At 39.9% G+C, this 128263-nt stretch overlaps 4 protein-coding genes across 7 annotated transcripts; 1 reads left to right on the forward strand and 3 right to left on the reverse strand.

Moving 5' to 3' along the window:
• Positions 1–460: 460 nt before the first annotated feature.
• On the reverse strand, positions 461–28186 carry KIF27 (kinesin family member 27). 2 transcript variants are annotated; one of them, XM_069880156.1, is made up of 17 exons: positions 27799–28186; positions 25727–25927; positions 23449–24407; positions 16806–16946; positions 14275–14481; positions 13594–13769; positions 13081–13214; positions 12398–12553; positions 11271–11476; positions 9876–10073; positions 9393–9506; positions 7852–8028; positions 7034–7249; positions 5799–6005; positions 4791–4989; positions 4170–4334; positions 461–2587 (listed from the first exon to the last, which is right to left on the reverse strand). In XM_069880156.1, exons 1-17 carry the CDS (start codon positions 28106–28108, stop codon positions 2124–2126), a joined length of 4230 nt encoding a protein of 1409 aa, XP_069736257.1. In that variant the 5' UTR covers positions 28109–28186; the 3' UTR covers positions 461–2123. The 2 variants fall into 2 exon arrangements, with proteins under 2 accessions (XP_069736257.1, XP_069736256.1); XM_069880155.1 differs by having other exon boundaries at positions 16806–16949.
• A 2228-nt stretch (positions 28187–30414) lies between these two features.
• On the reverse strand, positions 30415–46193 carry QNG1 (Q-nucleotide N-glycosylase 1). Its single transcript, XM_069880285.1, has 4 exons — positions 45810–46193; positions 44290–44549; positions 32235–32430; positions 30415–31014 (listed from the first exon to the last, which is right to left on the reverse strand). The coding sequence occupies exons 1-4, from the start codon at positions 46144–46146 to the stop codon at positions 30782–30784; spliced, it is 1026 nt and encodes a 341-aa protein (XP_069736386.1). The 5' UTR covers positions 46147–46193; the 3' UTR covers positions 30415–30781.
• A 2030-nt stretch (positions 46194–48223) lies between these two features.
• Positions 48224–67464, reverse strand: HNRNPK (heterogeneous nuclear ribonucleoprotein K). Of its 3 annotated transcripts, none has more exons than XM_069880283.1 (16): positions 67388–67464; positions 64911–64989; positions 64727–64806; positions 63724–63821; positions 62301–62357; positions 60774–60817; positions 59800–59872; positions 59110–59223; positions 58331–58459; positions 57632–57939; positions 57215–57269; positions 53740–53790; positions 50945–50966; positions 50785–50867; positions 50201–50370; positions 48224–49364 (listed from the first exon to the last, which is right to left on the reverse strand). In XM_069880283.1, the coding sequence occupies exons 3-16, from the start codon at positions 64773–64775 to the stop codon at positions 49334–49336; spliced, it is 1284 nt and encodes a 427-aa protein (XP_069736384.1). In that variant the 5' UTR covers positions 64776–64806; positions 64911–64989; positions 67388–67464; the 3' UTR covers positions 48224–49333. The 3 variants fall into 3 exon arrangements, with proteins under 3 accessions (XP_069736384.1, XP_069736382.1, XP_069736383.1); XM_069880281.1 differs by having other exon boundaries at positions 48224–49425; positions 67388–67463; XM_069880282.1 differs by lacking the exon at positions 64911–64989 and having other exon boundaries at positions 48224–49425; positions 67388–67460.
• Positions 67465–69582: 2118 nt separating this feature from the next.
• RMI1 (RecQ mediated genome instability 1) lies at positions 69583–72350 on the forward strand. Its single transcript, XM_069880547.1, has one exon. The coding sequence runs from the start codon at positions 69606–69608 to the stop codon at positions 71463–71465; it is 1860 nt and encodes a 619-aa protein (XP_069736648.1). The 5' UTR covers positions 69583–69605; the 3' UTR covers positions 71466–72350.
• Positions 72351–128263: the final 55913 nt, after the last annotated feature.

Here is a 128263-nt window from a genome sequence, read left to right on the forward strand (position 1 = left end):
AAACCATTTTATTTGTTAGTTCTCTAAGAGTTATTTAAAAGAGAACATGAATCACTTTTTACTTTTTCGTTCCCTGTATGACTGCCATACTGGCCTTTCTCATTGTTTTGCTTATGTGAGGTCCCTCTCATGGTCAACAATTCTTTTACTTCTTCAAAGATCACAGATGCATCTGATGTATGGATCTACCTCAGCATTAGGTGACATTGTAGTTATGTCTTGAGCCTGGTATGTGTGGCACACAGAATCTAATGTTTGAGCGACTATTTAATCTGCAGTGTCACCACTACAGAAACCTCCAGAGCACCAGCTGACTTCTACTAGTTGATTGACTCATACTTCCTTATATTTTCCCTTGCTTATTTTGTATCCATAAGGAACATGTTTTTCACTTGTGGAAACTTCAATTAGAAATGGAATTCATATTTATTGATAGGGTAATATGAAGTATGAAAATACACAGTATTATCTTGAGAAGAAATGCCTTCAACAATTCCTTCACTTAATACAGAGATGTTGCAAATAAGTACACATTTGAAACTGTATTTACTTCTTTCTGTTTATTGCTTTTTAACTAGAAACATTAAGTGAACTATATATACACTAATATTAAACTTAACATTCATTAAGAGTGAGTCCTTCCATGACAGTAAAAACAACCAAGCCCAGTCCAAAAAACAACCAAAAAACACTCCAATCCTTATCTCACAATTCAGCTGAGCAATAGGCAATAATTAGATGTAATTGTGAAAGATACAATCATTTGACATGTTAAGCAGTTTATCTATCTAATTAGAATGAAATGATTTGCAGCCTAGTCAGAAAATTCTAAAATGTACCACAAGACAATATGTCTGTTTGTCAAGCGGTAATAGCATTTTCATAGTCTAAAAAGATTTGAACTGTGTTTGCTACATGGAAAAATGCAGTTCCTTCATAACTATAACCAAAACACATGCTATACATGAAACCTTACCTAGACAACAACAGAAAGCAAAAAGTCCTTTCCTAAGTACATCTAAGACAACATTTTCATACATGACTGGCTGAAGTCCAGCACTAAAATAAAACTAACCTTACTTTCAGTCCTGTCACATTTTATGTAGGAGAGAATCAAGGTTAGAGGTGTTAATCTCATTTAGATGTGACATTCTAGTTCTCCTTTCAAGTTGTGCAGCTGTTAAGTGTATGCTTCTCAGTGATGACTGTCCTCTTACAAAAAAGATTTGATTGCAGTACCAACAACAGTGTAGCCATAAACTAAAGGATATGTGTAGTTGTGCTTCCTCTGAAGCAGATATGGAATCCAGAAGAATAATTTTTCTGTGAAAGGACATAACTAATTAGTACAAATAAAATAATACATTGGTCCACCCAGCTTACCTGGGAGATGCTGAATTTAGTCCTCTGTTTTTTCCATTTTAGTAGTACAGAAATAAATATCACACTTTGAGTTATTAAGTGTGACTCTTTAAAAGCCCAACAAACAAAACCTGAAAGTGAAATAAGCAATTATTGTAATTTCATAAATAAGCTGCAAAGAAGAAAAAAAGAAAAGTAAGTACTTTTATGTTCCTCTTCAGGAATATATTTATCTTTACGTACTGATTTCAATCTCAAACATGGGTTGTTTAAAATGTTCTTAGATAAAAAGCAAACAGAAGCCACTCATTATCAACAGTAGGTGACAGTCTTGCAAATAAATTTTCTAGCTATGTGCCAAAATAAATTAAATAGTTTGTTTTTCTTTCTAACTCAAGAAAGTGAAGTACGATATTGTTCTAGGAAACCCAAATTACACAAGTGCAGTGCACTTCAGTGCAGTTTTTGAAAAACTTCTACATTTTTGAAGTCACTGCAAAAAAACTCCAAACCAATATAAATAATTCTTTCCGTGTTAAAAGGCCTTTGAATGAAAGTTCTTAGAGATCGTGTTAATTAAAATCCATCTCAGATTCACTGAAACTGTGTGAGCATAACACCTAATGACTTGAGAGTGAGCAGTAAGAACTAAAGTACATTTACTAATTTATCCATGGTTGATACATAACAAGACCATGAACAAAGAAATCTAATACAGTTGCTTTAGTAGCAGTATCTGTAAAAACTGCAATGGAAAGTAACTACGTCTTAGGGACACTAGACTTTTTGTCCATTTCAATGGTATCTGGAGCAATACAACTGACACCAGCTCCAAGGCTTGAGCGTCTCAGAGATAATTCAGAGGGAGGAATATAACGTAGCTCTCGGCGAGATAGTTTTACTGGAGTTACTCCTTGAAAGTGTGTAATGGCTTCTCTTCTCTGGGTGACAGAAGGTAGATAAGGATGAGATGCTGAAGGCTGATCTTCATCTGTTCCTGTTTTGTCATCACTACTGCTTGACAAATGTTCTTTACTGCACCCAAATTCTGGAACATCTTCTCCAAGACTGTATGAATTCTGCTGTGTTCTTGAAGTATTTGTTCTGTCTGTTTCTTTTATTTTCCCTGGTTGACTACTGGTTTCAGAGTTAGCTGTTGACTTGAATTCTGCAGAAGCAACTTCTGCTTCATATTGACTGGATGCCTTGTCAGCAGCGCTGTTATCTAAAAAGAAATTTATCAGAAGTAGCTAAAAGTTACAACTGTCCTGAGTGCTTGCCATCAAGAAATATTAGTTAGTCAATACGGTTTTGCAGCATCAGTAACTTGTAGTGTGAATGTGGTAAAAAATTATCAGCACCTCACATTTTTTCCTTTCTGTTAAAAAGTTTTTCATCTACAAAACATCAGAGGTATCAGCTGTTATTTCACCCTGACCAAGTGCTGTTAATACAGGCCTCACCATTCTAACTTGTAATGTATTGTAACTGGCAGTCTCAAAACACCTGAAACATGACAGTCAAATATGAAATTATTTGTATATTCAAAACCAGTCAGCAATTATGCTAGGACAACAGACAAAACGCATTCTGCAAGTTGACTGTAATATACACACAAGGCTTTAAAGTTCAGCATAAAATTATAAAGTGCTTTTACTATATTGTATTACAGCATGCTTCAAAACATATTCAAAAGAAAAATAGCTAAACCCAAAGTATTTATCACAAAACATACAAACATGTATTTGCAAAAGTTTGAAATTCACAGGAATCCTCTCCCTTCTTCTCCTTGCTACAGTCTGGCTAGGATGGATGTTTCCCACATGGATACATACCCTGAACTACATGCTTATTTGTACACTAGACACAGAATAGTCTTTCCCACACTAATTTCTAATCTAACCTCTACAATATTCATGTTCGCAGCTCGATAGTGTACTTTATAGTAATGAATGTGTTGGCTCATCTAGTGGGCAAGGGCTGAGCCTTAATTCACTCTGGGAGCAGCAGGCATGTGATTAGCATCTATGTGTGAGGAAAGCATGGCACTGCCTGAGTGGGAAGAATCAGAAGCCTTTTTGGGAGGAAGCACCAGTCATGCTGAGAATTACAAAGAAAGCCAAGAAACTTGTATTGTGCATGTGAGGTACAGGTGATGGCATCGAGGAGTGTGAGACAAGGAAAATAGTGACTGAAGTTGAAGCTTCTTTTCTCCTTCACCTGCAAAGTTCTGTTGCAGGTTAGGATTTGGGAAAGTAGGATACAGAACAATTAAAAACTTACAGAAGTAGCTGGTTGTTCATTTGGGTTTTTTTGTTTTGTTGGTTTTCTTTGTGTGTGTCAAAGCACAGAATCATATTACAAAGCTCTTTTTTTTTTCCTACAGGTGTATATATCCTCTTACTAAGTAAATAACTAAAGCTCATAACTAAGCTAGTAACTGAAAGAAAGTATGGAATTCTTCACTGACAATCTCACAGTAAGTAACTTTTATGAAATCAAGCGCTGGGAGCATGGCATATGAGAAAGCTATTAGTTATGTCATTCAGACCCTTTAAATTAGTGAAATTCTTTTTTCTTGACCACAGTAGTTTGAGGATGGAGACGCTGTAATTATGTTAGAATCCAGAGAAAACAGAACAAGAATTTAAGCTGCCATTATACCACTGCTACATCTATAAGCCAATGTTGTTTCTCCTTTGAAACTGTGGAACAGTTAGTTCAGTAGAAGTGATATACTTGTGTGTTCACCACCCTTCAAATGGTCTATTGACAATTGCATAAGTATTATAAGATAATACACTTACATTTAGCGAATGCCAATAATTGATGGGATGACTCTCCAAGGAGGCCCTTCAATTTCTTCTTCAGCTCTCTGCTGGTTTTCTTATAGAAAAACAAGTCTTTTTCCAGTTGCTGGACTTTCACTTCATATCCTTTCATGGCTTCTGCAATACCTTCACTATCTTGTTCTAGGACAAGTAAAAGTAATTTAAGAACCAAATATCTCTGTACAAAGATGCCTAACTAGCATTAGACAGAATATGTCATGTATCCCGCTGACACTTTGCTTACAGTGTGTATATTTTAACTAGTGTGACACAGGGTCAAAAAGACCATGCCAACCCTGTTTCTCGGTTTTACTAGAAGTCTTTACAAGATCGATACCATCAGGACCACTATCTTTCAGCTTTCCAAAATCAGCAAGTATGAAAACACTACAATTCTGATACTGCTTTAAAAAAATATTCAATTTTCTATTCATAGACACCATATGTCTGTTCCTCAGCATCTTACACAACATCAGATTTAGTGACAGCCAAAATATATCTCTGAATCTTAAAGGTTTTTTTCAGTTGGAATATAATATTTCTCAGTACTGACTGAAGCTAATACTTGTCATACAATCCTTCTCAAGAAGCAGATACCTTGAAAATGATGCAGTATTAGCTGTAGTTTTTTCTCATGTTCTTTTTGTTGTAGGGTCAGCTGTCTATCACACTGCACCTTGACATGTTCAAGTGCAGATTCTAATTCACGTATTATGGCTTGCTGGTCTATGACCTTCATTTCCTGTTCTTCAGTCTGCAGTTGTAATTTACGTACTGACTCACGTAGGCCAACAATCTAAAAAAGAAGTACACTTCTTTTGATTTATCAAACCATTTTCATATAAGTTTTCACCCTTCGTCTTAACAGATTAAAGCATACAAATGCAATGGTCTCTATGATACATAAACTTATATTGGAAAAAGACTTACCTGCTGCTGTAAGTTCACACTTTAGAAATGAGCTCAGAACACTTTGAACACATGGACTAGTGGATTTTCCTAATACCCTGTGTGGAATTTAAACTGAAACAAGAGTGTTTTCCAGATTTTGCAAATCTTCTTGTTTACAAGATCACCAAAGGTTCATGCAAAGTCCACCCAAGGTCACAAAGATGCACCATGTCTTTATATATTTCATTTTTATATTTTCAGACATCAGTATGATTCTTTAGTATTTGGCTGTACATACTGTAGGCAGTGTAGGCAAAAAGAGTTTATACTGGATTTAGAAATAAAAAAGAATACCAGCCTAAATTTTATCAAGCCTGCAGCTGGGAAGAATTTCAGTACATCACTATTTAGATATGTCACTGCTCTAAAAGTAAGCAACGCAGAGCACTGGAAAGGAGCAAGGAAATTTCCAGATTTGCAGCACCTTTTAAGCTAATGACCCTGAAACCAGATATACAAAGTTAAAAAGCAAGTATCCTATTTAGGTTAATAAAAATTTTAAAATAGGTGAATTAATAGCAGAAGTATGTAATCTGAAGAGATTGTCTTCAAAAGATTGTTACATTTATTTTTATTTCTTGACACCATTTTGTTTCATTATCTAGAACAGTAGGAGAAAATAGGATGAAACATTACTCATTAGCCAAAACAAACCTTATTGAAATATCTGAAGAGGATAGCTCTGAGCTCTGCAGCAGACAGGGAAACCAGTTTTCCTATTACATTATTCTCACTTTGTGAAAGAATCTGAGCAGATGACCTAAGCAAGTGCTGGCGATTCTCAATACTTTCATTCTTGTAATCAATAGCAGCCTCCAGGGCTTCAATTCCTTCTTCCAGCTGGAAAAGGACATGTTCTTCCTACAGAAAAACATGAATGAGAGCTTTTGAAAAAAAGTGTAGAATTAATCTTTCTATATATTAGACATTCTTTAACTTCATTCTGAAGAATTATACTAAACTTAAGGGTAAGATAAACTACTAGTAGTAATACAGAGAATGGAATAGGAAAAATAAGAACTAGATCACAAATCTGGAACATTTGTCTTTTTCTGCCATTGTAGCCCTTCCATGATACGAAGGTCAATCAAGTGGTTCATCACAAAACCAGAAATTGTTTTCCTTTTCAGCCTTCTCTCATCTTCCTCACAGTTTGGCTTCTACCATTTTTTTTTTCAGTTGTGCTAGTTTTCTGTTGGGTTGATGAATGGATCAGGTCAGTAAGGAGTCTGGTGACCACAGCTTGTGTAGGAAAGCAGCAGAAATGCATAACCTGAAGCACTGCACAAGACTTTAAGAACTGAGGCAAGTAGGGTTCTCTCTGGCACAGTATCACCCCAATGACACACTCATACTGTTTTTCAAGACCTAAAACAAATACGTGCATTCTTTATGAATATATTGTCTCTTCAATGTAATTATATTGATCAATTCAAGTGTAGACCATCCAAGTAATATGACTTATTTTCACTGTAAGAATATGGAGGCCTTCAGGTGAAGTTTGCTTTTTCACAAAATCCTATGAAAAAAACCAAGGGGCATCACTATGCATATACATTGCCTTGTTCTATGTCCTGACATTAAAATATCTGCCTCTGGTAAACTGATGACCTTCTGGTTCCCTTATTTCTGATTATATGATCCTTGAGCCAGTGGAGTTCATCAAGGCACTAGCTGAGTTAAGTTCCTCTGAATGTAAACTTTATTCACTGGTATGCAAGTAGGGCTTTCATATCAGTATTTTACCACTGCTATTTTACAGAAGTACCCAACCTCAGTTCCTTGGTTCTAGCTTATCTAATATTTGGAGACATTTTAGCTTCTGACTGGAATTCTTTATTATACGACACTACCTAAAACCTATATTTATCTCAGAGGTGCTTACTTACTTCACTTGACAACACTTTACCATCTTTCAGTTTCTCATCCACGCTATTTCTTCTTCTGAGCAGCTGATCTCTTTCCACCTGGAGTACCTGAATTTTTTCCAAAATGTCTGTCTTATCTTCGGTGGTGCTGCCCTGAAGCTGCATACTTTTATCACACAGTTCCTGATCCAGCATACTTAAGCGAGTGGACAAGTTCAGGCTATCTTTGTTTAAAGCCTAAAAAAACCACAGCAACCACAGATATAAAACTGAGATACTCCATCCAGTAAGAAAAATGTAGATAAGGAAGACCATTACATGCTGCCATGAAAGACTTGCCTGCTTCTTGCAGTGAGGCCTCATCTATTTTGAGTGGGCAACTACCATAAAATTTACTATTTACTCAAAAGATGAAAGAAAAGAAAAACGCTCAGTGTACAGTTTTCTAAATACTAAAAATTAAAAGGGCTAGTTTTTATAACTAACAATGGTACTTCCATATCTATTCACTTTTTTTACTGAAAAATAACTAATGCAAATGTTTTGCTGTCACGTTCTCTAATTTGCAAAGGGACTGAGCATTTTTAGATATATTATTCAATGCTAATAACAGAACTCCACAGTTCAGATATTTTTTGTTTAGTTATTGGAATTTTGGGGAGAAAAAGTGAATAAAAATTATTATTCTGTGTTATTCACATTTTAAATATTGCTTTGCTCAAGCCACACAGTAGCAGTGACCATATGGCTTGAGCTTCTTCTGCTATCTATCTGCGCCCCCTCCCCCTGAGTCTTTCAGTCAGCACTATAACTGTGGTGTCAAGTTTTCCTTAAATCACCTGGCTAGATCTCAGTTTCTTGACTTCCAGGTGGCTTTTCTCTTGCAACAGTGCTTCTTTTTTGGCTACAATGTCTTCTCTTTTCTTTAAATCTTCTTCCAGTTCTGCTAGCTGTTGCTGCTGTTGGAGAATTCTTTCTATTTCTTCATCCAGCCAATTCTTTTGCTCTTCTAATTTCTGAAGTTTAAATACACATCCAGAGAGCATTAATTCAGCAGGACTTTTTGTGACAGAATTTTATCATTAATGTTTTCCATTTTTAGAATAACTGATTAAACCGTAGAAGGAATTGACATTTCTAATGTTAACATTAGTTCTGCAACAAAATCTTGACTCAGAATAATAAAGAAATTAGACTGAATTAAAAAAAAGCTCAGCAATATTACATTATTACATCTTGTACAAACAAATTTGCCCGTAATGTAATGTATTCCTTTTCTAAGAATAATTACATAAATAGACATCTTCTATATAATCACAGCAACTAGGTTTGGAAGGTACCATGTGAATTCAGCTAGCCCATCCTCATTGCCAAAGACCAGCTATTTGTTGAAAAACATTAAGTGACAGAAATTATGATGCATACAGAAAGAAAGACTTTAAATGAGAACTCTGATCCAGCTAGCACAGTCCCCTATAAATTTATTCTGAAGTCACAGTTATCAGTGGATAAGTTATCAGTGGATATCGTGGTAAGGCTAAAAGTTGTCTTTATTTAACTTCTAAAATTTCATTTAAAGACTTTGGGTCACTCATGAAACTTGTGTTCCAGTGTCTACATCTGAAATACTGTAAGCAGCACTGCTGCATAGGACACCTACTTTTCTAACCCTGTTAGAAATAACTGAAAACATAGACCTCTGTCACTCATATCAGAGGGGTTAACAAACAAACAAACTATAGAATCATAGAGCCATAGAACAGAATCACAGAATGGTTTGGGTTGGAAGGGACCTTAAAGATCATCCAGTTCCAACCTCCCCTGCCATGGGCAGGGACACGTCCCATGCAATCAGGCTGCTCAAAGCCTCATCCAGCCTGGCCCTGAACACCTCCAGGGATGGGGCAGCCATGACCTCTCTAGGCAACCTGTCTTCAGTGCCTCACCACCCTCACAGTAAAGAACGTCTTCCTAACATCTAATTTAAATCTCACACCTTTCAACTTAAAACCATTACCCCTCATCCAAGCACTACAGTCCCTGATAAACAGACCCTCCCCACTGTTTCTGTAGGAAATGTTCATAACGTAGATGATCAGGACCACCCTCGAAACCACCAGACAATCAAACCTGAATTCTTCAGTCTCTGAATCAGTGTCTTTGACAAATCATAGAAAGAAAGGATATCAGAACTTCTCCTTTCCTTCATTTAAAAGAAGTACAAGAGTTGCTAGACTATGCTCCCCAGTTTTTGCTACAACAGAAAAAAAAGACAAAACTATGACAGACTGCTCTTCTAAACACTTTATAAAGGTGACTATGGATGAAGAAAAAATTTTTTTTTTTCAAGGCCCACTCAGATTCGGAACAGATTAGTTACCTGAAGCTTCTGCGAAGTGCCCATTGAGTTATTGGTCTTCTTTTTAAATGCAGCTATCTCTTTATCCTTAAGTTTAAGGATCTTCTGTTGTTGCTTCATCTTCAGTTGAAGTTCCTATGAACAAATGAAAAAAAAAAAAAAACCAAACCATTCTTCCTGCTTTGGTCTGTTTGTTTTTAAGATGCATTTAATGTCGGAGTCCACACAAGGACATATGCTGAAATACTGAACTTACACATAAGTTTACATGTAAAATTGCAACTCGGGTGAAGGCATCATGTAATAAAAAAAAAATGCTGAAAGAGAAAGGCAAACTGAAGATTTCTGTGAAAATGTTTATAGATTATTTCTTCAGTGCATTTATCAAGAAAGTAATTACTTAAAACTATGGAAAGTCTGGCAGTATTGTTTATTGTCTGTAATAAATAAAGGCAAGATTTGTTCCTCTCATTCTTTGTCATAAAGAAATAGGAAGAATCCTACTTTAATTTGTTGCTGGTCCCGCTGAACCTCTGCTTCAAGTTGTTTCTTTTTTTTGCTCTCCTCACACAGTCTCTTCTGTAGCTGGGTCTGCTGACGCTTCATCTGGGCCACGTTCTGCTCAAGTTCTGATGCTTGTCTCTCACTTTGGTTAGATAATGAAGCCAGATTCTTAGTGTCTTGCTGCTTCTTCTGTAGGGCCTGAATGTTCATAGAAAAGCTCAGCTTAATAGGAGGAAAACTTGATTACGACTCAGCTTCATTCTTTATTTCACTGAATTCTTAGCGTCAGGAAAACTTATTAACTTCTTTCCAGTCACTCATTAGTTCTGTGGTTTCTGAGCTATCTGGTAAAGTCGGCACAAGCAGAACTAATCTCAAGCAAGACGAAAGGCTGAAGATACCTTTCATGCCTGGAAATGCCATGAAACTAGTAAAATCTAACACAAATCGCAGCTCTGTGCAGAGATACAATGGTGCCAGAATGCTGGTCCTGAGCTGAAGTCAATAAGCCAGCTACCTCTTTCTGTACAGTGCTTGTCTGACCCACTGTTCTAGGATCAAAAGGCACAGAATTTAAACTTAGGTATAGCAGAATTTAAAAGCAGGACGTCAATACCAAACAAGTATGACTGTGTTGGGCCTGATTCTGCTAACCATCATGATGACTTGCCTAGAGCTTGAATTTATACAGTATTTTCATAAAACAGCTATTTTACTTATGGCTGGTAATAAGCTTGTAATCATCTCCTTCTGTAGGTTCTTTTATGGTACTACATACAATGGTGTACGAGCATGTCATATCACCCACTTCTTTCTCGGTTTCTTACCTACCAAGAAAACAGTGTATCTATCTGACCACACATATGAGGTGTGACACAAAACAAATAAGACTATGCCTGTAATTCTTTTTATTTAACAAATTAAGAAAATCAACTATGATCACCTTTTAAATAGTTCCCTTCTGCGTTGACACACAACTCCATACAATGCTGCCAACGTTTAAAGCAATTCTGCAGATGATTTTCTTAAAGGATATTGAGGATCTCCATTGTTTCTTTTGCACATATTCTACCGACCAAAAATGGGTTCCTTTGAGCACTGACTGAGCTGAGTTTTGTCTTACTGTGACAGTTTACAATATGTTCTATAACGATCTCTTTGCTCTCCCCTCCCACTTTTGGTTCCCAATCTCTAGGGTTAGTCTTGGCTTTTTTTGTGTCAGACCTCATATGTTAAATAGAATTCCCATTACAATAGAATTAAGTTTCTCTTTAGCTACTTCAATCCAATTCGCTTCCAATGTGTAAAACTGGTGAGAATTTTAACAAGAGTATTAAGGTTCAATGGTGATAGTGAGGCAGAGATTTGCAAATTTAATGGTCAGGTCAAATATACCTGTACTTTCAACTTAGCTGTATCTATCTTCTTCCAGAACTCTTTCTGTAACGTGGCTTTCTCAGGAATGTCTCTCAGCTCCTTACACTTTAGCTCCTGAAGCTGCTTTTCTGTTTCAGCCAGTTCCATTTTAGCCTGCTCAGATTCTTGCTCCAGTTTAGTTATCTTCAAAGAATATTGCCTGCTTACAGACTGAGCATCCTTACCTTAAAGACATCATATCCAAACAGTTTAAAACCAGCAAGATTATCAGTTGAAATGCACTAAATTCTGTAGTCTAATCATCACTTACTTCAATCTGACTAAACCAACAATTTCTGAGACATTTTCCAACCCTAAAGAAACATACAGTTCTTTCTAACCCTGAAATGCGGATGAACAAAGGAGTTTTAAATCTGAATTCTTCATGAGTCATGTGATGTCACCAAATAAAGTGCCATCTGAGTGCCAAAAAAGTGAAGTTCTTCTGCCTACTTTAGTTTTTGTCCATTTGGGCAATCTTTCCCAAAGTGCTATTTTGGGGGTGGGTCACAGAATCTTTCTCAGTGCCAAGAGACAACCCCAAGAGCCAGTATGCAAAGTAGAAAAATGCAGTTGAAGGGGTTCTTCCTTCAATCCTTCAAGGAATGAAGATCCTACTGTCATCATATGATTAGTTTCTGGCATGCATATATATAACAGGACATATGTATAAGGGATGTCAGCTAGCAGCGACACTGACCTTTTCCCTCATTCACTTCTGACTCCTGCTTCTCTACTGCAGTGCTAGGAATGCTTACATTCCCAGGACAGTGATGTATCTTCTCTCCTATCCCAGACACCATGTGACAAATACATGTCCGCGAAAAGAACAGTAACACTGAGCATACATGAAAAAATACATTATTGATTGATAAAAGCAATAATCTGCAAAGCACAAAAAATGTTTAACAAACACATCTGTGTATCATAGCAGAGTGCAACTATAGCAAGTAATTAATGAAAACTACAAATCTTTAAGTTATTAAAGGTATTCTTGCATAAGATAATTGCATAAAAACTAAGACATGCAGGACTTCAGAAGTTTTGTGCCTTTTCTTTTGCTTCTGAACAACTTCATTTTAATTTTCTGTACAGGAGCCAGTTACCTGTTCTTACTAATTCTTTAATAAGCTCCTCTTTCATTTTGATACTAAGTGCAAGTTCTCTCAGTTTTTGCTTGGCCTCGGTGAGTCTCAATTCTGAATTCCTTAACTTCTGCATGTTGACAACATGACTTTTCTGGAGGATGTCAATCTCTTCACCTTGAAAGAAAACAAAGCAACATGGAAAAATCTGGAGATAGTGCTTTGAAACACTGTATGTGAGGAGTTCTTCCTTATGAAGTAAAAGAATCAAAAGGAGAGAATAGCACAGAGTCTTTTCCCTGCCATGTGTCCAAAAAGGAAAAGAAAAGATGGCATGCAGCAGCACTTCAAGACCCTAAAGGAAAATATTGCTGAAACCACTTCTGTGCATCTCTGATAAGATAATAGCAACTATTTTCTTTCATTGAAGCAATACTAAAGATTTGCACCTAAAGAGCTTTTTACTGTATGAAGTGCTTTCCAGGTAATAAGTATTAACTAAACATTTAGGTCATTGACATCAGATTCAGAAAGGGGAAGAAGACGACAATCTCAAAGGCCTATGTTGAACTGTAACAACAAAAAAAAAATTTGTATCAAATACACATATTTGCTGGGAAAAATAATTACATGTGCTAAAGACATTCTTGCATTCTTACATTCTGCTACTGTAATAAGATTTGCTCTCATGACTTCTGTTTTACCTGTGGTTGTGTCAGTCTGTAGCACAGATTTATTGGATAAATCAGATTCGTCTGCTGGACACTTCATGTCACTTAGGTCAGGAAGACAGCACAGAGAAGCCTGTTTTTGTGTCCATGTTCGGTTTGCAAAACGCCTAAGGAAGAATGAAAAACATGCTATATTCTAAACACACAGGGATTTTTTTTCCTTAAGGTTCATGTAAAGTACATGATCTCAACAGAGGACAATCCCAAACTCACATAAGCATTTGTACTTTCTTTCCCATCTACTCCGCAGCCACCCACCCTCCCCCGATCTTCACAGAAGATTCTAGCCTCAAAACAAGGACAACACAATCTTTATTAAATCAAAAACCTATTAAATTTATTTTGTAATATGCCCAGTTGGTCCTATAAGTTTACTACATGAAACATTAGAAATGGCCTCATATTACGGCAGGATTAGGTAAGTAATACTACCTTTGCTATACATTTGTCTGTAACAAAAATTAAAGAATAACGAAAAAAAATTACTTAAACGAAGTTTTCTTTTTGCTGCCTGTTTTTTCTTCCTCTTCATCACTCTGATCAGAGAGATGGCAGTGAAGAACCTTATCCTGATCTTCTATGCTGCTGAGCATCATCTGGCTGCGAGTGCGGAATTCTGCCATTACCCTGGCCAGGGAGAAGGCAGGGGGGCTCATATACGTCTGCCAAAAAACACACACAAAAAAAGTGATGAGTAGAAACACTTGCAACAATGTAGCAATTCTTTACTGATATTTAAAAGAAAAAATAAATTTAAAAGTCTGTCATCGCCTGAGCTTGTAAGCAAAATTACAGAGATTTTTTTGTAGCAACTGTTAATACCTTTGTAACAAAAGGTTCTGCACGAGCTTAGAACACTTGTTCCAAATATTAAAGAAGGCACTGTCAGCTACTCACTATCCAATGCAGTCAGCATGTGCAAAAAACCCAGTAAACCACCAAAAAATACTACAGCTCTAGCACTTGTAAGTTATAATTTTAACCCTGAACATTCTGGACAATTGTGGCATGGCGTATTGTAAAGAGTAATTGAAAAAAGTAATTTTTCAGAGTCTTCAATAGAAAGTTAAACAGCAGTTAAACAGCCAAAATAATTTGTCACCTCAAGTCTAGTTACTGAACATTACAAAGTAAAGGGAAAAAAAGTAATATTTATGTACACGTTACCTTTCGAGTCTCTGTCCCTGAAGGTGGGTGAAGGGAGCGAAGCAGACTCTTTGTGAGTGGGACACTATATGGCCTTCTCGCAGATGCCACAGCAGCTAGCTCATTTCCATAAGCATTTGAAAAGTCACAAGTTTTCACATCTGTAAAATTCTCTATTTTTTCTTTTAGCTGATCAATAAGCATTTGCTGTTCCACCATCTTTTCATTCTCATGGGGGGAAAAAACAAAGCAGAACTGTTGCTGATCATGAGCTCTGTATCATATTCACCATTTCTAAATTCCTTACAAAGCTCATGAATCTTGTAAATCACTCAGTGACCCTAAATTCTTCTGCAATGCAGAGGCAAATTCTGCAACAAACTGAAAACTCTGTGACATACTATTGGTCTAACACACGCCTCAACTCCAACAAATTTTAGACACATTTTTGTTAGAAAGACCTATCCCAGGTAAGTGATGTTAGCCTATCTAGGCAACTAGTGAGAAGTATATGGTGTACTTATCAGCCTGTGCTTGCTTTGTATATGTGTTTATGGAGAAATAAAATGGTAATTCAACAAAAGCATTCAAATTAAACGCATGATCTGAGTGTAATTAATTGAACATGTATACAGGCTTCTGCTTCCTCTTTGAGTAGTTCCACTTTAAACATTATGTTAATCAACATGTACATGATCCCCAGGATCACTTGTATGGACTGCTTTTTTTCCTTCTTATGCAGCCTCATCATCGCTAGCAATGCTAGTTCGGAGAATGAACTTACCTGCTTCTCCTACAGCAGCCTCTGTACATTGTTCAAATCTACTTATCTTACCTAAACTGATTCATCCCCAAGACCAAGATTATATCCATTTTCAACCCTTTCTATTTCTTTCAATTCCCTTCAAACTACCTTTAAAATCTGGCCTAGTAATAACAGGGAAGTTGAAGAGTAGCTAGCAATAGTCAACTGATAGTATTCAATGAAAGATATTTTGCATTCTCCTACTTTCAATAATACATTCTTATTCATACTTTATATATTGTTCTCGTAAATTGCAAGTTTCTTTCAAACACACGTAGGCAATGCCTTGCAAATTGACATTTTGTTTGAATGAAATAAGTAATATTCTTGTGTCATAGGAAACAGAATATATATATATGAATATCATATTTGTTATGATTTTGGAAGCAGTAAAGCCTAATTGATCTTCCTTGAAGCTATTATTTAACCTTTTTAAGATTCTTTGTCGCTGATAACCTTTGTATGTACAATCCCAGAGTGCAACAGCGGTTACATAAATACGTACGTGTATAAACATTTATCTAATACACGCTACCTTTAAAGTTCTTATTCTATCATGTAGCACTAAATCACATAATCCTGTGAATACAACTTAAAAAATTTGACAAAAGTGTTTGCTTTTCATTTTTCTATCTATTTTATTTATTTTTAAAGAAAACTGGTAGTTAAGTGGATGAAGTAGCAAATCGGCATCTGACAACCCTCAAGCTCCTCTCAGCTCTGATACTGAAACAATCATGATCTTTTGCTTGCAGTGTCACTGCTTCTGTTCATTACCTCTACCTTGTATTCTCTAAAATTTATATATACATTATGTCAGTGCAATAAGTTGACACTATGCTGTACAGGTTAAAAAAATCCCAAATCAATCTAGCCAGAGGTGACAGAAAAGAAAGTAAGTGACAGGGAGAAGAAAAAGATGATGACTAGCATACTTACATTTCATTCATTGAGTCTTCCTAAGCCATCAGCAAAGAAAAGGATAAAGGAGAAAAAGTAGAATAAGGAGAAGAGTACCAGCTAGCCATGCTCATTCTTTTCTCTTTTTAAAATAGACAACAATTTATCTATCATCCACATGACAGGCAACACCAGGAGTATATTAACTATTCTATTTATGCTCTTTGGATCTTGAAATGCTGTACACTTACAACTCATCATAATTTCATTAGCAAGCACAAAATCTATAGAAGGAAAGAGGCAGAATCAGTTTTCTCTAACAATAAATGTTCAGAAAATTAGGATTAAATTCTGTCTTATAAAGTCAAAAAGGAAAAATACTTTAATTCTTAATAAAGCTATAACAAAATACCTTTCTACTGAAGCTTTTAATTAAAGTATTCTATAGAATCTATAGTCTTTTTCAGATTCTAAAGAATCTTTAAAGTCTTTCAATCTTAATTCATTAATCATTGTGAAACTACTTAGCAATAATACACATCTAGGGAGAGAGGTGTGTGATCTGCTTTAGGAAGCACAGTGTGAATGATTCACCTTGTGGTATACAGGAAGGCTGTGGCACAGATAGGCTCATATACAAGCGTCAGGAATCGCACTGTTGTGCTTCATCCAGTAGATGAACTCAACTCATTGATTGATACAGCTCTAATTCAAACAAAATCCCCTAAGATTGACAGGTAGTTATACCCAAAGAAATCCTGTGGGACCTTTCTTGAAAAAATGAATGCACTCCTGTAGTGGAAGGTTGGTTCAATGCAGATATATGTAACGTATCCCAGAGAAATACCTGTAATCTATGTGTGTCTTGAGCTTCTGTTAAAGATTTCAGTTGTTCTTCATTTTTCTGTAGTAATGTCTTTATTTGGTTCCGCAGTATCTGCAGTTCATAATCTTTCTGGATAAGTAATTCTTCATCCGTAACTACAGCCTGCTAGATAAAGAAAAAAATAAAGAGTTCAGATCGGAAGAAGAGCATATAATTGTTATTATGGTTGGAAAACTAGAAAAAAAAAAATCAAACCCCAAACTTCATTTGTTGTTAAAAGTCTTAAGTAGAACTGCAAAGTTCCGAGTTATATATGGCAAATGGTCTACGTGGTTATCTGTGGTTTCTACCAATTATTTCTTCACTTCTGTTTCATCTATTCTTCTAACAAATTTCTCTCTTCCAAAGGGAATAATGTTTCCATAACCAAAGCTGCTTTATTGAAGTAAATATCTAAATCCAATTATTCTCTTTGTGGTGCTGTAGGATGTAGCCACAAGATCTCAGCATCAACCATAAGATTCATATCTTCTCAAATGAAAAAGTAAGGACAGCTGTCCTCATTCCGCAACTCAGATAACAGCCTAAAGAAACCATAAGAATGCTTCTTCAGCTGCTCTTGTGGATAAAAATTCCAATACTGAGTGAAGGAGATTTCCAAGTGTTGTTACTCTTCCAGAAAGCCTGTATTAGCTAAATACAAAGTATGAAAGCATCATGTGTTATTGTTTTAAAATTGGATGCTAGTGTATAACTAGCTTGCCTACATCTTTCTTCTGAGAAAAGACAACTCTTAATAGCGTTTAAGAATGCAATCAAAAACTTAGTATCTCTTTAGAGATAAAACTTCTTCCAAAGTTTATGTACCAATGCAAATGTTTCTACTAAATGTAGTTGACAGGTGTATCCTGTCATCTGCTGCGGCTGCATCACTATGCAGAGCTAAGCCAACTGCAGGAAAAAAAGAAGGTTCACAGGTGGTGGAGCAGGATGAAGCAATGGAAAACTAAGTAGCATATTGTCCATATCACATTATAAATACATATCTAAAATCAGAATATATTTGTTCAGTTGTATTGGGTGTAAGTGTGGAGGGTTTGGTGGGGGCGACAGCAGGAGTTGCAACTGTGAGAAGAGACCAGAGTTGCCTCATGCTTGACATAGCCTGCTCCAGGCAACTCCAGTAGACGCACCAACAGGGAAGAACTGAGCCCCTTAGCCAAGATAGTGGCGCCTCTGTGATAATATATCTAAAAAAAGGCACAGAATGCCAGACAGGCAGAAGAAGAGGGAACCAAAAGAGTGAGAAAGAGCAAAGGAAACACCAGGAGGAAGAGGGGGAGGTGGAGCAGATACCCACACCGCAGCCTAGGGAGGACTTGAGGTGGAGCAGATGGGTGTTCGTGAAAGAAGAGCTGCCCACGCAGAGCCCATGCTGAGCAGAGAAAATGAGTGAGGAGGAAAGAGCAGCAGAGAGAAATCACTATGTACTGATCATAAACCTCCCCACTATGGCCCTGCACCACCTGGCAATGAGGGATGAGAGTATGGAGTAACGCCTTGAAAAGGGGGGCAGGAAAGATATCATTTTTGTGATTGTCTTTTTGTTCCCCACTACCCAAATGAGTAATTAATTTTTTTTAATTGGCAATAAATTAAATAATTTCTCCTCAAGACTGTTTTTTTAATTGGTAAGCAATCTCCTCAACCCACAAGCCTTCTAATTACTGATCTTCCTACTTTCTCTCCCCAAGCCCTGACAATGAAGAGGTCAGTGAGTGGCTGGGTGAGAGTCTGGGCATTAGCCTTGGCTAACTCACTATGCCAGGATTTTTATTTTGTGCAGGACAATATTACCCAGGCAATCATAGCTGTCAGCGATGAAATACATATGTACACACACAAATACGTCCACTATTAGCTATAGAAACTGTCCATATGTAAGCCCTGCTGTAGAGTCCATACTGTCTTGCTTATTCTAGCCTCTCCCTTACCATACACTCTTAGCTGTGCACACCATATCCGTATGGGGAAATTTAAGTTTAAACTCTGCTTTTATACTGCTTTGAATGTGGAAAAGAGAGGTTTAAAATAACCTACAAAAGGAAATCAAGACATAAGAAAAAAAGCTGTGATTTGGATTGATTGAGAACAAAGAAAAGAGAATTTGTATATACAATTGCCTGATAACAATCTAGAGGCTTATCACAGTTTGGTGTGCAAACTGAAAATAGGTGGATGTTATAAAATTCTAACTTGTTGGAGCATGTTTCCTGCTACACGACAGACTCAGTTTTTCTGAGCTGTTCATCTTATCTCAGAACTTCACCCAGTTTCAAACGAGTGTACAGGTATTTTAAGTTACAAAATTGGTTTTCATTTGAGGCTCTACTTATTGTACACTAATCTGCATTATTTTGGATTGTTATTCACAGTCAATACTTTAATTAAGTACATTCAAAATATGCACTTCTTAAATGTATATGGGGATGTCCTCAAAAAGAACTATCTATCTGATCATGTGTCAGTTCTGTGAGGAGACACTATTATGCTGAAGAAGGCTGAGAGCTCTTTTCCCCATTAGGTCATTGTCTAGCACTATTACCTGATGTCTGAGAAAGAGCTTATCAGAGCTACCACCATGACAAGATCCTCATGAGCTATCTGTATGCTAAGAATCCCATATCTTGTTTTGAAATTCTCACTTCAGCTAGAAAACTAGAGTGTGATGCCACCAAAAAGCAGAAAGCTGATGTATAACCCAACAGCAATTGTTAGAAAAGTGATGAGACAGAAATCTTAAATAGTTCAGAAAATCAGCCAGCTGAAGGCATGATAATGAAATGGAAATGCAGATGTTCTTGGTGAAGACATTGCTGAATAAATACAGGTTAGGAAATTACTTAATGGTAATAGATGAGGTACTTCGAACTTCATTGTATTAGATAGAGTAGTATACTACATACATGGTATTAGATAATATTAGATATAAGTTGCAAGCTCATGGGTATTCAGTTAAGTACACTGATAATTCTGATATCACCTGCATTGTAGCATTTGTTATGCTGAAAGACTAATTTATTTGCATGATTCAAAATTATTTCTGAGTTTACAAAACAACTGGAAGTAGTTGTGGGTTAACCCCAAATCTAAAACAGCACCCTGGGAGCTGCTATGAAGAAAAGTAACTCTGTCTCAGCCAAAGCCAATACAATCTCCACTCCATATTGCATACCATTTATGTCATGCTCAATTCCTACTCTATCCAATACTACCTCAGCAAGCACTCTACCCTCTTCTCCTCTGATTTACAGACAGGTATCATTCCTTTACTCTGTTGGTCATTTCTGTAAAATATCTGTACTATGTCATTAAAATCACAGAATCATAGAGTGGTGTGGATTGGAAGGGCCCTTAAAGATCATCTAGTTCCAAGCCCCCTGCCATGGGCAGGGACACCTACTACTCAAGTCAGGTTGCTCAAAGCCTCATCCAACCTAGTCTTGAACACCTCCAGGGATGGGGCATCCATGACTTCTTTAAGCAACTTCCAGGGCCTCACCACCCTCACAGTAAAAAGAGTCTTCCTAATGTTTAATCTAAATCTCCCCTCTTTCAGCTTAAAACCATTCCCCCGCTGCCGACTCACGTTAAGCTTCTCATCCATCTGCATCCCCAAGTCCTTCTCTTCAGGGCTACTCTCAGCCCACTCTCCACCCAGTCTGTAATTGTGCTTGGGATTGCACCATCCCAGGTCTTGGCGCACCCAAGGCCCTTGCACTTGGTCTTGTTAAACTCAGCAAGGCCTTAGGTTAGCACAGGCCCACTTCTCAAGCCTGTCAAGGTTCCTCTGGATGGCATCCCTTCCCTCCAGCATGCCGATGACAACACAGAGTTTGATGTCATCAGCAGATGGTGCCCTCAATCCCACTGTCCATGTCTCCATGGATGTAAAACACTGGTCCCAATACTGACCCCTGAGGAATGTTGCTCATCACTGGTCTCCATTTGGACACAGAGCCATTGACCACAACTCTTTGAGTGTGACCATTCAGCCAATCCTTTATCCACCCAGTGGTCCACCTGTCAAATCCATGTCTCTCCAATTTAGAGAGAAGAAACTCATGCTTTGCACCAGTGCAGCTAGATGACGTCAGTTACTCTTCCGTTATCTTCCAATGCAGTAGCCCCATTGTAGAAGGCCACCAAATTTGTCAGGCAAAATTTGCCCCTATTATTCTGTGTTCCTCAGAAGTTTCCAGGAGGATCTGCTCCACGATCTTGCCAGGCACAGAGGTGAGACTGACCAGCCTGTAGCTGACTAAAACCAAAGTAAGTCCACTTGTCCCTTTCCTTCACTTGGCCAGAGGGAAGGTCCCCCTATTCCCAATCAGAGAAGTCTTTACATCATGAAAGGAGCCCATGTGTCTCTCTTGCTCAGGCTGTGCTACCAGAACTATTCACAAGTGTGAGTCTGCTACACACCAGCATGGTCTTTCCATGGCACAGGCATAGGGTTCAAACCCACATGGATAGATCCCTGCCTTCTAGTTACAGACTATTAGCCCCGTTATCCAGCACTGGAGGAACCTAGTAGCAGTTCACTCATCCTGCTGACAGCCAAAATCTTTCTGCCTACTATGCAGTTTGGTCATGAATTGGGACCACACAGTTTCTGCCTCTTATGGTTTCTATCTCTTTCTTCCCTGCCCCGCTGCACAATAGTCTACCTCTTCTGATTCCTCCTCTCTCCCACTCTGAGGAGGAGCTGCTTCTTCTCTTACTGAGTTGACCTCTGCTTCTACTGTTTCTTCTTGACTACAGGAGCAACAATAGCAGTTGAGGGTTCATTCTCTGGTTTAGTGTCCCTTTGTGTAGCCTCAGAGCAAGAGAATTTTGCAATGTCCATTTGTGGGCTCTTACGTCAGGAGATCCTCTTACATCTCTGAGAGCAGTGGAAAGAGCCTTAATGGGCATGCGCCAGATCCCAACGCAGCTTTAGAAGTCACTTCTAAGTGACTTTAGAAGTCACTTTTTCAAATGGTGTCTTTGCTTGATGAGTTTACAAGCCTGTTCAGGCACAAAATCCCAAGTTATTGAAGGCAGTACAGTCCTACACACCTGTCCATCTCCTTCCATACACCCTGCCACTCCAGGGACCAGTCAGTCACCTTAATACATGTTCCTGTGAGGCATCCCTAATAATTTGCTTAACCTTATAAAAAACAATCAAAATCAGAGCACACACAGCATGACCAGCCTGATTCCATGTATTGAAGGAACTGAGAAGCCATTACCTCACGGCCATGAAAACCTGTCCTGAGCAGAGGAAGTCATAGGTGCCATTCTTTCCTCACTCCACAAAATGTCTCTTGGAGGAGAAAAGGCGAAAGGCACAGTTTCTGGGTTTGTCCATGAGATGGTTCTTGGAGGACTGGGACACCAGTGATGTTGAACCCAAATATCAGACTATGCTGAAGGCCAGTGGTTTTAGCATAACTATCCCAAGCAAAGGAAAACAAAGTGATAACACACTAAATAGCAAAATCTGAAAACAATCGTGGAGCCTGTGAGATGGCAAGAAAGGAATGAAGCATCAGAATATTCCAGGAAACACACAAGTCAGCACCCAAAGAAAATATACCAGCATGATGATCTGCAACAGCGACTCAAATGACAACTTACCTAAACAGGTAAAACAGCTACAAGTTTAATCTAGCACACTCTAATCACATCTGTTATTATCTCAAAGGCCTTGAGCCCCATGTTGGGTGCCAAATGGGACTGATGTAGATTAATCCCAGTAGGCAGCTAAACATACACAGCTATTTGCTCACTTATTTCCCTTCCTCCTCAGTCCCGATGGGATGAGAGAAGAGCAAAGGAAGAGTAAAAGCAAGAAAACTTGTGGGTCGAGATAGATATTGTTCAGTAAGTAAAGGTGAAGTGGAAGAAGAGAAAGAAAACAAAACAAACGATGCAAAGGCAATCACTCAGCACCTCTCAAGGCTAACCGATGCCAAGCCAGCTCCCAGGCTAAATACAGCTAACCTCCCTCAAACTCCTCCTCTCTCTTTTAACTGCTGAGCATGATGTTATGTAGCATGAAAGCTCTCTCTGGTTAGTTCAGGTCATCTGCCTGCCTGTGTGTCTGCATCCTGAACCTTTTGTGCACCACCCAATATATTCTCTGGGAGGCAGAAACAGAGAAGACCTGACACTGTGCAAAAACAGTTCAGCAAGATCTAAAATGTTACTGTGTTATCAGCATTGTATTGGCCACAAATCTAAATCACAGCATCCTGTGAGTTGCTATGAAGAAAATTAACTTCAGACCTAGCACACTTGCATAGCTAAAACCAAAAATCTAACAGATAAAACAGCTCGGCCTCATAGAATCATCTTGAAACCGACAAGCCAAAATATAACATTACTTTACCTATCTCTATCATGATTAAGATAATTGTCTATTCAATCATCCATTAAAATAAAGCCATGCCCAGGGATTAGAGAAATAAAATTAAATAAGATTGTGAATTAAATTCAAATTGTCAAATTTAGTACAGGTAAGCGTAACAACAGTGCCTCTTTTGAAATGGAATTCAAGATTCAGCAGACTGCTCTTTCACATAGCTATTTAAATAACCAGCTTATAATCAAATACCTGGCATTTATTTAGTTCCCTCTTTAGCTGAAGAATTGTGATGTGATGTGGCTCCTGGCTGGTCCACGTCTCCGTGTCAGTTTCTCCCATGGTAAGTGCTTCCTTCCTTACATCCTGTACCATAGAGATCCATCTCTGCAACCAGTCCTGCTGACTTTTTTCTAAGCTAACATCATTATTCAAATCAACCAGAAATAGGAAAGCTTCATCTACACAATTTCTGTAACTGAAACATTGAACCTGAAGCCGAGTGAGCTGCTCCTCAAGTGAACTGATATGAGTTCTTTCTGGATTTAAATTGTGTGAACACTGATTACTGATATGCTGGTTCTGCAAAGCTTCCCGAAGCAATCTGATTTCAAGTTCCATTTCATTAATCCGGTCTTGAACAGGGTTGTAATTTATAACTGGTTTATTTCTAATATTTTTGGCCCTGTTGGCATATTTCAGGGAATTTAAAGATTCATCAAAGTCTGATGAGGATGGACTTATGCAAGTTATCATGACAGTCTTAGCATTTCCTCCAAGGGAGTCTTTCAGAATACGAGTAATTTTAGCATCCCTGTATGGAATATGTACACTTCTCCTTTTAGGGTCTCCAAGGGCACTGATGACATTTCCCAAGGCAAACAGACCACTGTTTATCTGAATTGATTCTTTCAAGCGTTCACCAGTATTTCCAGTCTTTGTCACCTTCTCTGATCCTGCCAAATCCACAAAATGAAATTTTGAAGCAATCATCTGGACTGATTTCCAAGATGAATCCTGTGCAGCATCAGTATTTTTCTGGGACTCTGCAGACTGTTTCTGACAAATACTGATGGTAAAAACGGCATGAGATCGACTAGAGTGCTCATTCATTTGTGTTGTGCCTGTGTGACGAGCTGCATTGCCACTTTCCAACAGGCTTATCACTTCATCTGCACATTCTACTTCAACTTCCTTAGCACCGACAATCACTTCAAACACCAAAACAAAGAAAGTGAGAATAATTCTATTAATTCTAAACTCTTCGGCAAAAGTTTACAGCAATTAGGAACAGTCAAACTACAAAACAAATTAGAGAAACATACAAGCCCACTTTATTATGAGGTCACAGCATGTAGCTAGAGAAAAATAAGATGTCTGTATGTGAAAAGCATGAGGTACAATACATCTGAAACCTGCAGATATTTAATGTGTATTGCGTCACAGCATTTGAAAGAATATCTTAAACACAATATACAGCTTTACTCATTTACACATTGCCATATGCAGTTTACAACCTAGTGCTACCTAGAAAAAGTATGAGCAAAGTAAGCTCGAGGGATATTTTGCTAGCCAGGAAAAAAAAAAGACTAAAAATAAAGATGTTTGTAGCAGAAATGATTCCTAGCCTAGGGCAAAACCAGAATTTCTGTTCTATATAGCTTCAGTAGTTGGGCCTTTTGGACAAGTATCTGCTAGTAATCTATTAACATGAAAGTGTGCTTCTACCAAGTACCCCTACCAAGCACATTTTCTGTCCTTTGTTTTAAGGAGGGATGGAAAATGCCCAAGAACAATCAATTGAAGCTGACTTGTACTGTACTGAAGAAGAGTATTAGTTTAAAATACATTGTGGAGTCCTTATGAAGCAATGCTATTGTCTGCAAGATTTGTGCTGAATTAGTCCCTTCTTTCAGCTACAGATAAAACAATAAATAATAATCAACATCTTAATATTAAAGCAAATATAATTAGAATATAAATAATAAGGAAAAAACCAACAAGCAACCCAAAACAAATTATACAGTTTCAGAATAAAATACTTCAGCAGTGCATTCTTCTAGCATTTTCATGTAGTGGACAGAACTATAGAATAAGTTTTAATTTCAAATGTATACAAGATGCTACTTTTAATTAAACGTTCTCTTCTGCTCATTTCACAGTAAAAGGGGTCAGATACTTACAGTATAAGTGGCTTAACAATTATAGTTATGAAGGCAGAAGCAAAGGTTTAACCTTGAAATACTTAATCAAGTGAATAATCACACACTATCATGTTTCTAGACAGAATCTGCAGAACCAATAACTGTATTTCTACTTCACGTTTAGTTTCCATTTCTGATGGAACATCTATATCATTCACAAACATCTAAACCCAAAATTACTTCAGTTCAGCTAAAATGAGTTTATGTTCTGAAAACTTAACTCTTTTCTAGTATTAATAACGAATGAGCTTTTTCAAGAGAAAGCCAGAATAACTTGGGCACACAGCTAAAACCAAACACACCAAAGTTTAGAGCTGAAATCCTACCTGTATTTCCCTTTTCATCTTCTCGGATATGTAATTCTTTCACAGAGGTGTCCAACTCCAATAAATCTCGAAGATCTTCCTTGTAAACCTCTATATAAGATACTTTTACACAGAAGTCACTATTACAGTTTTCAGCAATATGCTGAAATAACTCCTGAATAGCCCGTGGGATTATGCCCTTTTCATCCTCTGCAACTGATGCTAAAATATAAGCAAAGATGTCACAGAAGTTTGCAGTCAGTCTGCCACATAAATTACAAAGACTGAAGATTGAGAGAAGTCTGTGCGATTTGCTACTCAATATACTAAGGATTCCAAAGAGCTCAATGCTCCTGGGGATTTCTGTAAATTTTTATGAGGGTTCAGGATATTTGTTTGCATCCATTATTAATAGGATGCAAAGTTAAGTTCTAAATTACATAATATTCCAATCACGAAAGTCAAGAAAACTTGGAGCCTACTATAAATCTACACTTCTCAATGTATAGTTTTCTTCTTTATTCCTACTCATTATGGCAACGGCAACACAAGGGTTTGAGAACTATGAACTCCACTTAAATACGGCAAAGTAACCTGATGGGACAAAATTTATGACCAACATGTACAATAATTTCCTTCCTACAGTAATTGTAGATATGGAACACTAATGCCAAGCTCTATTGTATTTTAATATTCAGTATAGGATAATGCTTCCGTAAATAATTTTTATTGTTTATTGAAGAATATGGAAACTGTTTGCCCATGAAAGGATAGCAAGAATCTTCTATACCAATAAAATAAAGGCTTGCTCACATTTCATTATGAATGTAGCAAATATATGCATAAAAATAAAACTGCTGAGCTATGAACAGCCTTAGGCTGTGACATCCACTACCTAAAGAATTTGACTAGCAATAGTACGTACAAAACCATTAAATAACTAATAGCAGAAGAAAGAAAAGTGAAGTAAGCAGAATTAGGAGCCCAACTGTATTTACTACAAAAAGGCCAAGTCCTGCACTTGGACCACAACAACCCCATGCAATGCTACAGGCCTAGGGAAGAGTGGCTGGAAAGTTGCCCATTGGAAAAAGACCTAGTGGTGCTGGGTGACAGCCAGGTGAACACAAGCAAGCAGTGCGCCCAGGTGGCCAAGGCCAACAGCATCCTTGCTTGCATCAGAAATGCTGTGGCCAGCAGGAGTAGGGAAATTATTGTACCCCTGTACTCAGCACTAGTGAGGCTGCACCTTGAATACTGTGTTCAGTTTTGGGCCCCTCACTACAAGAAGGGCATTGCGGAGCTGCAGTGTTTGCAGAGAAGGGCGCTAAAGCTGGTGAAGGGGCTGGAGAACAAATCTTATGAGAAGCAGCAGAGGGAACCAAGGTTGTTTAGTCTGGAGGAGGCTGAGGGGAGACCTCACTGTTCTCAACAACGACCTGAAAGTAGGCTGTAGCGAAGCAGGTGTTGGTCTCTTCTCTCAAATAAGGAAAAATTTCCTCAGCCAAAGGGTTGTCATGCATTGGAACAGGCTGCCCAGGGAAGTGTTGAGTCACCACCCCGGAGTCATTTAAAAGATGGATAAATGTGGCACTAAGGGATGTGGTTTAGTGGTGGACTTGCTGGTATTAGATTAACGGGTGGACTCAATGATCTTAAGGGTCTTTTCCAACCTAAATAATTCCGTGATTCTATGGTTTTAAAGAAAACAAAGAGTTTAACGCCTACCAAGAAATTTAGAATAATCTGTTTATACGCATAAGCAAACAGCTAATTGCCTACAGCAGACATTTTCAAGTAAGATAAACGTAGCAAAAATCTCCAAAACACTGCCCTTCAGGAAGAAATTCTAGTTTAAGTTAAATGTTAATATGGTGAATAAAAAAAAGCACTTTATAAATTGTTTTTTTCCTTAGATAATTTGGTTTTAGAACCGTTTATGACATAAATTATGAAAGCATCTTTTTTTAACAATACCTTTTCTCTTTAGCCCTTAAAAATTCTGTAGCATCATGTGCTATGTATTAAATGTTTAATTTGCACAAGTACACCCCTCACAAGTATAGAGAATAAACTAACTTTCTAAAACCTACCAATGTAGCCACCGCCAATGGTGTAAGTCTTCCCAGAACCTGTCTGTCCATATGCAAACACTGTAGCATTGTATCCTTCAGTCAAAGACACTAGAAGAGGCTTAATGCAAGCAGTATAAACTTCTTCTTGGGTCGAGTTTTTGCCAAACACAAAATCAAAAGTGAACACACGGTCTTTCCCAATGATAATCTGTTGTGTATTTGGGACTACTCTCACACACACTTGGTGGTTATGAAGTACTTCTCTGGAAAGCAGAGGTCTGATTCGAATGGCAACTTTAACTGGGATCTCCTCCATGCCAGACTCCATCCTGGTGCTCCTCACGCAGTATTCATAGAGTCAACAAGAAATCTGTTACCACTCCTGTGTTCACCTCATTTGCGGTTCTCTGTAACTAGGAAAAAAGTTTTCCACATTATATAATAAATAAGAATGCATTTTCTGCGCAAGTAGAAAGTAAACATTACCTAAAGAATACATCAGCCCTATTGCACTTCTGATTTAAATCACCTATAACAACTGTTGAATCAATTCATAAATCAATTTTGTCTCAATTACTTTTCAAGCTAGCAGACTTAAACTCGAGTCTGAAAGTTGCTTGATTTTCTGTTTGAACATAACATAGCCATATGAAGCAACAAGATCATAAGAGCTTGGTAATAAACACTGCTGATAAAGCATATGCTTACAGTAAATCATCTCATTTTCCTATTCATGCATTCATGCTGCACAGGCAACATAAACCAGTCAAATAAGACCTTTTCCTCCGAAAGTTTTATTTATACACACACATTTTAAAAACTTCTTCCACTTACATGCCATTTGTAACTCAAAAAGTATAGAGAAGGCAGTTGTGTTGCCTACAAAGGTGTGATTTTAAATGTATCCAATTACTATACAGAAAGCACTCTGCTCATTCTAATCTGCATCTTTAAGGACGTATGTAATTATTTTTAATTATAAATGTTAGCAACCATGGTTCCTTATACTGCTCCCTACATATTCATTCTTACAACATAAGCACTGTGCAGTAGCACAAGGAACAGCCTTCCTTTCATGAACATTCAAAAATTGTCACAGGTACTACTGGATCTTTTTTTTTTTTCTTTTTAACTAATTCTAAGAACCTTTGCTCCTGCTTACTAACCTCCCATGCATTGTCCCTAAGAAAGCTGTACTGCCACACCAACAGAACTCACGATCTAAGTACCCAGAATTCCAAGTTTGTTGAAAATAAACTGCTTTAAACAGTTGTTGCCTAGCAGTTGTCAGGAGAAGAGTTTTTGCATTTCATTTTGTTCCATTTAACTTGAGAATCCGGCCATCCAGAGCTGACAAACTACCTTGAAGATGACAAAAAAAGAAAAGCCCTGTTTCATTAAGTGAGCAGAAGTAAAACAAATAAGGAAAGTGTGACACCAAAATTAGGCTCATATCATAAAGGGCAGGGCAATCAGAAACATCTACATAAGCTTACTAACCACAGACTCAAACCACATTTTGATTGATTTCAGATTTTATTTATCCAAGTGCATTATTTTTACCCTTTACCAAGCAGCGTTTAAAGGGCTAACATGCCTCCCTCCCTTTTTATATTAAAAAATTAAAAATAAAGCAAGCCACAGGGGAAAGGAGAGAATCCTAGAATCTCAGAATGGTTTGAGTTGAAAGGGATCTTAAAGATCATCCAGTTCCCACCCACCTGCCATGGGCAGGGACCCCTCCCACTAGATCAGGCTGCCCAGGGCCCCATCCAAGGTGGCCCTGAACACCTCCCTGTGCCAGTGCCTCACCACTCTCAGAGTGAAGAAATTCCTCTTTATGTGTAACGTAAATCTGCCCCTCTCCAATTTATACCCGTTCCCCTTCATCCTATCACCACAAGCCTTTGTGAACAGTCCCTCCTCAGCTTTCTGTAGCCCCTCCAGGTACTGGAAGGTCGCTATGAGGTCTCCTCGAACCCTTCTCTTGCCCATGGTGAACAACCCCAACTCTCTCAGCCTGTATGGAAGGTGCTTCAGCCCCTTGATCATCCTTGCAGCCTCCTCCGGACCCGCTCCAACAGCTCCGTGTCCTCCTGATGCTGAGGGATCCAGAGCTGGACACAGGATTCCAGGAGAGGTCAATCCTAGACACTTTCCCACGCAGGGACGCGGCGCAGCGCGGCCCTACCACTCTCCCGGCGGCTGCCGGCCGCCCCCCGTCCTCCGCCTCCTCCTCACGAAGCGCACGTTTAACGCCAAACCTGGTCCAGAGCCGGGTCGGCGCCCTGCAGCGGCGGCTCCGCCCTCCCCGCTGTGTACCGGCGCCCTCGCTAAGCAACAGCCGCGACTTCCGGGCGGCCGCCGCCGCGCCCCCAACCCCACCACAGCGCCCCCCAGCGGCCGGAGGGGCGAGCAGCCCCGCCACAGCTCCCCTCAGCCCCGCCGCAGCGCCACCACCCCCGCCGCAGCGCCCCCCAGCGGCCGGAGGGGCGAGCAGCGCCGCCGCAGCGCCCCCCCACACACACCCCGCCGCAGCGCCCCCTGCCGGCCGGGTGGAGGACACCCCTCGCTTCCCCCACCCTCCTCTGCTGACTGCGCACACACCAGTGGGAGAAAGGAACACGGTCCATGCGGCTTTAGGCACAATTTATTGAGTGAATGCAAGGCTCGGCTGTATGAGCAACGTGAGGGAGGGTGTGATGATGCACCTGGCGGCACGGTACAGCTGCCTGGGGGGTTCAGACACACGCAAATGCTCACACGGAGCCTGACGAAGGAGTGGTGAACTAACACAGACTGTCCCACAAAGCACACAATAATCATTCCAGCCACAGCGAGTGAAAGATTCCAAGGAAAAAAAAACCGAGCTGTTAATACATCATCAGAATAGAAGCATTTGATTTAACTGGTTACGATCAGTGTATGACAAACAACTGTATGAAAAGAATTATTTCAATTATAAAGATAAAGCGTCAGTAAAAAAGCTATCTAGCTGGATTTAGTAATATATACATCGCACTCGGTGGAACGGAATATCTTTCATCTCTTCCCTATGATCCCTGGCATAGTCCCAGAGATAATAATCGAGTAAAACAGCATTGATCTTCTCACGCATGTCCTGACCCTTCTTCTCATAGAGCTCCAGCAGGTGCTTACAGATCAACGCACAGCACCAAATGGAACAGCCACGAATCTCCACCTCCTCTCTATCTCCAGACTGGAAAACTGTTCCTGTGAGACACAAAAGACAGTAACACAATTACGTTCAAGAAACACAAGCCCCAGGATGGCCTGAATTTGCTTATTTTCCTCCCCTCCCCCCCCCCCATTTACTCTATTCGAGGACTCCAGTCTTTATGACTTACACAACTGCTAAGAATGTGGCTACACATTTTCAATGACTGCGCTACACACGCTTCCAAGTTTACCTCCCATTCAATTGTAACAGCATCCTGCATTCTAAGAGAGTGGTTTAAGAAAAGAATGGGTGTTCAGGTTATACTGCACATTACATGAGTATTTCATGTATATTTTCTGCCAAGATAACTCTAAAGTTTAAAAATTAAAATAAAAGGAAAAAAGCAACCTCCAAAAGCTATAAATTGAAAAATATAACAGGACCTATTTGTTTGAATTACTTGGATTGGAATGTCCTTATTACGATTTGTGGAGAAGATACATTGTGTGCATGATACATTTACTGTATAGATATGTACAGACATACATATATGTATACACACACAGAGTCATTCTAGTAAGATCCATGGACAATTGCATTCATCTCTTTATCTTGCGGTGCAGTTTTAAAACTGCGTTAATAGCAGTTCTACCTCTAAACACAGTCATTTTACAGTGAAAAACAGATTGATTTATGTTTTTATTCACTGGATTTCATAGTTAATAAGTACTGGAAGATGTAACCATGCTTATAAACAAGACTCAAGTCTTATGAAATTAACTTTTAAAGCAAACTTTTTTTTTAATAGGTGCTTATAATATTACCTTCCTTGCCACTAGCAGTGCAGCACAAAGACAAATACCTACGCTTTTACATAATCTTTGAACTAATAAAGAAATTATTACCTCTCCTACCTAGACCTCAAATATCACAACTAAACTCATGCTGAAAAGTGGTTTTGGCCATGGCAGCTCTTGCAAAGCCTGGGGAAAACTGGATGAGGGTCTTTTTAAACCTTCCCTTATCAATGTTTAATCCAAGGAACAGTTAGATCTTTATAAAAATATAACCTTAAGATTCTCATTCAAGATAACTAGAGTAAGTTCCTTCCTGTTATTATCTCATCACTACATAAGAAGTCCTTGTTCCCTGAAGAAAAGAAAAAAAGAATACATATAAGCCTTACACAGACAAAATATTACATCTTAAAAGTAGCTTTGGCTTGTGATATCAAGGGATAAGACAACTTGACATTACTAAGAGAGAAACAAACCTTCACGTAGTTTCTTCATCAGTCCTTCAGAATATTTCATTGCTTTTAAGTGAACGAGAACTTGAGGAATTCTGTAGTCAGCAAATATAGTCAGACTGGAGATGTCATCAAAAGAGCCATCTCCTTTGCCTTCTAACACACTCCATGTATCAGCCACAAGTATTTGTGCCCGTTTGTAGAAAGACACCTTTTTTTTCTGATGGAAAGAATTTACAAATTATTTAAGTGCCTGAAAGTTCAATAAATACAGCAAAAGACAAGTGGAAAGAGACAACAAGTAAGAGTTACATTGTTCTAGGAAACAGAAATTATTACCTGGTTAAGCAAACATATTAGTTAACTAAATAGAATAAAAGCACAGCACTCTTAAACACCTTAAAATCTAAACAATATTGAACCACAAACAAGCATCATATGGAATGAAATAAAATAAAAAACATAGTAGAAGTGACTGCAGGGGAATAGAAGTTGTTTAGATTCCACTTGGATCTCAGAACACATTAATGCTAGTTTACTATCACTTGGCAAACACTGGATTTCATTAATTCTGTCAGAGACCCTAGAGTCCATTCAACCTTTTATTTTGAGAAAACTGTAAAAAGCATGTATTGGATGAGACAAAACATTTTGTTAAACAATTTATCCAAAATGTTAATAAAATAAAATTCTAATGAAAACTTCAATAAATGTTCCTGTGTTGTGTAGTTTATCTTCCTGTTTAAAGAAGAGAGAGGAAAATTAATTCCAGTAGTAGGCAAGTTCACAAATACGAGATCTTCTTAGATATGATGCATAGTTTTAATTTTCCCATAAATATTTTTGCTGCTACTAGTCATGCAAAGATTTACATGATTTTATGACTACTCACAAGGGGAACACTAAAGCTGTGCTACAATCTGTATGCTGTCGGGGTTTTCACTCTATGATGAACACCATGTGTGAATGTAAATCCACATCTTTAAGAAAGAATGTATTAGTGGGTTATGTTTTCTTCTTCCCTTGATAGCTAGATGGGATTTTCAACTTTTAACATGTGCTAAACAACAATATGTAACTGGAATGGTTAATTTGAAATACAAGTAGGTGGAGATTCAACTTATTTCCAGTTTTCTGCTGCCACCCTTCAAATCACCACAATTTACCAATGGCATTTTTTAAATCTAATTTAATTTTACTTTATTGCCAAGACACCACTATACCTGAGAGCAAAGCATGTTTTTGTAATTAAATGTTACTCTCTGAAAACACTGAGAACAAGTGGTCCAACAACTTCTGCAAACATTTGGAAAACTCCTCCTTTCCCTGTGCTTCACTATCCTAGAAAACTTACACAGTTTTGTACGTTAAGTAATAAAACACCACTTGAAACTCCACAACAAGATATAATTAATAACTAGTAAATAATTAATAGACCAAACCCCATCATAGCTCCTACTAACCCAGAGATAAAGGAAACCAAAGACATTGCTCTTTTACAGCACTAACATTTTTCCAATATAGCAGAGAGCTGATTGTCTCCAGCACCATGGCATTTTGCAAGAGCAGAGAAAGGGAGAACTCAAATGGAACATTTCAACTCATGATGCAATTTAATTTGGAAGACAGATAATGTCTGGGACTTGTCACTGAGCACATGAATTTATAATTTCATTGTTTCCATTATTGTTAGTTTTCACCCTGGACAAAGCTTCTAAAGTTTGCATAAAATTCTCTATATGAAAAAGAATGTCAAGCATTCCTAGTGAATTTCTCCACCATTCTTTTCAACAGAAAGCAAGGAAAGCATTAGGTGGATGATACTGTGGCTCAAAGACAGTATCATTTGCCCAAAAATGGAACATGTTGCCAGATAACAATGTAACTACACTTTTTTTTTTTCTGCAACACCCTCCCTTTCCAGTAAAAAGGACCACATACGGCACTTTTATCTCCTCTCCACTACAATAGCAGTAGTATCAAGAGACATAACTAATTATGACCTAGTGGTATTAAAAGAAAAATGGTGTACTGTATTGGCAAAGAGCAAAGTGGGACAGCACAGCCAGTAAAAAAAAGCAGCAAAGAATAGGGGATGAATGAGAATTTTATATTTGCATCCCAGGGTCCAGAGGGAATTAGCCAATGTGGTTGTCAAGTCACTTTCCATGATATTTGAAAAGTCACGGCAGTCAGGAGAAGTCCCTGGTGACTGGAAGAAAGGCAACCTTGCGCCCATTTTTAAAAAGATTAGGGTAACCACAGCAGTGGATGCAGGAATACGAACAGATGTGATCTATCTGTACTTCTGTAAAGCCTTTGACATGGTACCCCACAACATCATTATCTCTAAATAGGAGAGATATTCATTTGATGGGTGGACTGTTCAGTGGTTAAGAAACTGGTTGGATGGTCGTATTCAGAGAGTGCTGATCAACAGCTCAATGTCCAGATGGAGATCCACGACAAGTGCTGTCCCTCAGGTGTCTGTACTGGGCCCAGTGCTGTTTAATATCTTCATCAATGATATAGACAGCGAGACTGAGTGCATCCTCAGCAAGTTTGCAGATGACACCAAGCTGAATGGTGCAGTTGTCACACCAGAAAGACAGGGTGTCATCCAGAGGGACCTGGAGAAGTGGGCTTGTGTGAACCTCATAAGGTTAAACAAAGGCAAGTGCAATGTCCTACACCTGGGTCGGGGCAATACTCGATTTCAATACAGGTTGGGGGATGATGTGATTGAGAGTGGCCCTGCGGAGAAGGACTTGGGGGTGCTGGTGGATGAAAAGCTGGACATGAGCTGGCAATGTGCACTCACAGCCCAGGCGGCCAACTGTGTCCTCGGCTGCATCAAAAGAAATGTGGCCAGCAGATCAAGGGAGGTGATTCTGTCCCTTTACTCTGCTCTTGTGAGACCCTGGAGTACTGTGTCTGGTTCTGGAATCCTCAACATAAGAAGGATATGGAACTGTTCGGATAGGTCTGAAGAAGGACTACAAAGATGATCAGATTGCTGGATCAGATGGTTGAGACAGTTGGGGTTGTTCAGCCTGGAGAAGAGAAGGCTCTGAAGAAACCTTATAGTGACCTTCCAGTACCGGAAAGGGCCCTATAGGAAAGCTAGGGAGGGTCTTTTTACAAAGGCTTGTAGTGACAGGGGATCCCAAGTGACAGGGGACAGGACAAGAGGGAATGGCCTCAAGCTCCGCCAGGGGAGGTTTAGGCTGGACATTAGGAAAAATTTTTCACAGAAAGGGTGATTGGGCATTGGAACAGGCTGCCCAGGGAGGTGGTTGAGTCACCTTCCCTGGAGGTGTTTAAGGCACGGGTGGACGAGGTGCTAGGGGGTATGGTTTAGTGTTTAATAGGAATGGTTGGACTCGATGATCCGGTGGGTCTCTTCCAACCTGGTTATTCTATCATTCTATGATAGGAGAAGGGGGAATCGGTATAAACTGGAGATTCAGACTGCACATCAGGAAGAATTTCTTCACCATGAGGGTGGTGAGGCACTGGCACAGGTTGCCCAGGGAAGCTGTGGCTGCCCCATCCCTGGAGGTGTTCAAGGCCAGGTTGTATGGTGCCCTGCGCAGCCTGATCTAGTGGGAGATGTCCCTGCCTGTGGCATGGAGATGGAAATATATGAGCTTTAAGATCCTTTCCAACCCGAACTGTTATATGATTCTATGATTTACAACCTCCGTCCCAGGTAACAGGAAATAGAAGACTAATAGACACAAAATCAGAAACTGGAAGCTCAGAAAAGACTCCACTGTGCCTAAGTCAGAATACCAAAACCCTGATATGCGAGTATGCAAAGGCTAATATTCAAACTTCTGTCAGGACTCATATTTAGCACAGTGTCTAAATATGAAGCATTCACCATAGGGACAAAAAAGTTTTAGAGATTTAACTTTACTGAAGGCAATATCTTACCTCTCACATCTCAGCCTGCTGCAATAAAAAATATGTTGATATTATGATTTGTGTCACCTCACATTAGGTGCTAACATTGATTGATTGATTGAGTGAGTGATTTATTACACATGTAGGGTGTTACCTTGGTCTATATTATTTCATCCACTTTCAAAAATGCATATCTTGCTTAGTGAAAGCAGAAAAACAGCTTCCACATTCACGCAACAGGCTCTACTACTATGTCAGAGCTTAAGGTCTGGGATCATTTTGAACACCTTTTCATTCTACAGTCTGCTGCTGTTTTTAGGGAGGCTTGCTTTATAAATCACTCAGCATCATCTCATGAAAGACGTTACACCAATGAGCACAATCAAAGATAAGAAAATACTCTATCACTTTACTTTGAAAATATTTTCTTTTTGATCATAAAAATTGTCAAAAAATACTTTATATGTAAAAAGTCCCAATAAACCAAGCGAGTAGCTCCAAAGATTATTTAGAAAGAACCTCTGGGTTTTTTTTCATGCAAATATGTTTTACTTTATAGCAGGAGACAAAGGAAATTAAAATCATGCCACTTAGTAAAGGGTAGATCTAAGCGATATCAATAGGTTCAAAGGTCCAGTGACTGGTGTTCTAGGGAGTTACCTTGGAAAGACTGCACAGACTATTAGTATAGGCTTCACTGCCACTAGAATAATGTCTTTTGGACATAATGATGTACCAGCTGAATACTGCTGCAGGTGTAACTGAGCACTGGAACAGCTACATATGTCACTGATGCTAAATAAAGATCATGCATGTATAGGCAAAACCAGACACACAGAAAATACTGGATAGTCTCCATTTACTTCCCATCAGTTTCTCTCGTGAAAACTGTTCCAAAAAATTTCAATATACTGTTCAATATACTGGGTTAATTTTGGCCTGCATTTATTTATGCAACTCCTGTTGAGTCAATAACAGATACAGTAAGGATTCCCAGTAGTTGTACCTTTGCACAGTTCTACCAGAGTTTCATTTCCCTCATTAGCTGTGGAGATCCTTAAAAGTAAAAGAAGAAAGAGAGATGGGGGAGAGGGAAGTCCTGGAGCAAATCAAGTTGGGGGGGGGCGGGGGTGGGGAGGGAAAGAATGGGAAAAAATATTCTCATTTTTCAGGCAGAACTTATATCAAATATTACGCTTTTGTAAGAAGTCATATCTAATTGAGAACTTGGAGCGCATCAAAATAAATTACAATAAAGTGATGAAGACCAAGACAGCACATGAAAAAAACAGCTCTCCTCTTGCAAGAAAGGTGACTCTTCTCATTAGAAATACATTCCTGACTAGTTAAAAGATTTCAGACAATCAAGATTCTTTTACTGTTAATAACTGTTAACTGTTTACTGTTAATAAATTATGTGATCTTGTTTTCAAAGGTTTAGACTCATAGAGAGATGAAATCTCATTAATTTTACTCCAGCTTAAGAAGAAAAGCATACTTTAGTCCAAAAGAATTATTTAAAAAACCTTCTTCCCTATCTGTATGACTCACAGTAATTTACAAGATCAGCTGCTTCAGAGTCTGACTTTCCTTTCATTATACAGAAGGAATATCTTTACTGAGTTGAGGCAAAAATATTAAAATAATTTAGTAATTTTCCTTCTTATTTCCCGTGAATTTTACTGTGGGAATGTATGCTGGACTAACGATGTGGCCTTATCAGGTTCTAAGGGAGAAGTTTGGAATACATCAAGGTCAAGAAGCAGCTACAGCGTGAGAACAAGAAGGCTGTCTACGTGCAAGATAACTTATACAAAAACTACTAGGGCAAACTTTGGGCTTTAGCTAAGCATTATGTAAACATTAGACAAGTTAGCAGAAAAGTACAAAAGGCTCGCCTGCTAATAAATAACTTGATTTCCAATCATATTGACGGTCTGTGATCTTGTCTGGGATACCTGCACGGGTTTAGTCTCCCACAAACGGTTACCAGCAATGTGATAGGAGTGCCGTGGTAGGTCAGCAGTGTGGAGCTACACTCTCCAAATTGAAGATCAACAAGGCAGGTGGAAGGGCTGCTGTAGTATTTAGGAGGACCGAATCCAACAACTATCCCTCTAGCAGAGAAGGACAGTAATATTCCACATTTAGAGACTGGTGCAGGGCCATCAGCGACTGCCAATAATCCCTTTGATCCAGGGCCAACAGCCCCTGAGAGAACTTGGTTTATTTTCATCAGCGGAGGTGCAGTGACCCTAAACAGCTACAAACTTTTCCTGGGGTTTGTTCGCGGGAGGCCAGAGACTCGAAAACCTGTAGAGTAAGTACTAACTTCTCCGCTACCCCCACGGGGGGTGCCGCTCGCCACTGCTGTTGCGAAACCCAGGCAGTTTCGGCATTACAGAAGGGACTGTTAACGGCTATGATAAGAAATTACTCAATTAAACAATGTTGGTAGCAGTTTAAGAATCAAGACAGCATAATTAATGCGATTTTACAACAGGTGCGGCTTTTTGTTTTATCAAACACTTTTAAAGATACTGGATGGTGGAAAGTTGAAACAGGCATGACCTGTATGTGGTATTTATAGAGAGCTTGAAGGACGCACTTGACAAGCAGGTAGACAACCGAGCAGTTACAGAAGCCTTAATTTTGCAATCAGTAATAAAAAATCCTAGTGACGAATGTAAAAAGATATGGTGCAGTCTGAAAAATCCTACAACAACAGCTGGGATCACTTACCTATCAAGCACAGCTGATGGCTGCTGCCCTGACTGTGAAGCGGGACAGAAAGATGTTCTGGAGAGACATTTTAAAAGAGACTGCCGCATGCAACGCCAGGATAGAGGGCCTAAAATCTCCCCTTGGTGTCGAAAGGGTAAACATTTTGCCAGTTGGTGTAGATCAAAATGGGATAAGAATGGGACAGTATTGTTAGAAAACCAGGAGCAAAGCATGGTTCGGAGGCGCATACTGACACAGATGCCTCCACGGCAAGCAGCAGCTCCCATCTCAGAGCAAGAACCAGAGGCAGCACCGAGATAGATGTGATCACCACCATCGCAGTAGTGCTGCAATCATCTGCACTTCACACAATACCACAGAAGGTAAAAGGACCATTGGGGGCTGGCTTTACTGCTTTGTAATTAGAATGATTATCAATAATTCGGTTGGGAATCTTTGTTTTACCTTGGGGTCATAGGTGCAGGCTTTACTGGAATAATTCAAGCAAGGGTATGGATGCTGTCTCCACTAGTGTTATGAACACCGTTTCCACTAGTATTAATACCAAATTTCCACTAGTATTAATACCAAATACCAAAGCCAGAACATCTTAAAACGGCTGTAGTGTAACCCTTAGTTGTGCATGCTCCACTAATCTTGTGAGGGAGAGATGTGTTAAATGCAATGGGAATAGGCATTGGAACTATGAACGAGTGAAAAACTGGGTGCATTGCAAAATCTAGTGGAGGAGCAAACAGATCAAGGGCGTATAGTCCTCATTAATAGTCCTTAGAACACACCTGTATTTGTGATAAAGAAATCTGGAAAATGGCATTTATTACATGACTTTTCTAGACAAACTACAAGAGGCCTTAAATAAGCAGGCAGGCAATATCGCCACTAGAGAAGTGTTGCTTAAACAATTAACCTTAAAGAATGCAAAAACGGACTTAGTGCACTGATAATTGCATGATCACCTGTTACAAAGACTGCTTGTTTTACCAGAATTGACTGATGCTGATTTTATGAGAGCGATGCAAGCAACAGCTTGGATGCCTCCTGACTTTATATGAAAGGGCACTAGAATTACTCAGCTGATTTGTTTTCCAGCAATTGTACCCCACGCAGGAAATCGCATACGGGGAGACAGAGGCTTTGGTTCAACTGACCAGTCCGTGATTCTATGAACGCAGAAACTACAAAAAAAAAAGAGCCTGCAACGTACAGTACTCACAGAGCAACAAACAAACAAAAAATTACCAGAAGTGAAATATTTGTTAGACAATCGATATAAGCCTTATTAGATAATGCAATGCATGTACGTATTTTAAGTATTGTATGTGCCCAGTACCATGTGTAGTTTAAATATCCATAGCATCGAAAAATTGTGGATCCAATAGTGATAACAAACATTGTATCAATGTATTCAGCTAGCTGAGAAATGAGTGGTCGTGTGTGTGTGTTTGAAGTGCTTCAAACGTTTGTAAAACTTGAAAATTGATTTTGATTAATCTTGAAAATACATCTCTGGGACTTTTCAATCTCAAATGTCCACTAAGCCAGCAAACAGGTAGATTTACCTGGGGATCTTTGGAATGAAAGGCTTCAGAATGAAAAATTTTAAAATACCTAACAAAAACAAGCAAAAAAAAAAAATTGAAAAAGCCCAGCCTTGCAGCTGTATGTGTGTGAGTGCCTCTCCGCCCTGCTTCTCCTTCCTTTCTAAGCTTTTTTTTTCTTTTCAGCTTCTTTGCCAAAGTCCAGAGGAGTTAACTGTGCTATCTCTCTAGGGGAATGCCAATTTGTAAGAACTCTCTGCATTCCAGTGTCCCTCATCAACTGCTGGACCCTAGCGCAGACAACCTTTAGGGATAATTGAGCCAATGATAGAGGAAAATTCAAAAGATTCATTATGAATTATTGAGTGGATATTTTGCCACACTAACCCCAAAAAACAATAGTAACTAGACTTGAAATGATTACAATGATAATCACCAAGGGAAGAAAAAGAAGCATTCAATTATTAGGCCAGGACCTGACAATCATTTATATCCCAGTGACAAAAGAATATGCTAAGTGTTGCATGGCAAATATTTTCAATTTACAGGTAGCTCTAACAGATTATCCAGGAAGTATTGATATCCACTTACCGAGTCACAAATTGTTTTCCTCTCTGCAAACATTACAAATAGAACATAAGTCCTTATGTAGATAGTGACCAGTTGATGGCCTTACAATATTTACTGATGGCTCAGGAAAAACAGGAAGAGCAGTACTAACATGGAAAGAAAATGAACAGTGGGCAAAAAAAGTGTAGTTTATATAGTAGAAGGATCAATACTAATAGTGGAATTATATGCAGTGCTAAAGCCTTTGAACAGCATAATAGTCTCTTTAATTTAGTTACAGATTCACAAAATGTAGCCAGAGTAGTGCAGCATATAGAAAGAGGATGGTTAAAACAGATAAACAATGAGTGATTGTTCTTAAATGTTAAAGCAGTTATGGTTTCAAGTCACAGCTAGAAGAGCAGAACTTTACGTGATGCATATTTGGAGTCACACATCACTTCCAGGATTTATAGTCGAAGGGAACAAAATAGCAGACAGACTGACAGCAGGGCCAGTCCAGGTCCCACTACCGAACATTATTCAACAAGCACTAATGTCACATAATCTTATCATCAGCCTGCCAAGGCACGACGTAGGCAACTTAAAATTTCATTAGAATTAGCCCAGAACATAATACCATATGCCTGGATTATCAACAAATAACACTATTACAGCCTAGAGGAGCCAACCTGAGGGGATTAAGTGCTTTACAGATTTGGCAATAAGATACTATTCACATACTTGAATTTGGAAGACTGAGATATGTACATGTTTCAATTGACAGGTATTCAAATGCGATATGGGCAACAGCACATACAGGGGAATCTTTTAAGGGAAATAGCAAACTCACACAGGTAAAAACAGACAATGGGCCAGGATATATAAGTGACCAACTTGAGAAGTTTTTTCAAACCTAGGGAATAACACATGTCACAGGGGCATTCCACATTCTCCACAAGGACAGGCGATAGTAGAATGAGCCCATCAGACACACACACACACAAAAAATGTTATTAAAACAAAAAGGGGGAATGAAGGGTAAAACACCATAGAACAGATTAAGGAAAGCCCTGTATGTATTGAATTGCTTAAATGTGAGAGAGAATTAGGAAATAGGAAAATCACCTATAGTAAGGCATTTTTTTTTTTATCTTTCCAAACAGAGGGTCAGCAGCAAAATGAGGAAGGACCATATCAGTTAATAACATGAGGTTGAGGATATGCTTGTGTTTCCACAGGTCAAGCACCCAAGCAGATGCCAGCACAGTGTGTCCGTCCGTATCTAGGCAGAGATAGCAATTATGACAAAGATGACAACGATACTAATATGGACAGGAGTAATGCTGGGGCTATATCAGCACTCATGGACAGGGCAAAGAAGCTTGAAGATGAATGATGATTGAAAGAAAAAAACTTGTTATAAAGGATTCTTAAGTCAGAAAGCTAGCTAAAGGCCTTAATCAAAATCACTTTTCTTGCATTAGTATACTTCTGTGTATCTGTAGTAACATATTTCTATGTTTAATCGTGTCAATCATGTTTTCTGTGAAAGGTACAACAAACAATTGATAATTTGTATAGTTTATAATGTTTATAAATAAAAGAAGGGGGGAAATGCGGGCATAAAGATTCCAGTATTGCGTGTATGCTGGGGCAAACAGCCGATGCCTTGGTGTACCTGCAATATTAGCAGCAAGCACAGAACAAATGGCCAATGTTCTCACGCTTGCTAGCTTGTTGCAACCTTGGAATCTTTATTAAGACCCGTGGGTTAATAGGAAATGAATGCACTAGGCAGAAAATACGAAGGGGCACATCTGTGGAAAACAGGGGGTTGCACTGTGTTGCTGCACTTTGAGATTCTCATGGATGGAAATTCACTGGAAATGGGCCAAATCGTGAAGGGTAGCGGGCCTGGACAACAATGGCAAATTGATTTTCACCCTCACACAGTATGGTTAGTATGATCAATCTATTTGGCTGATGTTGCAAAATGCAACTCCCTCATTTATCCCTGTCAATGAAAGTTGGTTTTGTGGAGGAAATGGTTATGGAAATGCAATTGGAATATATTTGACAGAAAAGGGAATATGAAACTATGGATCTAAAAAATTGTTGCCACCAGGCTATTTTTTGATCTGCGGTGATAGGGCTTGGACAGGAATCCCCAGTAAAGTAGTAGGGGGTCCATGTTATCTTGGCAAATTGACCCTATTTGCTCCTGGTGTGGATCATTTCAATATTTCAAGATGACCTTGTGTGAAGCGAGCTTTTTCTCACACAGAGCTTACATCTGAGTGTAAAGATAATGTGGAATTGTAGAATAGGGGTGAGATTCTTGCTGCGGCCATGATGGCCCCAGGAGCAGGAGTAGCTCATGCCTTAACCACGTTACGAAAAATGGCCTGTTGGAGTATTAAGCAATTCAATCTGACTTCTAAAATGATATTGAACTTGTTAGTGGATGTCGATAGCGTGAGACATGCTGTTTTACAAAATAGAGCAGCCACAGATTTTTGTTGCTAGCACAGGGCCATTGTTGCCACGAATTTGAAGGTACGTGTTGTATGCATCTTTCTGATCACTCTAAATCTATCCAGAAGCAGCTTCAGCAACTTGCAGAAAATATGCACAAAATTACTCTGGTTTCTTTGCCTTTTGACCAATTCTTACTGAGTTTAGGATGGCCAAATTGGCTAACTAGTTTGCTACACACAATTTTAGTACCTTTAATTGCAGTAGGCCTGTTAATTTGTTGTTTTCCTATTTTGTTATGATGCTGCTAGACTTGTTTGGAAAATAGCACGGATTCAATTTTAAAAACGAAGGGGGGAAATGTGGGAATGTATGCTGGTCTAACGATGTGGCCTTATCAGGTTCTAAGGGAGAAGTTTGGAATACATCAAGGTCGAGAAGCAGCTACAGCGTGAGAACAAGAAGGCAGTCTACGTGCAAGATTACTTATACAAAAACTACTAGGGGAAACTTTGGGCTTTAGCCAAGTACCTAAACAAAGTACAAAAGGCTTGCTTGCTTGCTAATAAACGACTTGATTTCCAATCATATTGATTGTCTGTGATCTTGTCCGGGGTACCTGTACAGATTCAGTCTCCCACATTTTACTTTTGAATACAGTGAGTTTCAGAGAAACGTTTCTGTTCACCTTCCATTTCCTGGATTAAAAACCTTGACAACTCAAAACTTCACAAGTTTATGAACTGCCCCAGAAAAATGTACATGGACAATCTAAGAGTTATCTTCGAAAGTCACTAAGGAGTCCAGTCACTAAGGAGTAAATACTTAGCCTAAGAAATACAATGTTAGAGCCAGCTTACCTCAAATACAGCTTCATCTCTGTAAGAAGGAAAGTTTTCCAGTACCAGACGTAGTAGTTTCTGAGCACTTTTCCCACTCATTTTCACACAGGTGTGGAAAGAGCCTCCAAACTTCTCTAACAGAATGGTTCCACTTTCATTCAGCACCCGATGTCTTTCTTCAATCAAAGGTATGGGCACTTCAGTGTCAGAGCGAAACACGTGCTTAACTTGGTCGAGCGTCATGGTGGCAAAATATGAGGCACTTGTAATTGGAATTCCTTCAGAAAAGTATAAAAATAAGATCTTTAGGCTATCACAAAATACCACAGAAAGAATCACAGAATGGTTTGGGTTGGAAGGGACCTTAAAGGTTGTTCAGTTTCAACTCCCCTGCCATAGGCAGGGTCACCTTCCACTATCCTACGACCTATTGCAGTGGCCCACTACAGATGAGAGCATTTACCTGGCAAGATCTACAGAGTCTATAAACTCTTAAAATCAACTGAGCGCTCAGCAATAACAGCACTCACATAACTGTTTAAAACTAAATTTGTGTTTGCACACAGTGTTTCCTGCTACAAGTAACAATTTCCAACATGCAACCACGGAACCTTTCTTAATTTTTATATGTAGATTTTCCCCAACCACTTAGGTCTTCATCTTTGCGCATGGCCTTTTCATTGTCCACTGGCAAACACACTTAGTACACAGTTATTACAGTTAGCACAGGCCTGTTTTACCTTAGCGCTTAATCACAAAATCACAGAATGACAGAATAGTTTGGGTTGGAAGGGACCTTAAAGATCATCTAGTTCTAATTCCCCTGCCGTGGGAAGGGATGTGTCCCACTAGATCAGGCTTAATCCCCTTGTGCAGTTTAAAAAACGTATCTTAACACAAGCTTTTCCTTAATTTACATAAAAAGTAAGTAGGAATTTAATTAAAATTGCCATCCATACCCACAAATATATCTTTTTTCTTCCCTTTTTTCTGATGCTATTAACAAAAGTGAGTACTAAAATACTAGGTGTGGAGGCACGTGGTTTATCAGACTTACTAGAGCTGCTTTGGTCCTAGGTTAGTCCAGGGGATTCTTGGTGTAAGCCTGGCTTTCTCACTGACCATGGAAATACGCAATTGATGTCAAGAACACAGGTGAAATAAGAGAAGTCAGGAACAACTGACAAGAGACACCCCTTGATGTGCTGAGGGAACGGCCTCGGGCTGTGCACGGGAAGGTTCAGATCGGACATTAGGAAAAATTTCTTAAGGGGAAGGGGCTGTGAAGCACCGGCACAGGTTGTCCAGGGAGGTGGTTGAGCCACCGTAACTGGACGGATTTAAGAGACAGGTAGATGAAGCGCTTGGGGATACTACTACTGAAAGCAGTGGGCAGTCACGGCTGGATTTGATCTCGGAGGCCTTCTCCAACCCAGGGATTCCACGATTCTTAAAATTCTTTGTGAGAGAGCAGAGAGAGCCCCGTTGAAGGGCCGCGCCACCCCCGCCCGCCGCTCGGTCCCCGCCGCGCCCCTCACCGCAGTCCAGGGCCCTGTTGACGGCGGCGCAGAGGGACCAGTACCCGCTGTAGGTTTTCCCCTTGTACTTGACCAGGTACTTGCGCTCCTCGTGCTCGGACCAGAAGGAGAAGTTGAGGGTGTCCACCAGGAACACCCAGTCCACCGCCTCCTCGTCGGCGGTCCGGGGGTTCAGCTCGTGGAGGCTCTTCCACCCCGCCAGCCCGAACTCCGCCGCCGAGGCTTTCTCGAACAAACTCTCCGCCACCCGTCGAGCCTCGTCCTCGTCCACGAAGACATCCTTGCTGTTCCCGGCGATAAACTCGGCCGACTCCAACGGGGACAGCGGCGCCTCCATGCTCGGCAGCTTCTCCGCGAGTAGCAAACACGCGCCGCGCCGAGAGAACGCAGGGACCGCCCGCCCCGCCGACGGGAACAGCCCCGGGGAGCCGCCCCGGCCTGAGCCGCCCCCGCCTCCCCCGGCGGCGGCGCCGCCCCTGGTCCGTAAGCCCCGCCCTGATCCATAAGCCCCGCCCCTGCCCTTAAGCCCCGCCCGTCCCCGAGCACAACTCAGGTGCTTAAGCCCCGCCTCGTCCACAAGCCACACCCCCCGCCCCAGGCCCCGCCCCCAGGCCCCGCCCCGCGGCGCCGGGGGTCGTTATACAGCGCGTGGGTTCTTTTCGGTTTAAGCCGAAGTAAACTTGTTTCGTCTAACTAACAGCGTTTCTTTCCCGCCCCCCCCCCCCCCCACCGCCCCGAAAGTTAAATGGAATGGCATGTTTTCTTTCACACAGTCGATACCAAAAATGCCGGCAAGACTCGTTTGGGAGTTTGAGAAAGAGAGCACCTTGTATCAGGCCTGGGCAGCACGCAGGAGCAATCTCCATCAATCATGTGCTGTGAGACAAAAGCTGATTACAGACTAGACCTAAGGAGGAATTTCTTCACCATGAGAGCAGTGAGGCACTGGCACACGCTGCCCAGGGAAGCTGTGGCTGCCCCATCCCTGGAGGTGTTCAAGGCCAGGTTGGATGGGGCCTTGGGCAGCCTGGTCTAGTGGGAGGTGTCCCTGCCCATGGATGATCTTTGAGGTCCCTTCCAATTCAAACTGTTCTATGACTCTATTAATATATCTCCCTTTTGCATGCATATGTATAAACTTTCCCAGAAGTCGTTAATTCTGTTGCTTGAGGGGACATCTTATCACTGCCTATGCCTGCCTGAAAGGAGGTTGTGGAGAGGTGGGTGCTGGTCTCTTCTCCCCTCAAGTGACAGAACAAGGGGCAATGGCCTCAAGCTCCACCACAGGAGGCTCAGATTGGACAACAGTAAAAATTATTTCAAAGAAAGGGTCATCAGGCACTGGCAGAGGCTGCCCAGGGAGGTGGCTGAGTCACCATCACTGGAGATGTTTAAAAGACAGGTAGACGAAGTACATAAGGACATGGTTTAGTGGCAGATAGAAATGGTTGGACTCGGAGGTCTTTTCCAACCTGGTAATGCTTTGATGCTAATTTTGATGTTGTTATGGAATTTTGCAAGTCAAAACTCTTGCTCATTCAGAGCTGGCTCCAGCTCTGCCCGACCTTGCATTTGAAATAGGGAAACGCAGCAAACAGAGGCCATTATAGAAGAGACATCTGTCCACCACAGATCACACTTCTACAAGACATCATCATCTTCAAAGAATGAATGGTGTCTGGAAAAAATGCTTGAAAGAAAACATGTTATCAGACAAACATTCTATCCAACTTTCATAAAAATAGTTACTTAGATGGAACCTAACTCTACGGAGCTTAAATTAAAAAAAAATCCCACTTTTTGCAATAGTAACTACTTCTTGTACCAAATCCTGCCCACTTAGAGCAGTGCATATGCTCAGCTTCTTGGTAAGGAAGTTCCCTGCAAGACCCACTTTGTTCAAAAGAAAAATGCAAAACCCCCTCAGTGGCAAGGCACTGCAAATAGTCCAGAGAAGCTATGGATACCCCGTGCCTGGAGGTTTTCAGGGCCAGGCTACCTGAGGGTTTAAGAAAGCTGGGTGAGTGAAAACTGTTCCTCTGTGTGGCAGTGGGGTTATGGCTAGATGATCTTCAAGGTCCCTTCCAATCCAAACTACTCCATGCTGCTGCTGCCAGGGATCTCCTCCCAGTTTAAAACCAGACCATTGCCCACAGCCCACCCATCCTTTCCGCAAAAAAAGCAAGGTGGCAGCAGTATTGTTTTCTTTAAAGGATTGATCCCACCTTAAACATTACCTCCTAGCTCTTCACCTTTCCAATTAAGTGTTAAAGAGAAGCTGCTTGCTAGGATAGGAATTACGCAGCACCATTAAGAAGGTGAAATGTTCTACAACCCAAGGGAAAAAAAGCCCCACCACTGAGTAAAAGAACCAGGCTTAGTAAGGACACATCATAACTGTATGTGCAACACACTATTTTTAAAATTGGTTTTATTCAGGAAGTGAAATTCAAACTTGTAAACTATAAATACAAATGCCAAAGAATTACATGAGAGATCCAGAGGCTTTATGTTTTTTAATTTCTCACAAAGAATGCCTATGGAATTCAACATACAAGAGGGAAAGCAAACAAGTTAAGTTTTGCATACAACGAAAAACAAGAGTTAGATAATGTCAACTCTCAAATTCCTAAGAATTTCTACCTCATAGAAATGAAAGCTCAGAGAACACTATAATTCGTTCAGTAATAGTACAGCAACTGTCATTTCTAACAGTGTTATCTGCATTGAGCAAGCTGCCTATAACCAGGTGTACTTTACCATTGTTTACTCAGTGACATCACAAAGTTTTAACATGTTTTATTTATATACTGTCACCAATATATATACGTACTGCAGAGGGCCAAACACTTGCAAAAATGCCAAGTTTTACACGTTTGCATGAGTATTTTTGCGTTTTTCCCCAAAAAGCAAAGCTGAGTCATTGTTTTCACACAGTTTCTTTAATTTGTCAGAAAAAAACCCCATAGAACTCCTCTATTTCGGAGAAGCAGAACAGCAAGCTTAACAGCAAATTTCTTGTGGGGGGGAAAAAAAAGGGTGTATCCATTTTATGTATTACCTTATGTATACCTGAAGAAAAATGACAACCAAGAATAGGTTCACTAAATTTATTTAGAATTCATAAAGTGTTTCTTACAAAAGAGCATTACATTCTGCACACTGCTCTCAAAGGATGCCAGGGACATGGGAACTACCAGTATTCTCCTGCCCTTGAAAAAAATACAGTGTACATAAGCAGGGTGTTCACAACAATTACATAGAAACATTACAATTTACCACCAACAATGAATAAAAATAATATCACTCTCTCTGCTGCTGCTTCAGATTTTCAATGTTAGTCTCATGCGCCCTTTCCCTCCCCCCACGTATTTTTAAGGAACTAAAACATTACATCTGGTGGACAGCAAAGATTCCACTACACCTCAAATGCAGAACACCTATGAAGCAGAGGAATGTTGGCTTTTTAAACAGAAGCAGATAAAAAAAAAAGGGTGCAGGACTCCTTCAGTTCTTCACTAGTCTTAGAAAAACTTTCCAGAATACTGCTTCACACTATAAAAAAGAAAAAATAATCTTGCATTAGAATCCTTCAACATCTGCATACTGCTTCACACTATAAAAGAAAAAGAAAAAAGCATGTATTAGAATGATGGATCATACATCTTTCATCAACATTCACAATTACATTCTTAGAGCACATTAAATTATAAATTCCCAATACATTTATAAGTAATAATTTGTAAAGATTAATGGCTAATAGTTATAGGTGCATTAATGTATTTTAGACATATCATATATTAGTAATCTAAAACCAAGCATTTCAGTTAAAACATTGAAATCTACTATGAGAGCCCACATGTTAATAAAGCAAAAGAAATCTGAAGCTGTTAACATTTGTCAGAAAAGAAAGTAATGTCAGCAAGGTGTGAAATGCTGCATTAACAGCACCAAATCGATTTCAACTTGTCCTGTAGAGGCATGGTCTGTGCCATATGGCAGACTGTGATTTGTTGTCAATTTAGTTATCTAAAAACAACAAAATCACTAGTCTTCCACACAGAACAAGACCAACATCCACTGAAATCTTCTAGATTTTCTACAGGCTCTATGTAATTTATTACAAGCAGTTTTTTTGCAGCAGTTTTCACCAGAGAAATAAGAGCTGCTTGGTTAAGGCGTCTTCCAGCAAGATTAGTTTTGAGGGCATCTTCATTTTAGTTAGATTGGAGAACAGAAGATAATCAAGACAGAACTACCACTGGAGATGTTAGGTTCAAATAAATACTTAAACCCTGCCTTCTAGAGACTGTATCACATAGAAGAGCAGGTTTAGAATGTACAGGTTGGATTAAAATTGATAGCAGGGACAACACTGAACTGTAACTTGCCTGTTCTGCAGTAAATACTGTGCATTTTGTATCTGGTCCTGCGTTCCTGTAATAGTTATTATCCGATCTTCTGAGCCTTCTAGTGGTTCATCAATTTTGATCGAGGCTCCTGACTCATGACGTATTTGTTTGATTCTCTGGCCTCCCTTTCCAATAATAGATCCTGCCAACTAGGAAGAAAGCAAAGCAGTCATTTTCTAACACAACTTTCTCTAAAAACGGTTACAAAAAATCACAGCAGTGCTTAAGTAGCTTCCGTAAGTTTAGTTTTAACAGTTGCAATGGAAGCTTACTTCTTTACAGCCTTGAAATAAAACTGAGAGAACCTGTTGCTTATTTGCGAAAACCAAGTTACACAGACCATTTCTATTACTGAATATTAACAATTAAGAAAGTTGTTTATTATGTCTTCAAAGTGAAGACAGAAAACACAATTAATAAACCTCTAGTGATTTAGCAACAGTTATTTTATACTCGTAGTCATTATCAAGCACCCTAAATGCTGATTTACTTATATGGTCTGAGAAAAGGCTGCGACTTTTTTAAGAGAAAACACAGGTTGAAAGCAAGTCAACTTTACTTACATCTTTGGGAATTGTTACTTGTGTTGTGATGATAGGTCCACCAAGATCTCCGTATGAACCACGCCCCCCTGCGTAAGAATAGTCTGATTTAAATGTATGCATCAAGTCCTTTAGTAAGTACATAATGAAGTACATGTAAAAGTTTTGTATAAACACTTACCATATCCAGAGCCACCCTCAAACTGTAAGAGAAAAAAGAAAAAAACATTAAGTAGTGGACAGACACATTCCATTATCATGTTTTCATCTTAAGTATCATATCATCAGGTACTGGAAGGTCGCTATAAGATCTCAAAGGCTTTTTTCCAGTGCCTGAAGAGGGCCTACAAGAAAGCTGGGAAGGGACTGTTTACAAAGGCTTATACTGGTAGGACTAGGGGCAATGTGTATAAACTGGAGAGGGACAGATTTAGACTAGACATACAGAGTAATTTCTTCATGCTGAGGTTGGTGAGGCGCTGGCACAGGTTGCCCAGAGAAGCTGTGGCTGCCCCATCCCTGGGGGTGTTCACAAGGCCAGGTTGGATGGGGCCTTGGTGATCTAGTGGGACATGTCCCCGCCCATGGCCTGGGGGTTGGAATTGGATGACCTTTAAGGTCCCTTACAATCCAAACCATTCTATGATTCTATGATCATTAAGCTTGAGATTATTTTATGCAAAAATCTCAACCCTAACCTTACTATAACAGTGTTGTGCCATCAAAAGCACGCTGAGGTGAAGGGGGCAGACCAGAAACAAAAGGGGTGGCTTGGGGAAATCTCACTAACCTCTTAATCTGCCCTCTCAATGCCTCTAGGACTAAGTAAGGCATAAAATGGTTTAAAAGATGCAGCTGTACCAGTTTACCAAGCAATCTCACTGGTTCAGCTGCTGGTAGACAGTTCTTGATGCTGACCTACTCTTAACCCTTGGACTAAACTAGCACTCAAACTGAAAGATCAGAGTACAGCCTTATATGGATCAAGAGAGACTCAAGCCTCCAGTAACTGTCAATCCTCTCACTTCATTTACATCTTCAAGGAAAAAAAACCCACAGTCCTACAACTTGTCTCTCAATCCACACTATGCTAGAAACCTTTTGTATCATGTACCATGTAAGAATCTATGGCCTTTTCTTGGTTTTAGCATTTCTTGACCAGATTCATCTAAAACCTTTTAAGGGCGTGAAATCCCCTTGTTATACCTTCCTACAGAAGCAGAGAATATGTACCAGTTCTCCAGAATTCAACCTCTGGGAGACAGCTGGGATGACCTCTATAAGAACTGGCAAGCTGCTTTTGTGGCAGACAAAGCCAGTCAGTTCTAGCCAACACCAAATTGGAGCCACTGCTGCCTAAAGCCAAGCCCGTTACCAAAGCTGGTGTCACCTCTGTGGTAACATTTAAGAAAGGGTAAAAAACCCTCCAGTCTGCAGCAGAGCTGTGAGAGAAAAGTGGGGAGCGGGGAGCAGGAAGATAGAGAAACAACCTTGCAGAAGGTTGAACTACAGGAAGAAGGAGGGGGGAAGAGTGCTCCAGGCAGTGTATGTAGAGAACCACACTGGAACAGATAGCCACACTGCAGCTCATGGACAATCCTGTGCTGGGAGCAGCTGGACATGCTCCAGGAGAAAGCAGAGAGCCCACAGGTGCAGCTGCCTGGCAGGACCTCTGGGGGACTCACACTGGGGGAGTCTGTTCCTGAAGCACTGTAACTCATGAAGAGAATGCATGCTGGAGTAGTTCTTGAAGAACTGCAGTCCATCGCAAACACCTACATTTAAGCAGCTTGAATTACTGTATCCCGTAGGAGGGACCCCTCACTGGAGTAAGGGAGCAGTGAGGGGGAAAGAGCAGAGGCCCCATCCACCCAGCAACCCTCATGGCAGTAAGAGAGGAGTCAAGAATGAAAGAGTGAATTTGAGCCTGATGAAGAAGCGAAGAGTAAGGGAAAGGTGTTTTTCATTTTCCTCTTTGCTTCTCACCATGTTTCTCTATTTTTAAGTGACAATAAATTAATCTTGCCTAAGTTGATTCTGCTTTGCCCATGCCGCTAATTAGACAGTGGTCTTCCAGTCTGTTACCTTCAGCCACAAGCTTTTCCACCTTACTTTTTCCCCCTAATGCTGCCAAGGAGGGGGAGTGAGAGAGCAGCTAAGTGCGCACCTGGCCACTAGCCAAGATCAACTAACCAAGGATTACTTGTTTGAAGAAGTTGTAATAAAACTTCTCTCTAAATACTATTTACATACATGTCTCCATTTTAGAAGATAAAATGTGTTCCTGTTGCTATCTGACACAGGATTCCTTTTTGGGCTAATTCGCTTTAATGAATAATCCTTTCCTTGATCATTTTTGCCTCTCCAGACTATAAGACAGCAAATTAACTTGGCAACAGATGAGTAATTAAATTCACTGTGCTTATGTAAGCTAAGAACTGATGTTTAGTATTTGGTAGCATTTTGCCAATTTTCAGACAGCACAAAGACCTGCAGCTTCCCTTCCCAAAACCTATCAAATCAAATAGTGTATCTTCAAATTCATTGGTAAGTAAAGCATAATTATTTATCCAAAAATCTAAGTCACAAGCTGGTTTTAATATTTGCTGTTTGAAATATGAGAAAACATATAGTTATTAAGTTAATGCAAAATAAATACCCTAATTACATGCATCTACAGTGTATCAATTACTGAGAAAGTTACTATTTACAAGATGAAAACTTGGTGTAGAAAAGGTACAGAAAAGCTTCTCTTTTGGCTGTGCTGCTGCCTGCTTCCACATTTCTACTAACATTACGTACTTCCACAGAACATACTGTTAGGGCAACTGCCAATAAATTCTGAGTTCAGAAGGACAGCTTCACAATTTTCAATAGGCACAAGCTGCTACTGACTACACTCAATGGGAAACTCCTGTTATCACTTAGCCTGCTCAATAAAGTTGTTTTTGAAAAAAAAATACTGAACACACTTACCAGCTCCGGTGGCTGCATGTCATCACAGGCATCCACATGACACTGCATCATCTTCCAAATACAAGATAATAGGAAGAAAAATGGAAATAGATCTAAATTAAATCCATGCAGATTTATAGGTAACTTGGCAAGTAAATATAACACACAGTGGTACAGAGAAACATTTCTATTATAAAGAGTTAAATGTACATGAATTGGACATTTTCAAGACTTGCTCCCTTTTAATTTCACTTTGAGGGAACTGTAAGTGGTCACATTCTACATTTTCTCCTCTTTCTGTGGTGTAAATAGATTTTCCTCTAACAAAGAATCGAGACAGCTAGTGGCAGAGCAAAGCTTGAACAAGTATTTTTTTCTTCTCCAACACCTTCAAGTGCTATTATACATAAAAATCTTTTATTTCTGCAATGTGTTAGAGAATGAAGGCTTAATATGATTAAACAACTAACTTGATTATTTCTATGCCAACAGCAGGTGAAACAATGACTGCTTTTACAGTTCTACCAATTCATTTCCATGTGTTGTATAGCATTTCTTCCTTTCAGAATTGTACAGTTTCAGCAACTGATGTTTATTTGTGCACGCTAAAACCAGCTTCTCAAACAGGATATATCCTAACAAACATTCTATTCTACACTCTTCTGTGCTAGTGACTACTGGTACCAGAACTAAAACCAGATTACAAACTGTCTGGATAAGGCAAACTGCTTAGTCATAATAGGAACTTTTTAACTGTTACATCTAATGAAAGAAAATGCATGCAATTCTGCCTAATGTCAAATCTGTCACTTTCTTTCAGCATCTGTGTGCATAAATAAAAGAGCTGTCATACCTTCTTCCTTTCATAATTTTTCTACTTGCTTGTTATGTCAAATCTGTTAGCATGAAGAAAGCTTAGTATTCTTTTTAAGGGTATGTTCCTTTATTCAAGGAACATATGTGTATATGTCAAGACAACGTATGTACACGTAGGTTAAAAAACAAAGAACAAGAACTAGGAAGGACGCAAAAGAGCAAAAGCACCTTAGAAATCTGAAGACATTCATAGTTACAAAGAGACAATCCACTTAACAGGAGCCATTCTGATTTCACTATTAACTCAGATTTTAGAATTTTAAGTACTCTTAAAATTGTAGTACCTGATTTGTAGTTAAAGAGATGGGGGTTTAAAATGGCTTTATATGCTTGTCCACTTTGTCTTCCATACTTCCCACCGGGTTCTATGTGCATTTATATATTTGAAATCCCCCTAATGAGGATGTTCCATAAATAAATCACGGAAAAACATTAGGGTAACTGCCAGAATAGCCCTTAAGGTCCACAGAGATGTGATGTGGAGTTACACACTGAAACTTATAGCTCCGTTAGCAGAGAAATAACAGAAGTCTGTCCTTCATGACAAAGCTTTGAAACAAAGATCATAAACCAAGTGACCCCTTTCAACAGCAGTGAATAATTAAAACTACAACTGTAAGCCAGATTAACAGACAAGTATCCTCTTATGTGAGTGTCTCTACATGGGCAAGGGGAATTCACGTATCTTAAAAATCAAAATGTTTTTCTTCATCTCAGTATTTACAAGGCTGTCAATGCTGTCCTATCCCTGTCATATTCAGTAATCAGTTTTGAAGATCTAACTACTGAGTCGTTTGGCCTTTAGCGTAAGAAAATTCTGTTCGGTCAACATTGCCATGATTCTGGAGATGTTCATCTGAGAAAAACATCTATTCTTACTTATTTAATCTGTGTAAATAAGCACTCCTGCTGCGCGACAGCAGCCCTTCCTATGCACTACTCAGTTCACAAAACACAATGGTTTGGTTTACTTTAGTTTGTATGTTTCATATAGAAACCACTGTCTAGCAAAACAAAAGGTACCATAGGAAAAGCTTACATTTCTGGCGTGACATTTCCAGCCTCACAATCCATGTGAAGCCTTTCTACCCTCTTACACAACTCAGGTTACTAGGATCATGGTTAACTAAACCTAGAAATTAACTACAGTCTTGCTTAGAAAATAGTCTTCACTAAGCAGGCTGATATTTGATCATAAAGGAGCCAAAGCCATGAGCTGCTCTGCCGTGAAGAACGAATAAAATTGCTTTGTGGAATGAAAAAACAGAACAGAGATGACTCCACTTCTACAAACCTGTGTCAAGAAAGCTAAGGTCACCCTCATAAAAACTCAGGCTAAAGAGAAGTCAAAACTGATTTTCTATTCTGACTGGAATGTAAGAAAAATAAACACACTACTGCCCAAGAGACAAGCTAAGTAAGACTGTGTTCAACCAGATAACTAGGAAGGGCAGGCTGCTCAGTTTACATGCTCTAGAGCTGGCTTTATAAAGCTGAAAAATACAGAAACACAAAAACTTAGCTTCGAAAACACCCATATGCAAATAAGGAATCTTGGAGATGTATTTCTCCATTCTTCCATTTTCTTACTAGGTAGAGTAGCATGGCTAACACTTTTCTTTGCAACTGTGTGCAAATTTTCCCTTCAATACTTCTACTAAGCAAGGGACATTCTTCCAATTATGTACTTCCTCTAGCCTACTCCCAAAAAGCAACACCTAAAAGCCCTTTTAGGTAGCCCATTACATAACTCTTCCTCACTCCTTTCTCCTCTACTAATTTAAAACAAACGGCAAAAATTTTGCCTCGCCTATTGTCACAAAGAAGGTGCCACACTAAGTCAGAGGAGAAAAGAAGATTTTTTCACTATAGAGATCTACCTCCTGGACACATACGACTGGTCTTCCCAGGAAAGGGGAATCTAGTACAATAGCAGATGAATGCCAAGAAGCAGCACTTAACAATACAACATAGAAGACCAAAGGCTTTTTTTTTAAGCTTCCACATACTGTGAGGTTTTTTTTCTTAAAAAGTATTAGTATTAATATGGTTCAATGTGCCTAATTTAATGGGAGATTTCATGTCCCCAGCTCCAAAATATTTGGAATTAAAATACATTTTTCACAGAGAAACCAGCAAATATTAATAGTTGATCAGAAGACCCATATTCAAGATCAACTAGAGCTCTTCATTGATACTATTCAATCATCTGTATTAATCGAACTATATTCATGCTTTCTAACATTACTGTTAAGAATATTTGTAAAATTAAGAGATCATTGTTCTGATGTGATTTCTTTATATGAAAAGCCTACCAATATCCATTTCTTTCATCCTGATTAAAAAAATCTAAAAGATGGTCAGTGCAAGAAAACCTGCAGGGTAGCGCACAAACTTTCTGTATCATTTTTGGTGGCAATGAGGAAAGGAAGAACGATAGACCATGACTCAGATACCACTTAAATCCCAAATATTGCCCACAGGAGGGAACATTTGTATGGACAGAACATTTTGGTTCTATCATCAGAACCATGCACGTGTTCAGTAATATTATCTTCAGACAGTCACAGCATGCTAACTGTGCTTACGAAATAGAACAAGCCAAACTTTGAACTCGTACCATGCCATCGTAACGGTCTCCCGGTCTGCCCCTTCGGTCATAGGACATAAGATCCCTAAAACAAAAAAAAAGAAGCAAAACATCAATTACATTATAAATTACATTATAAACTAGTTTATTTACTCTCATTTAAGCTTTCATAATCATGGTTCACACACAATCTTATTCTGAACTACTCTAGCCAAGTACTGCATACCATAAATGTTTCAGAACTACTGACTACAGGCCTAATAAGATTTCCACAGTGCAACAAATAACTAAACTCCAGTACTTTTTGAAACACGCTGGCCTAATGCACACTTAATCCTGCATAATCACTACTAACCTGGAAGTGTGGAAAAAATATGACAAAGGTGAACATGACTCAGATTGTACATAATCTGATTTTTTTAATAATACATTTCTAGAACAACTTACCCGCCACGAGGAGGTGGTGGGGGAGGAAGAGGAAGATTACGAGCTCTGCTGCCACCTCTACCACCACGACCTGGTGGAGGTGGTGGTGGTCCTCTGCGAGGACTCATATCATCATAATCTCTTCTCGATGGAGGCATAGGTCGTCCACCACGGCCAGGGGGCATTCGATCAAAACCTCCTCTTCCACGCATTGGAAAGCCTACTGGACGTCCTCTTCTATCATCAAACATCATTGTGAAGCCACCATAGTCATAAGTTTCATCATAGAAATTGGGATCATAAGGCTGGGCCCGTCCTTTAATTGGAGACTGAAACAGACAAATAATGCCCCCAGCATTACAATCTGCATATTTAACTGAATTAATATAAGGGAAAGGGTGATGTATCTCCTATGAACCTAACTATGATAAACTGCTGATACCTATCAGCAGCAAATAAATTTCGTATCACTTCCTCTGCAATTTTTGCATCTTAGTGATATGCAAAGCATCAAACATGGCCCATTAATACTAAAAATTGTTTTCCACCCCCATAAAGTGTATCCCAGTTCAGGAAAATGGAAATGGTTTCAAAAGGTGCTAAAAGTCAATCACTTCGTTATTAGGAAAGGAAGAGGTAGAAACTGAAAGATTCCATTACTCATCCAAAGATCCCTAACATTCATGAATGCCAATGAAGAATAAATTTAATAAATATTACCTCAGAGATAAGATCCAAGATAATCTTGATACATTCAACAACTCTATCAGGTTTTCCACCAATAAGTACCACTCTGTCAGTGGAATGAGGACAACACTCTTGGAAAAGCTTAATGGTGGTCTGAGTGTTCTGTTGAAGAAGAAAAAAACCCAAAACAAACAAACAAAAAAATCATGTATTGTCTAATATAGGCATTTTAAACAACTTTATAAACTGATTAAAACATTTTTAAAGAAACAATCCGAAAGACCATTAAGAGTCTCAGCCACGCCCGCTTCCGAGTTCTCAATAAATTTACTTTTATGATTACATATATCTGTATTTTATTAAGATCTGTGCCAACAGTTTTATATGAAATGGAATAAAACTATATTTCTCCTCTTTTAACTACGGCTGATCTGCGCTATCACTTAATTAAATACTAATAAGAGGACCACATATCCATTGCAAGCTGACAGACTGTATTAACCTTCACATGTCAAGAAAACATGCTTTGGATCTAACACAGCAATGCAGCCAGCACCCTGTCTAGTCACGTTGCCTTCCTCAATCCACACAAACATTTATCAGCTTATATGCAAACTGACCTGAAATTGCCTCTGACACAGTGCCAAGAAAGGACAGAAAGCATTTCAGAACTTTGAAGTCACATATGCAGTATGTTTTGAAGGAATTGCTGCAGAGCATATACTTACACTTGTCCTGTACAACACAAAACATCCAAGCTCTTTAATGAACAAAAAAAACCCCCAAATCTTCAAGGAACATGAGACAAGTACCTCTCTGAGTTCTTTAATTTTGGCACCCTTGACACCAATAATTCCTCCTGCCAAACTTTGGTGAATGAGAAGTCTTAACTCGCAGTCGAAGTCACTGCCTTTGTAGTGTTGGTACTGGAAATCACATGCATACAATGAGAATAGTAAAGTTAGTCTCATAAAAAATGAAAATGTATGGGGCTTTAAGAAGTTATTTTTTTTCCAAATACAAGAATATGGCTCAATTTACTGCTGAACTGTAATCCTGTATTTCCTTTGATAGGATCACAATGACATAAGCATCTCTAACCTAAACATGAACTGATGTCAAGTTAGTTTTTCTCATTTATTACATTGTATCACACAAGTTTGCAGAAAGATTTAAGAAGATACCCAAGAGTGCAACACTCTTATTTAAAAAGCCAATGCAGGATACAACTACGTCAAACTGAGGACTAAGCGACCCAGCAGGCAAATATTTTGAGAAGGGGGATGTGCCTCAGCACATTAATTTAATAAACAGCGACATGCTCCGTCATATATCAAACCAATGCCAACATGTAATTTGAGAGCCAAAACCCTTCTGTAAAAAGCTTCTCGGTTTTATTACTTATTTTACTGTACTTAAAGAGCACCAAATCATCTAGGACCATCTTGTTTCAAAAGCTGATCTTTCTAGCTCAAAACAGGAAAACATGTTAAGAGACATACCTCTTCTAAAGTAGGGATAATCTTCTTCAAGATTTCTCCAATTGTCTCTATATCTGCACTTATACTCAAGATGCTGTTGGAGGCCACAGTATCAGACAATATGGAGAACGTGGAAAAGAAGAAGTATTTTTTTTTTATTGTCATATACAAAGTTCTAGCAAGATTTACTACAGAGAAGAGCTTACGATAAACATTCCCCATTTAAAGTAAACCTGTTTGCTCAATTTATAACACATGCATCTTTGCTTATGCCCAATACATGTATGATAAATTTAAGATTAGGTAGGTCTTGCAGAGAGAGAGAAAGAAAAGACAAAATGGGCTTTTGGAAGGGCTCAGATTAAGTGGGCAAGAAATTGACGCAGAACTGAAAGCTGAAGTGAATATTCATGTTCCCCGCCACCACTAATTTAGGATACCCTCGCTATTACATTGGTAAAACTGGCACACCTTCTCATCAAAAAACTGGGGATATGCAAGTGGTGAGCATTGTATCTGGAGTAAGGCTATGAGACCAATTAGAAATTAGATTACTAATGGGCTCTCCGAGAAAACAAATATAAATGCAAGACAAAAAAAAAGACAAAACAAATGAGAAGTGAAGGAAAACGAACCAGAGTTAGCGCTTCATCAGAAATAATTATGAACAAGCAATGTTGAGGGGAGCAAGGCGGGCCACAAAGACAGAGCGAGAGACTGTTTTGGAACAATTTGATTTACAATGCAGCGAATATGCAACACTTGAAGCTGTGCTCCTTCCATTGAAATAAAATTAGTGGATTGTTTCAGTGGGCAACTCACGTAAAAGTTCAGTGACAAAAGGACTTAATGGGGAAAATAAGACAGAAAACTTGGAGAAAAAAAAAAACAATACACCGTCTATAAGGGGACTATTTAATTATATCAAAGGCAGGTAATAAAATACATTTCTCTCTTTCTAATCAGGCAGTGAGGCATAAACTGTTGGGACATACCGCTCGGGGCCACTGCTGTCTGGGACTGAAACACTGGCATTGTACTGCATTGGTCATTGGCGTTCGTGGATGTTGGCATTGGGCATGGGTATTCAATCGGAAGTTGTCAAGTATGGTACCCGTTTGGCAACGAGCACATTTTTGGGCATAGCCAACCAGGGTTTTCACATGGGCGTTCAGGGGCGGATGGGCCAACGTCATGGTGGGCAACGCAGGGGCAAGTCGATCCAGTACATGGGCAACGGAGATATATGGCCAAAAAAACAAGGAGAGGGAAAAGGGGGAAAAGCAATAAATTTTAATTTAATACAAACTATACTCATCACTCTCAATTAACGAAACAAGCCTAAGTTGTTCTGAAGACTAACACAACCACGGATTGCTATACCGACTGTGGCTTAACAGTATGGACCTTAAAAATGAGTCACTTGATCTGACTAAACTAGCGTTTTACTTTTAATATACGATGTTTCAGTAGCAGGCTGGCTCATGAGGGTAGACACAAAACCTGTCAAGATTGATATGACTAGAACCTTGGGAAAATTGGGAAAGTTAGTTTTCCAGACCCATCTACAGGATCCGGACTTAGGTGATGTATTGATTTACTTGAAAAAAAAAACCCGAAAACGAAAAAAAACCAGGAAACACAAAAGAAAACTACCCTAAAATAAAACCCAATTAGCTGCTGAAGTAAGTGAGCATGTATATGATTCTTGACCATTTCAACTTAAACCTCAATTGTAGCTGCAGTAGTTTATGAACTTAGTTGGAACTGGTTTGTAATGATATGTCGCCAAATCTTGTGTTGAACAGAGTCTTCATCAGAAACTAACTGCTGGAATTGTAGCTGATGTTAAGTACAGGAGTGTAAACAAATGGAATTTAAGAAGCGTTGCCAAGTTTTATAAATACACAACATAAATGCTGAGCATGTGTCTAATCACAAGAGTCAACCCACTGTAAAATATGAATAGGCAAGTAAGTCATGACTGTATAAGTCTTTAAATAACAGAACACACTGTTCCTTTACCATTCTATAGCCCTTAACATCTATGCTTCTGTGCTTCAAGAACAGATGGACCATTTTGTTTGTTTGCTTTTTTTAAAGGAAGTTAAAAGAATTCCTCTGTCACTGGATTAAGCCAGCCACCTGCAATGATTTCAGTAGTACTATAATTGATTCACACATACATATGGGAAATGGTTCAATTAAGGGTTTTAAGCTTTGTCAATATTTCTAATTAGGATGTTAGCTCATTTGAAGTGTGTAATTTAGTGGAATCCTATTCAAAACTGAAGAGATTTAATATAAACCTCTCCTCCCATGAGTCAGGTTGGGTTTTAATTACAACAGAAAGCGAAGAACTAAGTTATCTGATCTAACAACCATTATAAATGGCTTGTAACTAGGCTATTGATGTCTAAGAGTTGAATTGCTCCCATTTCTAGAAATGCACACCATCAAGCTTATGATGTAGTGCTCTGAAAGAATTGGTGTTAAATTAGTTCAAACTCTTATATACTCACGTCTGTACGAAGTGCCTTAATATTTTTGCCACCTTTTCCAATCACTGCTCCAGCATTCTGGAAAATAGTTTTCAGAAATTATGCTATGCCAAAACAGCACACTGTTTTTGAACTCAAGCCTAAGAATAGCACATCTATTTTCACATTATTCTGTTAGCCTGGAGGCAAGCAAGTACTGCTTTTGAAAGGTTCAAATCAAATTTAAACAAACTGATATATTCTGGAAAAAAATGACCAACAGCTCTTCCCACTGAACTTAGGCAAGACAAGGATATTCTGTCTTCCTACTCGTATTTCAATTCCAAAAGGAAGTTCCTAGGCAATTCTGCCCATGTTAAAGCAGTCCTACGAACTATAGGTGTCAGGAAAAATATGCTGTATGAATGTAAAGTTAGTCGATGACTTCCCTAATCTATTTGAGCAAAATTTTTTTTCTTAACATTCGTTAAAGAATACATTTGCAAATGTTACTTTTGCACTCCAAACATTTATTGATGATTTCAGGTGCTAATTTTGGTTTGTGACTCTGTAACTTAGCTGAATTTTCTGAGCAGTATATTCTGAGAAAGGTTAAAGCCTGTGTTAACAGTCACTAACTTCAAGTTTCTAACATCAACTGGAATAAACTGTCAAGACAGTCAAGAGAAGTACATCTTTACCAGGTTATTTTTAGGATTACATGTAAAAGTACTGCATTTATTACACAGATCATTTATTATTCTAACAGCATGCAAAACATTTAATGATACCCTGTGTAACTTAACTATTGGTCAGATATGTCATGCAGAGTTGAAGTAACATTTCCCCATGCCAGCACAGAAGATATTTCAAAAAGTACAAATCATATGTAACAGCTGGAAACATCAAAGGAAATTCATACACAGCAACTTTACTGTAATGATTTACACTTGTCAACAAAACCACTGCAATCCCTGAAGCATTACTATCCCTGAAGCATTACTATCACACTTTTTCCTGTTAATATATTTGAAGAGGTTTAGTAATCTGTTTGGGAGTTACTAAAATCCTAAGGAAGTTCTCACCTTACCTCTCATAATTTACAATTACTAGCTGACCATTCTCTAAAGTGCTTCCTTTCCAAAGGCCAATATACTTGAAATAACAACCTTCCACTCAAATGTAAGAATACCTTGTAATTTGTATGGCTTAATTGTTTCCGCAAGTACATAGTTTAAAATAATTTTGTTGATCCTTAAGGACTTACCCTTTGAAAGAACCACTGAAGAGAATTCCACCACAAAACAGTATTACTGCCATTCACGCACACTTATAATTATTCCTAGTAAGTATGTCTTAGTAAGTAAAGCATGTATTTTTTCTAAACATATATCCCAACATACACTTCATCACCACTGTCTTGAGCAACACTATAGGCAAAACCAGTAAAAGTGAAAAAGCATACTTTGCTCTGAAGCAGGATGCGCAATTCAACCATCTCATCTGTGTTCCGAGATCTTTTGAAGGCCTGCTCTTCCTCCATATCTTCTGCAGGACGTTTGCCTGTAGAGAGGTCCATAGGGGGAACACACAAACATTTATTTAACTTTCTAAGTTGCAATAAAATGGAACACATGCCAAATTTATGCTCTGTATTCTTAACACATTCTTTCCTATTAGCCCAATGCTAACTTCTAATGCCTACTCTGAGCATTCATAGCACAGAAAGAGGTCTTTACTTTATCAGCTTACGTACTGACTTACTACAGAAAAGCCGCTAAAATCTATGAACTATGGTTTAAATGCGAATGTTGTGCATGCGAAATGAGAAATTCATTATACACTGTTTAAAGTGATGCACCATCACCCATTTAGTATTTATTTATATATAATTTACAATTGGGAAAACCTTTCAAGGTAAAAAGCTCAACCACAGTGTGTCCAACACTGAACTACTGGTGGAACAATAGTAAAGTAGCACTTCAAACACTATTTGGAAAAAACTGGCAAAAATCAACAACATTCATGTCCTAACTTCCGCAATAATTATGCCCAATAAGCTTCTGATGAAGCTCTTTGGAAGTATTTCACAAATTTATAATCCTGTGTAAAAAGACTACAACAAACAAAATGTAGTTAATGCATACACCTGATAGCATTCTTACATACTCACATTCTCCACACAAGTACTGAATATTTAACTATGAAATACTTTCAAATCTTTAGTTGTAACTTTCAGCTATTCATTCGATGTCTAAAACATACCCATAGAAAGATTATGCATCTGTGCTTCAAAAGCACACGTAGAGACACAGTCTAAATAACAAGTCTTCTAAAGACTTAATGCAGAATGCAAAACTAGTGCTGATATAAACATCTGAGACAGTTACAGCATTACTAAATGTTTAGAAACATTAAAATTTAGAAGAGAATCTTTCTAAAAAGAAATAGTCCTTTAAAAAATTTACCATTTGTCTCTGTGTTGGTAAAGGTCTCTTCCTGTTGTTCAGTCTCCATTGATTTTTTTCCTCAGGTAGGCAAGCAAAGCCTGTCAGAGAATAAAAAAGCTGGTACATCTACATTGTAAAAAGGCAAACTGTACATAATGCTTAAGAGAAAAAGCAAAAAGGAATGCCTGCTTCTAGAACTTACCGCTATTATATACCCTTGTAGAGACAAACTCAAGTATTCTGGGCGGGATCAAAATCCAACAGCCTATTGCTTCAAGACCCTATGAAAACAGCATATATCAGTCGTGACTCTGCTCACTTATAACTCTGATTCTCATTTCAGCCACTAAAGCAAAGGTTTAATACGAGTTTTTGCTGCAAAGCTGTTCTTTATAAAAGAGAGCATACCCATGCCAAACACACCACTAAGAGGAGATAAGAGACAAGTCTGTACACTTGTAGATAACAATCTACTGCCTAAATTATAGGTTTTGGGCATATGCTAGATTTAATAAATTTAGAAAAATTATTTCCAGGCATTTAAAGTGAACATGCATCCTGCTCCTATTTTCAACACGTTACATCACAACCTGGGGTGTATTTACTCTTTGAAGAGTACTATGTAACAATCTGCTCCTACTGTATAGTTCTTAATAATCTAAATTAAAAAAAAAGCCCTATTACGGTTAAACAAAAACCAAATTACTTCCAGCCATACCGCGGGAAATAATTTTTTAAAAAATACCAGTCTCTGTAGTTACATATAATCCTCTGTGCACACACACAACCAAGAACCTCTAAAGCAGCTTGACTTCACTACGACTTTCTGAAGTAGTTATCTCTTCAAAAAATTACACGATTGTATATGTTTTTTTTGTATTCTGCTGATTTCCACTGCCCTGACAAATGGTAGGCACTCATTCTGGTAATCATGAAGAAGAAAAAAAACAGATTAAGTCCATCTAACTTTTTAAATACATTCTCAGTCAGCCGTTCATTTGCAATTGTTGCCTTGCTTCTCCAGGCTAACAGCAGGCACTAGCTTAAAGCCAGCTGCTGGGCAACTGCGTGCCCCACACACGCTGGTCTTTCCAGTCGTTTAACCTCAGGTAACGGACACACGGGCTTAACGATAGCAAAATCTCAGACAGACATTGCCCAAATGCTGTTATGCAGAGGAGAGGGGGGAAGGGCCGGTCACATTTTTAAGCAGTCTGAAGAGCCCTCGGGGCTTTGTTATTCCCTTTCCCGTCTGGAATCCTCAACGTACAAAGGATATGAAGCTGTTGGAATGGGTCCAGACGAGGGCTAGAAAGATGATCAGAGGGCTGGATCATCTCCCATACAGGCTGAGAGTTAGGGCTGTTCACCCTGTAGAAGAGAAGGCTCCAAGAAGACCTTATATAGTGACCTTCCAGTACCTGAAGGGGCTACAATAAAGCTAGGGAGGGACTGTTCACAAAGGCTTGTAGCGATAGGACTAGCGGTAATGGGTATAAGCTGCAGAAGGGCAAATTTAGACCAGACATAAGGAGAAAATTCCTCACAATGAAGGTGGTGAGGCGCTGGCACAGGCTGCCCAGGGAAGCTGTGGCTGCCCCATCCCTGGAGGTGTTCAAGGCCAGGTTGGATGGGGCCTTGGGCAGCCTAATCTAGTGGAAGGTGTCCCTGCCCATGGCAGGGGGCTTGGAACTGAATGACCTTTAAAGTCCCTTCCAACATAAACTATTCCATGATTCTATAATTTCCCACCATTCCCTGCACGTTAGGGCTGTGTAGAGTGATCTGTAACACATCCTTCTGAGCTCGACCTTCCCTAGTCGCATGACTCTCTCCAGCCGCGCGTATCTAAGCCGCCTGCTTTCAGTGACCGCACTCCGCTAGGCAAGCCGAGGTCGCCGGACTGACTCAATGCCACGTTTTTATAGATATTGACAGCATAAAGGCGAGAAGAGCACCAGCTACCACGGAGAGAAAGACCCGGGAAGACCGTGGCTGCTCAGCCGCCCCCCCCCCAATCCCCCGCCGCGGAAATGGCGGCCGCTGCAATGGCGCCGCCACAACGAGGCGGAGCCGCCGGCGGAACAAGCCGCCCCCACCACGCGGCCGCAGCGGGATGTGCCCCGCTCGGCCCGGGGGAAGACACAAAGGAACCGGCCTGAGCCCCGAGCGGAGCAGGGCAGCCTTCCAGCGCCCTCCGCAATCCCCGAGCATCGCGCTTTGGGGAAGGTGGGGGGGAGGCCGGCCGCGCTCCTTGCTTCCCCCTCCCGGGGCCCGCACCGCGGCCGCCCGCGCCATCCCCACGGGAGCGAGATTCCCGAGCCGCCCCCTCCCCCCCACGCCACGGCGCCGGGAGCGAGAGCGCGCTGAGGAGGCCGTTTCGCGGGGCGGCCCCCCCGGTACCTGCGGGCCCCTCCGTGCGCGGAAAAAGAAGAGGCGGCGACCCCCGCCGCCCACGCGCACATCCCCCAGCACCGCGCCGCGATTGGCCCCCGCCGCGCGGCCGCCCCCGCGCCATTGGGCGAGGTCGCCGCCCGTCAGCGCGCGCCGCGAGGCCTCCCCCTCCCCCACCGGCCCCCGCCCCGCCCTCCGCGAGAGCCGGGGCTCGGCAGGCCCGGCCGCCGGCGGGAGGGCGGCGATACCCCCTCCGCCCCGTTTCGTCTTTGTTGGTTTTTTTACCTGCCCCGCGGGAGCCGCGACGGAAGCGGTGCAGCGCGCGGGAGGCGGCGGAAGGAGAGCGAGGAGCGCGACCTCGGTCGCTAGCAGAGAAAATGGCGTCTGCAAAAACCCCGCCTTGTGTGTTTGGGGGACGGGGCGGGGAGGGGCGGGGGGGGGGAAACGGCGCGACGCGCGGCTCTCGCGATATTTCAAAGCGCGCGCGCGGGTCTCCGGGCTGCGCGCGCTCCCCCTCCCCCCTCCCCCCCTCCCCCCAACCCGAGGCCGCGGCGCCCCGGTAAGTGCGGGGAGGGGGGAAAGGACTGGGGGGAGCTTCGCACCGAGCCGAGCCTGCCGCCTCTCACCTCGGCCCCTCACCCTTCCCCAGCGGCCCGCCGAGCTCCGGCCCCCGCGAGAGGCAGGCAGGACAGCGCCTCTCTTTGGTGGGGGAAGCGCGCGGTGCCTTCTGTTCGGGGACAGCTGGGAGGCGGGGTGGGTTTTCTCCGCTGCAGACTGTACTGGCAAACACGCCTTCCCCCGACTCCTCCACCCCAAACCTGGTGTTTCTTAGCTATTACAGTAAATTATTTTTTTTTTTCCTCGGTGCGCTGTAGGGACGTTGAGCTCTCCGGACAACCCTTTAAACGGGATCCAGACACCCTCAGGCAGCTTAGTAGCTCTTCCATATTTGTATCAACGATCTGGAGAAGTTGAATGCACCGTTAGCAAGTTGCTAATGCTGATGGTACCAAACTGAGAGGTGCTGCTGACTCTCAAGATGCCACACAGAGGCATTCAGATAGATTGGAGCGTTTGGCAATCATCAGCGGCATGTAATTGAGTAAATGACGGTTTCTGCACATGGGACGGAGTAGCACCGGGCACAAGTATTGAGAGAGGAGTGGCTGGAGAGCCACCCTACAGAAGGGGATCTGGAGCTCCTAGCTGATAGCAGGCTCAGTGTGAGTCAGCAGTGTGCCCTGGCAAACTTCACTTATCCTGGAGAGCATAAAACACAGAATAACCAGCTGGTTAAAAGAGGTGGCTGTCCTGCTGTATTCAGTGTTGGTGCCTTCTCACTTTGAGTACTCAGGTGCGGTTCTGTGCCTGGGAGTTTAAGGACCCGAAGGTCCTTGAAAGCCTCCAGAAGAGGGGTACAAAACTGGTGAAAGGACTTTAAATAATGTCCTGTGAGGAGTGGCCGAGAACTGGAATTTTAGTGATAGGATGTATGGGAATGGTTTAAGGTTCAAAGGTGCACCAGGGGAGGTTTAAACTGAACGTTAGGAAGCATTTCTTTACTGAGAGGTTGGTCAAACACTGGAACAGGCTTTCTAGAGAGGTGATCACTGCCCCAAGCCTGTCAGTATTTAAAAGGCATTTGGACAACGCCCTTAGCAGCACACAATAACTTCTGGTCAGCCCCATATCAATCAGGCAGTTGTAGGTCCTTTCCAACTGGAATATTCTATTCTGTTTTACACTGGAACGTATCTAAACTACGAAGAGCCTAGAGCTTATTAGCCACTGATGTTTCTGAGATGATGACTGTCAAGAGTTGGTACTGTTGTAGCCAGTCCCTGGACTGGGTTTCTTAACAACAATGGTGTTTCGAGTTAGCTTTCTGTTGTTGGGTACAAAGCTTTCTTCCTGTTATAGTGTAAAAATCACCCCTGTCATACAAGTGTTGTCAGATCCCAGCTTATTTCTGTTGTCGATGGGGTCTCTGACTTCTGTTTATAGCAGTGCTAATGAAATAAGACAATAGCTTCTCACTTCACTGTCCAAAGTAAACTGAGTGTTAGTGGCAGCACCCGCAGAAATAAAAACCAACCAAACAAAACCATGGGACATTTATATAACAACCTACTTCTGTTCTGTTGTTGTTTTGGTTCCTCTCTCCCTTTGCTTTCCATCTGTGGCAAAATATTTTCAGTTGTATCTTTCTAATTAAATCAATCAAAGACTCCATACTTTCCTGGTACTCCGTGATAAGTAAACTCCACATACTTTTTATGCTGATTGAAACTTTAGATTTTGGAAATGCTTGTTTACTATCCGTAAAATTGTTTTTAATTGAATTAGTTTCTGTGTTGTCACATTTAACGTAGCTGAATTTTGAATTGGAGAGCAAATTCCTTTGTAATACAAGCAAAAATGTCATAACTTCACCTGTTGTCAGAAGAGTGAATATGTCTTTTTGGATTTTTTTTTTATAGGGAACTCATTCTTTTAAAAGAAAATGTCTCCATCCAACATTGCAGCAAGAGTGGAAACTTGGCTTTCATCCACGTGGCACGTTAAAGTTCCTTTAACATGGCTAGAAGCATGTATTAGTTGGATCCAGGAAGAAAATAATGGTGGTAACCTAACTCAAGCTCAGATTAACAAGCAGGTATTTGAGCAATGGCTTCTTACTGATCTAAGGGATTTGGAATATGCCATTTTGCCCGACTGTGTCTTAGGTGCTCCCAAGGGGGAGTTGTCAGGGTTCTACTCTATACAGATTGATTCACTGGTTGATGTTAGCCAGCCAGCATATTCACAGTTGCAGAAGCTGAGAGGGAGAAATACTGTAAATGAAGAAGTAACAGCCAGTACTCAGACATTCCAGAGGCCCTGGGAGGCAAAGCCTACTCGAATGCTGATGTTGCAACTAACTGATGGGATTCATCAAATTCAAGGCATGGAGTATCAGCCAGTTCCTGTTCTCCACAGTAACCTTCCTCCTGGAACAAAAATCACTGTACAGGGTAATATTGCATATTGTCTTGGAGTCCTTCTGCTTAAACCGGAAAATGTGAAGCTGTTGGGGGGTGATGTGGATGCTCTTCTGGAGGAGTATTCTCAGGAAAGAGTCCTTGCTAGATTAATTGGAGAAACTGAAAACCCTAATTCTGTTGGACAAGCTGGTCACAACCAAATTGTTCCAAGGCCTGTAGATGAATTAGAACAAACTCTTGGCCCTTCAGATGAGGAGCTTTTAGCCAGTCTTGATGAAAATAATGAATTTGTTTTAAACAACGAAACATCTTTAGAAAGTGGATACCGCAGTAGAAGCAACAATTTTAGTACAGCCTCAGGTTCACTGGCTGCACACAATGGAAATGTTTTGCTACGAGAATCTGAAAGTCCTTTGCCTCCCGTAGAGTATGTCGATAGCTTTTCAAATTCCTTTCCTTTAGAAAATGACTTAGTTCTGGAAGAAGAGATGCAAACAGAGCTGGAAGAAGTGTCACCAGTGGTCATGAACAGAAACATAGCTTTAATTACTGAGAAACTTCCACATGCATCTAGAAGCTCCTGCAATTCATCTTTAAATGGCATTTGCGAAAAAGATGATGTAATTGAAATAGATAAGCCTGTAAAACCTACCAGCAAACAAAAGACTTCTGGAAGAATGGGATTTGATGGAGATGGAAATAGTATGAGTAGCTTTTCACAGAATAGGAGCGTACGTCAGACCTGCAGTTCTGCAGATCTTTCCTTGGAAAATCCTCTTGAGGACAAGCAGGATGATACGGGCCTAGATAAGAGCAGGTGTGAATCCCAGCACACTTATGACAGCAGGCTGTTAAATTGTGATTCTGTATTTTTCTCAAAAACGGATTCAGAAGCAGAGCAGCAGAAACATGATTCACAGAGCTTTCCTTGCAGAGCAGTAGAGGCACATTTGGATTTAGATTCTCCCCCTTTCACATATATTTCCCTTTTCCTTGCAAAAAAACCACAAACTGTTACAATCTTTAAAGTTAAGTGTTTTATTGTTACTCTCACTGGAAACCTCACAAGCAGCAATGGGTCCTGGGGTGTGAAGGCAAAAATTTCTGATGGTTCAGCTTATCTTGAAGTAGATTTTGCTGATGATATTCTTACAAGTTTGATTGGCTTTTCAGTGCCTGAAATGAATAGGCTGAAAAAGGATCCAGCTTTACATCTCAAGCTTAAAAGTGGTTTAGAGCAATGTCAAAAACAACTGATAGATCTCTGTTGTTTGATGACTATAGAGTTTAATCCACTTCAGTCTAAAGCCACTGTATTAGTTCTCCAGGATGCCGAGGCAAGGCATCTAGAACAATTGAAGAAACGTTTGAATAAATAATGTGTGCAAACTTGCAGAGTGTGTATTAGGAAAATTTTAAGTCTCATTTCCCCTGAAGGACAGTTGAAAGTTAAATTTTGAAGTTAAGTGGAATGTCTTTTCTCTTATCAGGAAAAATAATGGAAAAATTGGAGGAGGAGATGACTGATAGGAGCAAAATTTAGCAGTTTGTTTCTTGTGATGGTAGCGTTGAAAAAACCTTTTAATATTTCTGTCTTGATTTAAAATATGTATGTGTCATTATACTTCTGCAAAATCCTCTGCGTCCTTGACTAGTGATCTGGAGTAGCAGAACTTGTCAGGATGTGGATAATAACAAACAATCTTGTTTTTATACTTTTTCAAGAATACTTGCTTACCTGATTTTCAAAAGCTAGCTATAGGAAGGAAAGCTAGCTATAAAAAAACACCTAGCTATACCAATATTTTCTTGGAGGAAAGCAGCTGAGTGAATTGAAACAAAGAATTATTGTTTAAATGCAGTCACTTCTGAGTATGACAACCTTAAAACTTGAATATGTGTTCGGTGTGCAAGAAAGCAAAGTGTTGAGAAATGAAAAACTGTCTTCTAAATATTCAAGCGCAGAGCAGAACAACGCTGTACCTACATGAGATAAAAAGCTGCGTATTTCAAAAAATAATTTTAAAAAGCCAACTATTTTTATGTTTTTTTTATTAACAGAAAAGAATTATAAAACTTAAAAGGAATCTATTGTTTTGTCATGTTAATCATTGACAGTAGTTTTGAAGCCACAGGCAACCTTTTTAATTAACTCTTACGATTACTGGTCTAACCTTTTCACAGAGTAGTTAAATACTTGTCCTACAAAGCTGTTGTATATACATGTTTGATGTTGGTCTTAATTTTGATTATTTTTTAAAATTTCTACTTTTAGAATGTATCGAAATAAAGTTTTCATTTAAACTTTGGTGGAAGGTGTTTGGTCACTTTAAAAGAAAAATACACACGTTGTTGAGTACATAGAGTGTCCGAAATGGTTTGATAGGTTTTCTTGTGCTTCTTTTTCTTTCTTCATATCCTTTTCCTGCTTTTTTTTTTTAAATTTTACTTTTTATTTTTCATTCTTTGAAATTAGAAGAATTAAAATTCTGCCAGGGGCATGGGACCACCGACAGGAGAACTCTGCACAGCATTGATTATGTTTGCAAAGGATGCTGGTGGCCAGGAGAAGGATTTCTCAATTTGATGGTCAATATATTTATTTTTTTTTTCAGAGCTTTTTCTTTTTTTGATCAGTGTCTGTTAGACCGTTAGTAATTGCTGTGAGAAACTGTCTCTGTTGTACTACTTCCCTGTCTCCAGTTGAGAACTGTCTCCAGTTTGAGACTCGAAAGTGGCCTATGGAAAACTAGAGGTAATTTGCTGAGTAAGGTAAAAATGGAGGAAGGTGGAGGAGAGGGAATCTTGAGCTTTTTCAGGGTCAAGGCATGAACATTTTTAGGCTTTAATTTATATAGTTTAGAAATGCATAAATTCCTGTCTCCCTTCCTCTCTTCCTGTTTCCTTCCCCACTCTGAAGAGAACCTGAGAAACCATGACCCTGTGAATCATCTTTGGGTTTATTTTCTGAGGTTGTAGGGAATTGTGCATTGTTTAGAGCTGCAAAGGTGTGAAACATTGCTGGATATTTAGTTACAGTTTCAGAAGTAATGGCTTGTAGGTAAGAAATTGACCAAGCTTCATCACATGTAATCCCTGTAAAAGCCGATACAGCTGACAGTAAACCTTCAGTGCAGTTCTATAGAAACATCTGTGATGGGTTGTGGAGTCTTCTTTGAAGTTTTGTCCTTAACACCTAAATGAATAGGAGTGCTTAAAGTTTAATTTAAATGAATAATCCACAGATCTTATTCTGCTTGTGCAAAGACAGAGGAATACTTAAGCAGAATCAAATTAAATGTTTGTTTCAGCCAATGTGCTCGCACCTGCCTGTCTCTCTCTGCATTTGTGTTAAGGTTTAGTCATTTTTGCTAAAAGAAGTTCCTGTGTCCTATCATCTTCCTGTCTGTCCATTTCTACCCCTAACTCTCCGTATCTCCCCCCTCATTGTCCATGCTTTACCCCAACTTAAAGGCACTACTACTTGCCTGATGTTTTTGTTCTACCCGTTGTCCTGGTTTTCATTTTCACGATGTTCTTCCTAGAATGTTACTCCTGTGTCTCTTCTCCAGTACAAGCAAGAGGGTAAATCTCAGTAGTGATCACTGTTTAGAACTCAACTGCTCTGCAGATATCTCGGCACATTTTTCTGGTGTGTTATGATTCCAAACTTTAGTTCTGAAAGCTTGGATACATGAGAAGTATTGCATAGTTTTTTAGACAAGAAAAGGAATGAAATAAAGTGACTTAAATAAGCATGCTTTCTCAGAGAGCTGTGTGTCAGTCAAAATGATGTGTGTGGTTGTGTGTACCAGTCATTAGTTCTTGCCTTAATCACTTTATTGGCTCTCAGAACCGACTAATCTATTACTAGCCTGAGCACTTTTGTGCTGTCTTTCTGTTGTGTGTGTGTTGCCTTGGTGTGCCAAGCAGTGGTGCTTGTCACAGTCATTTAGGTTCTTACAGGCTGAATTCAGACAACAGGCTGCAATGCCGCTGACAGTGGTAGTGACCTGGAGCAGAAGTATGGCTGTAGTTCTGCTGGGAAGCACAACAGAATTCCTATACAAGATGCTGAAGCAATTGTCAAGGCAGTTACTCTCACAAATTATACGTAGCCTTCCAGCAGAAAGCAGTTCCTGCTGTTTCTATCCCCTCATCTCCACGCTATTTTATGAACTTACTTTTCTTGCTGGCATTTTGCAGCTGCTTAAGTAGACTTCTGGACCTGCAGTGTATCTGACTGTGTACAGTTTCCAAATGTGTATTCTTCAGTTATGTTTTCATATTAATGGGAAAAATAATTGCATTTTTTCATTGCTGCTCACAATGGAAACTTCCAAATAACACAGTTTTAAAGTACGAAACCTACAATGTTCTCACACAGTGACTTGGATGTACTTGTATTAATGATGAAATTTTGCTCTTTCTGCCTTTCTTACAGTAATTAAAGAGAATTAAAACAGTGAAATTTGCTGTAGCATTGCCAGGTACCTGCATCAGCATTCCATTTAAAAGTTCTGCCACTGAGGCAATGCAGTAGAAGAAAAAGTTTTCAGAAACTTTGTGTTGTCCTACTTTCTTTAAAGGTATTCACTCTCAAGCTGTAGAACAAGGCAGTGGCTTGAATGCAGCAGGTTTCCAAATAAACTAAGGTGACAAGAACAACTTGATGACTACCCTAATCCTACTGGATACTACCTTGGACAGAACAATGCGTGTCATTATAACCCAGCAACTTCCTTCCTGTTGAATGAAGACAGTATCCTAAAGAAGCAACACTTAGTTGAGATAATGTAATTTTAAAGTTTTGGTTAGGAATATTAAAGGAGTTCTTAAAGTGTGTCGTACTGCTCCAGTACTGTGACTTACCAAAAGAATTACATATTTCAAGTCATATCAGTAGAAGGAATTTTCACAGTAGTTGAGTATGGAACATGTAACATTTGTAAACATCTATTTCTTAATGTTTTGTTATAACGATGTCAAGCATTTCTGTTCTGAATAAAAAGGCAGTAAATTTAAGTTTCTTGTTATAGGGACGGAAAAGTGATTTATAGTACAGTGCTACTGAGTTACCTGGTGGTAAGCAAACTTAAATATCTTTACCTGGGAGGAAAGGTCAAAAATGACTTCAAAATGTACGTACAGAATTGTAATAAATGTACCTCTCACTTCAGATCCAAGAAATAGAATGCCAACAGTAACCACAGCAAATGAGAGGTTAGAGGCAGCCTGACATTGCAACTCTTTTTAATTCAACAGAAGAGGTTGAAGTTTCCTAGAAATCAGAATTGCATCTAAATGTATGTGTAGGATGCTTTTGTATCAGTGTGTCACTTAAATCTTTTTTTTTTTTCCTTAAGAATCTCTTCTCTATTTACAATGGGTTTTCTAATGGTGAAAATGCAGCGTGTGCTGTTAGAATTTGGCCTGCTTCTGAGCCTTCTCTTACGTTTGAACAAACCAACTTTTGTCGTCCTCTCCAGGGAGTTACATGTGCTCCAGCTCCCTGACCACCTTGGCAGCTGTCTGCCAGTCACCTGCCTCGTGATGTCGATGGCTTTCTTTTGCTGGGGAACTCTAAATAGGGCACTGTACTCCACAAGCAGTCTCACAAGTGCTGAAAGCAAGAGGCAGCTCGCTTTCTTGGACCTGCTTGCTGCTCTGAAAGAGCCTGGTGTGTGTGATTGTTACTTCTGCAGGGTGATGCTGCTGAGTTATGTTCCATCTGCCCACTAGAGCACCCAGGTCATTCTGTAAAGCTTTCTCTAACTCTTTGCCCCAACCTATACTGTCACGTGGGGTTATTTCTAGGATGAAGTACTTTGCATTTGCCTTTGTTGAGCTTAGGGAGGTTTCTATCAGTCCATGTGTCCAGTTCTCTAGCTGGTTCTCTAGCACTGACAGCTTTCTTTCATTTTCTTACTCCTGTGCCTCTCTGCCTTCTCTGATAGCTTCTGCCCTGCTTCTCCCTTATCTACACAATCAGAAACCTCTTCCTAGAGGGAATCAGGCTTGGCATTTACAACTTGCTGTTGGTACACCCATACTGGCTGACCCAAATCAACATCTGGGCTGCCTGATTTCAGTCCCAGAGGTTAGAAAAGATTGCTTAGTCCACACACACGCAACAGTTTTTCACTGTTTTCAAGGACAAAACTATCATTGATTTCAAAAAAGTTCCATTGACATGAAAAAGGACAAAATGCAGGCTTCCCAAGAAACATCTTTATCAGCAATACAGCATGAACTAGAGAGCTGAATTGCATTGGATGAATTGAGAAAAAAGTTACTGAGTCACAGAATGGTCGGGGTTGGAAGGACCTCTGGTCCAGTCCTGCTACTAAAGGGAAAGGGTCATTTTCACAGAAATGGTCAGAGGGCACTGGAAAAGGCTGCCCAGGGAGGTGGTTGAGTCACCTTCCCTGGAGGTGTTTAAAAGATGGGTGGATGAGGTGCTGAGGGGCATGGTTTAGTGTTTGATAGGAATGGTTGGACTCGATGATCCAGTGGGTCCTTTCCAACCTAGTGATTCTATGATTCTATAAAGCAGGTTCACCTGCATCAGGTTGCATGGGAATGTGTCCAAGTGGGTTTCGAATATCTCCAAGGAAGGAGACTCCACAAGCTTTCTGGGCAGCCTGTTCCAGGGCTCTGTCAGCCTCACAGTAAAGATTCATTTCTCATGTTCAGGTGGAACTGTCTGTGTTCCAGTTTGTGCCCATTGCCCCTTATCCTGCTGGTTACTGTTGAAAAGAGACTGGCCCCATCCTCCTGACACCACCCTTTAGATATTTACTAGCGCTGATAAGATCGCCTCTTAGTCTTCTCTTTAGGCTAAGCAGACACAGATCTTTCAGCCCGTCCTCATAATAAATATGTTCCATTTCCTTAATCATCTTCGTGGCCCTCTGCTGGACTCCTTTTAGTGGAAGAATTCATAGGAGTTGCAGATTAGAGGCCTTTCAGGACAAGGTTGTTTAACTGTTTCCTAAGAAAGCTCTCACAATGTCATAGCAGCAAAGAAAAAAATTTGCCCCAGTTCTGGGGTTATGCAAAGAGTGGTAGTTATTTCAATCCAACTAGCTGAAAACATCTAATTTTCAGCTCTGTTAAGCACCTTGTCTGAAGTTGGAGGTGGGAGCTGGGAGGCCTTCAGTACTTACTACAAAGTGCTTTTTACTAGCTAAACAAGAATCCTGCTGCCTAGGAAATTAGCCTTTTTAGAAGCACTTACCTCTTTGCATAGACTGCACAGAGAGCTGATAGAGTTAATTTGGGTGATATAGACCACCCTGACATGTTAAGCAACTTCTTTGTGTTTGTATCCTTCGTAGTTTTGAATGTTGTCCTTGAATAAGAAAAGCCTTTGCCACAGGGGAAAAAAAAGGCAGATTATTATTTCTGTATAAAGGGCTTTTAAAAATTAGATTGATAATTACAGGACAAGTATGAGGAAATTGTAACACCAACTGCAGCAGATGATGGTCTGATCTCACTTTTAAAGTACTAACAGCATCACAACCTTCACAAAGCATTCTTTAGGAATAAAAAAAGGTATCTTAAAATACTAAGGTGAAAATATACAAATGTGCAAAGAATCTGTGATGGAAAAGTGTGTGATTTACAGTAATTGATAGTAAATGTTTTATTCCACTAGTAGCATTTAGGAAATAAATGTCATTACAAGCTAAGTATTCACAAGTGACTTTTCTGCATTTAGGACATTTTTTTAATACTTAAAATTACAATAAAAAGATCATTTAACAGATGTGTGCTATATGTAAAATTCTCATTATTGTTACTAAACCATAAATCAGGCATTTATTGTAAAGACAAACTGGCCTATCAGCCCCAGCACTACTAGCTACCTAAGCAAACGCTTAGGTAATTTTCTGCTTGGTGCTAGCTATTACTGTAATTACCTTCAGACAGTTTCTAAAACTAGAAAATACCATTAAATAGGAAGTGTAAATAAGGACCTACTTGAAATCTAAAACATTAAAATAATCATTCAATATATACATTTTTGTGAAAACACATGATTGAATGCAAGTATTTATGAAAAATACCCCCTAGCTGCCAAAATGGTGCTGCTAAGCATCTGTGCAGGTAGGACCTATATAAAATAAATTTTATCTCACTTTAAAACATAAGTTAAGGTATGAAAGAACACTGAAATATATTTTACTTTTTGTTTCACAAGTGGTTAGATAAAAAGCTGATGGGCATCAGCTGGCGTATACTGTGATATGATCGCATTTACTAGAGCAGGTGAAGCCAAAACAGGAAAAAAAAGCTAATGCCTTACCAATAGGGTCTATTGCTGTTCAGGAAAGGTCATGAGGCTGATGCTACATGATGTTTTTAAGAACTACATTATCTTCTATTTATGATCTTCTTAATTTCTAATACTGGTGCTATAGGCGTAGGTTATAATCTTTTGTAATGTAAAATAAGAGATAATGAGTGAAATAACCCTCCATCAAAATACTGGCTCTACTGTCTCTAGTGGTGTTGATCGTGGGTGCCTAATCATGAAACAGAAAAAAAGTCTGTCTTTCTTCTCTTGGGTAATACCATTTAGGTGACCATTCTGTTCCCAATTTCATTTAAAACTCCTGATGCAGTGATCATTTTTCCATTTCTATGACTCTGTGATTCAAAACAAAACTGGGGACTAGTTTGATCTAATTATATTTTCGTATTGGCTTTGATAACAAATAAATTAGGCCCTGGCTACATGTGCAAAAATTAAGAAGTGAAACAAGTGTGAAAACTCACAGCTGAGTATTATTTATCCATATGTAAATAGAGTTAATGAGTCTGCAAAGACAAAAGCAAATGTACAAAATGCAGCTATGTGTTTGTCCATTCTTAGAATAGTTTTATATTAGTAATTTATTCTTGTGACACAGAATGTGGCGTGCTTCAAAAGTATGCTATATAGTAATGGAGATCTTGCAAAACAATGGCCTTGTAGATGCGAATGAAATATTACAGCCTTTGTTGCTGCTTCTTTTAAAAAAGTTTTTTCAGCTGCAGATACATGAAAATCTGTAATGAGAAAAAAATCTTAATATATCAATAATCTTAAACTGACTTAAATGCACAGATCAACATTATTTGTGCAGACTTGTTTTGTGAAATAAATAATTTTGAATCTAAAAACACAATATTATGCCTTCAATGTAATTTACCACTTTACTTTTTCCTGAGAAATACAGTAATTTTGTTAACATTGTATTACATAAAGGATTTAAAATGTTATTTTTTTTATGTTAGACCTTTCCTACCCTTGTTTTCATGCTTGCACACCATCTTTTTCTGTGCTGGGTTAAAAACTATCAAAAATGTCACAGTTGGGGTGGTCAACGACACGTAGAAGCTGTGAGCAAAAGGACATCTTTATTGGTTTTACAAGGCTTTTTATACCTTTTCTGGGACTGTGTGCTCATATATGATTTGTTTAGCCAAAGACCAAGAGTTCATAATTGGATGACTCTTTCTCTATTGTAACTTCATAATTCGATGATTCCACCTGCGGCCTGACAGCTTCGTAGTCTTGTTTACTCAGCTCTTCTTGGCACATTCCAGCTTCATCAAGGATACACGAGTATCTGTTCAAGGCCAATGTTAAGCTTGCATTCCGATCCCTTGGAGCAGCTGAGGTTTCCCACAAAAAATATTACCATAATGCTGCTGCATTAAAAAATCTCTTTAGTAGCTGCGTTGGATTTTACCTTGAATCAGTTCCCTGAGGTAAAAAGGAGGAAATGGTGCAGGGGTGGAAAGAAGTAGGGGGAGGGCCATGGAGAACTGCATATGCTGGTTTGATGTGTACGAAACCCCAGCCAGTCACAGCCACGGTTCTGCTGATGGATAGCAATGGGTGTTCTTAGGAACCAGCAGGAGGAAAATGAGGTGAAAATATAGGAAGAAGCCAAATAAAGAACAGAAGGGAAGGAAGCTAAGAAGCTGAGCTTTGAATATCACAATAGAAAATGCTTACTGTATCCTCTGTTCTCTTCCATGAATCAAAAAACTTTGTTAGGAGCACTAAAGAATAATAAACAAATGAAAAAGGAAAAAGGGAAATTCAAAACTGTCTGGGATGTTGAAAAACAGTAAATGATTGCAGAAAGCCCAATTGAACTTTAAGAGAAGCTAAAAATGAAACCCAGACATATTTGTGCTGATTAAAGATACCAGTGAAGATATGCAAAATAATTAGAAGAAATTGCTCAATTTGAAGATCCTTAATATCTACATTGTGTTTTCCTAGCCAAAAGACAAATAAAAACATAGTGGCTCATTATTTTCTCGTAAGTGTTCAATTGAATTCGCCTTTCTTACATCTGGAAGTTTTAAAATATGAACTATACGTCTGTGAGTGCACAAATGATGTCTGCATAGTAATAATGTCCTTATCTCTCTGAGGGACAGTATCATATGACAGCATTCTTTAAACTGTCTTGAATGACTTCATTTTTCATGTCAGAATTTCAGAGGGTGTGCAATGCAGGTGTTACTTGAGCAAAAGGAATTCTAAGAAGTTTAATGTCTTTTTCCTAAAAAATTAAAGGTAGTGTCTCAGCATATTTTGAACCTAATTCTATCCCTACCTGTTGACTTGGTGCCCTAAATGAAACATGGTGAGTACAGGGCCGATTGCAGCAGTCTGTTTTTCTCTCCACTGGTTAGGAGTATAGCTTTCTTCTAGGTACCAGTATCCCAACACATGCCTGTAGGATGCGTAAGTATAGAACCAATTGATCCTATATGGTTGGCTCCTTAAGTAATTAGAAGACAGACATCCATGCTGAGTTTTACAGCATTACTTACAACACCAAAGGCGGGGTAGGGTAGAGGATGTTCAATGCTGAGTTTTTCCTTGATGCTTTTCAAGTGAAGCATTTATCTGTTCTTTATTTCTCTAAGTATCTTTTCCAGCTGTGCAGTTATAATTCAACAGTATCATGTACTGTCACTTCTGTGTTAGTAAATACCTGGGACCTGCTGAGTAATTATGAAATAAACTCATAATGAAATGCAGCAAAGTGTTCTAATTAAATTTTAAAGTTGCTTAACAATTCTACTTTAAATGGGAATTTTCTGCACATATGTCCTAACAGGTTCTCAGAATACATTACTAAAAAATATAAATGATATGGTAAACACAAAATGTGATTTTCCGCACCTCAACTGTGTAGAAAAACATTTGTAAGCAAGATAAACTCATACACAAGAATTCAAGTATTAACTTTTGTTGGGATTCTAGGGTGACTACCTGAAATTTTAAATAATATTTTTTCTATTAAAAAAAAATACAGGAAGCCTGTAAAGGTTGGCACCAACAACACATACAATTCAGTATTTTGTCCTTGAAAATATCTAGTACTAATTGTGGAGGGTGGTATGGCAAGCATACAGTGCTACTTCTCTGATTCTTTCAGCAGTCTCAGTGTTGTGGACCCCTTCAGCCAGAGTCTATATCTTTGCACTTAATAGTTCCTGGTGGAAATCAAGAAAATGCAATAATTTGAACTACACCCACACCAGAAGGTTTGGTGTATATAAAATGTTGGCTAAAAATGTAATTATTGTATACCCTCTGTGATTTAGGGACTACAAAATTTATATTTAATGAACAAGTATTTTGTCAACATAAGATGTATTCCTTGTTTGCTGGCATTGCTATCCCTTTCTGCCACAACACAGGCCCTATTCAGCATAAGCTGTTTTAAAAAGCCTGATATGCTCACAGTCACTAACAGAAGTACAAATAATGCCGTAAACCCTGTATCTGTATCATATCTTAAACCACAAAAGCAACCCAAAAAACCCCATCAACAACCAAAAACCTCCACACAAGTGAGTCTAAGCATGAAAACCAACTAATTTAAAACACTAACCGAACATTTGTAAGTTGCGTCAGATTATTCATCATAATATGAACTCATACTTGCTTGAAATTCATAGCAATGCTATATGAAATAGTGACGATAGTATTTATTTGAAAGATCTTTTTGAGAAACGTTAACTTCAGAGAGGGTATATAGAGACAGTTGAAGGGAAATCTTAATGAAGGTTAGAGAAATAAATGCACAGAACTAGTTATATTGCTAAGAACCTGTATTTCAATCACTCAAGAGCCTTTTCAAGAATTTATTTCTGTCTTCCAGTTTCTCACTGTCCTTTCCTCACTTATACTTTTTCATCCTATTCTTTAAATTTTGTTTTCTTGAACTATAAGTACATTAGGATTTCTAGTATTTTTTAAATAAAGTGCCTAGTATTGTTTGTCCTGCTCTCATTTGAAACTTCTAAGTCATAGTACAAAGCATAAACCAACATTTTACTTAGAATCACAGAAGCATAGAATTATTTATATTGAAAAAGCCCTTAAGATTATCAAGTCTAAATCTTAATCAAACACAACCAAGTCCACCACTAAACCATGACCCTAAATGCCACACTTACATATTTTTTAAATACCTCTGGAGGTGGTGACTCAACCACTGCTCTGGGCAGCCTTCCAAGCCTTGACAACATTTTCAGTGAAGACATTTTTCCTAATATCCAATCCAAACCTCCCCTGGTGCAATCTGAGGCTGCTTCCTCTCATTCTGTCACTTTTTACTTGGGGAAGAGACCAACATCTGCCTTGCTACAACCTCTTTTCACGTAGTCGTAGAGGTCTCCCCTCAACCTCCTCTTCTCCAGACTGAACAACTTTAGTAGCCTTAGCCCCTCCAGACTTACAGCCTTACCTGTGCTCCAGACTCTTTACCAAGTTCAATGACCTTCTCTGGACACGCTCCAGCCCCACAATGTTCTCCTTGTACTGAGGGACTGCAAACTGAACACAGTACCTAGGGTGCAGCCTTACTATCCAAGGTGTGCCTTCACTGAGTACAGGGGTACAAAAATTTCCCTAGTCCTGCTGGCCACACCATTTCTGAAACAAACCAGGATGCTGCTGGCCTTCTTGTACACACTGCCAGCTCATGTTCAGCTAGCTTTCAACCAGCACCCCTAGACGTCCTTTTCCACCAGGCAAATTTTCATAGAATTTTATAATAATACAGTAATACATAGAATCATAGAATCATAGAATCATAGAATCATAGAATAGTTTGCACTGGAAGGGACCTTAAAGATCATCCAGTTCCAACCCCCTGCCATGGGCAGGGACATCCCACTAGATCCAGCTGCCCAAGGCTCCATCCAACGTGGCCTTGAACACCTACAGGGATGGGGCAGCCACATCTTCCCTGGGCAACCTGTGCCAGTATCCCACCACTCTCCCAGAAAAGAAATTCCTCCTTATGTCCATCCTAAATCTGCCCCTCTCCATTTTTTACCCATTCTCCCTCATCCTGCCACTACAAGCCTGTGTAAACAGTCCCTCCCCAGCTTTTTTGTAGCCCCTTTCAGGTACTGGATGGTCACTGTAAGATCTCCTCGGACCCTTCTCTTCTCCAGGCTGAACAACTCCAACTCTCTCAGCCTGTCCTCATATGGGAGGTCCTCCAGCCCTCTAATCAACTTTGTAGCCAGATGAGGTCTCACAAGAGAGGAACAGAGGAGCAGAATCACCTCCCTTGACCTGCTGGCCACATTTCTCTTGATGCAGCCCAGGATATGGTTGGCTTTCTGGGCTGTGACAGCACATTGCCAGCTCGTGTCAAGCTTGTTGTGCCATCTTTGTTATCCACAGCTGTTTACTTACTGCATCTATCACTTTGAATCATCAATGCAGTTTTGCAAGTAGAGTCCTACTTATGCTAAGGTATTCTGCTGCCACAACTTCTGTCACTGAGCCATCATACCACTTCACATATAGCAGACATCTCTGATATAAACCAGGCTTAATTTTGGTAGTTCTTGCTTTAGGATTGTAACCTGTGCAGTACAATAATAAGAAACAGCCAGTGTAGCAAAAACAGAAACTTGAGTTATCCAGAACTGAATCCATAAAGAAGTTAGCTGTTGTTGATCACCTCCAGTACTAGAAAACCAGAGGTTTTCCAGTTTTCAAAATCATGATTTTGAAACACTGTATATCTTAAGTTGCTTATTTAGTAAATTGTTTTTAAAAATCAGAAGGCAAAACACCTGTAATATCCACAGAGTGCAAGTCTGAAACCTGGCTCATAAGAATTCCTTCTGCACCTTAGAAGCAGAATTTGTTTTTACTGCTAGGTAAATATGCTTGTTGCTTCCCTTCTTAGTTTTCCTGATACAAATCAGTTTTAAATCTAACAAAGACAGTGAAATCATGCTACAACAGAGTTTAAAAAAAATAAATCAGGAAATAATTTAGGGGGTGATTTTCCCTACTCAATACCAACCACTTGCTAGGAAAGGTCTCAGGGAAGTGCAAAAGAGAAGGGTCTTAAGACAGAATTCACAGGCAAAAAATTACACCTATCCTGCCTAGATCCCACTTTGCTATTACACGGTGGAGCTGAACCTGCAGCTGGGCTTCCAGGTAACTTTTAGATTTTGGCTGTAACAGCCATAAGTACTTCAGTTCCTACTGTTCAACTATGAGATTGTAGCCATTTTTCACTTGTTCCATGGTTTTCCTGGCACAGGTCCTGAGTGGTGTAGAGCTTAGGAGTCACATTCTTTTGAAGATTGATTTACTTAGCTCATTTCATGTTAATCTTCAGTAAATCCCATATGTAAAGCCCATGCAGCACGTGGACTGTGACTACTGACGCTTTTTCAAGATGCTAACTATTTTAAAAGCATTATGCTCTGTCTTTATCAGTATGTGCAATGTGTTAATTAAAACACACCTTTATAAATTATATATTTACTATCTCCTTTCTTTTTTTCCCTAACACCCTAATTAGGCCACTGTGAGCCCAGTTTTAAAACCCTACGTACTTCTGAAAACAGGTAAATTCTACCACACAAATATATCCATGCTGGACTTGCTGTGATGTTATCTAAATAGTACTTCCAAGTCTGTCTAGACAAGTAGCAGATATTTAACATTTGTTTCAAATTACTGAAGTCAATGTTGTTAATACAAATTTCAGGAAGTGGAAGGTTTCTGTAATTTTGTTTTAAAGCAGAACATTAAGCAATGAGAATGTTGTTAGCTGCATTAATATGTAGTAGTGTTGCTGTCATTAAAAGAACAAACTGGCATTTTTAGTTCTTCTGTGTTCTCTGTACAGATCTTTTGTATCCTACAGCAAAGGCTGTAACAGTTTTTCAGATATTGGAGGCATCTGTGTGTGTGTAATGCAGAATTAGTGCCATTACTCCTGAACCATTCTTTTAATTTAGTTTTGCTATTACATAGAAAATATTTTGAGGTAACAGTGTCACAACGCCTCATGCTTATTTAATATATTTCATCCACAGGTCAGAAGACATAGTATAAAAGCATATCAGTCTATTAGGAAGCTATGTATAGCCTGACATTGTTAATGGTTTCATTTTCTTTTATTGTGAAATAATGAAGAATACTTTCTTCAGAACTATTTCATAGAATCATAGAATCACAGAATAACCATGTTGGAAGAGACCCACCAGATCACTGAGTCCAACCATTCCTGTCAAAGACTAAACCATGCCCCCCAGCAACTCATCCACCCGTGCCTTAAACACCTCCAGGGAAGGTGAATCAACCACCTCCCTGGGCAGCCTCTGCCAGTGCCCAATGACCCTTTCTGTGAAAAATATTTTCCTGATGTCCAGCCTAAACCTGCCCTGGCAGAGCTTGAGGCCATTCCCTCTTGTCCTGTCCCCCGTCACTTAGGAGAAGACGCCGGTGCCCTCCTCTTTACAACCTCCTTTCAGGTAGTTGTAGAGAGCAATGAGGTCTCCCCTCAGCCTCCTCTTCTCCAGGCTACACAACCCAATCTCCCTCAGCCGTTCCTCATACGACCTGTTCTCCAGCCCCTTCACCAGCTTTGTTGCTCTTCTCTGGACTCGTTCCAGAGCTTCAACATCCTTCTTGCGGTGAGGGGCCCAGAACTGAACACAGGATTCAAGGAGCGGTCTCACCAGTGCCAAGTACAGGGGCAGAATAACCTCCCTGGACCTGCTGGTCACACCGTTTCTGATACAAGCCAAGATGCCATTGGCCTTCTTGGCCACCTGGGCACACTGCTGCCTCATGTTCAGTCGCTGTCAACCAACACCCCCAGGTCCCTCTCCTCCAGGCAGCTTTCCAGCCAGACTTCTCCTAGTCTGTAGCACTGCATAGGGTTGTCGTGCCCCAAGTGCAGGACCCGGCATTTGGCCTTGTTAAACCTCATGCCATTGGTCTCATCCCAGCGGTCCAGCCTGTTCAGATCCCTTTGCAGAGCCTCCCTACCCTCCAGCAGATCAACACTTCCACCCAGATTAGTGTTATCCATAAACTTGCTAAGGGTTTCCTTTCTAGGAATTTATGAAGATAACTTTTAAAACGTGGTTTTACTTCAGTCAAGTATCTTAGAAGCACTGCACAGAACTAGCTTCTGCTCCCAGGGTTGTTTTTACTTATGATATTCTTTTTAATGCAGTTCTAGCAATTAACAGAAAGTGTCATTAGAGGAGACACCTGGAACATGAAGTTAATTATTCTGTGTACTCTGAATTGCTACAATGGGCGGAGCTAAGGGTGTATTTTTTTCTCTCCAACAACATATTATATGTTTTTGTGTGAACTGTACAGAAATAAGAAGTCCTATCTTGATTTAAATAGCAGTCGGTCCATTTCCTGTTAAAAAAACACCCAAATAATTCTTAAAATAAGTTTTGCAGTACCAGGGACAACCACAGTGTAAATAGTCAGAAAAGAATAGAATAGAAAAGATTCTTGTGTGAGAGGAAATAGAGGAAATGTTCTTTTCTACTTCTGAAGATGGGAATTTATTAAACCTTTTAGCAAATAATTTGGTTTTACAATACGTTACTGGGAATTAGTGAGATTGGTTATGTCCCTGTTTATGTTTTTTTAAAAATGTCCTTAGCCTACTTTGAAAAATTTTGAAGTGGACCTTTATTATGGTTACAAAATTGTATAAAAGAGCATTGCACTCGTAAAATGAGGGTCACAGGTGGAATGTAGCAAGGCTAATATGAAAGGTAATGGAAAAACCCACTACTTGTGTTCGCTACTTAAATGACATGACTGGGTAAATGGATTTTTCTGCTTCCTAGGAGTGTGCTTCTACATTAGTCTAGCAGCAATTAGAGAGAAGAGGTTGCTCTGCAAATTGGCTTCGTGAACCATAGTTCATCTTTTTATTGTGTAAAACATAAAAAATTGCTCCTAATCAATCCACTTCAACTTTCAGTCTAAAAATTATTTATCATCCCTTTCAGCCTAGAGCACTTCTAAAATGTTTTCCTGAAATTTACTAAAAGGAGGTGGTATTTGTATCAGTAAGCCAACTGTGGTTATGTGAAGTAAATATTACCGTGGTAGCAACAAAGAGACTACATTATTGCTGAAGAGTTCTTAACAAATTGATTAATGCTTTTAGAATAATTAGTCTGCATTTCAGATGTAATAGTGGTCTCTTATCTAATAAATAAATGATGCATCGCTTGATGACAATAATACTGAAACAGCTTATTTTTAGAAAAAGACAGTAAATGAGAGAATTCCTTATTGACAGATAGAAAATAATTTACTAAAACCAGATACTTTTTAGCTTTTTTTTCCTCCTCTGAGACCTACAGTGTGACTTCTGCTGTTGTGGGTAGTAATGCTTTGGATTGATTTAATGATAGTCACTAGTTTCCACAACTTGACAGTATTCTTGTGTTCAGGTAAAAGGGCTAGGAGTAAGGAGATATGAGTTCCATGGCAGGCTGCTAGTATGACAGTGGGAAATTATTTAATTTCTGCTGTATTTTCTGTAGTATGTAGACATGATATTCATGCCTGGAGTACTATAAAGCTTAGTATTATTAATTACTAATTAATTCATTTCATTTGAGACCCTCTGATGAAAGAGGCTCTAAAAAGTAATGTTATCTGAATGAATACATGTATAAAATTCCAGCATAAACTTCCTTAAAAATTCAACCTGAAAGATATGAATTCGGATTTTTCTCTCTTTACTTGCATGGTGTTTGCCAGGCAAACCCTGTAACTGAAATGTGGATTTTGGTTGCCCACATCTACATATGAGTCAGAATGGAACCTCTTCACTTGTTCACTGCTCTGGTCTCTGGTGCCAGTAGCAATGAATTACTGCAGGCAATAAAGTCCACACAAGAAAATTTCACTTGCACTGTACAGAACGATGGCACTAATTTACTTCTTAAACAATTACAGAAGACATCTACCTATCTTAATGGACTTTCTACTTCCAAAATTTATTATTGCATACCAACAGGAACATTCTGATTTTCTGAATATGATTTATTGGTAGTGCCACTGCTTTCAGCACAACTAAAAATTGATATGGAAGTCACAGTTGAATTTCTTTGGAAACTTGTGCAGGTACATTGCAGGTAAGATATATTTGATCACTAAATGTTTAAAATCAGTAAATCTTGTTATAGAATTTTCAAAATATGTATTTGTGAATATATCCTGATTATCCAAGCTGAAACACATAAAAGACTCTGACTTAACTCCACAGAGCTTTCGTTGAGAAGAATTTATGGCATCCTTGGTCAGATAGTTTTCTCAGATCAGAGAGGATGAAATTGAAAATCTTAGTGTTTTATTCAGAAATTGATGTTCCAAAGCAATTTAACTTGTGAAAATTCTTTTAAAATGTGTTTACTACAGTACAGAGCAGAAACAATCAAACAGAAACAAACTTGACTGTTGTAATGAAATAGAATTCTCATCTTTCACCTCCTCTAATAATTCTATTATTTTCCATTGGACTTCTAAACTGGATTAAAATTTCTGATTAGAATAGGTCTTCATAGAGACGGTCTTTTTCGTAGGTGTCCCAAAACAACAGCAGGGATTTCTGTATTCTTCCAAACTTATCTTCACAGCCAGTGAGAAAAAAAATGGGAAAAAAATCAGACTCTAATCTTAGGAGACCTCGTATCTGATACTGATACTGAGAAAAGTTGCCATTAGTGCTCTGCAGGGTTCCCACAGATCCGCTGTGGTCAGAGAATGTGTCTATCTAGTTGTCCAGAATTCTGGGGGAAGAGTTGTGGGCTGGCTAACCAATTGTATTACAAAAAAGTCTCATAGTGCATGCTTGTTGTATCACACAGCCTCCAAATTTGGGTCTCAAACATCAGATAAGAAATTCAGTTTGTTGACCTTTAACAATTGCACTTACAGCTCCAGACAGGCTACTATATTGCTTATGAGTGTGGGAAAATATTTTTCCAAAATATTTGGGGAGAGTTTGTTTTTATGATTGCAGATAAGGGACTGGCTGAAGCAGAAACAGAATTTGGAATATAAAGAGTAAGGCAATGTTGGCATTGCTTGCACCAAGGTAGAAGACTGCAGGTCTATATTGTATTAGTCCTGTTTATTACAAGGTAGCTCAAGAAAAGTGAGAAAGTAGGTAGAAGAAAATAAGAGTTAGTACCAGTATTATGGAAGCTCTGAAGAATATTATGACATCTTTTGTAAGTCATGGTAAATACAGATGTATACTTAGCTTAGTGACCACCACATTTATCGCCATGAGGATATGGATTTCTGTACATAAAACCATGAAGGTGTATGTGTGAACATCTTCATATAAATACAGATGTGTATATTTTTTGATTTGTTCCAGAAAAACAACAGGGTTATGGAACTGAATTATTTTCCTGTTTACTGATATGCGACTATCAGCCTCTGGGAAGGGTGGCATGTTTTTTTCTTAGAGACCCAGGTTAGTATTATCTTCAGAAGAAAAGAAACAGCTTTTTTCCAGGCACTTCAATATACTGTGCCAGAAACCAAGCTGTGTACCACATAGCTTCCACTCAGAAGTGACTGCAGATGTTCAGTTTCTGTGACTTTATCTGCTTCTCAAATCCCGAAACTAATTAGAGCTTGGCCAGAGACTCAGCCTCACAGTGGCTGGCACTTGAACAGCAGCCATACTCTCTTAGTCTTCTGCACTTGTCTCATAGGCAGAGATACAGGAGAGCTTGTCAGATCTGCGTGTTCCTAGGAACCTCTGAAAAAGCAGGAATCAAAATGTATTGTATTTTGCAGTCTCACTCATGTGAAGGAGGGAAGATGAGCACATTGGTGAATCTAACCTTAGGAAATTAATTCTTCAAATAATTCAGTCAACAGACTTTTCTGACAAAAGGTCTGGAATTTCCTGTGAGCTACTTGTATGCCCCAAAGAAGATAAATAATTCAGCTGGTGGTCAGGCATCAGAAGTTCCCGGCAGACCTGTGACAAAGAATTCAGGCTCTGATTAAATTTTATAGTCCTTCAAGGTCTCTCAATGCTTTTCTTTACCAGTGTGGACTGAGTAGAAATTCACTGGCTAATCACAGCTGTCATTGCTCTGTGGGAGGGAGGTGACCTGAGAAGGGACAACACGGCACCAGGTGTTAGACTTTGGACAGGGTACTGGGACTGCTGGTAAACACTAGAGGTTTAGCTAACAGGAGTGAAAACCTATGGTGTTCACTATGTGACTGTGTGATTTGTGCCTTAATATGGCACCAACATCATCCTCTAAGGTGCGGTCCTCAGTAAGAGGCTAGGCACATAGGTTGTTGGTTGAGAGATCTGTACCAGGGGTAATGCCAGATGGAATGACTGCTGTAAGAAGACACCTTAATGGCTGGCAGTGTGGTGCCTCACAGGAAAAGGCTGTTCTGCCCAAGCCGTCTGGTGGCAGGTAGTTTGAAAATATTGGATACTGAATTCACAGGAAAAGTCTATGATACAATGACTACTAGGAAGACCAGATGTGGAATGGCCATTACTTTCAACATGGTTCAGTCACAGAGAAGCAGCTGAATTTTTGTGAAATATTTTGGGATTTGGAACTGACTGTCCCCTGCTTTGATACTCCGACACTTTACTTGAACTACAGAAGGTAAAATAGGTCAGAGGCTCAGACAGAGCTCTAGAGGGAAGAAGCAGGTCCCTCTGCCCAGGGCTGTGGTGGATGGAGGCATTGTGCTGACAAGATCTTCTCCACCTACAGAGCTGCAGCTGCAGAGTACAGCCCTGATAGTGTGAGCCCTCCAGTACCTATGAGGAGGTCACTGAGAAAATGAACCCAGGTTCTTCACAGCAGTCCATGGCAGGAAGTTGAGGGACAAGCTCAGTAAGTAGAAATTGAAAGGAAAAGTTTACAGTGGATATCAGGAGAAACACCTTCTGCGTGAGGAGAGGCAAGCAGTGGGCCAGTAGCCTGAAGAGATTGTGCTATGTCTAGCCTGGAAAGTTTTCCTGGATAAAGGCCCGAGCAGTCTTGTATGATGGGAAAGCTAACCCGTCTTTGGGCAGGAGGTTGGACTAGAGACCTTCATCATTGTCAACTTAGATTATTCTATGATCTTGGAAAAACAAAAACTTGCCAACCCCTATTGCCAAAGACCCAATTACTTCCTTCTGTGAAATATCCATTCTCCTTTTTCTTCTACATTTATTTGCTGTTCTGACAAGATATTGCTTTTCTATATATTTATGACAAGCACGTTTTTTTGAATGTCATTGTGAGGAGACAGTCTTTTGAAGCCACAATAAAAAAAATAATTTAAAAATAAAACATTAATGGATATACTCCTGTTGAAAAGGGGACTGTAGCTACAATAGATGAAGTGTTGGTGCACATAACAGGGAGGTACTTCCTTCTATAGAAGCATGCTGTTTACATAATCAAGAAAAGATGTACTTCTCAACAATCTACTTGGTACTTCAAAAGCAAAGATTGCTATAGCAACTCTGAAACAAGCCAAAAGGAATTACAAACAGATGAATCACAACGTTATATGCAATACAAAGAGTCAAATCTTTTCTGAATTGAGCTAGCTTTATATTATAGTGAACAATTTAATGAAGCATTTCTTAATTGTTTCATACTGCATGATAGGCAAGGAAAGTAAGAAAAAGAAGGTATTACGCTTCATACGCAGAGTTTCAGCAAAATACATTGTAAGTATAATAGTATCAAACTACCTCATCCTAACACATCCCAACTCATCCTTCTTTCTAGAGTGAAGAGTCTGTGTTACCTTGCAGAGCAGCTGGTCTATGTACTCTAATCTCTTCCTGTCAATGGCTAAGACTTCCTACCATGAATAAAATATTTCTTAAGTACAGAGAGGTACCAGTAGGACTCACAACAATGGTTTACAAATCTCAGGGCCTTTCCAAACTGTATGTGTGGATTTTCCATATCTAAATGTGTAACATATCAAAATATGCCAAGTCACCTTCTTAGTAGTAAAAGCATAACTTCACTTTTAAATTGTGAGTAACATATGACTATTTTTGTTGCTCATAGTAAAAGTGGATAAAGTCCATGTGCCTGGTTTCTGCGAACTAATTTGGGCAAGCCAGGAACGCAATAATAAACAACAAACTCTTTTTATTTCACAGCTTATAGCCTGAGTAAGTCCATAAGGATTGAGACTGGGAACAGAAAGACCTCTGTTCTGTTCCCAGTTTTGTCACTAATTTGACGCTACTTTATTTTTCAGTTTCGTGTTTGAGCTTCTCTCTAACACAGAAAATTTTATTCTTCTATCTATGTTAGTATCAGAGTAAAAAGGAATCACTGAAAATCAAGCACACCTTATTTGTGACACTGTAACGATTGTACAACTAAACTCATACTTTGTTATAAGTGCTAGCAAAACAACCCTAGCGATGCCAATCACAGGTGGAAAAATCAGGACCTACTGGGAGAGGAATCTTCTAAATGGAAATATTTGTTTTGAAAAGCCACTTGTTAAGTGAGTAAGGCTGTGGATGTAGTCTTCTTGGACTTCAGTAAAGACTTTGACAGAGTTTCTCGCAGCATTCTGCTTCGGAAACTGTCAGCCTCTGGCCTGGACAGGCGCACACTCTCCTGGGTGGAAAACTGGTTGGATGGCCGGGCCCAGAGAGTGGTGGGAAATGGTGTGAAATCCAGCTGGAGGCCAGTGACAAGTGGGGTTCCCCAGGGCTCAATGCTGGGTCCAGCCCTGTTCAATGTCTTCATCAATGACCTGGATGAAGGCATTGAGGGCGCCCTTTGCAAGTTTGCAGGCGACACTAAGCTGAGTGGAAGTGTTTATCTGCTGGAGGGTCGGGAGGCTCTGCAAAGGGATCTGAACAGGCTGGACCGCTGGGATGAGACCAGTGGAATGAGGTTTAACAAGGCCAAATGCCGGGTCCTGCACTTGGGGCACAACAACCCTGTGCAGAGCTACAGACTAGGAGAAGTCTGGCTGGAAAGCTGCCTGGAGGAGAGGGACCTGGGGGTGTTGGTTGACAGCCGACTGAACATGAGCCAGCAGTGTGCCCGGGTGGCCAAGAAGGCCAATGGCATCTTGGCTTGTATCAGAAATGGTGTGACCAGCAGGTCCAGGGAGGTTATTCTCCCTCTGTACTGCTCTTTCCCAACCTGGTGATTCTATGATTCTATGAAATGTCTCTGAAGAAAGTATTCTTCATTATTTCACAATAAAAGCAAATGAAACCATTAACAATGTCAGGCTATACATAGCTTCCTAATAGACCGATACGCTTTTATACAGTGTCTTCTGACCTTTGGATGAAATGTATTAAATAAGTATGCAATAGAGTGGAAGAGTCATACATAGGTGATTACAGAATCACAGAATCACTAGGCTGGAAAAGACCTCCAGGATCATCAAGTCCATCCATTCCTATCAACCACTAAACCATGCCCTTGAGCACCTCATCCATCTGTCTTTTAAATACCTCCAGGGATTTAAGTATGTCTAGGGATCAGCAGCATGGCAGAAGAGCCTAGTGTCCTCTTCTCTTTTGTAGGTAGCAGAAATCATCTCTGTTGTTTTTCTGCTGAGTATATTTTGTTCTTGTGCAGCTTCACCAGCAGCACATTAAAAGTCTACTTTCTTGATTAATACTTTGGCTTCACAATGTTCTCGGAAGATTGGAAAATCATCCTAATTGGTCACTGAATTGCTCTAGTTGCTGATGCCGAACTTTGGGACCATGTGGCATCAGCTACTCAGCTGGCTCTCCTCCCTTCCCTGTTTCCCCTTAAAAAAATACTCAGGCAACCTGTGAATATTAATGCTAAGAGCTATCTTTTGTAAGACCATTTAAACTCACCATCATCCAGACTCTAATCAGCAGAACCAGTGAGAATGAAAATCTCATTTGCCTGGCTTGAGTCTCCCACATAATTACATTCAGTAAACTTGAAGAGTTTTATTTTGGAGGTGTTAAGTTATATATAATTTCCAGTTACCTTGTGGTACAAGTCTGGGTCAGGTCTTTCTCCCCATCTTTTAGTTAAAACCAGTGCGTGGTAGCTTGCTGTTCCTTTCCTGCTAGCAGATTCAGCCCTGTTACACAGTTGGACCAGATGATTTTTGTAATTCCTGTCCAACTGAAATATTCTATTCTATTCTCATCTGTTTTAATCTTTTTCTTCTCTGCCTAAACAATCTATACAATCTAGTAAACTCCTTCCAGCACATGAAGTGGACCTACAAGAAAGCTGGGGAGGGACTTTTTACAAGGGCATGTAGTGATAGGACAAGAGAGAATAGCCTTAAACTGGAAGGTACAAGGTTTACGTTAGATATTAGGAAGAAATTCTTCATAATGAGAGTGGTGAGACACGGAAACACATTGCCCAGGGAAGCTGTGGCTGTCCCATCCCTGGAAGTGTTCAAGGTCAGGCTGAATGGGGCTTTGAGCAGCCTGATCTAGTGGGAGGTGTCCCTGCAGGAGGGTTGGAACTGGGTGATCTTTAAGGTCCCTTCCAACTCAAACTGTTGTATGATTCTCTACATGTACTTACACTGATTTAAATGCTATGGGTTTGCCTCCAATACTGATGGCTTTACAATAAGTCAAAGAGGATAGAAGCTACTGCATTCTTCTCTCAGTCCCTATCACCTGAGGTTCTCTGCATTCAGCACTAAAAGGGAAGGGGACAATTGCTTTTGAATTAATTACAATTATAAATAACCAGAAAACATTTAAATCCTTTTAAGGCCCATAGTATTTTTTAACTTTTGGAATGTGATGCTACTATAGCGTGCCTATCCAATTAGGTGACACTAGAAGATTAAAAGTCTTTGTGAAACATTGACATGGTGTTTAGTGAACAAGAAATGCATGTACTTATTAATGAAATAATAGTCAAGATCTTAAGTTAACAAGTTTTAAACAGTGAATAGTATGTCAAAGCAAATCCTGTAACTGCTTTAAAAAGATTATGTACTATTTTTCTTATTACCCTAAAGAATAAAACTTATTTGGGAATGTACTTCAATGTACTATGTTACTTGAACCTCTACAGCAGCTCTAGTAAGATATTTTTAAAGACTCCGGAAAGCCCTGCATTCAAGTTTAGGAAATGTTCAACCTTATGGTATGTTTAGCCTTTTTTCTGCTGTTTAAAGTGCTGAAAAGGTACTGTTTTATAAAGTGTTGTCTTTCAAATGTTATTTTAAAGTGGAATATATTTCAGCAAATAGATGATATATCTTCCAGGCTGCAGCTTCCTATCTTGCTTTTGTATGGTCCTAGTCGGCGTATACCCAAATGTGCAGACACTAACATAATATGATTGATAGATGACCACAAACAGATCTGGTAAGTGTGAAGGGCAGTTAAAAAGCAGCATTATTTAACTTTGTAGGGTCTGGGGGGAAAAGCATTTTTATTTGCCTCCTGGCAATTTTCAAATCATCAGAACTTGCAGTAAATGGATGTCTATTGACTTACACGAGACCGTCACTCAGGAGGGCATTTAGGACAATCACATCCACTTACTGAAGGGCAGAATTTAGTATACTTATCGAAAGCATTATCCTTATTAATCAACCAGTCAAAAGCTTATGTCTTCATGTGTATTTCCTCAGATGAATTTGAGGCCGAGCACCCAGGGGCTAAGAGAACAGTGCATGCAATCTTGCATCTCAGTCTATAGTGACTTAATTACTATAGTGAGTTTTCAGAGTCTGTTTCCTGAAGAAGTATTGTATAGAACTAATCTTCACTAGCCTTGTTTTGCCTCCATGAGCTGTGGGAATATCCTCTCACTATGTTCTTTTTTGTGTCCTGCAATTTTTTTTCACCTGTAAGAGACATGCTTTCACTGTAAAAGTGTTGGCGTTTTCCCCAGTTCACACACTGCTTTGAGGTGCGGCAATGCACTTCTTCCATCAACACAAGCATCTGCAAAGTAAAGCTAGGACAACACTTGCCAAAGAACTAATTTCAGTCAGGAAATATCAGACTATCTTGACTTTTGGTACCATTTAAATACTGAGTCATTGTTAAGCATATATTAGCTTCAGCTGATCTGTAGAACAGAAGTTATAAAAAGGGTTTGTTAAAAATTTATTGTCTCATGAACTTGCATTGATACCAAAGCCGTAAATATGACGGTGCCTATGCATTTGAGTTGTCAGAGGGAAATGTGACTTTCGTGGCATGCTGTACATCGAGTAGAATGGGAGACAGGAACAAGAATGGAAAATAAAAACATGCTTTCTCTTATGAGATTGTAGTGTAAATGCAGTGCTATGTTGTTGGGCATTAGTCAGTATAATTTATGAGCTGAAATAACATAAAGTTTATCTTCTCACACTGTCATTTTAAGAGATACTTATTGTGCAAAACATTTCATGCCTTAACGTTTCATGGTTGATTGTTCTTTGTTTACTAACTCAGTGGACAATTCATGCTTTATGTAGACTGGCAATGTGAATGAGTCTTTTTTATAGTAATATTTGTAACATATTCCTTAATGCATCTTACTTTTTTCTTCCTTGTGATATTTAATATACCTTTCTTTTTAAACCCTTCTCTGTTCATTCCTTCTGGAAAAGCATTTTGGGTTACTTTGACATATATATTGATTGAAAGATCAACACTCTCAATAATTATAGTACTTAATGTCTGAGAGTCATGTTGCTTTTAGTGCAATGCATCAAGAAATTCATTCAGTGCTGAGGAAATCACACCCCTAAACACACTGAGCAAAAATAATCAACATCTTTGTCCATAAATTTTCCTTTATTCCATGAAGACTAGTTAAAGTTAAAATAATTATTTTAAACTGTGCCATTTGTTTTACTTGTAGACTTAGCTGTGAATTTCTAGGGGTTCAAAAGGCTGTTTTAAATGAATCTCCTATTCTCCTTAATTTCAACAATTTTTTTATAAGATACTTTGATTGACAAGCTTGATGTATCCATATGTTCCTTTGAAGTTTATAGTTAACACATTAAAATGGAAAATATTAAACCTGGAGACCAAAGGCAGGGCAGCCAAAAGAGGTCAAATGGACATTATCAACTTCTCATGTCTGCAATTTACAGAAGAGGTTTTGTAAAATTATATTTGAAAATCAACTTGATGCAGCTCTCCTGGATAATATCAGCTAGACAAAACAAAATGTTCTTTTTCTGACTATACCCAGCTGCGGTGTTACACCTTCCTGACCCAACTTCTTATTATTTTGTAGGCTTGAAACAGACTGACCTTTCACAATTCTTGTTAGTCTTGATTCAACTCTATAAGGAAGCCTCATATAAATGATACTTTAAGAAAAGGCTTGTAATCCATAAGCTTTAAAGTTAACATTTGAATCTGTATTTCTTCATATTAGGTAAAATTATTTTTGTTTCACATTTTTATTTCCTCTAAAATGGCGATATTATTGTGCTTTCTGGTTCCTTTTGGAAATCAACATTAATACTTATGGGAAGAAAATGGCTATCTCACTTTCCCAGTGCCAGGTGTTCACTAATTGTAAAACTGAATAATGGATAATAACACGTCCTAGTATATTAAACAATCCACATATGCTTTTACAATGCAAAAGAGGTCATTTGAGACTCTTCGTAGGTATTTTCAGCTCTTACTATTCATTAACAAGGAGCTGCCTGTGAAGGCTACTGGGTGAAAAGGAGGCCACATTACCGGTGAACAATAACGGAGTGAAACACCATATGAAATAGTAATTAGGTTTGACCAAGGCCAGGATACAGTTGCTATAATCAGTATCACTCAGAATTAATTTCACACTTATGAAAGGATATGAGTTGAGATTGATTTAATGGTGACCAAGCTACACACTTTTTTCCCCATGAACTCCAAGACTTTGAAACAGGGGAAAAATAGTCAGAGATGGTCACTATATTATTGGCACCAAAGTTAGCAGCCTTGTCTCCTTAAAAAAAATGCATTGCCATTTTAATGACCTCTAAGAGAATAATAATATGATAATTATTTTTTGAACACAGACCCCTACCACTGTACTGGCTGCTAGGTTTTTAAGCTAAAAACACAGTTAAAATGTAAAAAAACTTTTTTTAATCCCTTCAGAAACTTCACAGAGATAGTCAGGATAATGGCTGAAAAATCACATCCTAATTCTCAAAGAACTACAGTGTAGTGGTACATTAAACAAAGAGGGGAGGAAATTTAGTGTGGAAGTGCTTGACAGGTAGCTAAGCTGCTCATCTTTGCCATGGCAAGCTAGCTCTCCATTGGTGTTTGCTGACTTTGCATTACTTCTGGTCCTTGATTTTCCACTGGAGCAATAATAAAGTTCTTGTTTTTCAGCAGTGGAAAACCAACTGCCCAGCAATAACCTAAAATGAGTGTTGTGCAAATTTTAATATATCCCTAATTGGAAATTTCTGGTGGAAGGCTAAGGGAAATTTGACTGAGAGAGGCAGGAAAATGAAATGTATTTTAGTTTTAAGCTGTGGAACTATTATATCAAGCACCATGTTACACCTGGCATCTGTTTGTCTCTTTTCGTTCTCTTTTTCAATCTTCCTGCCAAGTGACTACTAATACATAGATTTAACCTGTGCCATCTGTTGTTATACTACAGACCTATCCACAGCAGCCTCCTGTTTACTATAGCATTACATTTAATCAATTTTCTTTTGCCAATGACATTTAAAAAATACACATGTCTAGGCAAACCAGACAATTTCAAATCACTGTTAAGATGCAAAGGGTGAGCACCTCCTCATGCATATGTTATACTGCCTTCCCTTTCATTAGCTAGATGCAGTTAGGTCTGGAGTGCATCTTAGCTGTATTAGTTTAAGGGAGGCTGTTTATTACTGGAAAGGGCAGGGAAAGCCCTATACGGTTATACTGTATAGCTGATTAAGTAATTGAAGATTTGTTCATAATGTATTGCCTCTTTGGTTGTCTACCATGGTTAGATTTCCTCCTTGGTTTCACAGAATCACAGAATCTCTGTCCTCGATGTAGGAGCAGGAACCCTGTAGATAGCAACAGCAGTTTATTAAGGTGATAGACAAGAAGTGAAAATGAATCTGTCTTGTTGTCATATATACAAGGGTTAGTCACACATGAGTAAATACACTGCTTTCTTTTCTTTTCCAAAGTTTTTATAGCCACAACTGCCTGTGTAAGGAAACACAGCTACATTCTTGCCTGGCAGTAAGATGAAATGCTGCAGATGGGCAGCACTTGGGCTGGGTATTGGCATTATGACGTGGAACTGTTTTAGATAATTTTAACAGTAAATGTTGAAGATTTAAACTGGTGTTGTTTCAGTCCTGCTATTAAAATAAAGTGAGGTTCATGACATGAAACCTGGCTGTCTGATGAGTGTTTATTTTATTTTATTTTATTTTAGAAACTAAATAAAGATGGCCTGAGTTTAAAAAGTTCCAAGCATGCACAGGTATTGCATCAGTGCACTGGAAGAGCGTTGCGTGTACTAAGAGCTATCAAACAGAGGAAATCAAGACATGGAGCAGCAAACACTCTTGTCCCTGCATTCATAATGAAAAACGATGCTTCCTAACTTTTAGTCATTTCAAGGGTGAAAACTGATGATAAAGAGATTTGGCAAAAGATCTGGTAAGCAGGTGGTCAGAATGGGTAATAACCTTATGCAACAGCAGATTTTGCCATGGTAGTTCTGAGTTCATGGGAGTGCAGAGGTTAGCAAGTACTAATGCTATTTAACAGCTAATTAATGAGCTTTTTAATGTAAAACAGAGAATAATACTTCCAAAGACAATGATTTCAATTCAACTTGACAGCTTGTACTTAAGGCTTGCATATTAAAATGTAAATTGATACTTAAAGACATATAAAAAAATGGAGCCATATCAATAAATATTGGCTTAAATTGAAACCTCTGCATATTGTTTTCTCTTGATTCTCATTTTTCAGTGTCATAGTGTCCTGGACGGCATTTAAAATCAATTATCTTAAAAGTGATGTAAGGCTTGACCTACCTTTCCATTTTCCCATCCTTTTACTTGATACTGCATCATGAAGGAAATATGTTATTTATTTATTTATCTATTTATTCATGCATGTATTTTACTGGTAAATGATGATTTTACAAAGATCAAAATTTGCACAAACATAAAAGCTTAATCTCTCAATCTTTAAATTTTGAAAAGTGCAAAAATATTGTGCTGAGAACTATTAGGACCAGAGCATGTGAAAATATATAAAAGAAGCACAAACTTAGATTAAAGCCCCACAACTGCTGTAACATTGTTACAGCTCAGTGTTTGAATTTTAGCACTATTTAAAGTCATGGAGTTACTTTGTTAGGCACTTTTTAAACAAAGAGAGCAACAGATCTGCTTTCTAAGCACCTAATAGTGTCTAGCCCCTTTTCTGCAAATGACTGCTTACAGACACTTTTACCTGTTTAGCAAATAGGACTCCTTGCTAGTTAGAGGACGAAAGATGTGGAAAAGGAAGAGCTACATTTATAGATTGCCAATGTGCAAAGGCAGTGACAGATAAAGGTCCTCAGTGTCTTTAGTCCTCCCGAAGGTGTTCCTTGATTCTTGAGTAACTCAGTCCACAGACAAGTCACTTTCTTTCCATTGGCTTAGGATAACATCCACCTCTCCTCTTATCCTATGTAAGCAATTTTGTGCACAAAGTTGTCACTCTTTTCCTTCACAGCAAAGTTTTTCTCCTAGTGCTTTTAGAAAAAATGATGGATGCTCCATTTGTAAGACATTTTTTGAATCACATTCTGAAGCCATTATTATTCTAATGGAGATAGAGATATAAATAATAACTGTGCTGGTGTTCAAATAAGACAATAATTTTCATTTGTTTTCTTTATTTAAAAAAGTATACACTCTGAAGTCTATAGTGAAGACTAACAGTCTGTGAGGTATAACTAACACTGAATGTGGTTGATTTCCAAGGATCCCCTCCTCCAAGCTCAAGGGTATGTGGGAAATGAAGCAGAGGTGGCAGGAAGTCTACACAAATGAACAAAAGTCTTGAAACAAAACTCAGACACATACAGGAGGCATTCAAGAGGCAAAAGCAGCATTGGGTAATTCAAAATGAACAGAGAGATACTGCCCAGACATGTAGGAATGGGGTTAGCAAAGCCAAAACCCACTTGGTATTGAATCTGGAGTGGGATGTGGAGGACAAGAAGAATTTGTAAGGGTGTAGCATCAGCACAAGAAAGCCTAGGGAAAACATGAGCTTGCTGCTGCTTTGCCTCATTTTTTACTGGTAGAGCCTATCTTCAGTGGTCCCAGGCCTCTGAGACCCCTGAGCAAGTCTAGAGCTAGGAAGACTTACCCTTACCAGAGGAGGAGCCAATCAGGGAGTATTTAAACAAACCAGACACATACAGGTCCATAAACCTTGCTGGGCTGCACCCATGAATCCTGTGGGATCTGGCAGATGTCATTGTGGCTCCACTTTTGCTCATCTTTGAAAGACTGTTGGAAGTAGGAGAGGTTCCGGAGGACTGTAAGAGGGCAAATGTGACTCCTGTCTTCAGTAACAGCTAGAAGAAGGACCCAGGGTACTACAGAACAGTCAACATCACCTCAGTCCTTGGAAAAGTGATGGGGGAACTAATCCTGGAAATAGCTTCTACTTGCCTGAAGGACAAGAAGATAGTTTGGAGTACTCAGCACGGATTTGTGAAAGGGAAATCAAGCCTGACCAAGCTGATAGGCTTCTAAACAGAAATGACTAGCCCAGTGAGTGAGAGGGGAGCAAAGAAGATGAAGCTGTAGTCTCCTCTCTGTTGCCCAGCAACAGAACAATGGGCACAAATTTACATGTAGGAAGTTTTGTTTAGATGTCAGAAAATGCCTTTTCTTTTACATGGTCAATGCTGGAACAGCTTACTCAGAAAGACTGTAGGATTTGCATCCTTGCCAATATTCAAAGGTCGACTGGACAGAAGTCCTGGACAATCTGCTTTTGGTGACCCTTTGAACAGGGAGTTGGACTGGACAGTGTCCAGGGGTGTCTTCCAGCCTCAACTGTGCTGTGATTCTGTGATCATTAAAGCTATATAACCCTTGCAACAAATGCTGCATTAACACCAACACTGAGAAGAAACAAGGACAAGTTATGGTCATTGGTGATACCCTCCTGTGCAGAACGGAGTGCCTGTTTACAGACTGGAGCCTCTTTTCAGAGAAGTTTCCTGCTTTTCTAGGTCCTGAATTAGAAATGTGTCCTGGTTTTGGCTGGACTAGAATAAATTTTCTTCTCAGAAAGTTGCATTTTTAAGTAAGTGTGCTTTTCAGCATCTGAACCATTAATTTTAATTTTAGTGTGGAAATAAAGGTGATAATACATTCTTTTTTAGTTATATGTCATCCAAGGAAGACTGTTTCCAGAGAACCTAAAGACTTTTTTCAGTTACCCACGTTTTACAAGTAAGCAGGTAAAGAGCCAGGACAGCTGATCCAAGCTGACCAGCAGAAGAATTCTATACCATGAACATCGTGCTCCATATATAAGCACATTGGAATGCTGAAGTGGAGAGCTATAGGGCATTCAAGCAGGATAGGCAGGCAAAACTGAGGTATCCCACTATATATACGGGAGATGTTTGCTTGCACAGCCCTTGCAGTTAGCAAAGATGTGGTTGGGAACTTCTAGGTGAGGATTAGGGGGATGGAAAACAAAGGGTTGCAGTGAGTGTCCACTGTTGATCATCCAGCCAGGCTGTAAACATCGATGAGTAATTCTATAAGCAATTAGAAGTTTCTGGATCAGTAGCCCTGGTCAGTATGGGAGATTTCAACTTCCAAGGCACCAAGTGGGAATATCATATTACTGTGTTGAACGGGTACTGGATATTCTTGAAGTTTGTAGGAGATTATAACTTTTCGTCACAAGTACTCAGTGAGACAGCTGCAAAAGGTGCCCTCCTAGACTGGCACTTGTGAATAGAGAAAGTCTTGCTGGAGATGTGATTGTAGTTGGCTGTCTTGGCCACGACGATCATAAAAAGGTTGAGTTTAAAATTTTCAGTGTAATGAGAAAAAAAGGACAACAGAGCTGTTACCTCAGACATCAGGAGAGCAAACTTTAAGCTATTCAGAGAGATATTTAGCAGAGTGCCCTGGGAATCCTCTTCTGAGGTCTTAGAAGTCCATGAATGCTTGTCAGTCTTTAAGAACCACCTTATAGAAGCACAGGAGCAAATAATTCCACTGTGTTGTATGTCAAGCAAGCAGGGCAGAGGACCAGCTTGGCTGAAGAGGAAAAGGAACTCCTCAGGGAGCTCAAGAGGAAAAAGAAATGGTATGAAATCTGGAAGAGAGGTCAGGCTTCACAGGAAAAGCACAGAGCTGTAGTTTGCATGTACAGGGGCAAGACATAAAGGCCAAAGCTCAACTAGAGTTGAAACTGGCCAATGTTGTACCAGACAAGAAGTGCTTGTTAAAGTATGTTAATAGCAAGAGGAGGTATAAGAAAAACATCAGGCTGATACTTGCTGAAGGTGGTCATCTGAATAATAAAGATGAAGAAAAAGCAGAGGCAGTCTATGTTTTTTTTTGCCTCAGTCTTTAACAACCCTAACAGACCTTGGACTGCCCAGTCCCCTGAGTTGCAAGACCACAGCTCTCGAAAAAAGTGACTTTCCAGTTGACACTGAAGTTGTAAGGAACCAGATGTATGGTTACAAATCCATGGGTTCTGCTGCGATTCACTCTGGAGTTCTGAAGGAGTTAGTGGATGTTATGGCAAGTCGCTTTTGACCATCTGCTAGAGGTCTGGGGAGTCTGGGGAATTCTCTGCTGACTGGAAGCTATCCAGTGTTATCCCAATCTACAAAAAAGATGTGAGGAAACACCCAGGCAACTAAAGACCTGTTAGTCTAACCTTAGTAAATGGAAAAATTATGGTGAATATTATACTGGTTACTATTGAAAGGCTTTTAAAAGAATTTTAAAGAATAATGCAATCATCAGACACAATAAACATTCACAAGGTTCACAATCGGAAAGTCTTGATTAAGTAACTTGATGTCCTTCTATGATAAGGTCACCTACCTAGTGGATGAAGAGGAGGTGGTCGGTGCAGTTTTTCTGGATTTTAGTAAGGTTTTTGACATTAGCTACAGATTCAAACTAAAGATTCCCTGACTTGATCATCAGTCGCTGAAGTTTTATCTGCAACATCAATGTACTCTAGATCTCTTAGTTTGTTATAGGTATGTGGAACTGATATGAAGACAACAGTACTTACATTACAGGAAGCCTCCTGTTATTGGAAGATAGACTCCAACAACCCCTACTTAGCTTTGTCTTGGCCTGCTTTCTCTCATCTTGTCACATACAAGTGGTGCCAGCAGGAGAGGAATCTGAAAATGATAGCTCTGTACTCTGTTTTCTGGCTTGTAGGTTCAAAATAGCACCTCATCAGGTTCTATGCAGGACAGCCTTTCTCACCACTCTTTTGGGAGGAGTTTAATCAATATTTTCTGCATATGTAAATGGAAAGCTTCTAAAAAAGAGCATTATTAATGTTGTCACTCAAGGATTTTAGACAAATAGAGCTCAGTTAAGAAAGGGAAAGTTGACATCTAATCACCTGAACTGCCTGGACTAGAAATGACTGCTGATTCGGTTTCTCCCTTCCTCTGGCATCTTCCAAAACAAAAGTGACCTAAATAAAAGGTATGAAAGTAAGAGACCCTATGGAAACGCAGAAGACAAAATTCCTTTTAGGCCTCTTTTACTGAGGCTGTGCTTTCTTCACTTTTAACAATACTCAACATTTGAACATGTCACTAAGCATGAAGATCTTTTACTGCATACATTTGAAAGACTTACTGAGTAAATGCTACTCCTGATTACAGCTGCCTGCGGAAAAATAAAATATTCCTGCCTGAGACATTTTCCCCCCTTCTGCTAGCATCCAATAGAGTGAGGATATGACACATCTGGGAACTTCATTAGCAAGGCACACAAATGTTTACATGTGGAGAAAGTGTGTAGATGAGGCACTTGGTGATAGGATGCAGAACTGTTCACCTCCATGACAGTGCACTGAACATGGTCCAGGCTGCCTGGAGCTGAAGCTGTGGGTGGCTGTATAATGAGAAAGACTGAGGCAATTTTATTTCAATTTATAATAACAAATACCCCTTTTAGAAGTAATAAGCCATCCTCTCCAGAACACTTGATGGCTAAGCTGAGTTGTTCTGCACTGGAGTGGGAGGTAGGGTGAGGTAAGAGCCCGCTGGTGTGGGGATCTTTCTCAATCTCAGTAAGAAAGGCTCAACAACAAATGGCTTAATAAGATAACTGCTTTAATGAGGCAGAATAAGAAGATGAATACAGTCAATGAGGAACATTTTATGTCCCCTCAGATTCTGGGCACTGTGCATTTATGCAGCATCAGACAAAGCCTCAGTGGCTTTTTCCATTGCATACTGCGCAGACCAGATCCTGTGGAAGAAACTCTCCCTTTTGGTAGTTCAATGTCATGTATAATTTCTTTACCAGATAAGAACTCTGTTTCTGAAGGATGTTCTTACGAGAGTTCCTTGCCATACTGTTCAGTGAGTGCAAGGCAGAGTGTGTAAAAGCGGTGCCAAGCAGGAGCTGCCCGCAGGTTCCTCCAGCACCGTGTGTGGACTAGGATCCTCCCACTGCTGAGGGAAGCCTGCGTCATTGCATGGCATGACTCGACACAACCTGAGGGACATGTTGTTTGTACGACACCTGCCTGGATTAGGTGTATTGTGGATCTCCTGTGCAGCAGGGTCCCATTGTGGATCAACACAAGACCTAAAAGAGCTGGCAGCATAAGCATGAACTCTCTCCTGGAAGGATTTACTGGCTTTATGATGTGCATGTTACTGGCTGGCTTGTTTCAAGAGTACTACATCTACTGTATATAAAATAGTTTATTCTGTGAAAGTTCTCGTAATGATATATTTTTTGTTTCCCCAGGCAAATTTTCTCCCTAGGAATTCAGAGCTTTAAACAGACTTAAAAATATCTGTTTAAATTTGAGGGTGGAGGAGGATTTAGATTATTTGCCTTTTCTTCTACTTGTTTTTAAAAGAAGGTCTTTAATGCATATTCATTTTTGTAGGTAATTTATCGGTATGACTTATCCAGAAGCAAATTTAGATAATTGCCAGAGTTAGTAGTTCCTGTATTTTGGTATTATAACTTCAAAGTTCTTGGAGTAATAATAAAATTACCTGGCTTCATTGTGGATCATATTTTTCCTGTTGTTTTCAAGCTTTCCCTGATATGTAAATGTTTATTGATAAGTCGGAACCATTCTTCATTTTTCATTCAAAGCTATACCACACCAGTGTTAGACACTCTTAAATACAGAGTCGCACCCTGAAGCAGAAAAGAAGGATTCTGTTGCTGCTGACAACAGCAGTTAACAAAGCTGAAGGTGCTAAACATTGTCAGTAAGAACCATGAGGTTTTTCATTGCAAATGAAAGTCTAATTAATTTCTAAGTATGTATCATGCTGAAGACTGCTGTGTTGACTTTCAAATCTCCACCTGTCTTATGGGCAACATATATTTTTGTTAACTAAAAGAAATGAAAACCAAGGTGGTGGGTATCTTGTGCTTGAATTTGTAAGAGCAAAATGGAATTCTTATTATGTTTCAGGAACAATTTATGTATTAGGTAAAAGAAGTTTTCATTATGGCAGACACACTAGTGCTAATAAGGTGACAATTTTGTAATTAAATTACAAATCCTGCATTTAAAGAAAAGAAGTAGTTGTGTCATTCACTTTTCAAAGCTATCTGTTATATAGGCCCAACAGTTCCTATGCAGAGGGCAACCTGCATGAACATTGTAGGCATGTCCTGCGAGTGAGAGCAGAGATGGAGAAGGCTTTCTGCTCTCTATAGGTAAAGAGGCTCAAGAATCCTTGCGGAGAGCCAGGAGAAAAAGAAAACTGAATCACACAGGATTGGTCTAGCAGGGGACTGCATGGCAACTTCACATGAACATACACATTAAAGTGGCATTATGCCACTCACTGCTGGGCACAGTAAATTTACTAGATCACTCATGCTACAAAATAGTGGATTAGGACAGTTCACTGTGATAATGCTAGAGTTCCTGCCAGGCTTTTGGCAAGAAATATAAGGACCATGGCAGAACTGCTGCACCAAAGATTTGCTTTCTTGCACAAACAAAATTCTAAGTTTTGTAATAGCTAAAGGAAATGCAATGAGAACCCCTTCTTTCTCCCTTCATACACTCCTCCTGCAAACATGCCGCTCTCCCTGGAACACAGTGTGGGCCCTCAGCCTTGACAAGTCTCCCAGTCACCCATTACTCCCTGTGCCTGTCTGGGTCTTCATCCTCAATCCTACCCTCGGCTGCCCCTTGACAAGTTGTAGCTAAGAGATGAGCTGTTGCGCTTTGATATCCACCACTGTATGCTGTTTTTCTGTCATCAGGGACTCCTGATAATCCTGCTTGTCATGGACCTGTGTGATTTCTATCCTCCTGTGTCTTACACCAAAATAAAAGGTCCAGCAATTTCAGATGCAAGTCGCTAATAGTCCAGATTTCTCTCCACGTGATGCCTTCTGTGGTGACTGCTAAGGCACCCTGGATCATTTTCATAGCAGATTCACATAGATGTCATCTCTTCATATCTATTAAATATATTAAATGAATATGCCCCAGGCATGTTTAAGGTCTTTCTGTTATACTCATGTTTAACTAAAAGAGACAGAAGGAGATATCAGAATCTTCTTGATTACCAGCCAAAAGCTTTCATAGGCTTTTTGGAGAGGCAAGGAGCTCAGCTGCCAGACATTACTAAGCTGCAACATATAACCTTGTTTGTAAATAATTTAGAGGTTACGATAGGGAAAGACACAGGGACATGTAGGTTCTAGAAACCCTTGCAAGAGCAAGCTGGCAACATTTGCTGTGTTATGCTTCAATACACTTGGCTGCCACTGTATTATTACTATTTCTTTTTGCATCAGTGCAACAAGATATGTTGCATACTGTAAGAAAAACTACTTCACTAGAATTAATTTCCCTCATTTTTCCCATGCAACAGCCCTAGTACAGACTGTACAGAGGACGTATTCAACTATCACAACATAACAATAGCCAAACCCCCCCAGTTTTTAGAGACATGAAGCTTATAAAGTCTTGGAATTCTTTGAAAATGCTCTTTGCTAGAATTCTCAAGACCTTCCTAAATGTTAAGAGATATACAACAGGGTTGTATGAATATCACTTAAAATATGGCCAATAATGATTGAGAAAAAAGATGAGAAGCATGATACAGATCCCTATAGCAAAAGTATTTCTGAATTAATCAGCAGCTGGAGTGTGTAAAAACTCTTCCGAAAGCTGTTATAGTTCTTGTCCAAACTCCTAACATGATTTGTGAAATCATAAAGTTCTGCTTTAATTTTAGCATAAGAGTAACTTCATAAGGCTTAAATAATTCCAGAGAACCATGAGGAACCTCCTTGAGTTAAAACTAATCTTTTTATAGTCTTTCTTTTTTCACAGGTTACAGAAGTTCCAGGACTGGATTTGTATGTATTAGAAGCTAGACAGCAATAAAGCAGTTTATAACTACAGTTTACTTATTTAACTTCAACGCTTATAGAAATGTGAAACATGTCTAAACTGCATAAAAGAGAAACAGCAACTTTGTGCTTCCTGGCATCAGTGCATGCAAACAATAAGAATGATAACCTGCAGGTAATTTTTACTTTCTCTACAAAGAAGAGAAATTAAGAGCCTATGAAGGATTGCAACTTCAGATGAATTCATCACATGCACCTGTCTTTATTTGAATGTGTAATATAAACCTTAAACCTCGTATTTGTGTGAATATATTGTAAGTAGATATTTACGTAAAAATCACTGACTGTCTGAATCAGACTTTTCCACTTAATAGTGGTTGACAGGCAGGCTGCTAAACAATAACCTGGGAGTGTGGGAACCCTCTTATCTTTTGCCAGTGTAGGCCACACTCCTTTTGCACAGCCTGGCCTGAAATGCCAAACAAGTAAGTAAATACAGACAAACTGATGCTGCTACACCACTGGCCCTGGGCACTTCTTCAGGTCAGAAGGGGTATCTAAAGCATCACTTCACCTTCTTCAGGAACAGCTGTTGGTATATGCTAAAGCCCAGTGGTCAAACACCTTCTACCTCTACATCATTTCAGCTCCTTTTATTTTTGTTTTTTTCAGTGACCATTATCAGATTACAAAAGTCCTCCCACCAGCAGCTGGTGGTGAGTGATTGCAAAAGAATGTGTTATAGACCCCAGGGCAGAAACTTGAAGATGCACTTTACAGTGAGAAATCATAGAGAACTCACACCAATTTCTTCTCTCCACTCTAAAAAACAAAGGAAGCAAACTGGTACCATTTTCATTCAGAAAACTTACCCCATTTCACTAGTCAAATTCCTGTTTCGAATTTTAGAACCAAAAGTGAAGACAATCAGTTTCATTTGATAGAGTTTAACTGAAGTTCTGAGCTGGAAAGCTAAAATAGCAGTTGGTCAAAGGAAGACTGAAGTACAGGAGAGCCCAACAGCAACAGTGTGGCAACCTTAATGTTGTGTTTGGGGTTGAGCTTCACTGCCTTTCTCTTTTGGTGAACAAGAATTTGATGGTGTATCAATACATAAATCATAGAATCGTAGAATCTCTAGGTTGGAAAAGACCCACTGGATCATCGAGTCCAACCATTCCTACCTGCTACTAAAACATGTCCCTGAGCATCTGTTCTACCCATCTATTAAATGCCTCCAGGGATGGTAAATCAACCACCTCCCTGGGCAGCCTGTTCCAGTGCCCAATGACACTTTCTATGTAAATTTTTTTTCTGATATCTAGTCTGAATCTCCCCTGGTGGTGCTTGAGGCCATTCCCCCTTGTCCTGTCCCCTGTCATCTGGGAGAAGAAGCCAGCACCCTCCTCTCCACAACCTCCTTTCAGGTAGCTGTAGAGGGCAATAAGGTCTCCCCTCAGCCTCCTCTTTTCTAGGCTAAACAACCCCAGCTGCCTCAGCTGCTCTTTGTAAGACTTGTTCTTCAGCCTCTTCACACGCTTCGTTGCTCTTCTCTGGACTCACTCCAGAGCCTCAACATCCTTCTTGTGGTGAGAGGCCCAGAACTGAACACAGTTTTCGAGGAACGGTCTCACCAGTGCCAAGTACAGGGGCAGGATAACCTCCCTGGACCTGCTGGTCACACCATTTCTGATACAAGCCAAGATGCCATTGGCCTTCTTGGCCACCTGGGCACACTGCTGCCTCATGTTCAGTCAGTATCAACCAACACCCCCAGGTCCTTCTCCTCCAGGCAGCTTTCCAGCCAGTCTTCTCCTAGTCTGTAGCCCTGCACAGGGTTGTTGTGCCCCAAGTGCAGGACCCGGCATTTGGCTTTGTTAAACCTCATCCCACTGGTCTCAGCCCAGTGGTCCAGCCTGTTCAGATCCCTTTGGAGCCTCGCTGCCCTCTGGCAGATCCACGCTTCCTACCAGCTTAGTGTTGTCTGCGAATTTAATAAGGGCGCCCTCAATGCCTTCATCCAGGTCATTGATAAAGACATTGAACAGGGCTGGACCCAGCACTGAGCGCTGGGGACACCACTTGTGACCAGCCTCCAGCTGGAATTAATTCCATTTACCACAATTGTTTGGGCCTGGCCATCCAACCAGTTTTCCACCCAAATCCTTTCAAGCAAAAGTTTTTTTTGGAAGTTAGGCCACTGCTACTTTCAGAAAACATAGAACCTGGTGGAAAATGCACTTTATTGCTGAAGACCTGGAATTTTAACTCTCTTTTATATCACCTTCTCTTATTTCATGTCAAATGTTATGTTTTTTTACATTTATAATGTGCTTTTGCCTTGCCTATTTGAAATCTAGTCCAGTCAATACCTGCCACCCGTATAGAGTACACAAATAATATTTTAGAAAGAAAATTTTTTTAGGAGTTTAATCCCTAGGTAGTAAATATTAATTAGGCACTTAAATTATTGTTTTAAAACAGCTTTCGTGACATGGAGGGCATGTTTTTCTGTCAGCTGCTCAATATTTATTTTAAGCGTATTAAACCACCTCAGGAATATTCAGTGCACGAAAACCTTTTTATGTTTGAGTGGACTAAATTTACAAGTCCAAATTAATGTTATAAATTACATTTACATAATTCATTTTCCACAAAGAATTCGTTTTGCATGTGTAGCTGTTAATATATGCAATTGAAGACAAAACCTCAAGATGCTATTTTTGCCCACATTGCTAATTTGGACTAAGGTGAGTTTATGGACTATTTCAGCTCCTTGCTTGTTTGCCTGTTGGATTTTCCTCTTAGTAGCTGTGTTTCACAATTAAGCAGCACATATATGCATTCCCAAATAAAAGGGGTCTTGCTAAATAAACTCGAACAGCCCTTGCTTTGGTTCTTAGGAACGTAATAATACTTAAAAAGCTACTATTAATATTTTGCTTATTAGCATAAATAGGAAAAGGGAGCTGGGGAGAAGCAAAAGAAGTGAACAGAGGGTTAGGCACTAGTGTTTTTCCTTGCTGATTTGAAACACCTGCAACAAAAGCTAAGATGAGATCAAATACAAGTTAGTATTAGGCTTTGATTTAAAAAGACAAAAAGTTTTACAAAGTTAACCAAGGCATGTTAGCATTCAGCTGTCTTTGAAATTAATGGAAATTGTGGGGCTAAGCCCCTTTGCCATTTTGAAGCCCCAGATCCCGTTGTAATTTGCAACACCTGAAACTGTTTGTTCATTTGGCATGGTTAATGTTAGCAATTTGTTTTGCAAAATTGTACACCCATATTAGCCTAGTTCTTGCTGTTAGAAATCATGTCTTGTGTCATACTAACAATTAATGGTACTCATGACTGTAAAGTCCAGGCACTTTATATACCACTTTATGGTGTGATCTTAAGTGATTTGTGTTCATTTAGATATACTCAAGAAATCAGACTTTGTTTTTTTCCCCGTCATTTACTGTTAGCTTTTTAAATCAATAGAAAAATCGAAATTATCCTCTCCTTCTTCCTTCAATATGTTTGTTCATTAATTAAGAAGACAAACTAAACCCCAAAGCACCTACCTGCAGAAAGATAAAATAATTGAAACCCAGGAGTTACTTGAGTGGATCTGAAGGTGATATTTAAGCTAGACTATATATTTTTACTCTGTTGACCTCTGCCTCTTTCAACACAGTATTTGTACACAAATACAGTTATTTGAGTATAAAATTATGCCACACACAGATTTATGTCCTATTCATCCACACAGACACATAAATTGAATTACTTCTTAAGATGTATGTAATCAAATATTCTTGTACTGTAATTATTGTTACTATGATTATTCATTATCACAGCAACCATTTCTAGAACGTGGATTCTCCTGTATTGACTTGTTTCAATGACTGGATAGATTTTATTATTAGTACCCCTCATTATTTATGATTTCATTCCGAAATTTCACCAAAATTTTCGTCTCTCCGCCAGAGCTAACACGATTTTCTATATCATAAAAGAAAACAAAACCAGACAAACTCACTACTTGAATTGCTATATCTACTCTCAAAGCTAGCACAGTTTAAGAGGCACAGTGAGGCTGGGCAGAGGTTTCAGCTGGTGAAGAGAAAATTATTTATGTCAATAGAGTAGGAAATGGACGATTTGACTCTATTCTAAATGTATGTGCAGGTATAATGTTCGGTGGGAAGTTTTGCCACTGCTCAGGCAAAGAGAAATAAGCTTGGAAACTACATCTAGATCAATAAAAGTCAACCATTGTGACCACATTGTGCTAAAGTCTGGCACTAAGGAAAGTTCAAACACGGGACTAAGAAACAGCATAAAGTATTCTGGCGTGTTGCAGTCTCTCATGAGAAAGATCTACAAGGTCCTTCTCTCTCACTCTTGTCTTGAAGGACAGTTAGACTCACATTGGAGTTCTTCTGGCGTTTATTTAACAAGTTGTACATAATAAGAATAACTTTTCCATTTTTAGAGCTTAAAAAGAGTCCATTGGACAGAAATTGATTACCAACCAAATCGTGGTTTTGTTCAGCTTGTGTTGTCTCTTAAACCACACAGAAAATACAGGCTGTGCTCTGAATGCCGTTTGGCTTTCTGATCCTCTGCATCCTGCTGATGCTTTCACTCCTTTTCTTTGTGCTGGAATATCAGATGGCTCCCACTCTCAGCAAAACTGCTGGCATTTGGCCATTTGGAATAGACAGCCACATACAAAGAGAGGCTTCCCCGACATGTTACTAAATGGATTTCACTGGAAAAAGAGTGATCAAAAACTGGAATTCTCCTGGGCAGTGGAGTATTTTACAGAGGTTACTTATGTTTTGTTTGGGGAGGAATGCTATGTGTTTAATAATCCCTATATTTTTCAGTCCCACCTCAGTTTACTTGTCTATTAAACAGAGCTGCCCCTGCATCCTGATTCCTTCAAAATGCTTATAGTTCAGCGAGAATGCTCCCCTGGTTGGACAAATGAATATGCACACAAAGGAAAGCTGTCAGTTTTACGGTTCTCATAATGCATTATGAATAATGTCAGTACTGGTACTGAAGACTGTTTAGAGTAGTATGTGAAAGAGAAGAAAACCAGTGAGGGTATAAACGTTGGGCTCTCTGGAAATAGTTTAAGATTTGCTCTTTGATCTATGGGAGGGGCAATCCTGCAGCCCTACTGCAGGAGCATATTAGTACCAAAAGCAAGTGAGCTCACCAGGAAAAAAATCAGTTCAGCATAAGGGCTTCAGAAATTATTGCCCAAGAAAACTCAGCTACAGAAATTAATGAATAGTTTATGTTAGGGTGGAACAAAAATATTTGGATAAAAAAGCATGGATTTCCTGAACCTAATTACCAAGTTCAGCTCAGCAAATATGAGTGTTCAAAAGCAAAGCAAAATGAGTTAGCCTGTCAACAGTAGACTTATTTCAAAATGTAATCATTCTCATTCTCAAGGGCATTTGTTTCCTTTCATTTGCCATGCATAGGGCTGACATTGCTTTCCAACTGCTTTCTGTTCCAAATCTGTGAAATCATCCAGGGTAAAAATCTGACCATGAAAGAGTAAATAACTTAAACTGGATCTCCCATATATCTCAGCCCCTCAAAAAAAGCATTTTTGCTTTAGGAAGCTGTAGGGCCAGTTACTCATACTTTTCAGCAGCTTTTTTCAAATCAAGGATTTAAACTAAAAAATAGGGAAACCCTTGCATTTTCTTCCCCCATCTTTTTTTTTTTTTTCAACAGTGCCATTTTTTTATCATTGGATTGACTGTCATTTGAAAGCTCTGAATTAAATCTTTTGTAATGACACATGACATGATAAGTCAGAATAATATTTGGAGCTCAAGTGGCTGCTTAGAAGTATCAACTAACTTAATGTTCCAGTTTAAGAAACTAAGTAAAAGGAGCTGGGCATCAGAAAACAATACAGATATTGAGATATTGTGTAGGTGTGCTACAGACATAATGAGAAAGGCTGAGGACAGTTTAATTAAAGGATATTGCTGAAATAATGTTGTTCTAAAAAATGGCAGGATTTTTTCTGCAATTGCTTTCCTTTACTTTGTTACTGATGTAGAATAACCCCAATCCAAACCCTCCTGCATCTGGTCCTGATAGCCCCTTCTCCCCAAAAATCCCACATATGAACCTCTTCAGCATCTTTCTTAGTTGTTGGACTACGAACAACTGCGTCAGCTTCTTCTGCTTTAGTCTGACTACTGCAGCCAAAGAATGAGTCAGCAGGACATGAGTGGAACAACAACAACAGCTCAAAAGCAGGGAAGAGGGATGAGGAGGCAGTAGGTAAAATGAGAGGAAGTTTGAGAAGGCTGCAGGAGTTTCTCAAGCAGATGAACTTCCCATCGTTCTCAGCGAATGAAGAGGATGGAGGTGAGTTTTCAATCAGCCAGAGATGACAGAGATAACAGTGCAAGTATGTGTCTGTGAAAGTTTAGACAAAAGTTGGAATGACTACTTAGTTGTCATATTGAAGCTGAAGGTTTTCTAGAGATAGGTGTTTACAGTAATACGCTTCTTTGGGTTTAAGATTGATGACTACAGGAAACCTACTTTAAAAAAGTGAGTGCAGTTAATAGCTTACCACCTTCTCTCAAATGTTTTTGTCAGTTCTCTGATGGTTTGAGAACCTGAGCTTGGAAAACTGTCAATGAGCTAACAGGAAGTGTAGAGAGAGGTCATTCCCATAGAGTGGTTGGTCTACAGATACAAACCTTTCTCAAGATCTCCTTGGGTGTCCTTCAACACCAAAGGCAAACTCTAGCTGTGTGAAGAGATATTGTGGCAGACAAAAAAGCCCCCCACAAAACTGTGAAGTAAAAAAGCTGAGAGATTAAATTTTAATTCCATCTCTGAAACACTTTAGCAGCCATCACTCTTTCCATTTTTCATGTACAAAATGGTATTCAGGAAGCCAGATGACACTAGAGTTGAGGAAAACAGCAGGCAAAAAAAGTTAAGTTTACATACATATACGAGAAATTCACAATGAAAAACTGGACAGTCAAATTTTCAACACTGGTGTGAACTAGTATAAATTTTGTGGACATGCCTGTTCTTAAAATATTATCCAAAAGCTAATTTTGAAATGTAAACTTTTCTTCCTTTTGACTCATGGAAAAAATATAGCTTTAAGTGAATTTAATTTATCGGTTAAAATCAATGAACCTATATTTTTTAATGATAAGAAGCTCAAGGAGCATCAACAAAAATGAGTATCATGGTCTAGGCCCACACAGGAAAAAAAGCCTGCTTCAGAAAATAACAGTCACATGGAAATTGTAAGAGCAGCACTCAGATGTTTTAATTTCCCATTGTTTTGCATTTTGTATTTCAGCTCCATTTTTCAGGCTTTGTTAAGTGTCTACATCTTTCACCTTTGGGCTGGTGAGAAATTGTATATACTTCTGCGGACGACCAGAGGACACGGTACTGAAAATCCTCTTTGTGGTATGACAGTCCTCAGCTTGTTGGTGGTGTTTAGGCCTTTTCTTTTTTTGGCAAAGATAGCTTTGAATTTTGGTGCTCCTCGTGTGGACAAAGACCTCATTCCGTCCACGTCCTACAGCTCCTTTTCTCACACCCCCTCCCTCACTGCTGCATCACTCTCCTCTTTCCTGTTCCCCAAAAGGAAAGCAGCTGTCTGGGAGGCAGCAACGCACTCTCTGAAAAGAGGGGCAGGGAGACACAGGGGAGCACAGTGGAGAGGAGAGAGACAGAAAAGCATCAGAAATAGAACAGAATAGGAAGAAGGGAGTATCCACTTTCAGACGCAAGGAGAAAGCTCACTCACCCATGCAGTGGGGAACCATCTTTTTGACAGTTCCCTTCACAAAAGGACCAGGGCAGAGGTGAATGGCAAAAAAAGAGATTTGAAAATCTCAAAAAGTTGCCACAGACCCAGAGAAACATCTGCCAGAAATGCATATACTCAAGTAGGAGAAGGCATACGTTGTGTCTGAAGATGCTCATTCTTCTATGCCTCTTCATCTTCTTATTCCCTAGAGAGGAGTGCAGCTCGTATGTTTTCACAACATATGGCACAACATATGTCAGTGTGTCACCAATGCTGAATGGATCATTACGATGTCACAGTGCAAATAGCGGGGGAGGGGAGATTTTTCAGATCGTTGTAGCAAATTACTAGGAACATTTTCAAAGCATACATATGAGATATTAGTGATTAGGACCTTTCAATCTGGGTATTTCACACCTTTATTTCACTTGTAGCAGTCGTCTTTAGAGAGTATCCTGTAATAATAAATTATGTCATATAGCGAAGCTCTACATTCCCTTCATAAATCCTGTGAACTGTTGCTGTGTCCTTGGCTAGACCTGAATTCCAGAGCAGAAAAACGGTACTTTATGGAAAGACTCATAGAATCATAGAATCGCTTAGTTAGAAAAGACCTTTGAGACCAAGTCCAACCATACCATGCCACTAAACTATATCCCTGAGTACCTCACCTACCTGTCTTTTAAATGCCTCCAGGGATCATGACTCAACCACCTCCCCGGGCAGTCTGTACCAGTGCCCGATAACCCTTTTGGTGAAGAAATTCTTCCTAATGTCTAATCTGAGCCTCCCCTGATGCAGCTTGAGGCCATTCCCTCTCATCCTGTTGCCTGTCACTTGGGAGAAGGGACCAACACCCACCTGGCTACAACCTCCTTCCTTTCAGGTAGTTGTAGGCACTGATAAGGACTCCCCTCAGCCTCCTTTTCTTTAAGCTAAATAACCCCAGCTCCCTCATCCACTCCTCATAAGACTTGTTATACGGGCCCCTCACTAGCTTTGTTGCTCTTCCCTGGACATGGTTCAGGACCTCAGTGTCTTCCTTGTAGTTAGGGGCCTGAAAGTGAGAACAGTTCTTGAGGTGTGGTCTTAACTATGCCCAGTACAGGGACACAATCACTTCCTTTGTCCTGCTGGCCACGCAGTTTCTGATGGAGGCCAAGATGCTATCGGCTTTCTTGGCCACCTGTGCACACTGCTGGCTCGTATTCAGCTGGCTCTCAACACAGAGGGGCTACCAGCACTGCTGGTAGAGTATCTGCCAAGAATTTTAAATGTTATGATTTTTAAAGAAAGAACAGTACTAGCTCACAATGCCTTCACGGGTTATTTGTATCTTTTAAAACTGGTTTCCTACAAGTCCTCTTTCAAAATAAACCAGGGGAAAAGTTACCGTTCTCTGCTTTGGCCAGCACTATAAGGTCTGGTTCAGCTGGAACTTTCTTTGGTAAATTCAAGTGTGTCTAATAAACATTTCTCTTGGCTAGGAGAACAACAAAGACAAACGGTTCTCAGGAATCAAGCTACTTCTCTCTCTGAAGTCACTGCAATAGCTGTATCTGAGAAAGTATAAAGTAAGAAAGGAAGCCAGTTCACTATCTGCCATTGCCTTGTATTGTTTTAGAGGGAGAAATATACATTGAAAAATATTTTTTGCCATATAAATAAGTACACATAAGTGAGCATATATTTGGTGTGGAAGGTTTTTTTGCTTGATACCTGTGTGGTAGGATTCTGGGAGATTTTTGCAAAGACCAAAGACCTTGTCTCAGAGAAGAAATAGAAGTAGATGTGACTGAAAACACCTTCCCATGTCAGTTTTAGGGACTGTTTAAAGAGTAAGAAGGGAGTGAGTGTGACTTTTAACGTAGGAACAAGTTCTGTACAATTTTAGCAGCCTACTGAATCGTCAAGGAACTGCAAAGGGCAATATCTTTATAGATTAGAAAAGCAATGATTTGATAAATAATTGTATTTTTCTACTTATTGCTATATGGAGAAAGTCCTTCCAGTTGGCACTGGTATTTTGAAGGAACTTTAGGCAGCAAGCTTTATGGAATGGAAAGTTATCACTATTTAAAGTCCTGCATTTCCTTGGAAAGAAAAAGACTACAGAGAAACACCATGGTGAATTAGACCAATACTTCAGTCTTTTCCTTTTGGTCATTACTTGGCAAATTATTCACTGGAAATAGTTAAGTTAAAGTCTGCGGGACAGTAATGTACCTTCTGGAACTAGCTGAAAGCATCTTCGGAGAATGTGCTCCCTTTCACATCCAAGTGAAAACGCTTTTATGAGCAATGTTCCAGAAGAGAGGGCTTTTTCAAAGCTAGGCATTGCTGATAAAAGCAGCATGACCACCCACCCTTCTACGACCCACGCAGGCTTTAGTTAACTTTGGTGATAAGCAGATACAACAACCTTTATAAAATTATAACAGGAAATAGGAAGAAAAGCTGATGTAAGAAAGCCATATCTTCCTGAATCTGTCTCAGCAGCACACTCTCTCCAGCTTTGAGCCTTTCGGGTTTTTCAAGGATGTTCTGGGGATGGTTCCAGTTCAGGTTTCTGAAGGATGGGTGATCACATCCCCTTGCCTCTCTGTATGCCTTTTCAAATGTTCCCATTAATACAATCACAGATCTAAGAGATTAAGAATAGCCCAAAGTAGGTAGTAAGTGCTCTGCTGTCTCATACTATTTGATGAAACGTTCCTCAATTGGAGTGAAAGTAATGGAAAGACTGTCCTTATTAAGGCCTTAAGGAGACGATACCCCTCCAGTTTCTTTTAAAGAGCCTTTTGAATTCTGTGCAAGCTGTTGCAGTTCACTGTGGCAAGGTTATTGTTCTGCAAAGTGGATTACTTTGCCATATTTAGTAGTAAGTATTTAAGCTCTTGAGTAGTGGTTCTAGCGTCTCTGGAAGGCAAGGGAGCCTCTTCGTTCTTCCTTATTAGCTGTAAACAAAGAGGTTGCCAGACACTGCAACAATTGATACTCCAGAAACAAGCCATTTACTTAAGTCACGTCTCATAAGGATAGCTACTCATTGCTTTCTCCACAATATATCACTTCCCTCTCCTTTTCAAGGGTATAATTTTCTAGGCTGCTACTCATGGTGCATGTCATTCTTGATATGTTTTTTTCTTAGCTCTCTACCACAATGAGCTGAGTCCTCCTGCTCCCCCTTATCTCTACAAAGTAATTAAGGAAAACCATATCAGCGTGTGAAATGCCTTATTGTGTTCAGCAAGCCTCAAGGCATAGGACCTGCTGAGACCTGGGACAGTGATGGACATTGCAGTAAAGTGAACTTTGGTACTGTTATTGGTCGCGTTATTCTGGTCCATGCATGAGTTTTAGAAACCTTCAGTCCCATATTACCTGCAGCTAAGTACAATGGAGGTATTGCAGCAGGGTGCACAGGTACCCTCCCTACACCACCATCTGTTGCAAGTTTTTGGCAGTATTTAAGCGTTTAGTCCATAATTCATTTTACTACTTTCCCTAAGGTTACTACAGACAGGTATTAAAACCCTTCACCACAATCTACAAACATAATAACAAATCCAGGGGAAGCAGCAGGCAGCCTTTTAGGGAAAGACGATTTTCAAGGATGGCTATACAGCACTCTGACAAGTGAAGCTATTGAAAGGGCCCACACAGTGGCCCCTTAAAATCAAACCACCTTGGCCAAATCATATGTTTTATTTTACCTGGAACTGGGCGGGTGGAGGTGAGGGTGGTAGTTATGAAAGTTTTTAACTTAAATCTTGAGCAAGAAAAGTCCCAAGTAGGCCATATATACACGTACATATATACATATATATAGATGTATATATATGTATGTATACGTAGGTACACGTAGGGATACAGATACCCAAACTTTGTGTTTTCTTGGCAAGAGCTTTACTGGTGGTGTTCTGCCACCTAGTGATCCGAGAAAGGAAAAACTCCAGCCCACGTGGTGATGTGTGAAATCAAAACAAAGGCGATGAGGAGTAAAACCAGCAGGTATGGAAAGCAGGATGTGAACAGCGCTGTAGTAAAGTCATACTGTGGTCAGAAGTAAAAAAGGACAAAAATCGGGAAGAAAGAGGCTTGGGAATACACAAGTTATCTGGTAAATGAAGCTATACCAGAAATCTCAGTCTGGGCTCTGCCGTAGTATAATTACGGCAGTCAAAGTAGCACAGGGAGAGTGCTGATAGCTCTCAGGGAGTTTTGCAAGTTTTCCTATGTGGTTTCAGGCCAAGCTAGATACCATATACACGGTGAATTTATAGTACAGAGTCACGCAGCTACGTCGGCTGAGCTGTTTGCAAGAATAACATGAACTGCACGGACAAATTCGTTTTTATTTTAAATGCTTAGGAATGATTATTCAAAAATGTGGGAGCTGGATGTCTTCTAAATGGTATTTGTGAATTGAAAACAGATAAAGGCTTTTTATTCAGTGACTTCTTGGAGAAGTATCTGTAACACAGAAGTTATAAATATGTCATATATTATATGTTATTGTTATTGTTGTTATTATTATTGTTATTATTGTTATCATTGTTATTATTATCATATCTTCATCAAGAATATTGACAGTGAGATTGAGTGCACCCTCAGCAAGTTTGCAGATGACACCAAGCTGAGTGGTGCAGTTCCCACACTGGAAGGACATGATGTCATCCAGAGGGATCTGGACAGGCTGGAGAAGTGGATCTGTGAGAACCTCATGAGGTTCAACAAGGCCAAGTGCGAGGTCCTACTCCTGGGTTGGGGTAATCCCTGAATTCAGTACACAATGGGGGATGACATGACTGAGAGCAGCCCTGCAGAGAAGGACTTGGGGGTGCTGGTAGACGAGAAGCTCAGCATGAGCGTGCAATATGCACTCGCAGCCCAGAAAGCCAACCGTATCCTGGGCTGCATCAAAAAAAGCGTGGCCAGCAGGGCAAGGGAGCTGATTCTGCCCCTCTGTTCCTCTCTTGTGAGACCTCACCTGGAGTACTGTATCCGATTCTAGAATCGTCAGCATAAGAAGGATAGGAAGCTCTTGGAACAGGTCCAGAGGAGGACTATGAAAGGTGATCAGAGGGCTGGAGCACCTCCCATCCAAGGACAGGCTGAGAGAGTTGGGGTTGTTGAGCCTGGAGAAGAGAAGACTCCGAGGAGACCTTATAGTGACCTTCCAGTACCTGGAGGGGCTACAAGAAAGCTGAGAAGCGACGGTTTACAAAGGCTTGTAGTAATAAGACTGGAGGAATTGGTGTAAACTGGAAAGGGGCAGATTTAGGCTTGAGGTAAGGAAGAATTTCTTCACCATGAGAGTGGTGAGGCATTGGCCCAGGTTGCCCAGGGAAGCTGTGGCTGCTCCATCCCTGGAGATGTTCAGGGCAAAGCTGGAGGGGGACTTGTGCAGCCTGATCTAGTGGGAGGTGTCCCTGTCCATGGAAGGGGGGTTGGAACTGGATATTTAAAGTCCTTTCCAATCCAAACCATTCTATGATTCTATGAAATTATTCAAGATAAACAAATAAGAGACTTTGCCATCCTTCCCTGTGTGATATGGTGTGATATGGTCAAATACCAGCTAGAGTCAAATGAGAGTTTTATAGCAAGTTCAGTCAGCAAGTGAGGCTACCTGGGATATTTAGGGTCACAGAGATAATAAAGCAACTTTGGAAGGTGGCTGGAATGGTGTGATGTAACAGCAGCCATTTATTATGGGCACTGATTTTTTTGTGTGTCTCTGCTATTATTTGAGCTGAAATACTACAGCACGCAAATAGCGTTTCTTTAGAAAGTGGGTGTGTGGGGCTAGGGGTGGAAATAAATTTGGTATGAATCTATCCACAGGATTTGTCCTTTATTTGGGTCAGATCTGTTAGTTTAGGAAAAATGCCGTACTGGGGGAATTATATCTTCTTTGATCCATGTGTAAGAGCTTCTGACAGAAACTAAGCATGTAATGCATAGTTTGTCATTACTTTTCAGCACAGAATCAGTCTGGAGGGAGCTCCCAGATGTATAATCCCACAACTCTGTAAGTATGGCTCTCCCATTTTTGTTGTCTAACAATTTTTGCTGTATTGCAACTAAGAACACCTAAGAACACTTCCAGGCTATAGCATTTAAGGCACAGACCCCGTCGATGAGGCAACAAGTGAGATAACCTTTATTGAGAGGATGCAAACCTTATTTAGTGTTTCTGTATCCAGTCAGCAGCTACCCCAGTGAATTTCCACCTGTGAGAAAACCGCAGTTACAGAGATACAGTGCAACCCACACAGAGCTGAGAAACTTGTCCAAGTACATGTGGGACAAAAATTGCAATTGAACACAAATCTGGGTTTATTATACTAAGCACAGGGCCATTCTGGCTAATACAGGGACTCCAAATACTGCAGTGTAATTGCTGCTGAGGTGGGAATGCTTCTCTAGCATGTGGAAATCAAGTAAGCAACAAGTCCTGGTAACATGCAAGTTTTTGCACATAAATTCGCCATATTTTCTCATTTTATCTAGACAAACATGGTCCTGAACTGTTGTCTATACTTGTCATGCAGCAATCTCATGTATGGCGCTCCCATCTCCCTAACATTTCTAGCCACCTGTCATTAAAAGCACCAATCAATACAGCAAAAAAAAAAAAAAAAATCTGGTTTCATTATGGCAACCATAGCAACACGTGCATTTCTGATCAATGCCTTTTGAGGTAGTGCACTGGTTGCTATAGCAAATCACTATACTGCAGAATGCCATAGCAACAAGCAAATGCTTTGATTTTTCTTCCTCTGTAAAACCATCATGAAGTAGTTCTGAGTTAAGGAGTAATCAGATTTTCACCAGTTTGCTTCTCTGAATATTCTCAGATTTCAGGTTCAGAGCTCCATGAGGTGAAACAGAAGCAAGTGAACAGTTGCAATGATTGTTATAAAATACTATATTAATTGAAGTGTTTCCATTGGCTCCTATGGATTGTTAGACTCTAAATCCAGCTTGAAATCAGAATCAAATCCAAGTAAACAAATCCTCATCTGTTTTACATTGTTAATAAGTATATGGGAACTCCATCTTCAGTGAAGATCCTCCAAGTTTAGACTGATGTAAATGAAAGAATATGATTCAGCCTCTCAAATACAAGTTCCGCAACCTGACATTTCTGTTTCACATCAGACAACAGCTTAGGATAGCAGCAGGGCTACTTTGTGTGTCTGCTTGCAGAAAAAGGATGGTGCCACATGGGTGGACAGTACCTACAATCCCCAAACTTAGGGCCTCAAAACAGTTGTCCCCAGGACATGTCTGCCTGTGCCACCTGCTGCCAAGCAGGGCTCTGTGCTCCCCATGCCATGAACCTCACAAGGGCAGAGATTTTCCCTTGCCCTGCAATGGCAGGTGCAGATTTGTCTTGTATCACTGCAGGTGAGGCTGAGGTTCAGAACTACCTTAATAGCTACCTGTCACTGTTGGGCAAACATACTTAACTGACTTTAAAGCTGCCTGTATCTAGTTGAATTTGGAGATCCATTAGTGATCCACAGACACAAAATTTGGGAACCATGGATTTATGGCACTGCATAGTGGGAAACAGTGATCGCTGCACAGTAAATGTTTCATTTGCAGAAGAAAAGAATTGGTACTCACATTCTGTATATTTAGCATCTTGAATCTCTCTACTCATGTCTTTTGTGAGAATCACAGAATGACAGAATCACTAGGTTGGAAAAGACCCACTGAATCATCGAGTCCAACCACTCTATCAAACACTAAACCATGCCCCTCAGAACCTCATCCACCCGTCCCTTAAACACCTCCAGAGAAGACGACTCAACCACCTCCCTGGGCAGCCTCTGCCAGTGCCCAATAACCCTTTTCATGAAAAAAAGTTTTTTCTGATGTCCAGTCTGAACCTCCCCTGGAGGAGCTTAAGGCCATTCCCTCTTGTCCTGTCCCCTGTCACTTGGAAGAAGAGGCCAGCACCTTCCTCTCTACAAGCTCCTTTCAGGTAGTTGTAGAGAGCAATGAGGTCTCCCTTCAGCCTCCTCTTCTCCAGGCTAAACAACCCCAGCTCTCTCAGCCATTCCTCATAAGGCCTGTTCTCCAGCCCCTTCACCAGCTTCGTTGCTCTTCTCTGGACTCGTTCCAGAGCCTCAACATCCTTCTTGTGGTGAGGGGCCCAGAACTGAACACAGTTTTTGAGGAGCCGTCTCACCAGTGCTGAGTACAGAGGGAGAATAACCTCCCTGGACCTGCTGGTCACACCGTTTCTGATGGAAGCCAAGATGCCATTGGGCTTCTTGGCCACCTGGGCACACTGCTGCCTCATGTTCAGTCACTGTCAACCAACACCCCCAGGTCCCTCTCCTCCAGGCATCTTTCTAGACAGTCTTCTCCTAGTCTGTAGCACTGCACAGGGTTGTTGTGCCCCAAGTGCAGGACCTGGCATTTGGCCTTGTTAAACCTCATCCCATTGGTCTCAGCCCAGTGGTCCAGCCTGAAGTCCAGGAAGATACATCCACAGACATTCCCTCATCCAGCAGCCGAGTCACTTTGTCATAGAAGGCGATTAGGTTAGTTTGGCAAGACCTGCCTTTCACAAACCCATGTTGACTGGGCCTGATCTCCCGGTTCTCTTGCATGTGCTTCATGATAGCACTCAAGATCACCTGCTCCATGACTTTCTCTGGCACTGAGGTCAGACTCACAGGCCTGTAGTTCCCTGGGTTCTCCCTGCGACCTTTCTTGTAGATGGGCACAACATCAGCCAGCCTTCAGTCCAGTGGAACTTCCCCAGTCTTCCAGGACTGCTGGAAGATGATGGAAAGGGGTCTGGCCAGCACATCCGCCAGCTCCTTCAATACTCTTGGGTGGATCCCATCCGGCCCCATAGACTTGTGGGTGTCTAGCTGGGCAAACGAATCTCTAACCACCTCCTCTTGAATCATAGGAGCTTTGTTGTGCTCCTCTAACTCCTGGGTTTGCACACAGAGGGAACAGTTTTCCTTACAATTAAAGACCGAGGCAAAGGAATGGTTGGCCTCGATGATCCGGTGGGTCCCTTCCAACCTGATTCTATGATTCTATGATTCTATGATTCTATGATTCTATGATTCTATGATTCTGTGAAAGAAGGCATTAAGTACCTCAGCCTTGTCCTCATCCCCTGTCACTGTTGTTGCATCTGCATCCAATAGGGACTGAATATTCTCCCTAGTCCTCCTTTAATTGTTAATGTATTTATAGAAAGATTTTTTTGTTATCTTTCATAGACTTTGCCAATCTGATTTCTAGTTGGGCTCTAGTCCTCCTGATTTTTTCTCTGTACAATCTCACTTCCTCCCTGTAGTCCACCCAAGACAAGTCCACCCAAGACGCCTGTCCCTTCTTCCACAGCTCATAGACATTCCTCTTCTTTTTGATGTTTCTCAAGATCTCCCTACTCAACCACACAAAGCTCTCTGTAATGTAGAGGCCTACCTCGCCTCCTCTCTTGCCCTTCCTGTCCCGCCTGAAGAGTTCATACTCAACCATAGCTGCACTCCAGTTACTCGAGTTATCTCACCATGTTTCCTTGATGGCAACGACATCGTAGTATCCTTGCCCTACAACAGCTTCCAACTCCAATGCTGTGCGCATTGGTGTAAATGCACTTCAGCTGGGCTGGTGAAAATTCAGCCGGGCTGGCGAAACTTCAGCCCTCATAAAGGGAATAAAGTTCATTCCCAATTGACTGGTCCTTGGAATATCTAATCCTTCAGTGCCAGTTTCATCCTTACCATCCCCAGATGTACTTGCCCCCACTCACTCTGTGGTGGCATACCGGCAGTCTTTGCCATCACATAATTTCTCTGGTACTGGAATTCCACTTCCAGGCTCACTCCCAACTAGCCTGGCCTCATCCCCCTCCCCCTTCACATTGTTTAAAGCTCTAATTATGAACCCTGCTGGATTTTTAGTAAGGACTTTAGTGTCCCTAGGAGACAAGCGTGCCCCATCCCTAGTGAGGAAGCCTGGGGGTGAGTGGACCAGTCCATGATCAAAGAACCCAAAGCCTCTCTCCTCACACCAAGGTCGGAGCCAGGTATTAATCAAGTGCTTCTTTTTGACCTCTTGCTCCTCATTCCTTAGCGTTGGAATGGAGCTAAAAAGAAAGGTGACACCTGGTTTAGAGAACACTTGTTTGGCTTCATAACTTGCTGTGTATGACTTGCCTCTTTGACATAGTCAATTACTCATATGTTCACGATGGTTTATAGGTTGCAAGTGCTGCTGTGATATGTAGAATTGGAAAAAAACCCTGTTTCTAAAAGTGCCCTTGTTTTTTTTCAACTGTCTCCAAGCCAATTAAAATAAAAATACTCCCATTACATACCAGCCTTGCCTCATTTACATATGCCAATGTTTTTCTAGACTGGGGCCAGAGAGAACTTGTCTTACATCAAGTGTAGTTTTCTTTCATTGTACGTGCTCTGAGCACAATGAAGGCTTCACAGTATGTTTCCTGGAACTGTTGTACACTGAAATGTGTAAAACATTTCCTGGAATCATTACCAGTGACTTTTAGTGACTAAATAACACCCTGTGAACAGTACAATACAAAGCTCCACAAGGCTATTATACACATACTGCCATCCAGTGTGTAGCTTCTGAGGGTGACAGATCAAGTCATACCACCTGTGCTTCATGAAATTGTCATCTGCATTAGTTATAACCTATTGTGCACTGCTACTCCAGCATCTGCAAACCAGATTAAGCTCTCAATTTTTTTGCAAGACCTTTGAAACAGGGATACCTTCATGTAGACTTCATCCATTATTTAAGCCATTATTTCCAAAATGCTCATGTAGCTCTTTGAATCTATACAAGTCAAGAGTGCTAGCAAGCATTTGATTAAGTCAAATGTTTCTTCTCAGGTCTGTGTTGCAGATTCATTGTTGCTGACAATCACATTGACGGAAGTGTGTTCCTGGATGCTAATAGTTGAAGGTCCAAGCTGCCAGGCTAACCCCAAAGAGGTGAAATGCACAGCCGCATTTTTGTGTTTAGAAAGACACAAAGACCTCCATGCTGAAATTCTAGCATCATCCCAAGGACAGAGGGAAAATTGCCACCTGAAAACATGATGGTACTTGTTAGCAACCCTCTCCTGCTTTTGATGCTTTTTTTGCAACATTTAGGATGCAACGTCCCATCTATTTCGTCTTTCGATTAAACCACCAGCAAACCAGATGGACAATCTCTTTGGCCAGTTGTAGGTAAAGCAATGTCACGTATCCTCTAAAACTAAAACTAAAACTGCCTTCCATGTAATCTGACTAGAGACAAGTTCTAAAAAAGAAACCAAACACATTTACATCTCTTCTGTGGAAGGAAGGCAGCTGCCTCAAGCTACATGAGAGGGTTTTTTCAAAGTTCATGCATGA

The sequence above is a fragment of the Phaenicophaeus curvirostris genome, chromosome Z, assembly GCF_032191515.1.
Source record: "Phaenicophaeus curvirostris isolate KB17595 chromosome Z, BPBGC_Pcur_1.0, whole genome shotgun sequence".
NCBI classification, from domain to species: domain Eukaryota; kingdom Metazoa; phylum Chordata; class Aves; order Cuculiformes; family Cuculidae; genus Phaenicophaeus; species Phaenicophaeus curvirostris.

Excerpts from the sequence above, each read along its gene's own strand:
- KIF27 (XM_069880155.1), bottom strand. The coding sequence starts at position 28,108 with ATGGAGTCTGGCATGGAGGAGATCCCAGTTAAAGTTGCCATTCGAATC. Across the intron at positions 4,990-5,798 it reads TCTTCAGATATTTCAATAAG|ATTGTTGGCCTACGTGAGTC; the intron begins GTTTGTTTTGGC and ends CTTCTTTTTTAG. Across the intron at positions 4,335-4,790 it reads AATACTGCATCATTTTCAAG|AACAAGATAGTGAAGGTATT; the intron begins GTATCTGCTTCT and ends TACTTGTCCTAG.
- QNG1 (XM_069880285.1), bottom strand. The coding sequence starts at position 46,146 with ATGGAGGCGCCGCTGTCCCCGTTGGAGTCGGCCGAGTTTATCGCCGGG. Across the intron at positions 32,431-44,289 it reads GAGATGAAGCTGTATTTGAG|AAAAAAAAGGTGTCTTTCTA; the intron begins GTAAGCTGGCTC and ends TCTTTCCATCAG. Across the intron at positions 31,015-32,234 it reads GATGAAGAAACTACGTGAAG|GAACAGTTTTCCAGTCTGGA; the intron begins GTTTGTTTCTCT and ends TGTGTCTCACAG.
- HNRNPK (XM_069880281.1), bottom strand. The coding sequence starts at position 64,775 with ATGGAGACTGAACAACAGGAAGAGACCTTTACCAACACAGAGACAAAT. Across the intron at positions 50,967-53,739 it reads ACATGCAGCCACCGGAGCTG|TTTGAGGGTGGCTCTGGATA; the intron begins GTAAGTGTGTTC and ends TTTCTCTTACAG. Across the intron at positions 49,426-50,200 it reads CAGTATTTACTGCAGAACAG|TGTGAAGCAGTATGCAGATG; the intron begins GCAAGTTACAGT and ends TTTCTTTTATAG.
- RMI1 (XM_069880547.1), top strand. The coding sequence starts at position 69,606 with ATGTCTCCATCCAACATTGCAGCAAGAGTGGAAACTTGGCTTTCATCC.